At 39.6% G+C, this 115885-nt stretch overlaps 2 protein-coding genes across 7 annotated transcripts; both read right to left on the bottom strand.

The window, feature by feature from the left end:
- Positions 1-15579: 15579 nt before the first annotated feature.
- LOC146687193 (rho GTPase-activating protein 12-like) lies at positions 15580-78516 on the bottom strand. Of its 6 annotated transcripts, XM_085437889.1 has the most exons (20): positions 78137-78516; positions 65608-66376; positions 30051-30317; positions 28135-28350; positions 27680-27760; positions 27265-27393; positions 27050-27112; positions 26550-26624; positions 25884-25945; positions 23335-23416; positions 22367-22489; positions 21163-21264; positions 20206-20304; positions 19614-19716; positions 19144-19263; positions 18623-18721; positions 18353-18430; positions 17630-17764; positions 17142-17247; positions 15580-16863 (listed from the first exon to the last, which is right to left on the bottom strand). In XM_085437889.1, exons 2-20 carry the CDS (start codon positions 66301-66303, stop codon positions 16689-16691), a joined length of 2811 nt encoding a protein of 936 aa, XP_085294015.1. In that variant the 5' UTR covers positions 66304-66376; positions 78137-78516; the 3' UTR covers positions 15580-16688. The 6 variants fall into 6 exon arrangements, with proteins under 6 accessions (XP_085294015.1, XP_085294011.1, XP_085294010.1 ...); XM_085437885.1 differs by lacking the exon at positions 22367-22489 and having other exon boundaries at positions 78147-78511; XM_085437884.1 differs by lacking the exon at positions 22367-22489 and having other exon boundaries at positions 78137-78511.
- A 4255-nt stretch (positions 78517-82771) lies between these two features.
- LOC146687194 (kinesin-1 heavy chain) lies at positions 82772-104482 on the bottom strand. Its single transcript, XM_085439812.1, has 26 exons — positions 104098-104482; positions 96276-96363; positions 96082-96155; positions 95894-95998; positions 95305-95353; positions 93824-93879; positions 93639-93726; positions 93422-93546; positions 93110-93214; positions 90873-91018; positions 90438-90586; positions 90148-90335; positions 89766-89834; positions 89345-89551; positions 87911-88054; positions 87600-87791; positions 87392-87509; positions 86828-86883; positions 86243-86352; positions 85925-86026; positions 85713-85773; positions 84981-85052; positions 84683-84787; positions 84301-84517; positions 83635-83770; positions 82772-83364 (listed from the first exon to the last, which is right to left on the bottom strand). The coding sequence occupies exons 1-26, from the start codon at positions 104221-104223 to the stop codon at positions 83361-83363; spliced, it is 2892 nt and encodes a 963-aa protein (XP_085295938.1). The 5' UTR covers positions 104224-104482; the 3' UTR covers positions 82772-83360.
- Between the last annotated feature and the right edge of the window lie 11403 nt (positions 104483-115885).

The raw sequence follows: 115885 nt of genomic DNA on the forward strand, positions 1-115885 counted from the left end.
AAATATTCTGGTGTCAAATTTATTCCTGCTGACAAAAAATTTTGAAGGTGCCCCTGAGAACAGCACACACGACGCAGGCAGCTTAACAGACTTTCAGCCAGAAACTACACAAGGGATTACTGTAAGTCAGGGGTGGGACACTTCAGGCCTCGAGGGCCGGTGTCCTGCAGGTTTTAGATATCACCCTGGGTCAACACACCTGAATCAAATCATTAGTTCATTAGCAGGCATCTAGAGAACTTCAAGACATGTTGAGGAGTTAATTTAGCCATTTAAATCAGCTGTGTTGGATCAAGGACACATCGAAAGCCTCCAGGACACCATCCCTTGAGGCCTGGAGTTCCCCACACCCCTGCTGTAAGCCATCAAGATCCACTTTCTGTAAATTTGCAAATGCAAATTTTAAATTTAAAGATGCAAAATCAGAGGGATGCCAATGGCTGTGCAGGAGAGATATACACTTGTGTTTTTTACCTCACACAATATATTAATAATGAGTAAAAAGACAAACAAAGTGGCATAAACTAAGAATAACTGTAACACAGTCGACCCAAGCAAATGAAAAATGGTCTTCTAGGAGGAGAGAGACGTCCTGGGAGGAAACCGTCTCGTATCTCAGGTGAAATAATTTTCCTTGGAAAATGGGAAAACAAACAGCAGACAACAACAACAACAAATACTAACATGAGGCCGTGGGTTGTCATAACTCTAATGTCACACCAGCCATCTGCATGTCCTCCTTCACTATCCATAAATCTTCTCTGCATCTTCCTCTTTTCCTCATGCTTGACAGCTATATTCAACATGCTTCATCCAATATATCCACTATCCCTCCTCTGCACATGTCTCAACGGTTTCTCTAACTCTGTCTCCAAACTGCTCAGACTGGGCTGTCCATGCTGGTCACTCTCAACAAAAACTTGCTATGGAGTGAAAATTAATAAGTGCATTTTTAAAGCTGTGTATAAAAAAGGACATCCCAGAGGGTGCTGCACTAGTAGAAAACAGCAAATGTGGTTCTGGTTGTCTGTATGTTGTATATCTACAATGTGTAAGTGTGTAGAGTGTCATACTGCTGTCTGCAAAGCTAACTGCCCCAAAGTTTTACTCTAAAACCCAATCAAATATGTACAAGAACATCACAATTAATTTGTTTTTAGTTTATTAATAATAGTGAAGCTTTTTTTGAGTGTGAAAGAAAATGAAAATGCAGTGAACAAGCAGATCATTTCAATTTTTTCATGTGCTGTGTCTGCTAGCTAGCATATAGAAGATATCTGCACAGCTGGCTCTCGTTGAGCAAACAAGTATACAGCCTCTGTGTGCATATTAAATCTGCTCATATGCATAACATTAATAAAACACTTAAATACTCCTCGCACTATTTAAATTCAATGAGAAGTTCAGCACAGCAGCTCAATTTTACGTAGGAGACAATTCAGTAGTTTCAAATGTTTTTATCTTTTTCATCTGATACAGCTCCACACTGATTTGGAAGAACAACACACAGCAGACCTCAGATTATAATAGAGCATTTTACATTTGCATTTTAATTTTTGTGAATATTTCAAGCATTTAACCCAGTCTGTTGGGAGGAAGAGGAGAAAAAAGGTTGTTTTGATCCAGTGAGCAGTTTCATCTAAAGTCAGCATTTGCTGTGTTTTCGTTTTAATGTTTAGCCTTTAGGGGAAGGTCTGGCCACTTATCGATCAATCTATAGTGAGAGAAATGCCACTGCATCGCTGCGGATCAGCAGATTGGCCTTTCTGGATAAATCTCATTAACTGGGCAACATTGCCAGTCTGCTGTCAGTCATCAAACCAAAATGTCAGGAGAATTCTGGCACCTTTGCTCCGTGTGCTGAGGGATTTTAAACAAGCCGATCAAACACGGTGGAGGCAGAAACCTCTCGCTCGAGTCTTGTCAGAGCGGGCTTCTAGCGCTCAGATTTCACTTTAACTACATAAATGTCATCCACAAAGGCCGTGGCCGGGCCAGATGTCCATGTGAAAAATAAAAGCACTGGGGTCAAAGAAGCATAATTACACACCTATTCATTCTGCAGTAATAAAATCCCCAAATCTGCCTGGCAAAACTTACAAAACTTAAAGCTGTGAATAATCTTTTTACACTAAGTATCACGTTACCCCAAAGGCTAGATCTTTCATGTTTAAAACAAACTTATCAGTTAGTGTCAACTCACACCACATGGCCAGTGACAGACCGTTCAGTAAAACTTAACATTCACAGGCAGGTCTGGTTTGGGATTAAATTAAAAGTCTGCCTTTAAGCATCGCATTTGGCTGCTGTTATTGTTTTTCTCTTCATACTTGCTTTAAAGAGATCCCTTCTTAAAGTAATGAAGCTGGAAGAGCTGTTAGGAAAATCTAGTCTTTATTAAATGAAAGACGTGATGCCAGGTTTCAGCGTTCCAAACACATAGACTCAGTAGATATTTCTCAAAATATTCTAACAACAACTTGGGAAATATCCTCTTTTAATTTCCAGACTGTATTTCTTTGTGGAGCTGTGATGAGCATCCAGAAGAAAATGTGGCAATCTTGGAGGGGGAGACAGAGGACTGGAAGTTTGCTGCTTCTGTCTTTACACTAGTGGATTTTTTTGTGGATGTATGCAAGGAAAAAAACCAGAAAGAAGAAAGAAAAGAAAATGCTGGTAAAGGATTATGTCCAATATTTAAAATGCTTGTCCTTTCCAACTAAGAAATGCATTTAGAAATGAGTGCTGTGAGATTTGTGTTGCTAAAAATATCAAACCTGATGCATATGCCAACATTTATTTATTTATTTGTCTGATTCAGACTACTGAAACCTCATTTCCATTGTGTTTGACATGAATATAAGACTGTGGATTTTGTCCAGCTGTCACACTGATGAGAAAAAGCCAAATTCATGCAGAAAACTATAAAAAGAATCAATGATTAACGACACAAAAGAACAAAACAAAGACAACAACGACAGAATCATGTGTAATATAACGATCATGACACCACCATCATTTACGTTTGCATCGCTTAAACGTAATTAAATTCCACCAAGGCCTGTGTAGAGAAGAGGTGTCATGGTCCTGGGTCGTTGACCCAGCGTTTTGTGTTTTGTGACTATTTCCCTCTGTTCTAGTTATTCTGTGTCCTCCCCCCTTGTGTCCGGTTCGGGTTCTAGATTTCCTGTTTTACTTTGTAGGTCTGTGTCTCGTTATGCCCATTAAGTTCCAGCTGTGTCCCCTCCTGTGTGCCATTTCCTCATTACCTGGTGTGTGTATTTATAGTTGGTGTCTGCCTGTGCTCCTCGTCGGCTCGTCTGCGTTCCTCCGTGTAGCTCTGCATTCTATGGTGTTTCGTTCCTGTCTCTGCGTCTCTCTGCCCCGCACCCCTTTTGTATGGTCTCAGGTTTGTCTTTAGTTTCTCCCAGTTTAGGTTTGTAATTGCTCATGTTGAGTTGCCTGTTTTTGCCACCACCACCACCTTGTAAATAAACATCACTCTGTCATCAGTTCGCTGCATCTTGGGTCCTCCTTTTCCTCCACACCACACGGCTCCCTCCGCCAGCCGTGACAAGAGGAAAATGTTCAATATGGACCAACATGGATTTTGATCCATATTTTGTCAGCTGCACATTCATGTGTGATTCTCCTGTTCCCACACATCCCAAACATGCTCTACTGGATTAAGATCTGGAAGGTGACGGTGAACTCTGCGTCATGCTCAAGAAACCAGTTTGAGTTGTTTTGAGCGTGTCATCCTGCTGCAAGCAGCCGTCAAAAATGGGGACACTGTGTCCACAAAAGGATGGACGTGGTCAGCAACAATACTCAGGTGGGCTGTGGCGATTTCAAAACAAAGTTTAGACGGTACTAAGGGGCTTAAAGTGTGCCAAGAAAATACCAACCACACCATTACACCACCTATACCTGCCTGAACTATTGATACGGGGCAAAATGGATCCGTGCTTTAATGTAATATACCCCAAACTGTGACTCTACCGTTTTGTTTTTTTGTTTTTAGTTCATCTGCACAACCATCTCCATGGTTTCCAGGAAATTCCCAGTGTCTCATCCGCATGTGCATCTCTTTAGCTACTTGCTAGACTCATCAACTTGGTTTTTTCAAGTGACCTTTGTAGCAGGCTCTTTCTGCATGAACTGCAGGGGGCAACTACTGTGCTTTAAAAAGTAAGTCCAATTGCAAGGAAGTCTTTGGGAAAATGACCTTATTGTTCACTTTATTTATTACGGCTTTCCTGAAAGTTCACAGATTTTATGAAATGTGCTGTGTTTTGAAATGTTTTAGTGTCTTAAGTTATCTTGGTCCTTTATTCCAACTTGGACAAAAGGTATCCATCATTTCAACTTTCAGACATCCCACTTCATCAGAATCTCTGCTCGCACAACCTAAACTGCCTGGATGTCATTTCTCACTTGGGAAATATAGCTCCATGATTTCTGTTTGAAGGTAGCAAAAGATATCGCCTCCGAGCAGCGCGCCATCTCACTCATCAACATTTTGGGCCTTTCTGCTAAAGAAGAGCAGATACAGGGAGAAAAATCTGGGTGTGTGAAATATATTTTGACAGTTTCCAGCTCATTCTGACAGATAAGGAGTGACTCTTCAGGGCTGTCTTGGATAAAAATATAGTGGAAATTCAGAGCAACGTTTCAAAAGGCTGAGCAGCTTCCCTGCAGATTTTTATCCTGCTGGTTAGCTTTTTTTTTCTGTCCCCCTGTCACTAGTGAGTGGCTTACACCACACCATCACTGCCAACCAGCGGGGGATACAGAGAGATTGTTAGCTACCTGGAGCTCTTGTCACTCAGGTCTATCTTAATAGAGATCTCACAGTTTGGAGCAACCAGTGAAACCCAAAGCCTTATGAGGAGACAAAAACCAGCCCAGAGCTTTAACACCAGAAGCAGTTGTGACTGTTTTTCCTGTTGTTCGAGTAAACATGTTTAGCTGCACCAACACAGAGCTTCACATTCCCATACGTTATCAGTGCTTTCCATACCAAATCTGACTATTTCCAAAACAAGTCTTCTTTTCCCCAAGGTCTGATCAGGTTCCAGCAGTTTAACTAAGTGGTTACGATAAGAGGGGAAAACTTATGTTCCATTTTATACATTTCATAGCACGACGGGTACTATCAGTATAGTACAGTATCAGCGACACATATGTGGGCAGTGTGGAGAAATTTTGTGTTAGACCTGGGTTATAAGGAAGTCTTACAGATGAAGAAAGCAAAGGGGAAGAAGAAATGGCCTAAACAGACAGACAGACATCCCAACAGTACAAAGAATGTCAGAATGTCCATACCCTTACTGTAACTTTTTAAGGCTAGAAAGTGATAGCTCATAATATGAGCTGAGTGATGCTCAGAAGGTTAGAGTAGAAGTAGAATAGTAGAGAAATAAGTTATTGAAGTTTAGTGTATCAGTGCATCATACTGTGAATAGAGTTTAGATATACATAAAAGTTTTAAACTGATTTGAATGTAACTGAGAGAAACAAGTATTCCCGATCAAAACATGACTTAGTGCTTGGTGGCGAAACTCCTGTTGGCGAGCATAGCAGTAAGAAGTTTCATGTAGTTGGTCACCAGGTTTACACACATCTCAGGAGGGATTCTGGCCCACTCATCTTTACAGAAACTCTCTAAATCCTTTAGGTTTCTTGGCCGCTGCTTGGCAACTCAAAACTTCAACTCCATCCACAGATTTCATACAGGATTGAGGTCTGGAGACTACCTAGGCTACTTTAATGTGTTTTCTTTTTTAAAAAAATATATATTTATTCGCTTTACACAAATTGTGGTCACAATAGAATGAGAACATTGTGATTATACATAGAAATAAAGCACAAAAATAAGAAAAAAAGAACAGAGATTTGCCTCTTGCCAAAAGGATCTATTTCCGAAATAGTATCCACTTGATTTTTAGGAGATAGGTGCAGATTTTCTACAGGATTGAGGTCTGGAGACTGGCTAGGCGGCTCCATGACCTTAATTTTTTTTCTCTTTAGAGTCTCCTTTGTTGCCTTGGCGATATGTTTTGGGTCATTGTCATGGTGGAAGACCCATCCACAACCCGTCTTCAATGTTCTGGGTGAGAGAAGGAGGTTATCGTCTAATATTTTACAGTACCTGGCTCTGTCCACTGACCCCTAAATGCTGATCCAAGCTCTAGGGTTTGATTTTGGTTTCAGCACTTTGTCCCAAGCCCTCTCTCACTTTAGATATTCACTGGCAAACTTAAGACAGGCCTGTGCGTGTGCTGTCTTGAGCAGGGTGACCTGGTGGGCGCTGCAAGGTTTCAATCCATTACAGCACAGTGTGTTACCAGTGGTGTTCTTGGTGACTGTAGTCCTAACTGCCTTCAGGTCATTAACTAGCGCCCCCTGTGTAGTTTTGGACTGATTCTCCACCTTTCTGATGACCATCTTCACCCCATGAGGCAAGATCCTGCACAGAGCTCCAGACTGTGGGCGGCTGACGGTCATTTTATACTTCTTTTATCCCTGAATAAGCACACCAACACAAAGCTTCTTGCTGAGGGTCTTGTAGCCCATTCTAATCTACAATCATGTCCCTGACATCATTTGCCCAAACTGATTCTGTGAACAGGTGCTTTATGCAATAATCAGGAGTATCTGTAACTGATCTATTGATTGACTGTAGTCTATGTACCACATGGACACAAAGACAAAACATTTAGAATTCATGCTTCAGAGACTTGCTGGATATCCGGCTGATTATAATGCTCTGTTTTGGTTTTTTTGTTACTAAATACTTAGCAAATAACATATTTGTGCAATAGAAACTGTAGCAGTGGCACCACTATAGAAGTAACCAAATAACACAGTAGACAAGGTTTACAGCCTGTCTGTTTAAGTTTAAAACTGCAACACTGTAGCAGTCTTAAACCCACTTCATCCCCACAGACTATCATTAAAAAAAGGAGTTTATAAAAATCTTGACAGGAACTTTAAAACACAGGAAGCTCGTATCCTCTGCACGTTTAAATTCATGTAAGTGTCGATGTCTGTAAAAGTTTTTACTGTGCCAAGGAAAGCAATTGGTAAGTCTTTGAGTTAAACTCGTTTCCTATAAAGCATACACACACATTTAACAGGTTCAAATGACTTTGAGTAAAATTCAATACTGCACGCTGTGAGGTAGCTGCACTGAAGTCTGCTCGTCTTCTTCGCTCTCTGGTTTCCATTCAGCAGAGCCTCAGAGTAAACGTGCAGTCTTAGTTTGCAACAAAAATCAGGAGTCTGAGGAGAACCCTGTCAACCAGTGTGCGTGTGTTTTTAAATAACCAGCAAGAATGCAATTACCATGCAGAACCAGTAGCAGGAGACACAGAGGTAGGTTTGTCTACATTTGCATGTCTGTAGAAGGAAGGGGAGTTCCTCAGAGGTGGTCCCACACATACATAAGCATGAGAGATAAAAACTGTGTCAGCCTGCCATGTACACGTTTAAACCCTCTATCCTTGCTATCCGTCGTCAGCAGACGGCATCTCTTCATCCTGTGAGGCTAGCTGTCACTCAGCTGTTTAATGAGATGTAAATTAATGTTATACTGCTTTTAATTAATGTAGCAGATAGTCATAAGTCTTAATAAAAAAATACAGAGCTATTAAATTTAAGTGTCTGTGGGGAGACAAATGCTGGCCTAAGTGAAAGAGCTGCATCTTGCGATCCTGTTCATGAATGAAGCGGAGACGAGAGCATCTGCGATGATGAGGGGTAGCATTACCAGCCTGAGCCAGTTGATCTGATTCCTACCCTCGGACGCGGTCATGACCTCTGGGTTACGACCAAAGGGAAAAAATTATGAATCCCAGCAACTGCCAAAAAACATCCACTGTAGGACCTGTGACTTTAGACTGAGGGAAAGGGTGAAGGCTATAATACAGCGGGGCAGAGAGAGATTTTGCTTTAGGGAGAGTAAATGCATCAGTTTGACTGGAGATTTAAGGCTCTAAGATTCTGACAGAGACGTGAGGCTGGGAGGTCAGTTCTTTCATCGTAATTATGCAAATTCTCATGACCATTGATCACCAACCACTGATCAATGGCCATGAGTACCATTTACAGAGAGTTGGGGAATGGCTGCAATTGCAGCATTGTAAGATGGTGACAGATGTACCCTCAGGCCCCCTCCTCGATTCAGAGATGGCCTTTCCCTTTTCACGTAAATGGCCTCCTTGACTCCGCGCTCAAACCAGCGTTCCTCCCTGTCCAGGATGTGTGCATCCTCATCATTGAAAGAGTGTCCACTGGCCTGTAGGTGTAAATAGACTGCATTTACCATACCTGACTTAATTTGTTAGACTTCACCTTCAACATCTTCTGCGTTCTTGTGTCATGACGGCTGATCATTGGTTCTGTGCCTGCAGTGGCAGCACATCAGAGCATAATCAGGAGCACCTGCGCTGCTTTTTTTCTAAATTGTTTATCATCACTTTGCTTCCTGAGCAAAATTCAAGGGTTCAGAGATGCATGTAGAGCAGTTTCAAATGAAGTGAAAATGAATTTGTCAAAGCGAAGATAATCAAAGGTACCAAATGAAATATTTCAGTGTAAGTTAAAAACCACATATAAAGCTAAAAGTGCACTTTAGGTGTTAGACTTTGAGTTTTTATTGTCCCGGTGGAGTGGACAGCAGCTCAGTCTATGTTTATCATTTCCCATGCAGCCAGTGACTGAGCAGATATTAGCTTGGCCTTATCAGCACAGGCCACAAAGGGCTGAGGGTGAAGTGGAGCAGAAACAGCTCCTCAGGGATACAGCTAATGATGGTCCCCACTGATGGAGCCTGACACGGGGCCTGAGGCGTAGCCTCACTGTGGAGCTCAGCAGCAACAGCCACCACTGTGTAATTTCAAAGATAACAGAGAAATCTTCTTACTCTGTAAGGCTGGAGTTAAGAGTATTGATGTTAACTTTCTAATTTTAGCTGATTATAATTGAGAGGACAGACTGCAAGGTCAGTGTTAAAATCCTCAGAGGGGCCACAAAAGTCCAACTGAAGAGCACGAAACTCTCCGCTTCCACATCAGGACAAAGTCAACTACAATAATCCACCAATACTTAAAGAAACCTGTCCTCGATCGTTCAGTCTCAGTCAAATATATGTGGCTTAAATACCTGATGAAGATGTGTTTGCAGTTACAGCCTTTATATTATACTCCAACCAGACTGGGAGTCAGCCTTGTGAGATTATTTTATATCATATTTTTGCCTTAAAAGCAGATCAATTATTTACCGCACACAACCAAAAATCATAAGATTGCTTTAAACTATTTTACTCTCTGTACAAGAGATAAGGAGGAGGAAACTGCTAAATTTGGAAAACCCTGTTGTCACGGTACTGGGTCGTGTGACCCAGTGTTTGAGTTTTATGTATTTTTGTATTCATTTTCAATCTAGTTAATTTCTAGGTTGCTGTTCAGACCTTATTTCTTAGTTATTACTGTCATCTGCCCTTGTCCCCAGTCTCCCTGGTTCCTGCGTCTATGTTTCATGTCTATGTGGTTATGTTAAGTTCATGTCATGTTTTATCTCCATGTCTATGTCTCCGTGTTTCCTGTTTTACTATGTAAGAGTCTGGTGTTCTTTGTTCATTGTAGTTAGTGTTACTCTCCCCTGTATTGTCATTATGTTTCATTTGAGTCAGCTGTGTTCTCATGTGTCTCCACTTCCTCTGATCACCTCATGTGTGTATTTAAGTCCTCTGTTTTCTGAATGTCGTTGTCAGGTCGTCTGTTATCTCCACCATTGTCTTAGTTATTGTCATTGTTATAGTCATAGAACTTCATAGTATTTGTTTCTTAGTGTTTTTTAGTTTGCTTAGGGTTCCATGTTTAACTACTGCTATCATCCAAATAAAGGATCGCTTTCTGTTTAAACCTGCAACTCCTCGTCCACATCTGCTTTCGGGTCCTGTTTCAAAAAACACACCGGCGCACCCCGCCGTGACACCTATATATCTTGACTGTGGTACTTTAAGTTCGACCCTTATTTGACCACAGTGGATGGATCTGCATGTTGATTTGACATATTTTTTACACGGGATGCCCTTCCTGACGCAAACCCTCCAATGTACTGCAAGGCTGCATTAAATACACCAGCTTTGTGACCCCTGAGGTTGATTTTGTGTCTTCTGGTCTCAAACCAGTGGATTTTCACAGCTAAGATGGACATGGGCGATTTTTTTTTTTTAAATCTGTGACATAATTTGAGTCAATGTCATCTTTTAAAAAAGCTGTTTTTATTGAATTGGTGAATACAGCTTTAACCTCATCTCATGGGTATGAATGTGTAACTGAAGCAATTTAAAGTAGGACAGTCTTTAGAAAGAGAAAGAATGCAAGCTCAGCTAAACTGTTTTCCTGGAAGAATGAAGGTGTATTAATGTGGGGCTTGAGATAAGAGCAATTATAGAGAATTCAAAATTCTGAAGAACTATGTGCATACACAAGGGCGTAGATTTGGCATGGACGGAAGGGACATGTCCCCACCAATATCCAACGATTATTGAATTGTCCCCACCAATAATTTGATCTCTTCGAGTAAAGAAAAACAAACCCGATAGAAAGAAAAAAAACGATCTGTCAACGTCTCATTCACCCAGCGGTGCAGAAAGAGTTAAATTACGTTCTCTACTGGAGTCCTACCTCATGTGACCTACCTCTGTTTAGTTTTAGCAGCGGCAAGCCTGCGATGCAAGGACATGCAAGGAGGAGAGGAGGATGGCAGCAACAAGGAAGAACCTGGATATAAGAAAGTATTTTTCAAAGAAACCTGTAAGTCACTTAAAACCAAGTTCACTCATAAAATGTGTCCGTCTTAATAACGTAACAGGCTTTGGCCCACATCAGTCTAAAACTGTATGCAACCATGAATAACGTGTTTTGTAAACTAACTGCACAACATGCAGCACTATTAGTTCTCTCAGTCCCAGAGTAGCATTTCTAATTTTGATTGAAGCTGTCAGAGAAAACGGCAGCCTCGAGCAAGCCAGGATATTAGTTTACAGAGGCTGTTAAAATTATATGTCTAACGTTAAAATGTTGGTGACACAATAATTTCATCCTAATGGCACTGACATATTCATAGGGTTGATTTTTGAGACAAAATATAATGAGGTAGTCATGATTTTGCAAATATCCACCTTGTAGTGCAGTTTGCACAAATTGTTTTAAAAATGCACTCACCCTACAAACATTACTGATGAGTCAAGATCTGCACAAATTGACAGAAACACTGAAGCAGCTGCACATTTTATTCTTATTGTCATGTATGTCCTATTTGTCAGGCGACAGAGGCAGCTCTGCCATGTTGTAGCTCAGAGGTGAGGAGGCGAGGTCACAGGTGACTGGCTGATGATTTGGTGCTATAGATTAACTAGTATTTATCATCATAACAATTGTTAGGCTGCTGGTGTAAATTGATTCATTAGTGTATATTTGACAAAGAATCTGAATTGACATGTCTCACTTTTTATATGGCACGAATCAATGTGTTATTTTATCAGGTAGCAATATGTCCTAGTGCAGTCAGAGGGGAAGAGCCAGGGTCAAAGGTGAGGCACATCAGGCACACAATAATAATTTTAATCTGAGGATAAAATGCATGTACTGAGGCTGAAAGAAGCTTCAGTGTTCTCAGAAGACTAAAAAGATGGGTAAGGTTAACAATGACTCAAATGAGATTAAACAATGCTGCTGTATGTCCACCAGAAGAGCTGGACAGTATAGATGTAAAACAAATGTGCCAGCAGTTTATCTCAGTTAACGAGAGGAGCAGGCATGTGTTTGGCTCCTTCACATAGTGGACATTGAGTTGTTGTGTGGGTCAGCAGTAGTCCGTGTCTGTTGCTGTAACAGTAGTTCATGTTTAGAATAGAAAATCTCAGCTCACTGATTTGATCGGGGCAATAGTGCCTAAAATGTTGCAGAGATCTTTTACTTTGTGGTAATCTTAGACGAGTAGTTTTATGGACAAAAACCACCAGATCATTCAGTGTTCTCTTAGTGCTAATGTATCAGAGATGTTGGTGTAGTATAACTGAAGTAATGTTGTTAAGTCCTTAAAGTCATATTCATGAAGCTATTTTTATTTTTGTATGATACCCGATTTATATGGAATATGGTTGAAGTAAATTAAGCCTAAAATACTTTAGTCAGTCATTTGTTTAATAGTAATTTAACATTATATAATTCACATATAAAACTATGAATTGTAATTTTAAATGGTTTAAAAGCATGCAGAATAGCATATGTAGGCAAGTGTCTGCATCTGTGTGCATGTTGATCATTTTTTAAACACTGATTAGTGCGAACACAAATCATCCAATGTGTGACTACAAAGCAGAGGTGTCAGCCTCGATGACCTTGATATATTTCTAATTAAAACTTCTTATGTTTATTTCCCTGCTGAGTAGCACACAGACTGTACATGACCTACTCCTGGAATCATTTCTCTTGACAGTAAAGTAGCATATATAAAAATATCCGCTCACTTTCTGTGGAAAACGTCTTATCAAGCGTTCTGTCTGAGCACTGGAGTTTCTGACATGAAATGCTCTCGCAGGTCGTGAGCTGGATGTCTGTACAAGCCTGCACATCATATCGGCAGAGTCACAGTTTCTGAGCTGCATGGATCTGTCTGATCTCCACGTTATTTCACACGTGTCTGCTTCCGTGAGTCCTGCGATGGGAGGTGTGACTACACCTCTGGATAACTTCCCCTCAGGGTTGCGGTCATTCAGAGGTTTTGAATTATAAAACTAATCAGCATGAAATCCTGAAGCCTGCAGAAGTGCAAAAAAAAAAAGACAACCTAAACTATTTGAAATAAAAAGGAAAATAAAGCAGGTCTGTGGCTCTTCACTACTCTCCACCAGGTGTGTCTCATTAGCAGGAAATTCACGGGGGGGATTCATCACCTTAATTAAGGCTTTGTTGCAGTACAGTGCTCCGCTTCTATAACCCCACTGTGCACACTGCCTGCGGGCTCCATGATCAAAAAGCAGCCATTGTTGAACTCATTAGTTACCTATTGTTTTGCTGCAACAGAAAGTCAAAATCTCTCCTGTAAACAGCCCTGCCCTGGCCTATTTATGGGCTCAAATTGTGGTCATAAATATTTTGTATTTGTAAATCAGTTTTGTATGTGTAAAAAGAATTTGTCTGTGCGTAAAAAAGATTTGTGTGTGGACTTAGCCAAAAAATATGTGTGAAACTCTGCACTCAAGTTTCAAGTTACAAGTACGGATTTTGACCCTATTTTTCTTCCTTTCATCTGATTGGCCAATGTCATGTCAATCACAAATTTAACAATCCAATCACATACACATTACACATACAAATCTTTTTCATGCACACACAAATTCTTTTTACACATACAAAACTGATTTGGAAGTACAAAATATTTATGACCACAATTTGAGCCCATACCTATTCTGACGTTTTTATACGCAGAAAATGTGAGTTTAAATGTCACATTCTTGACACTGTGGATGAATTAAAATCTATGATAAATAAAATATATGACCTTCTGAGAACAAAACTAATTTCACAGAAAATTAGATTGAATCAAATATAAAGAATAAATACAGACTGTTCATAAAAGATGATCAACTTTCTGGGTCTGAGAACTGACTCTGATGTGGAAGTGTCTTAACCCTGCAGTTTTTCTAATGGCCTGCAGGGGGCAGAGCAAAAGGCTGATCGGATAGAAGCCTACTGGGAAAACAACCCTTTGACTTCATTGGTCTGAGTGCTCAGGAAACAATTTCCTGATGAGTGTATGGCTTTTATTCAAATTTCTAAGTCTTATTTAATGCAACATGTGATTTATTTTGCAAATTCTAGTCTACATTAGAGTAAAAAAGGACAATAAAGCCGGGTATTTGTGCCTCATGACAGGCTTAACTGGTACAACCCCAATTCCAAAAAGAAAAAAGGATCTTGTGTGAAATGTAAATAAGAGCTGAATGCAATGACTTGTAATGTTTAAACTTTGAACATTTCCAATTTTAAGACTAAAGAAAATGTTAACGCATTTTAAATTCGATTGCAGCAACGTCTCAAAAAAGTTGGAATGGTGTTAACAAAGGTAATCAGAATCAAAAAGGAAACAGCTGGAAGAATATTCACAGGGTTAATTGGCAACAATTCCCTAACATGATTGGGCCTAAAAAGAGCAAGAAAGTTTCTCAAAAGTACAGATGGGCAGACACCCATCATTCCACCGAAAATGGATCTACAAATTATGGAAAAGCTTCAGAATAATGCGCAACAAAAAAAAGTGGCGAGTTTGAACATCTCATCATCTATACGACATATCATCCAAAGATTCAGAGAATCTGGGGAAATCTCTGTGAGCAAGGAGATGCAAAATGGATCTTTGGGCCCTCGAGCCCCAGTACATAAAAACAAGCATGAGTGTGTCATGGAAATCGGTGCGTTTCAGGAAATCCTCCAGAAACTATGAGGGAAGTGGGAGGACAGGGGTAAAGACAGTTCATTGTGCCACCAAAAAAGAAGTTTCGAGCTTTACCGTGAAGAAAAAGAAGCCATATGTGAATATGATCCCACCGCTATCTTCCGTGGACTGTTCCTCATTTGAAATGGATGTGTGACAAAGTAGAAAACTGTTCTGTGGTCAGAAAAACAAAACAAAACCCCCAAACAAGCCAAAATGTCAAATTCTTACAATTCATGGATGCTGCACCTTCTTGAGTGAAGATGAGGGACGAGGGTTCTCAGCTCTTGGTCCAAGAGAGGATGGGGTGCATATATTAGTGTCTATGGAATTGGCAGCTTACACATCTTGCGAGACACAAACACTGCTGTACATTTTACAGAAACATATGCTCTCATCTAGGTGTCTTTTTCAGGGAGAGGCTTTTATACTTCATGAAGTTAATGATAAACCACATACTGCACCTTTATTACAACAGCATGACTTCACATAGAGGAGTCTGGGTATCTGCAGTCCAGACCTTTCATCAGCTGAACAAAATCTGAAACCATCATGAAACCAAATATTTGACGCAGCGACCGAGGACTGTCAGACAAGAATAGGACACCATTCCTCTCCCAAAGGTCAGCTGGTCTCCAGTTCCCAGATGTTTGCCGATCACTAAAAGAAGCTAGGATGCTACACAGTTATAAACATGTGACCTGTTGTTATTCCCATTTTAAAGAGCATTCCAGCCTTTCTGGATCGGGGTTGTAATCGACAGGTAGATGATTATGAGCATGCACCGTTTTCAGTTTCTCACTCACAGATCCAAACAGCAAAATAGCAATACTGAAAATCCTCAGCTAGAGTATTTAATAACCAGCTGATGATGTCACAATTGCCATGTCCATCTGCTGCTGAGTTTTAAAAAAATGGTCCTACCCAGCCCTCTGTGTTGTGATGCGGTGACTAAAATGCATGAACAAGTGCAAAATCAACAAAGAACGAAGATTTAGAGTATCTCTTATTTGAGGTCTTTAATTCAGTTAGACGCCAACAGTACTGACTCAAAGGTAAACCTCCACATCCCAGTTCATAATTTTATTTCTCAGGTCTGTTGGTTACACAATGATCACACAATAGTGATTTCTCCCTTGCATCATATATATTTTTAATACTCCAGGCGTACTTATATTTACTATTTTTACAATATATTGCTATTTAATTCATTCATTCATGAATCCATCCACCCTCCCCATTCACATGCACACGCACAAACACTGTACAATATCGTTAATTTGTTTTGTCCCCCCCAAGATGATGTTCTGCCCACTGTTAGATGATTTATTCTAAAAACTAAGCGGGTGGCGTGCAGATGCAATACCGGAGGCGATAACCTTTATGTGTTCAGAGGACCTTGGTCCTGTTTCTCAGCAAGAAAATACAGAGAAGCAGATTCAAAGAGAGGGGGAATGATCCACTTAAACTAAATGTAAAAAAAGAAAAACTAAACAAACAAAATAAAAAAACAACAACAAAAAATATTCTTCCCTCCTCTTCTTGTTACAGCGTCAGCATGTTTCACCTTTTCTGTCCGAGGGTAAAGAGTCCACAGTTTGGTTTCCTTCTGTTGGTTCCTCAGTGTGGTTCATACAGGAGTGACTATACAAGTAATGAGATTTACAGTACAGTACATACAAGCTGCATCCAGCATCATAAACCCCCAATACTGCTGCCTCATCTGTAAATACAGCCTACTGGACCTGCTGCTGCTGCTTTGGCCTCAGTCAGTCTGTGCAGTAGTTCAGGCTTGCTTGGCCTAGTAAGTAATAATAGTTTTAGGAATCCAGTGATAGGACAGAAGGACGCCACCTTTGCAGTAAAGTGGCACAAATACAGCTGCGGGAGAAAACGAGACTGAAAAGTGCAAAGAGTCCAAACTTTTTGGTCGATAGTTATGGATGTTTTCATTGTATATTTTCGGTTGGCTTTGTTGGTCTAAGATTTTGAAGATCGGAGAAGTCAGCAACCAGAGAAGCCAGGTTGGTAAGAGTTCAGGATAAGCTGGCCCAGACCGGGGCAGGGCGAGGCTGGGCCGGGTTGACCCGAGGCCTGCCACACTAGGTTAGGAAGAGCTCTGCACTGGGAGAGGAAAAGAAGAAAAAAAAAAGAGAGAGAAGCTCATCCTGTGGCATCTACCTTCCAAAAATGCTCTCATACTCTAGCAGTATAAGCTCTACAATCTGGTTCTGATACACCATGTGGACCGCCATGTTCAGCGTCTCCGTTTCAGGCCGCAGCAGCGTGGGGCCGAATACGATGGCGACGCTCTGGGTCGTCATACGGTTCTCCTCGCCGTAGTCAATCACTCTGGAAAAAATAGATAAACCCATTGTCAGTTATTTACCGTGCAAGGTAATATGGAAGCCAAAGAGTGCTCAGTACTCATTTGTTAATTAACTGAGCAGTCATCAAGTAGATCAATCTTTTTTATTTTCTTCCATTATTTAACACCTTTGAGTTTGCTCATGTTGAGAATGAAGCCCTCTTATGATTGAATATGATTTTTTTTAATATTTAACTTTTGTTTTCCTAGGAGGGGAAAAATCAATCAGGGAAAAATCAATAACATGGTGTGCTGCTCTTACTTCCTGAGGTGTTTGAAGAGAGCCTGCATGGTGTCGTGGTTGGGTTTGGGCAGCTGTCTGACCAGCTCTTTGATCGACTGAACTCGATGCTTGTGGTCAGATATTTCTGCAGAACAAAAGACAAAATCCATCAAAGTCTGGATCCATCACAAAGTTACACCAGCTCACCAGTACAAAATCCAACATATCTTTACTTTCAGTGAGACAATGATGAGAAAAAGTGCACTTCGGTTCACTGACACTCATTTTTAAAGCGTTTTCAGAGAGAGGTTTGGTGACTGCAGCTGACTGACCCTGCCTGTCTTTACAGACCCTTACAGTAAATACAGATGAGTCCCTGGATAAAAACCCAGGAGCTGTAGTCCTTGACTGAGTTTGGGTCTTTGCTGTTTGGGTGCTGTGAACCAGCTGTTTAAAAAGTTAACAGGATTCCACTTAAGGGATACTACAGTGACACTGCATTTATTTACAGATACAGAGACACATACTGATGGCGCTGACAAAGTCGTGGAAGAGACTGTAGGTGAAGAGGGGCTCCGGCAGCTCTCTGAAGAACATCTTCAGGGCTCCTGTGGTCACGTGGATGTCCTCCCACTTCCCGTCTGACAGATTCACCTTCTCATCTGGTGACAAACACATGTGAACACCACTTAAGTATCTTATTGAGAATAAAAGAAAGGAATTCAAGTCAAAATATCTTGTATAACACTGTATGTAAAATATTATGCTCATCTATGACCTGAATGAAGCAGTTTTAGCTTTCTCTTCCTTTCTGTTTAGCTTTTGTCTGGTTGGTTTGAGCAAAAGGTCAATGGAGCTTCTAGAGAGCTGTGTGCTTAGAACATCAACACCATAAAAATCATAGGGTTGAAAAAAAAAAGTGAAAATGAGCTCCGTTTGGCTCATAGGGATTACCAGATTACCTGTACTCCTAATGTAGAACTTTGACAATATTTAACATGACTTTAAAGAAATATTTACATTAAAAAGTGAGAATATTTAATGCTTTGTAAAGTGTTGTGCCATAAATAGGTGATGTATCACACATCAAATTGTGTTTTTAAAATCGTGTTAAAAGCTCTTTAACTGATTATTATTACAAAAAAGTACGTTTTGAATATTTTTCGTCTTTACTTTTCATTTTTACTCCATTATTCACTTCAGTGGTATCTCTGCAATTAAAGGCAGAGGCAGTTTCAAAGGGCACTTACCGTGATTGACAGCAAAGCGGAGTTTCTGTATGACTGCCAGGTTCCCGCTAACTCTGTACAGCCCGTCTACCGACAGACCTGCAGGGATCAACACCAGGTTATCAGTATCTGTAAATTAACCTTAAAGTCTGAGTAGCAGAAAAGCACAATCAGCTAAAAGGAGACCACAGTCGCACCTTATTTCAGTAGGCAGTAAACCTCACCTTTCTTTTATGACAGGGAAGAAAACAGAGAGTAGAATGATTTTCTCTTAACAGCAAAGTTACTCACCGTTATTCTCCACATTGTCAATGCACATTTTGACAAAGTTCGGCACCGTGGTGTTCTCCCTTTGACACAAACTGGAAAGAGCACAGCCAAACACCTGATCTGGAGACAGAAAATAAAGAACGGTCATAAAACAGACCAAACACACTAGTTTGCTTTCAGATCTCAACATTAGACCTCTGGTACTTCAGTGCTTTTAGTTTTTATTAGAGTTTAAGGTACAGAAGGCGAAAACGAATCATAAATTCCTGATTTATGTGTGAAAACTGGACTCTGATGTCTTAAGCCAAAAGTCTTAAAAGTAAAATAAATAACAAGAAACACACCAAAGCTCACGTGATGCATCCAAATGTACGGCTCTAACCTTAAACGGCAAGCGGTGGTTAAAAAAAAAGCACTGATGTGTGCTTCTTTACTGCTGTCATCACATTTCCAAACCTTTGCTGCTTGTAACATCTTTTCAACTTTCCACAGAAGAAATGAAACCGAAAACATTTCGAGTGTTGCTGTTGTTTCTTTGGCACCTTTAATGTATCCCTTGTCCTTGACGGTCTGAAGGGTGGGACGGCCGGTCAGGAGCTTCTTCAGCTTGTGCCTGGTCTTCTTGTGCTCGGCGGAGTCCATGCTGGTTGAGGGCTTCATGGCTGTGGAGGAGACACGAGACAGGACGGTGTTATCCACCATTCGTCTCAGCACGCTGATCGCCATGATGTTTTGGAGGAGTGAAACTGATAAGCTATTGTTTTATAGGGTAAGGAGGGCAGATGAGGTTGCTGAGGCCTTTGACCAAATAGGCTTGTTGTTGTACTTTGTGCTTTCACTCATGTATCCCTTCTGCTCTTTGTTAGAGGAGTCATGCACGTTAGTCATTTACTGCTACTGTAAATATTTGGCATGTGATGATTTGTGGCTACTTTCAGTCATTTTTAGTCACGTTTTATTTCTCGAATCACACCCTGAATGAATGAATCCCACCATTTAACAGCATGCACACCTTTGGCTTTCTTGGAGTCTCTGCGGTCTTTCTCTTTGTCATGTTTCTCCGCACCAGGCGACTCGGGCATGTCCGCCTCTATGGGGTCATCAGACTCACTGGCCTAATACACACAGAAAAAAAAATACACGCACAAGGAAATAAGATACAACCGCTTGTAAAAGTCTCAAAAGGTGCTCTTTGGCCTCTGGAAAGAAAACAATAAACTCTCTATCTTCTCGGTTTAATTTTCATGCTACTCTGCTTTTATGTAGCTTTGAAGTGTTTATTTCCCTTACAGTTGCTGGTTGTAGGTTTTCCATAAATGTGAAATTGCGTTTCATTCAGACCATAAAGCCTATTGTTGGTTAACGTTTTCCCTCAGTGGGTAAAAATGAGCAGCTGCTGTTTAGTTTGTGCTCAGAGCAAAAAGGTAACTGCGACACAGCAGTCCTCTTTGTTTCTCTTATCAGACACCCGCACAATGTCAAACCCGGACGTATTCCTTCATGCTGAACCACAAATCTTCTCACTGCAGATGATTTAAAATGGACTTTATTCTGTTTGAAACAGATGGAAACTATATTGACAGAGTGAAGGTGTTGCTGCTCACATGGTTGCTGATGGTGTCCTGCAGCGCCTTGAACCAATCGTTGACTACGCTGTCGTTTTCTGACTGGATCAGCAGGTCTGTTCCCTGACGAGTCTTCAGCTGCAGAGAGGCACAAATCGTTTTTCTCATAAACATTTTGAGTTTGTGAGTGCAGCACTGACTACTGATTAAAATCACAAAACATCCGAATCCACCAGAGCGATAGTTTATTCTCTAAACATTTTACAATAACTGCTGGATGTCCTGCATATAAGAAATTGTGAGACCCACCAGAGAAGCTTAAACCAGGAAAAACCTGTTATACTTCATAACTGAGAAATATTAACATCACTCAATGCTTTCTCCACCTGAATATGAAACATTTACTTCAATCAAGCAAGCCGTCATAATCTGCAGTAACATACATGTTACTGTTTCAGTAACTGGCTGTGTTTGTTTTGTCATTTATGTATTTAGATGCTTTAGCAACTCACTGGGGACAGCAGAGGAAAATCATAAAACAAATTATAGCCAAATCTTGCACATTTACATGGCACACCCAAGCACTAATGTTAAACAACATGCACAATCGCTTTTTGATACAATAAACAGAAATAAAAGCTCAGGAGTAAGTGCTGGATTTTTTTGTTTGTGATGGCTTTTTGTTCCTTTCTCATGTTTTCAACGTTTGTTCATAAAGTAAAAAATGTATTTATTTCATCTGTAAATAACGCTACTAACTTTCTCATGTTTAAAAGAAATTACAATTTCGATTTCAACGCTGTAGCTTTTTCAATAGTTGAAGTTCTTTAAAATGTTTGCACAGATGTATAATATGACAGAGGCGAACAAGAGATTTTGGTCTACAGTTAATAGATTTTATTTTGATTCTGAATAAAAAATGATATGTAAAAACAGTGACGCCTCATAAAAAGCGATAAAAGCAAAAGACTGGATGTTATTTAAGATCTCCCTCACCTCTATAACGTGCTTCTTGCTGGACTTGTCTTTGGAAGCCCAGTCCACTGAGCCGCCCTTCAGATCCACTGTGAACTCTGGTTTCGATTGACCGCCTCCAAACTGGACAGAGACAGAAAAACAATCATATTAACAAACAGAGGGCCTGCTTATATACAGGGGTCTCCTTTTTCTTTGATTGTTGAACCATGCAACAGCTCACATCAAAGAAAATAAAAAGTCAAATGATAACGGTGCGCACGTCAGTCAAGTTTCTGCCCAACTGTAAAATTTTCTTAGCTTTTAAAGTGTGAGGAAGAAAACAGAAGAATAGTTTCAGTCGAGGCCAAACACTTAATGGTGAATATGAATGGAGAGTTGTACTACTTGTATTTTCAGCTTTTTCCTTGCAAGTGTATTAGATGTGGTCGTCCTAGTTGCCTACTCAGTGCTCTGCTGCCTAATTTACTGCTGAAAACAAAGGCTTAAATATGCACTTCCCTTCAAAGGAAGACAAGAAATAACATTTAAAATGTCCAACTGCCTTTACGATAGAGTAAAGTGCCCATCACCACCTAAATCAGTACTAGGGACTCAATGTAATTGCACACACTTTGCTTCAGTATTTCCTTTTCTTGGCACACCAGGTGTCTTCACCCTTCAGCCAATTGGCTGACGAGACTGATGACTTTTTGATAGTAGAGTTTAAAAAAAAAAAAAAAAAAAAAAAAATCTAAACAATAAGAAAAACAAACAAACAAAAAAAACATGCATTTGATCCAAATTCACATGCATATAAAACGTAACTCCAGTGATTGATCTGTAGTCTTCCTGTGTGCTAAACAAAAACAAAAAAAATGACAAAATCCACCTGTAGCACTCGTTTCACATCAGGAGCTCATAAACCAAAGGCAGTCCAGAAAAGATTGGTTTGCACAAGTACATCTAAAACTCAAGGTAATCCTGCTTGTGTGAGAAATCAATAATTGTGATGCCCTGCAGATCTCCATCCCAGTTTTCCATTTCTAACCAAACAACTCTATGATTAAATTAAATCTACATCCTGTTTGTCAACCCAGAGATTAGCAAGTAATGACAGCAATATTGTCCCTTTTTTTGAGTCATGCCAGTGAATATTAGTCAGAGCATGACAGACAGCAGGAAGATGGCATGCAGAGAAGTAGGAAGAGTTGGAAGCACGCATAAGGAAGGAGGAAGAACATACAGAGGAGGCTCGGTTGAGCCTTGAGCAGCCAAAGGAGACATCAGGTTGTTTCTTAGCTGACGACCTCCAGTTACTCAACAGTGACAGGAGCAATTCAGGGAAGTAGCCGCTCTGATAGTATGGCTGAACAGAGGGATGGAGGGAGGAATGAAAGAAAAGGATGATGGGAGGATGAGGCCAAAGGTAAAGAGATGGAGGCATGGAAAGAAAAGGACACATACAGAAGAGAGAATATTCAACTCCCCCTCAGTGACCTAACAAACAGCCTGAAAAATGTTGTGCAAATTTTGAAGAGATGGGGTTTATATAATAACCCCAGATGCAGGGGAATAAGTACAGAATACAGAGGCATGCTTAATTAATTCAGAAGTTTAACCTGTCACCGAGTTTCTTAACCACCAGCTAACTATATCCAACAGGTAAAGGAACAGTTAGCAGCCAGGCTGCCCTTGAGACTGAGATAACAGAAACCAGATAGTCATCCAATTCAAAAGCTTAAATGCACACAGTGTTTCTTAACACTCCTACATCTGCCCTTCAGATCAAAGGAACTGACCTGCACTATAAATAAGCAGAACGACCTTTCCACTGAGACTGACCTTTTTCAGGCCTCACTGAGTTAGTGAGACTTCACCAAAAGGAGAGGTTACCTCCAAAATATTCCCTAATGTATGAAGTTATGGACTGTGTTAACAAAGCTGCAATCAAAATTGAACTGTACATAATGAAAAGGATACTGCTGGGCATACATCTAATCATGAAAGTCGGTGTTCGATACAGGCTGTGTCAGAAGCGTAAGAAAGTGAACTCAGATGAAAAAGTCCCTGAAGGAGGTCTTTCAATACAACAGAGCAGCAGAGCCACATTAGTAACTCTTTTCAATGGCCTTTAATGTTCACAAAACAGTGTGTGGCTCTGTTTTGATACGAAACGACAGCTTTTAATGGCAGCAAGTTTCTATCACTCACCCAGCTAGTTCCACCTCCCTGTCCTTTGGCAAACAGGAGCGTTGAACCTTGGAGGACGGTCCAGGAAGAAGTCCAGTTCTTCCTGTAATGGATGTAAATAATAATAATAGTAACAAAAAAAACATACTTCATGTACTTAAAACAAGTGCTGAGATTAGAGACAACTACATCATGTACATGCAAGACAGAAAAGAATTGGAGAAACATTCACGGGATCGTTTCTATTGTTAATTTACTGAGAGTACTTAACTGCCTCCTTTTTTGTTTTTCAATCTTTTTGTCCTCCACTCATCCGACAGGGTAAAAGACGGACATAGTCACTTTAACATCACCCACAAGTTTATGAAGTCTAGTTTTAAAGTCTTAAGATAAGCATCGTTGCCATCAGCATCGCCGTCTTGCTTTTGAAGCGAATGTGATGAACAAGGGGTGGGTCTAACTGTGAAGCTCTGGCCAGTGACTTGCCCATCAGAAACCAAATAGTATAACCTGGATACATCCTTTCTGACCCTTAGAATGACCAGCATGTACCAAACAGACTTCAGTATGACCTGAGAGGAGTGACTGAGGACATTAACTCATCTGGAAAATGTTTACTGAGGTGAAATGTATGAGCAGATTTCTCGTATACTTCGATAGGATCTTAAGTCTTTTTGCAGCCTTTTATTAGCTATCCTCCTTGTGGCTAATAAAAAGAATGCAAGTTCAGGTTCTTCTACATTTGCTTCACTTTTCATAGAAAGAAGCTACGTCCATTTAATTTATTTTTTTTCTAATGGCGTCTATAGCCTGTATTTCAACTGGTGTAACAAAATAATTTCCAAAATATTGGAAAAACAGTATCGTGTGTCATGCTGCATTGTTTGGAATTTATAAAGAAAAAAGTAATGACAGCATGCATCAATCTTTAAGTTTATCATTACAAAGAAACCCTAATGTGGTAAATAAAAGAAAAAAACAAAACATCTGCATGGGCTAAACACATTACATCAGCGTCGCATAGCAGGCTGTGATACTCATACTCATATGGGAAGAAGTTCAAAAAAGCTTCTAAGATAGACTACCATGCCCTGGATGACTCAGAACCTACACAGACAGGCTGTGAAATATTTGACAGTAAAGAGATGTCCTAGCAGCAGCATGGTGTCCAGAGACTACAGAACGTCAAACATTCAATAATGATGGGCAAAATACCTCTGCTGAGCAGGTAGGTCCTTTATTCAACTTCCTCTCACAAAAAGCGAGAGCAAAGGATACCGCTGACTGACATTACAGGGTTGGTAAATACTTTCAAGGGTTACCTAGGCAACTGGAGTCTGACCAACCATCAGCCACAAAGTACTACATAAGTTAATTGTTTCCAGTGTGGACCCTCTTTGAGAAAGCAATTAATTTGGACAAATTGTGGCCTATTTTTTAACAACACAATGATTCCTGGTGCAACTTACAGGGAAATGTGCAAAAAAGCTTTTATTATTATTTTTTAAATCATGAGGGGACTAGCCTAATAAGAGAGACCCTCTGCTGTGCTGATAATAATACTGAGAGAGTATTACTCACTGGGGTTGGATTTTCTCTATAGTTCGATTGTCCTATCATCCCCCTGCGGCACTGCTGCCATGGCGGCAGAGAAGGTTAACCTTCACCTAATAAGAGTAGTGATATCCAACCTCCATAATGCACAACGTGTAAGCGACAAACAGGAGCGCCGGGTGTTATGAAACATTTACACACTGACAATGTACAATGTTGACTGATTTGGCTGACCACGATTATTTGATGTAGTGGCAGAGATATCAGCTGAAGAGCTAAAATGGTGTTAAGTCACAACATTAGCTGATTCTGTAGTTTAGTTCTACTAAATAATTCAGTTTTTTTCACTGTGTAAAATATTTCACTTGTCTCTCCTACAGTCTTCATTGCACCATTATCACACACAGCAAAGTCGTTCACCAACAAAAATAAAGAAGACGAGTTAAACGAGTACCTCTGCAAATACATTGTCGCCTGAAGCTCCATTTAAAAAGCAAATAAATAAATCCAATAGTCATAAATAGGCATCGGCTTTTTCACACACACTAAAGGACTGAAAAGTCCAGGTACGAACCTGTAAGCCCACCTGAGCTACAGGGGTGGCTGTAGCTCAGGTGGGTCAGATCAGCCACTAACCAGAAGGTCGGTGGTTTGATCCCAGGCTGCTCCTTGCCTGCATGCTAAATATCCTTGGGCAAGATACTAACCCCATGTTGCAATCCATCGGAGTGTGAATGTGTATGAATGTTACTTAGAAAGCACCTAGAAAAATGTGCTGGTGTGAATGCACAAGTTGTGTAAAGCGCTTTGAGTAGAAAAGCACTATACAAGAACCATTTGTGTCACAAATGTTGGTTATATGTGGAGACATGACCTGAAACTATGGCGAGGCAGCTTCAGTTTATTTTTAATCTCATATATTGAAATTCTTTTATGGGTAATGGAGAAATTGACTGGCAAACTCATCAATCCCTTTAACCATAATATTAATCATCATGCTACTTACTACTACTTACCGCACTTTCTTGCCATTTTCAGTGATCTTTGTCACATTCAGAATTCCACATTTTTCAGATGGCTGCAGAGGGGGAAAAAAATTAATACACAGTTTTAACATTGATTAATTTTGATAATTCCCACAAAAAGAGACAGAGAGAGATGCTGTTTAATCTTGGTTGCTACTGCTGTATAAAAACACCACCGCCACCACCAAACATCCCACCACCAGAATAATAACAGCCTTTAGCTTGTAGGCAAAAAATCCAAAAATCTACTATACCACTTTTCTGAAAGGCAGAATTGAATGAATGAAAATGTATTAGAATAAACTAACGTTAAAACTACTTGTGCAACATTCAGACAAACACGGTGATTTTTGGTGAATTAACCAACTCAGGGAAACAATTTCTGACAATATAAAAACTTCTGTGTGCTTAACCAAGGCCAAGAAATGCTTTTATAATCCACAGTGCTGCTTATTAACAGGATTTCCTACACAGGTTTAAGGTATTTGTTCAATTGGACTTTAGTTTTCCTTCAGGATGTTGAGCTTCTTTTATTTAACTGGGACAAAGACCTGTGCAGGAAACCTGCCATACAACATGTGTCACCATCCAACAATCTGAGACCACGTTAAATCCCTGCAGGAGGTGAAGAAGGTGAGGTTAGTGGTGAGTACTAACAGAGGCGGGGGGCTTGGGAGACGAAGGGCAGGAGTCAGAGTCAGGAGAGGGGGGCTTGAGACCCAAAGGAGCGTCCTAGTCAGGAGACAGGGATGAAAAAAAGAAACAATGTCAAATGGGCTAACAAAAGAAGGTTAATGAGAATATGATGCAAGGTTAAGGAGACACGGACAACTGAAAGAGGGTGATGGTAATTAGCAGTGAGATTATAATGTGTGTCTAGTACCTGTGTGTTTTCCAGGAGACACAAAAGGATTATTAATTAAGATGTGGATGCAACTACAGTTTCTATGAGGTTTCATGCAGCTATAACTACTTCATGTTCAGGCTAATCAGTACATTTTAAAGACAATCATCCAACATTGCTGCAAAAGTCCAGTTTGTGATTAATGCAAATTATTTAAATTAAAAATAAAATCAACTGAGAGTTAGAAAGGAGGTTTAATAATCACTCCGGTTGTGCGATTACGGTCATGCAGGCTGAAGGAACAGACACTGACTTGGTGTTTGTATGGATGTGGGCGTGCAGAGCCTGTTCGGAAACGCCTGGTTTTTAACAGCCGCTGCAAAGCAATCAGTCTACAACTGAAAATCTTAACTCAACAAATATCTCGGTCTATTTTTAAATCCAGGTGCAGCAGGAAACCTTAAGGATAAGTAAGGTGCATGAGGCTAATAGTACAATTTGACAATTTGTTGTATAGGGGTGTCAGACCTTGTCAGCTGGGTCCTGGACGTGGGTGCTATGTCTCCACTTGGTCAGGACGATGGGCTCCACATTTCTTCTGTCTAGACTGCGGGTCTTTGGAGCATCCCCAGAGGGTTGGGGAGGGGAGTGGTTGTACTTCATTGAAGAAACAAAGAATTGCATGACTTCAGTATACCCATAAAACCATTTTTTCATTAACAAAAAAAAAAAAAGCCCTTGCAATAATATATTAAATTATTAGGTGCAGTAGAGATGTCGCAAGTATTCTCTAGTTATCGCTTGTCGCATTGAAGTATGAAGCTTTACCGCCCCATCACATGTGGTCTATCCTGTGCGGTTGTGCAGCACGTACACTGTGCTCACCTGTACGACAGGTCAGTACGCCATTAATTCTCATCGCTCGACTGTTTTAGCGTCTCACCTTCGGCAGCTCCCATTCTGACCTGGAGCCGTCTGCACTGTAGTAATAAGGTCTTCCCTGGTCATCAACGTGCTTTAACCACTGAGCAGACACACCGGAGAAAAATCATTCAGTGGTTTGAATCCTAAAAATGTATTTTATTTATATATTAATTTTCAGCCTTCTTTTATATTGTCTTGATTAAGATTTTATTAATTTATTTTCTGAGTAGATTTGACCTAATTGGGTTTCCTTTTAGTTACACATAAAAGCCATTAAAACAAATTATGACAATAAGAAAATAATAGGTAAAAGTGTGTATAGTTTGGTATCATCATAGTTTCCTTGTTAACAGGAAACATTTGTGCTGTGCCCCCCAAGCAGAACTTTCCAGCAAATCAAATCAAAACCTGCTCCCACGTGCAGTCCCAGAAACCCCCAGCAGTAAAGACAGATTGGAGCAGAGCAGCCGGTACCTTCTCGTTAGTATAGTCACTGACGTACAGCGTGTGACCGTACTCGTCCATCTCCTCCGACCAACCACGTGGCGGTGAGCCATATTGGCTGTCTGACTGGCTAGAGTAGGTAGAGTAGGTACTGAAGCAGGTGTCCTCCGATGACAGAGGCTGCAGTCGACCAATAGAAAGCGAGAGAAAGGGGAGGAAAGACGGCGAGAGCGAGAGAGGGGTGGTCTGCCATTTGTTTAAAAAGAGAAAGAGACAGGAGAGGGCAAATTTCACCACAGCGTTGGAGAGAAAAAAAGACAGTCATGCACCCAGAAACAATAAATCATCAGTAAAACACCCAACACCAGTTTGATTCAGTATAGAGACCCAGAAACGTCAACAGAGTGCTAAAAATGTTCTTGCTTGATTTTGGCCAGTGATGAAGGCAGCTCCCGCACTGTGGCACAGAACAGATGAGGGGACAGTGCCTGCTTTGGGCCTGTAGGTGGCAGTGTGGTGCAGTCATTTAATGAAACAGAGGCTGAGTCAGTATTAGAGATGACTCAGGGGTATGTGGTAAGTCACTAGCGCGTGTGTGTATGTGTGTGAGCTGATTATAAAAATAGTCATTCACTGTTGATCAGCTGTAGTCATCTCATTTGAACTGAAATACAGCATTGTGGACTTTTACTCATAGCTTTTCGAGGACAAATCATTCTGTTGTTGCGTCAGAAAGAAAACAAGAACTTTCATTATCTCCGAGATATATTCTGTCTGATAATCCAAATCTCCCAAAACAATCTGGCGGGGCTGAAAGAGCAATTCTGCAGTTGCCTCCGTCTGTCTACGCGTATAGCAATGTGAGTGAGAAGACAGCCACAATATGTGATGAAGTACTGCCACGGCATATTTGTTTTCAGTTTAATATTTGTCTCTGACTCATGCTTTGACGCTGGGTGAGTATATATGAACAACTTCTGTGTACAAGCGGGTTTATGTAACTGTGTGCTTGTGAGAACCAGTTTGACTTTGTCAACATTTTTGCAACATCAGGTGATTAATGGCTCACCTGTTCGAAGGTTTAACAGTAACATTTCCGAGTTCATGTTGTTATAAAAATTGATGCGATAACAATTGGGACTTAATTTAGATTAAAGGATTTAATAAAATATAAACTTTGTCAGAAGAGCTGTATAAAGGCTGGCTGCACCTGCTTTATTTTAATGCTTATTTAAAAGGGACAGTACATATTAATTATGCAGTGATTGATCAGAGGCTGACATGTATGGCAAAAAAAGGAAAAGGACCAGACCCTTTATGATCTCTACTTCTCAGATTCTTACAGCTGCATTTTTACCTGACTTGTAGACTGCTGTCTACTATGTTTCTGCTGATTTTCAAGATAAAAATACCTAAACTGAAAAAAGTATTTGATTTCTGTAATGTTTGTAACAGCTATCTAAAGCATTTTTACAGTACCAATGATGTGATGGGCAGTTTCACGTCACTTTATGTGCTCTTGCTGGGTGTTAAACAATTTGAACTTGCTCCAAACATTTTGATCATCTTACAGGCTTACTCATAGTCCAAGCAGCTGCTTATATTTCTATTTGTTACTGTTTACCAAAATATCTATGGTTACCAAAGTGTCATATATTGCATTTGCAAATCAGACTGGATTCAATGAAACTGCTGCACATTTCACAGCAACACAACTCATTATTAAAATGTATTGTTATCCATCATTTCACATATTAAGCATCTAAAATGATATATCAGTCTAATGTTATGTTTTCATATTTATTCACGAGGCTATGTCACTGCTTGTTAAAACTCAAAGTAATGCATCTTGATACTAGGGCACATGGCTCAGGAAAAGGCAACCCAAAAGTGTTGCCAATGCTCGCGATACTTCACTAACCTCCACTACGGTAAATTGCGTTTACCTCTGAGCTCTCTCCGGTGCTGTGGCTCTCTCCTTGCAAGTTTCTGGTGCTATTGTCCCTGGTTCGAGGTGGCTTCCAGGTCCTCTCCTGGGTGGCGCGATTGTAGTAGAAGTGCCTACCATTCTGGTCCTTATGGGTCTCCCAGTCTCCAACCACATGGAGCGGGGAGGCTGAGGGCAGAGGGGGCTGGGTAGACTGGGTGATCTTCAGTTCCTGGAGGTTGCTGTAGACGGGTGACTCGGGGCGGCCCTGGCCAGAAGACACAGTCTAAGGAAGGGAAAAAAGAAAGAGGGAACTGTGATTCATCTGTGACCGGATGTAAGTCTGTTACATAAAAGTTCCTGGACAGTAAGTGAAGGGGCATGATGTAAAATATTCACAGCTTTCAGGCTGTAAATCACCAGCTGCACGCACAAGCTGGTAGACATTTTCATTTGAAACATTTTAGAACGGCACATACATCAAACAGCTCACCCCCACACTCCATTCCTACAGAGTTTCAAATGAAGTCAATCATTTAATCTTCACAGTAGGTTTGAGGTTTACTCTACTCTCTCAGCTGCACTGGAGCATTGAGTAACTGACTAAAGTCAGAGAGAAATTACAAGCTCTACTTCAAGGCTTTGTGAGCCGTGGAGGAGCAGATCATTGAATGAACTTGGAGAAGGACAAGGGAAGGAAGTTGCTGCTGTTATACAACCGGGAGTGGCAATAACCCATGTCAGGTAGAAAAGAGGAAGTTAAACTAGCTCAAGATGCATCCTAAACACTGGGATGAGAGTTTGTCCAACCTCATCTGAACAACTCTGAACACAGAAAAGGACTGTTACTGGTTACTGGCAAACCCTAATGTGTTGATTGACATTTTTACTTAAAAACTAACAGGATAACTGCTAACGATAAGAATTCCTTTTTAACTTGCATTGTCCCCCCGTACACATCATTCAGAAGAAGAACTTTCTGCAGACAGTGAAAAATGATACTGGCTGGACTGAGCTATTCAAGTTCACAAGGAAAATATGAGTTACGTTTCAGATCCTGTTTTAATTTCAACATGCAGCAATCTGGTCTTGATACTTAAACACTTACAAAAATGTTCCTGTATAACAAGCTGGAAAACCTGACCAACCATGACTCAAATGTTTTTAAGTGTGAGTCTGTAACCGTCACTTTAACCAGTGGCAAACATGATTACAAGTCTAACCTCCTAAGAACGTAAAATATGGTGATATTCAAGTGCCATGTGAACAAGAGAGCTCCTGTTCAGTCAAAGAAGAACATTTCTATTGCTGTGTAGTACAGCTCTGCTCTAATGACAGAGCATCCTTTAAAACCCAGATGAACCAGTGATGCAGTCAATGGGCTTCTTGTCATGATTATTTCATGTTGGCATTACAAAGAAGGAGCGCGGCTGCAGAGCGACAGGGCAGAGAGAGGCATGAATAATGCCAGTGCCCTGAGGCCTCCCAACGTTGGCTCTGTGATGTTTTTATTGCATGGGAATCAATGGGGATGAAATATGCAGGAGCCAAGCAAACAGCTGGAGGTACCAAGGAGAACTTGATATTCCGTAGAAGTGCTAGCTGTTCAATACAGTATCACAGGACCACAATATACATACTGTATCTTATTATATAATTAAAACAGTTTCATCCCTCTATTTGTGAAAACATTTCACAGAAGTCCAAACTTTCTTTAAAAGTTTCTGACCACGCGGGTTATCAAGCAAAGCTCTAGATTTCAAAGTTACAGCCAGCATTCAGTAGAAAGCTTCTGCAATGCTGAGCAAATTTCCACCCATTAATTAAAATGCACGACAAATTACCTCCAGTGGTTGACAAATAGTAAATACGTCATCCTCTTCATGGACTGAAATGGCTCGCGAAAAACGTTTCATCAAACGGATCACTGCCATCGTCCCTGTTTAGTATTTTGAGTGATTTGATTGAAGCTGTCAGTCTGCTTTACTGCATGCAGCGTGCAACACTGGTGACTGTTCTGTGGTCTTCCTGCATAATGCTGCACAAACATGTGATTTAGTGCATGGATCTGTCAAAGGGGAAGTCCTGGTAGTCAATCGACCGTTAAAAAGCCACAGAGGTGGTCGCCCACTTCAGTTTTGGCCACGAAAAACACAGTTTCCTCAAGGCTGCTCGGAAATTTAAGCTTAAGTGGAAAAAAAGACAACTCTGCGAATTCAACAAAGCAGTGTTGTTTTGTTTTTTTCTACTAGCAGTACAGCAACAAGCCACATGCGATCCATGCATGTAATGTAGGTAAAAAAAGGCTATTTTCCTTGATACACAGCAACTATCATGTCTCAGTGCCTTAAGTGCATTTACTTTGTTTCATTTGTTTAATTGAAGCTGGATCAAACGTTAGCTTCACTGCACTTTGGCAGGCCAGAGTCTTCTTTGTTGTTATAAGCTTTTGCAATCGAACGAAGGAGGATATTTAGATGATGGTGATTTTTGTCATTTCTGATTATATGTGATATACATCCACATCCTTTTACTGCTATTACCTTCATGTAAAGACTGCGGCACCCACGGTGTGGGACGGAGAGATTTCGCAGGTCTTTCCTCCCCACTGCTGTCAGACTCCATAATAAAGACTTTAACTGATCAAGCACACACATCCATACATATGCAATAATACTAAGTGCAATAATCCTTTCTGTCATCGTTGTATTTTTACTCAGTTGTATATAGTATTTGTATTTGTATTCTATTTTTATCTTATTGTATATTTATTTTATTTTATTCTACTGTATATAGTATTTTATTTTATTCTATTCTGTACAGTTGTGTACTGTATTTATTCTTATTGTATTCTAATTTTTGCCTCATAACTTTTGCACTGTCCACTTCCTGCTGTGACAAAACAAATTTCCCACGTGTGGGACTAATAAAGGTTATCTTATCTTATCTTATGTAAATGACAATATGCGTGTAACACTCTACATACTCCATCAAATCTGTGCAGGACAAGTAGACACTTTGTGTATTACTGCCAGACCAAAGGGTTGTATTTTTAAAAGAGATGAGAAGTTCTAATGAAACAGAAAACAAGAGTTTGTTTTTGTATCAATTCTGTAAAAACACAAGAATAAAAATCCCCTTCATGCCTGTACCAATCTGAGCATCTCAGGAGTACAGAAAAGAACAACATGCTTATCACCAAAGCTGTATATGCTCTATCAAATAGACCCCTATTATGTAACTAAAGTCTTTACTGCCAGGTTGGCTCATTAAAAATGCACAGGGAGTCTCTTAACTCTGTTAAAGCAGCAGTATATCCCTGAGCAGCTGGTGCTGGACATCTGGTGTTATCAGACTGACCAGCTAATCAATACGGAGCTCTGAAGCCACTGAACATTAAGAGGTTGACCTCTCAGTATGAGGAAGCTGCTCTCTTTGTCAGTACACTGTGCTTTAAGTACAGGTTGCAATGGAGTCAGGTGTCAGCACCTACGCACATTTTCTGCACAGGGATTCCTGCAGTGAAATATCCGAAATAAAGCACTCGCTGTGACATTTTTATGAAGCATAAAATTAGGTATTTATGAGTAACCCTAGTGTTTAAAGTGCCATCTTATAATACAGACAATAAGAGGAGAGCTTGTATAATGCATCCGATGCAGCTCAGTGGGTGAACAGCTGATTAAGTTTGCTTTGCCACAATAAATCTGAGCCACTTGCGAGTCAATGCCAGGAACACAGAAACCCTCTACAGTTTACAAGCTGGTAAAAGTGGAAACAAGTGTGGCCTTTGTAGTTATTGCAGGTGGGCTGTGAGAAGTATTTTAGAACAAATGATAAACATTTTTAATGTTTAATTCTTTAATTCTGTCTGAAATGACCATGAACATTTAGGATTAAATAAATTAAAGTAAAACAAAAATAAGGAATCATGGGAAATCAAGCAGGCAAATTAAATTAAGAAGAAAGAACCCATTTTAGTGTGCAGCACTAAAGTTTGGAAATGCTACACTATCAGAAACATTTAACGATGTTTTATGTTCTTCCTTGTGGAGGAAAATCAAATATTTCCCAAAACAAATATTTCCAAATATGACAGTGGTCATTTTCAGAGACGGCACGAACAGAAATCATTAAGAAACCAAACTGTGAGAAGAAAGAGGGTGATCGTGGCTCAAGAGTTGGGAGTTCGCCTTGTAATCGGAAGGTTGCTGGTTCGAGCCCCGGCTTGGACAGTCTCGGTCGTTGTGTCCACCAGTAGGCAATGGGTAAAGTGCCTACTGGTGGTGGTCAGAGGGCCCGGTGGCGCCAGTGTCCGGCAACCACAGCACCCGGTGTACAGGCCACAGTCTGAGCCTGAGGGTTCACTACACAGCAGCAGCAGCAGCCAATTAACAGTTCTGATTGCAGCTCAGCATCTTAATTTCCTATTATAGGCCAGAGCACCGCTTAATGGGTGGGGAAACGAAAGGGACTGAGTGATGCTGCCAGTTCTAAATTTACAGTCTTATCAGCACAGCCTGCAGTCTGAATAATAACCACCCGGCCCAGTGTTATTCAGCTCAGAGATAAACCGCATCAGGACCAGGAAAAACAGAAGAACCTAAGACTCCGCTTCAGGCAGTGAATCCATCAGCGCTAACACTGGAGAGAACTGGCTGCAGATGCTGTTTATATTTAGACTCGTCTGCTGAGAGATTCAGAGCAGTGTGTTCATTTTATGCAAAGTTATCCTGGTTCTCGTAAATATGGGGTCAACTGTAAAACTGCTCAGCTGCTTTTCAAAAACAAATGTCTGGTTTCTAGTCAAATCATTTCAGCAACACTCTGAAAACAGATCAATGTGCAACATTGTGATCATGACTACAAACTGATGATTACAGAGATTATATATATATATTAGGCCTGCACAATAAATCGAAAATTTATTGTCATCGCGATATCAGCCTGTGCGATGGGCCCATCGCAAAAGACGGCGTAAACTGCGATAATTGGGTACCTTAAAATGTTTACACACGTGCTTTAAAGAATTTACCAATCAAAGAGACAAAGGTTAAGGTCGCACCGTCCTTTAGGTGGCAGCCTGACAACAAAGTTAAACCTAAAGAGACGTAGCAGTATTGCAGGAGGAATAGGAGGCAGAGGTGTGTCTGTCCACGTTTACCTCTTCTATTTGACACAGATGAACCTGCTCTACCACATACCTGCAGGGATATGGGCCATGCAAACACAAACACACACACAGGTACTTTGATGTGAATCAAGTGTGCGCGCTTGACTAGTGTGCACACATAGAAGTGTGCACATGCACAATCATGCCCACAAAAACAAAAATAGACAGGCCGGCCCTTTCCCTCTTCTACTTCCTTGTCCATTCAGTTTTTTAGTTTCACTGGAGGGGTTTTTCACTGCAGTGCTTTACATGGTCATGTTCGGTGGTTACAGTGTATTGCATAATGTAGTTGGAAGGGTTTTATAACATTTCTTTTTGCACTAATGTAGCTGACGGAAGCAGAAAAACTCCCCATTTTTCTTCACATGTGGGATACAGGTTTCATGTTACAATGGAAAGTTCATGTTTTAATCATTTTTTTGATCCAAACAAAATTACCCAATTACTTTGGGATCAGTGTAGTTACTGGTATACTGGTAAACTTTAATTCATAGCTACATGTGACAGGTGAAACCAGCTAGGAAGCATGACAACACCTGATCGAAACAGGAAGAAAGGAGGCTATGTTAGAGCCGAGCTGATTACATCACAGATACTGCAACGCAGTGAGAACTTTACAGCACGAGCAGTGAACTAAACTTGACATTTTTTCTTCTGTAGGAAGAACACAGAGGGAAAGGGAAACAATAAAAAACACAGAGGGAAGGAGCTTGCAATCAAAAATAACATTTAATGTGTCTGGAAAAGTTACAAAGACACCCGGACAAACCCCATGATTGTAAAACACATGCTCATTGCAGCTTGATGCCTATTTCAGTGTAGTCTGAGGTAATCTCACCAAATATGACCCAACTGAATAATAAAGAACAGCAAACCATGGACAAACACACAGAAAGGCCTTGAAACACAGGCCCCACCCAAGATAGTTGCACAACCCAAGAGAAGTGACATTCAACAGGAGAAAAGAGCAGACAATGCAGGGACAAAAAGAGAACAGCCTGAGGTGGGTTCAAGACCTGGGTGAACTCAAAATGCCTTCAGTATGTGGTACAGTTACAATGTTGTTTTTAATCACATGCCAAAAAAACAAAACAAAAAGAAAGTATAAATCTGTACTTTTCCAAGCATGCTACAGGATGTTCATTAATATTATTAAAGTCACTGATTTACAGTTATAACTTCAGATACGTGTTCAGTTCCTACAAATGGCCAATCTTATCCTTTTCAACAATACTATCCTACACCTTATAAATATCACATTTACAAATCCATCTTTAACTTAAAAAGGCTTCTTGGTATTTTATTGCAGATAACTGAGCCGTCATCTATATGTCACATTGGTATAAGCAAGGATTGACAAACTTTTATGTACAGTCTCCAAACTCTTCTACCTAAGCTCAGTCTCCTGTCTTTTTCTCAGTGCCACCATCTCCAAGTACACATCATGGCTGGTCTCACCATCAGCTACATTAATAATGTAGGCTTAAAAAAAATTAACAAGTGAAAAATGCTTACTGCAGATTCTTTTATCTTGAGGTAACGTCTCCAAATGACTCATTTCAATTACTTTAACATGATAATAAGAGGGGGGGAAAAAGCTAATACTCACATTTACATAACTGAAACCAGTGAACCTGTGTAGTTTTAAGCATTTTTCCCCAGTGATGTGATTAATTACTAAAACAATGTCAACATTCTGAATCAATTAATTATTTTAAATTATTTATTTATTTTTAAATATGAGTCCCCACTGGGTTAGGTGCTGGATTTAAAAAATATTACAGGGAAATAAGTGGAAAAAATACCTTGTATAATTAATCAGTCAATTAAGGAAGGCCAACTACTTAAACACAGTCCAATGGATAAGGCTGAACGTTATCCAAATATTGATGCCAATCTTTTCCATAGGGAACTAGGGAAATCTCTACAAGCTGATAAACCAGAGAAATTGTGAACATGTTATTTATTTATTTTTTTTCCATCCAATGCAGTAAAGTTCTCACACACATTAATGAGATTCATAAACAGAGGAACAAGTGAGCAGAAACAGGCTTGGTGTTACTCAGGGTCATCTATTCACTCCATGGGCTTGCAGCTGTGCCCACATTAACACATGTGTTCTTCTAATAAAGTCTAAAAATACAATGGGTAATATTTGAAGAGGTGCCTTAGGATAAAGGATGTGGATAGTGTTGTTTTTAAGACTCTGCAGATGCCGATTAATCTTCTAATTTCATGTACCTGACTGGTCACAGCTGATGATGCTAATACTCCAGCACAGCGGTTGGCTGAGAGCTGGAGGGGTCCATTAAGGACAGCTGGCATGTATAAATATTATATATAAAGGTGTGTGTGTGTGTGTGTGTGTGTGTGTGTGTGTGTGTGTGTGTGTGTTTATGTAAGAGGGTAGCAGGCAAGGGGGCAGGTGTGGTCACTGCTCAGGACACATAATACAAATGGATGTGACTTCCGAAGATGTAGATGTAGCTTTCTCCTCCAATCCGGGCTCCAGCAGAGGATTTAATGTTGTTATCTAACACACAGACATCGAGCCAACCATCCTGTTGCCAGGTAGGAAACATTAGATATTTAAAGAGGGATTTTAAGAACAGCTAAGAGAAGTAGTGTTTGTTTAGCCTGGAAAGTGCATTTGTTATCTTGGTTTTGAAAATGTATCAAAAAAAGAAATCCTTTAGACAAAAAGCATAAAAGGGAAAAACCAGATTGAAAAGATGATGTTTTCACTTTCACCACAGAAAAGCAAGCCGTGGTTGAGATTATCCTATTCTGGGCCGCTTCATTGTATCTTAAATAGATAAATGGAGGACTGCATCATAGCAGGCTATCTAAATCACAACTGACTGATGCTGACATCTTGACGCCTGTTATCTCAATCCAGCTCTGTCAATCCAGCCAACACAGATGAGGAGGATGAAGATATGAAGCAAAGATACAGAGACTCTTCCTTATCTGTGCCGTCCTACTGCTCAGCTAATCCCAGTCACAATATCATTCCACAGGCTTAGAGACCAGTTCACTGAATCTGATTCTCAGCCACAATAAACAGAGCACGTTATGAACCTGAGTAGGTTTCCTAAGAACACTAAGCTTGTCCAGAGTCTTTACAAAGTTTTGACTTTTTCCATAAGATTTTGGATTACTGCAAAAAAATAAGGTTTGAGGTAAATAAAACTTTTTGATACATGTGCTGTACTGCAAGATAATCGCACACTGACGCCACTTTTATAACATGATAACATCAGGCTATCACAACTACTAACCGCCTGTGTTTTCTGTAAAGCCAAATATGCCCAACAACATCTTTAGCCTTAGCATTTTTTTTCAAACAATATTTGAAAATCTCTAAAACTTGAATCAACTGCAAATCTTACTCATATTACCACAGTAGGCAAACTAAAAGAGCCCAGATTGAGATGTGGGAACTCAAATCCAGGTGTTCACACTCAGGTCTGCTCCACTCTATTTAAACTACCCATTTAACTTAAGACGCTACAGCACAGTGGACTGGATCTACTTTTATCAATCTGTTTTGCATTTATAAATGAACACACTCTCAGGCCTGAAGCAACAGTTTCCTACTGTTTGGTGCTTTTAAAAAAACTTTATTAGCACAGCTGGGCATTAAATGCTTTGCTTAAAGACTCATTTAAGTGGTGATGCATGGTTCATGAAAGAGAGAGAGTTTCTGGCCTATTTTCAATAATTTTTTTAACCACATTATCTTCTGGTTACAAGACCACTACTATTCCAGCTGGCCTTAAAAAGCTTCAGCCACAGAGTTGCCTTAAAAAGCTAAAAAGCAAACAAAGCAGTTATTATGAGTCATTTTTTAAGGAAAGATTCTTAATTAATTCAACAAATTTCTGCACTGTTCTCTATTATGTATGATTTACGTGTGAAATTCTGGTGACTTTATCTCAATAAGGTGGTTTCACACAGTGTGTCCCAGTGCCAACCCTTTCCTTCGAATAGCTTGTGTGATGCACAGCAGCAGGCTGCTGCTATGCTGAACAAATCACTCATGCGCCTTTAAATTAACCAAATTTCAACCCTGACAGTGAACTGTGAAAACTGCCCATGCAGACACTCTGAATGAGTCATGTCATCAGCATATATCAGTCAACTATAAATTGCAAATTTGAGCTTGTTTTGGGAATGTGTCCTTCCATGTAGATATGTGAGGTGTGGGTTTTAACTGGTTTTCACATAGCTTGTTGTTGGCAGTCAGTGTGTTTAAATGAACTTTAAACCTGCATTCCTGTTAATTGCTGCCAGGGGCTGACTCCCGTGATTGTGAAAAGACCACAGAAGGTCAATGGGAAAATGGCCCCAGCCCAGACTTCTGTTCCTGATGAACTTATGGGCTTAGTCACTCCTTTAGGGTCATAATGAATAAAACATTTTCCAAACGTATTGTTTAGGTAATTGTTTATGTTAGAAAGGAGGTTAATCAGGGGTATTTTCATTGGCTAATGACCTGTATGACATGACCATGAAACAAAGCAAACGGAGAATGTAACATCACATTTGCAGGGGGGAGATGAAATGAAAATCAAAAGAATCTATAGTATTTTTTTTAGTTAACATAGATAAAAAAAAAAAACAAAACAAAAAAAACAAAAACATAACATCCCCCTCCCCCCAAAAAGAAACATATACATCTGCTGTATATGCCTCGCTCACCAAATCACAACTATTCATACAAGCACTTTTTTCTACAGTTTTCTCTATCTATAATTTACATTTATTCGTACTCCAATGACCACATGAGCTACAGCCCAACCATTATTGAGGAAATAGGACATACATATACACATACAAAGGCTACGATCATTACAGTAAGATGATGTAAACACGGCTTAGCTTTACTATGGGTTTCTTACACAAGCTGTACAGAACTATTAAAGATTCTTAGTTAAGCTCATTTGGGGGAAAAGTGCAGTTTTTCCTGCAGAAAATTAAACCCCTGAAAATTCTGCCTTTGTTGGTGCTATAATGGATCGTAAGTCAAAACCTTTATAATTTATTTCAGTGGTTTTCTGCCAAGATAGACTTTTTGTGGTTAACGTAACAAATGCAGAAATGTCAGGGACAATGCAGAAATGTCAGGGACAAAGCAAGCGGAGGTGGAGACAGCTACACTGACGAAAACATTTACTCGTCAATGCCAGCAGCAGAAAATGTCAACAGAGCTGCCCATACAGCATGCCAAACATTTCCTGCTGAACTGAAAATAGGAAAATGTGGTTTAAAGGGTTAGGGAGACAGTACAAGAGGACACCTGCAGCTTTGTGCACCTGTCTGATCCTTTCTCTCAGCTTTTTAGGCCTTTTTTGTAGAACCGTTTATCACCTGTGCAATAACTCAATTTATGGACCCCTCAGTCTTTTATCAAGCAAAAACTGACAAGCACATGCAGAATCAAGCTTCACTGTGTGTGTGTGTGTGTGTGTGTGTGTGTGTGTGTGTGTGAGTGATTTACACCATTATAAATGAGTGTTCCGCAGACGGAGATTATCATTTTCTCGTAGTCAAGATAAACGTCTGACGTGCCATCAGGCTGTTGAAAGCAAACGAAGTCTTTAATTCACTGTCAGATACTGTTTAACCTCAGTGTGGCTGCAGCAGAACTCTGAATTGATTTGTGAGTGATGAGGCAGATGGCTGTGCATGTGTGTGCGCACTGTTGTTGTAGTAATCCCTCGGCGACAGGCAGGACACGTTCGGTTTATTTCCCATTCAGCAGCAGAACATCAGAGAACATTAACGGGACACAGCCTGTTCTTCAACTAGAGTCCACTAAAACAACAATCACAACACATCTATCACAATTTGATCACATAAAACAACCAGTATGTAAACTATATAAACATATAATTCCCTTAAAATGCTCACAGTTAACCATGAATCAGACACGTTTCCAGCCTGGTACACTGTTCTAGTCGACATGGGTAATTCTCTGCTTTATGAAACTATGTGGGGTTAACACAGCCCAAAAGCCCATCCAAGAAATGTGTGCTTAGATCTTCTCAGCAGATTAAATTCTAGCACTATTTTATTTTTATGTTAGCAGTAATCAACAGGTATCTCTGTCCATGTGATATACAAATACCATCTATGGTTGCCTTTCACAAGCCAAGTCACCTAAGCTAGCTTTGTTTATAGCATTCCACCTTCTTATGCCAACACTGTAACATCTGGCTTTGTAAAACAAAGATAGTAAACGCCACACTTTCACTTGAAAGGTAAATATACCATCTGTAAACACAGGTGAAAGGTCAGTCTGAAAAACCTTACATTTTTCATTTCCAACTAACATAAATCACTTTAACTTTTTTTTGAACACCAAAACTTATTACAACCTTAAAAAAAGCTAAAAATAAAGAGACATAAAATTTGATAAACCACTGAATACTGTACAGCCACGCTGTACACATTTTGTCTGATCTTATTATTAGACAGACACAGCTTCACTGTTGTGCACTCTGACCCAGCTGGGCACACTAAAACATTAAAAAACAAATCCAGACAGGACTGGGTATTATTTCTTCAAACACTGACTGGGGTCCTTCAAGCAGTCCAAATGTGTTGGGTGTCCATTCACTGACATTGAATGAAGCTATGCATCCATTAACCCAGACAACAGTGACAGACCACAGCCATGAAGCACTTGATTCAGCAAGAGTGAAGATAAAGAGGCTTGGAGGGGAGCTGCAATTATCTAAGTAGACTTTATTCAGTCAAAGCTAAATGGCTGACAATAAACAGAAAACAGAAACAATACTGAATACTTACAAAGCTAACTGAAATAAAAGAAAAACATGCATGAAACAGTTAAAATGTCAGTTAAATTTACCAACACAGGAAGCCTGAGAACGCATCAATACATACATTTCTTTGAGACTATTATACTGATCCGTCAGTCAGTGGCCTTAAGCGTTGTTTGTCTTGTAATACAGAGTTGGAGTAATTTTTTATTTTTTTTATTATTTTTTTTTTAAATACGACACTTCCATATAAATATTCACATATCCATCCATACTGTTCATCCATACTAGGCTGCCTTCATTTACCACGCACATCCAGAGACACTTCACTGAATAACTCAGTGATCGAATCCTCTGATTAGTAAATGACCCACTCTACCTCCCGAGTCAAAGTTTTCCCAGAGGGCAGGAAGTCCTTCAACAATCTCACTGGGAATTCCTTGTTTCATGGGTAATGACTGCAATCCCTGTCACACATGGACTTCAATAGTTATCTACAGTTCACCAAATACTCAGTATTACATCATATCTATTATGAACTTCTTAAATTTTGTCCCAATGAATATTAAAAAAAACTGACCGTTAAACAAAAATAACAAATAACAATTAACTTAAAAAAAAACAAAAAAACCAATATATAATCCACTCACAAATGGGGTCCCCGGTTTTCTTATATTTCACAATGTTAATACAGCCTTATACGGCTTTAGCCTTCTATAACATACGTGTGATGCTAGACACTCTATGAAACCAAAATGTACATTAATAAAACCAGGCCATCTGAGATAGAAACAACACGGAGCTTTAAAGTGTATAAGATTTTTAAAAAGAATAAAAGTGAACATTAAATAGTTCTATTTAGCTGATTGCAGGAAAGAGCCAAAAGTATTTGGATCTTTTTTTTTTACTATTGGTTTTATCATCTGATGGCAATCTATAGACTAAATGATACATGAAAACAGTCATCATGAGAATCAGCCACAATTAAAATAGCAGCCTCTCTACTAGAATACAAAGGTTGAATCAGAACAGTTCTCTCATACTAAAAATATAAAAATCCGTCATTGGTCATAAACCTAAAGACTTCCTGGAACAACTGCAGAGGTCAGAAGAGCCTCTAGAATCACAAACACAATGCTAACACTGATATAAAAACCTTGAGGTCATTACAAACAACTGTTTTCTATCTCAGGAGTCATAAAAAACAAAAACTACTTTCTTCCGTTATACATCGACAACGTCTCTAAAGTCAAACATGTGGGTGAGAAATCAATTGGAGATAGGGCTGATTAAAGAGGCGGTGTTCAGACTAAAGCTATTGCCACTAAAGTACAATATTAAAGTCACATAAAAGGACATCTATGGGCAAACATGAGATGAAAGTAATAACTAACCAGATGCAAACATTTCAGGGCTGAGACAAAAGAGAGGACAAAATAGTAGGAGGAAGACGATGATTCACAAAGAAAAACAAACATGAAACATTAATATCTTAAATAAACTGGAGATTCAATGCATAAAAAACATTAAAGAAATCTAAAAGAGCTATAGATGTAATGGGCACTAAATGCAGTGGACCTCAATAATGAGTGGGCACCGGAAAAAGAGTGAGTCATGTCTGAGACGTGACAAATGTGGCCTTTTCACTGGCAGCACACCCCCCAGAAAACAACAAGGCAGCACACAGAAGTTTAAGGATTACTGTAAATCAGAGGAAAATACTGCAGAGGTGCGGGGGCTTATGTTATAGCAGCACCATATAATACCATTTGTTCCTTTCCTCTTCCGCACAGACTTTATTTCAGTGACACATTTGCGCAAAACAAATCTGTCATCACCACCTGATTACCAGAACGCCCGTCAGCGTGGACGAAAAATAGGTTCAGAAGCTGATAAAAATTATCTGTGATATTTTTTCAGATGTCCAGACAACAGGCACAGAGGGTAGACATTCGATAGGGCACAGTGCTCCATGACTAAAACATCTGGAACAAAACACACCAAATCAAGTATAAACCAAATCATATCAGGTCAGTTTCAACTTCGCTTTCCATTTCTCAGACAGATCTGCAGTGGTTAAATGTAATAAACAGCCTGCATTTAAGAGGTCATTACATCTTTGGCCTGATTAGGTTAACTAGGTTACTGGACTGCCATGTAAATAGGACATTCTTATGGAAAAACCTAAACTGGCTTTATTTAGAAAGCCAAGAGTCACACACATCTCTCTGACTCTAACTTGGACTGAACATATAAAACAGCATCCACTCTTCGTCTACTGTTAATGTAGACACAGTAGTTCGCCACTAGCTTTTAAGTAGTGTTGACCTTTTCAGATTATGTAGTGAATCATCAAATCAATACTTGCTTAAACTTTTATTTTTTTGTTATTTTATTTATATACCGTAATTGTCGGGCTATAAGCCGCTACTTTTTGCACAAGCTTTGAACCCTGCGGCTTTTAGTCAGGTGCGGCTTTTCTATAGATTGTCCATGATTTTTGTGATATCGTAAGACGATTTGTTTTGTTTGTTCCGCTGTTGTACGGCACTACGTTGCCTGGCGGAAGGATCGGGGTTCAAGAGTGGTATGTTGGTCACATGTCCATCCGCCAGGCAACATAGTGCCGTACAAGTAGCGCGAAAAACAAACTTCAAAGTAGCGCTATGCGTTCAGCGGGAGTCGTGGATGACGAGCGGCGATAAACTTGCGAAAAGCAAGTTGTGCTCAACTCTACCGGTGGATTCTGACAGCGTGGAAAAGTGTGCAAACATCCACGATCACCAACGGATTTCGAAGGGCTGGACTGCTGCATGATGAAGAGGAGGACACCGCCACGGCCCTTCAGAGGGTGTTCGACTCTGACACTGACAATGACAATGAGGATTTCTTTGGTTTTGAAAGTGACAACGAAGGAAAGAAGCTGAGAGTGGATGACGAAGCCATCCTGAGCCTGTTCGTTTCCGACACTGGAGAAGAGGACTTTGGTGGTTTTAGTGCGCAGGAAGATGGTGGTGAATGACTGACTTTTCTTCTTGTTAAAGCCGTGTCACTGCACCTGAGCCTAAAAGGTAGTCTGAATCTATTTTTCTGGTGTGCTGTAGGTTATTGTTATGTACTACATTTGTTACTCATTTATGAAGCACAGCACATGTGCAAATATGTACCCATAACTTGATTTTCAAAATATTAATAAAAGGGGTGTGTCTCCAAACAGCCATCTCTTTCCTGACAATTCGCTTTGTGCATATTCTCTTACATATGATAAGTCAATATTGAAACACCTGCGGCTTTTGGTCAGGTGCGGCTAATGTATGTACAAAACAGGATTTTCCCCTGATTTTAGCTTGTGCGGCTAATATTCAGGTGCGCTTTGTAGTCCGGGAAATACGGTATATGGTTTAAACGGGTGGGTTTATGTTTTCGAACCTTCAAGTTTAAATGTGCAGTGTAAACAAACTGACCTCAATTTACTTGGAAATGTCTTGCAAACAATCTGTTCCTCATACTCAACACAAAAATAAAATACATGGTCAAGAAAAAATGTCCACTCACAACACAAACATGAGGTCATGATGTCAAAGAGAGAGGATGACTATTATATATTATCATCAGGGTCAAAAAGCTTCAGCTGTTTGAGTATCTAAATCCCAGCCATGTGCTTCTCAAACCTTCGGTTTACGAGATGTAGCCAACCAGAAGAGAGCTGACTTAAAGAAAGTGGAGTGAAAAACAGAGAGAGAAAGAACTAAGGAGCTGCACCAAGGCCATTATAAGGTGAATAGAGTGAACTGTGAACCCTGCAAAGCTACTTTAGCAGAGCCTTAAATAAAACCATGAAGCTAGAAACTATGTTCAGCTTAAACTCACTGTGCTTTTAAAAGCAAATATAAATTAAGTGCATTTCCTGATATACATTTATATACATATACATCATTAGCCATAAATATTATAATATAGGGCAATGACCTTATTATGTTTCTGAGATGGTTTGATAGTTTGTGCCATTTACACAAAATGAAGCTGGAATGACCTGAAGTGAAGTGAAATTAATGATCTATAACTGATAGGAATTCACCATGAGACCACTCCATGCCTTTAGGTCCAGTGAGCCAGTTAAACACTGCATTATAGCTAGCGAAGGGGCCAATAATTGTGTGGCAGAAAAGTTAAGCAGCAGCATCCAACGACAAAATGACAGAGCAATTAGGAAACCTCGGTGTAATTAAGCTCAACAATGCGCCCAAATGCTCCCTCCGAAGTCTTTTTACAAGGTCAACGACAGTGCAGAGTAATTGGTGGAGAGTAATGAGAAAATAAATGTACAACTAGAGCAATCAGTCCAAGGATACAACACATACTCCCCAAATCAGATGCAGAGGCAGAAATAGAAACAACCTGATAACTGCTGGGAAGACACAATGAAACTGCAGTTTAGTTTAAATGCTGTTTTTTTTACTGAGATTGAGTCCATATAGGTTGGCCTGCCACAGTTCCTGCTGAAGCCTCACTAATCATCATCGTCATGTATCCCAGATAAGAAACCACTGAACTTTGGTGGCTGTAGCTCAGGTGGCAGAGCAGGTCAGCCACTAATCAGAAGGTCGGTGGTTCGATCCCAGGCTGCATGCCAAATATCCTTGGGCAAGATACTAACCCCGTGTTTGCCTACTGGTGGTGGTCAGAAGGCCCGGTGGCGCCAGTGTCCGGCAGCCTCGCCTCTGTCAGTGCGCCCCAGGGCAGCTGTGGCTACAATGTAGCTTGCCATCGCCAGTGTGTGAATGTGTGTGTGAATGGGTGCATGACTGAATGTAGTGTGAAGCGCTTTGGGGTCCTTAGGGACTAGAAAAGCGCTATACAAATGCAGACCATTTACCATTTTTTTCTTTGGAAAACAGGCCAACGTAACAGATTTGCTCTTAAAAAGGAAACTGCAACAGTTTTTAAAAAATGTTCTCTTTTTATGTTTCCTTTACTATTAACGGGAGAAAGCTGTCGTTTTTCAGTAAAGTAATAAATCATTTTCTCATCTGATGAGGTGATTTCACAAGTTGATGTGGTCAAGGATTTTGAATATCAGCACAAAAACATCTTCTGTTTTGTAATCCTTCCATCACTCTGTGCATTTTTCCTAGCTCATTTTTCACACTCTGTTCACCACAGAGCTGTGTATCGACCTGCTTTTACACACATTCAAGAGGTGTGGTGAAGAGCAAGAAAGGGAAAAAAAAAAAAATATACCCTCAGATTCTTCTCCCCTCCTCCAGGCTACAGAGATGAGGCCACGAGTCCCAGTTTCCTCACAGAATCATGCCTCAACAGCACACCTCTTTATGGAGGAGGAGGAGAGTAAAGGCCAGGTATGAAGAAGAAAGAGTCAGGAAGAAAGATCCCTCTGGCTAAGTACAATCCTGTAGTCAGCCCGTAGCATGCCAAAACTCCTTTTAAAAATGACTTTGTGGGAGAAACTTGTGGAGAAAAACTAGACAGAAGGTGATTGTAGTGATTTGCTAAAGTAATTAAAACTTCTATAGAATAGTAATTAAGGTGAAATAGGCCTTCAGAATGTTATAATGTTAAAAAAAACAAAAACAAACAAAGATATCTTTGGTTTCTCTGTCCCAACATGATGTAATAACAATGATCATGGAAGTAAATGAGGCTCTATCCTCAATTATCATTTATTGACACCGACTATTATACAATGATCATCTCATTATAAAAGAATACACTTTGCAAGCTTGGGTCCTTTTATGTACGTTGCTGTTAACAACCATCTAAACACTGATGCAAACAAAGCACCCTTGCCTAAAAAAGGCCGCATTAGCGGAGGACCCCACTACAGGTCAATGGCCCAACTAAACAACAGAAACTGCTCAGGAACAACTCAAGGAACATTATAAAGAGACCACACGACTGAGCTCGGCTTCAAAGTCCAGAGATCCAGTCTAAATTAACATTCAACCCATCTTGAAATTCAGAGGACTCAAAGGATCTGCTGGTTCAGGGCTAGGCTGGCTGCATGAGGGGGCCAAACGTAAACATTACTTTTAATGTTGCAGGTGACCAGTGTAGCACACATCTAGAGCATCCCCATAACAATATTTGTGCTGTTAGAAAACTAAAATATCGAGAAATCCTTTTATACATTGACCTCTTTGATTCCTAACAGGTAACTTTTTACTCACCTGTTAAAAACTAGGCTGAGCAAGGTGGCAAAACCCGGCAGTGACAGCTAACAAGCAAATAAGTCCACCAGATGCCATGTTGTGAAACTAGAGTTTGGGAATGCAAAGCAGGCTAAAGAAAAATAATATTTGATATTCAGAAAAGCTGCCCTGCTAGAATAACCGTAGGTATTATAGTGAAGTTGTGGTAGGAAATGACAAAAAAGGAGTGGAAAATTGCATTGCACAGGTGCTGTAAACCACTGTAGCTTGTCTTCAAAATCACTCCTGGCAGTTTTCCATCTACTCCGGGGAAGGGGTGAAGCAACGTGGAGAGAGAGAGGAGCAGCCTGCTGGCTGTGATTATTTCAATGACCATGCAAATTCTGCAAGGTCACTGTGATAGGCAAGCAGGGAGGCAGAGACATAAAAGGAGAGGGGGAAAAACATCTACAATTTTATAAGGAGCTTGTAGAAAACTGCACACTGGTATAAGTCAAACATGTTATAACACAACAAAAGTAAAGACGTGGTAATGAGCTAAGAAAAAAAGATTTTGTAAAGGAAAGCTATAGCAAGCTCCAAATCTATTACAAACTACCAAAGAATACTTTTTCTCCCCATATGAGAGATACTACAAATCTTAACATTTGTGGACAGTTTGTTTTGTTCTTAACATTAACAATGAATGAAATTCTAAGAACACTGCGGTGTAAGTTAGTTTTGTCCATGAACAATAAACGGTGGAATATCAGCTTCCTGCAATTGTGACTTCCTTTTGACAATCTTAACTAAAAACATCTGACTGTGTTCTAGAAATCTGCACAATAAAGCAGTCGAAAGACAAAGTTTAACAACGAACTTCTTAGGTAGATGTTCAGCAGCATTGACCCTAATGTTTTGCAAGTCATGTCAAATTTTGGTCGTTTTGACTACCCCTCATCCTTTATGATTATAATGTAAAGTTACTGATAAGCTTGGGAAATATGCAAAATTTCAACAAAGCCAGATGGGGCAAAGAACATTTACTTGCAGATACTGCGTGTGAAACCTCTATGATAGGCTCTCAGTACAATCGAAAGGTGTTTGTATACAGCTACAGTAAGCAGAAAAGGGTTAGCTAATTTACAGCTGAGAGTTTGCTTACGCTTTGCCACATCAGTAGTTCACAATTCTTTGCTTTAAGAATGCACTGACATTTAAAAGGAGCAGTGGCAACAACGACAAGAACAACAGCTTAACTTTAATGTTTATTTTAGCAATCAGGCCATTTACTTCTTTGATTTCAGCTTGGTGTGAAAGTCTTTGCAGCTTGCAGCTATTGTTCATGGCCTTACTAATTTCCTATTCCCTGCCCTGAACCTCATTGTGAGCTTACCTCCTCACATGTGTGACAGCTATGATGCAGATGAAGATGATGATAACCGAGCTGATGGCAACTTGTTGAATGACACATTTTTTTTCATGCCTGAACACAATTTTTAATCCGTCTGTTTTCTCTCGTGTGTGGTTATTTGTCTTCATGTACAGGAGATGAACAATTTCCACAAGTAGGGATGGGTATCGAAACCCGGTTCTTGTTGAGAACCGGTTCCCACCGTTTCAATTCCTTGGAATTGTTTGCCATTTTGCAAACGATTCCCTTATCGATTCCAGTCGCCCCGAATTTAAAAAGAAGAATCGATAAAGAATCGAATCGTTAAACAGAATCGAAAATGGAATCGGAATCGTGAAAATCTTATCAATTCCCATCCCCAGTCACAAGAAAGTTGGAGGCTGGAGAGGTTGATGGTGAAGAAGTTAATCATTCTGCCTTTCACACCCAAGACCCAAGTTTGAGTCATATGCATCATACAGTGGGGCAAAAAAAGTATTTAGTCAGCCACCGATTGTGCAAGTTCCCCCACCTAAAATGATGACAGAGGTCAGTAATTTGCACCAGAGGTACACTTCAACTGTGAGAGACAGAATGTGAAAAAAAAAAAAATCCATGAATCCACATGGTAGGATTTGTAAAGAATTGATTCGTAAATCAGGGTGGAAAATAAGTATTTGGTCAATAACAAAAATACAACTCAATACTTTGTAACATAACCTTTGCTGGCAATAACAGAGGTCAAACGTTTACTATAGGTCTTTACCAGGTTTGCACACACAGTAGCTGGTATTTTGGCCCATTCCTCCATGCAGATCTTCTCGAGAGCAGTGATGTTTCGGGGCTGTCGCCGAGCAACACGGACTTTCAACTCCCGCCACAGATTTTCTATGGGGTTGAGGTCTGGAGACTGGCTAGGCCACTCCAGGACTTTCAAATGCTTCTTACGGAGCCACTCCTTTGTTGCCCGGGCGGTGTGTTTTGGATCATTGTCATGTTGGAAGACCCAGCCTCGTTTCATCTTCAAAGTTCTCACTGATGGAAGGAGGTTTTGGCTCAAAATCTCACGATACATGGCCCCATTCATTCTGTCCTTAACACGGATCAGTCGTCCTGTCCCCTTGGCAGAAAAACAGCCCCGTAGCATGATGTTTCCACCCCCATGCTTCACAGTAGGTATGGTGTTCTTGGGATGCAACTCAGTATTCTTCTTCCTCCAAACACGACGAGTTGAGTTTATACCAAAAAGTTCTACTTTGGTTTCATCTGACCACATGACATTCTCCCAATCCTCTGCTGTATCATCCATGTGCTCTCTGGCAAACTTCAGACGGGCCTGGACATGCACTGGCTTCAGCAGCGGAACACGTCTGGCACTGCGGGATTTGATTCCCTGCCGTTGTAGTGTGTTACTGATGGTGACCTTTGTTACTTTGGTCCCAGCTCTCTGCAGGTCATTCACCAGGTCCCCCCGTGTGGTTCTGGGATCTTTGCTCACCGTTCTCATGATCATTTTGACCCCACGGGATGAGATCTTGCGTGGAGCCCCAGATCGAGGGAGATTATCAGTGGTCTTGTATGTCTTCCATTTTCTGATGATTGCTCCCACAGTTGATTTTTTCACACCAAGCTGCTTGCCTATTGTAGATTCACTCTTCCCAGTCTGGTGCAGGTCTACAATACTTTTCCTGGTGACCTTCGAAAGCTCTTTGGTCTTGGCCATGGCAGAGTTTGGAGTCTGACTGTTTGAGGCTGTGGACAGGTGTCTTTTATACAGATGATGAGTTCAAACAGGTGCCATTCATACAGGTAACGAGTGGGGGACAGAAAAGCTTCTTACAGAAGACGTTACAGGTCTGTGAGAGCCAGAGATTTTCCTTGTTTGAGGTGACCAAATACTTATTTTCCACCCTAATTTACGAATAAATTCTTTACAAATCCTACCATGTGGATTCATGGATTTTTTTTTCACATTCTGTCTCTCACAGTTGAAGTGTACCTCTGGTGCAAATTACTGACCTCTGTCATCATTTTAAGTGGGGGAACTTGCACAATCGGTGGCTGACTAAATACTTTTTTGCCCCACTGTATTTTCACACATAATTTACTTTTAATACATTATCATTCTAAAATATGTTACACAGTTAGTTAGTGCCTAACCCCAATCACAGACCACGTCGGGTTCTTTAAAGCTCAGTTTTCTGGATTACCATGATGAATTGTCTCCACTTTGCAACAACTATCTAGTTGTCAATGTGGTGAGTAAAAACTACCTCATAACTGAATAGCCTTTGCTATTAGCCAGCCTTCAGCTACTGGTGCACTGCTACTGCCAAGTGTCATAGTAAACGTAGAACAACTAACCTGAAATTAACTGTCATGAAATCCTTATCCAGCTTTTTAAGTCAGGATTGGACTAATATCTGATGGAAATATCAGTGCGTCCTCAGTCTGAATCTCTTTCTCACATGTTTTGGGGATTTCTTCTGGGGGGGAAAGAAATATGTCTTTGTTGTGCCCCTCAACTACAAGTCTGGGTAAAAATGAATCATATTTTTAGTAACATTTTTCTGTCTGCACACATTTTATCTCCAACCATGCAGGTAGTCAAAGCTGCAGAGATTTGCACAGTGGAAAGATTTAAGTGTCCCGCTCGACACTTCCCTGATGCACTTACTCTAATACAATGTGAAGTAGAGCAAGAACTACAAGAATCAGATTAAGCTTGCATTTTAATAACCACCTGAATACAGTGAGCCAAACCGTCGACAAAGACAAGCTTCTGTGAAGTCACAGATAAAAGGTTTGTGTATAGGAAAATCCAGTTGTCCTTGGCGAAAAACTCCTCCTCCTTATTCTACTCAGAATACCAGCACTGGTGCTGAACCTGTATTACAGGTCTTGAATGCAAATGAACAAAACTGTGGATCACGTCTCTGACTTCTCAAACAGTTAACCTGAGCAAGGCACAAAAACCTGCTGGCAAAACCAGTTTGACAAAAACAAAGGGGGTTCACTGGTTTTTCTCTGAGGGACACAACATTATACATACAATGGGTGCTTTGGTGTATTACATCTGCTTTGTACTTATTATTGAAGACAGGAAGAGCAAAAGCAGGAGGGAAGCACATACAGGTCTCCCAGAATAATCTACTAATCTAATCTGAAATGGAATTACTGCAGGAGCCCAGTATAAACAGGAAGTTAAGGAGCTTTTATCCTGCAGGAGAAGAGCTGACAGTGTGCAGCCAGTTCCCCAGAATGACCCTAGTCATTCTGTGTGTGTTCATTTATGTTTTATTAAGCAAAATTAAACAGGACATCCCACATATAAAGCAAATTTCTTTACAAATTGTTTATTTAGAAATGTGCAAGCCGACATTCATGAAATTCAAGTTCAGAGCATATGTATAAAACTGTATACAACTTGTGTATAAAACTGTGACTGCTGGAAGAGTTACCAACACACACCTAGCACAGTCATCTGAGCCAGTCATGCAGTTGCCCTTCGTAGTTCTAACTTGTTCCTAGCTTCGAAGTGCAAGATAAAATCATTCAGGATTAATTAATCAATCTTTGGACTGCACTTTAATAAAGAAACTTGCTGATGACAGCAGATAAGCCTGATTTCAAGAAAAGATCTCTGAATTTCAATTACTAATTCTGCAACTCTCAGACAACTATGCCTACGCTACAAGCTGCTAACTCAGCTACGCCGAGGCATTTCAGCAAATACTTGCCTAAACCTGTCATAGGTACATCAGGTAAATAAGGAGGCCTTGAGCTATGAAGAGTTGTTCGAACCTGTCGAAATTCAAGTACATGATAACCAGGAAGAGGCACAGAGTATTTTTCTTTACCGGCAGATGAACTGATAAGCTAAAAGATGTCTGGCTATTATTAAGCTGCTATTCTTTAAACCACCCTTTCTTTGTCAACCTCAAACAGCCAAATTTTTAAATTTCTCCAAAAAACTATTCATCTTTTGGCAGATTTATTTTTATTTTAAGGTTTGAATGATCAGGTTTCATTTTAGTCAGACAGCATTTTTTCCATCAAACCTTCATACTGACGTGGTTAAACAGAGCATCGTCAGGCTGTGTTTCAGTTGACTGCCTAAAAAAGCATTCCCATCCTCAAGAAACATGCAGGCATGCTCTTTTTCCTTTTGCAGGGAAGAAATTATACTAGGTGCATGTCCCAACTTGTTTCATGAATTTGTCAAAGGTTTATATAACTACAAAATACAAAATAAGAACCCGATGCCACCAGCAATTTGCCATTTAAGTTCAAGCCAGGGTGACTGTAAGAAGACGGTTAACAATCAGCAGGGGCTCAACTGTGGAGCTTTGTGTAAGAGTTGAAAAAGAAACTCATTTGCCGAGAATACAGTGTCCCACTGACACATTAGAAACCCACTGTAGACTCTGAAGAGAAAGTACGTCTTTGTTGGTAAAGACTAAAGTCTGACTCCATTATCCGCATCTAAGCTTTAGCTGAAGAAACGCACTGTATATACAGCTACTGTATATGTGTGTTCTGTGAATAAGGAAATCTGGCAAAAAGTTATTATAAAAATTGCAATAAAGACATGAAATCTGGAAAAAAAAGAAGCCACAACTTCAAAAAAAACTGATAAATTGCAGAGGATGAAAAGGCCCTTAAACACATCTTATTGACAACTCCTGCACCTAGAGGCTTTCTTTCAGGGGGGTTTAAAAACAGGACAACGGCAGACGTTACCTAGTTATAGACCTGTGAATCGGCAACTAAATGCGTGTTGTTTAAGATTATAGGCAGGGATGTTGATTCTTTTGCCATTCTGGGCTATGAAATGATGCTGTGGTGAACTACAAACTCGATGTTATTAAAATAAATAAAATCATAAAACTTTATATTTCTGTATCAGTCTAATTGGTTTATCTTTAAAAAAAAAAATTAACATTTCTTACAGTCACTTTATTTCTAGGACTTCTCCTAAATATAGCATGCAAGGGCTACATTTCCTCATAGACCCACGCTATATTAACCAGACTGAAGCTGGATGTATAGAACTATAAAATCATGTTCCCATGCTGCCAAGTTAATCATCTCTGACTCTGAGCTTTGCAGAGGGCAAAGTGCACACACAGGTGGTTCACTCTACTGGAAAGTCAGAAATTAATAGTGCAAGCAGTCCTCAGCCAAACAAGTACACATGGGTAGGGCCAAAAGCAAACCTTTATTTATATTGGACCAAGAGATTACATACCGTAGCGGCTCATTGTGGTTCGGTGGCTGCTCGGGTATACATGGTGGTTAGGAAATGACTGATCATCACATAAAGGAAAGGAAGTTTTAAAAGAACTGTCAAAGGTGTGTTCTGTCTTACTGTACACTTTGCTTTACTGAAGCCTCCCCTCACAGAGATAGAGAATCATTTATGTATAGTTTCAATAAATACTATTATGATGCCAACGTGAGAAGGCACGAAAGTTTAATCATCCTTTTGCTTAGTTGGGTATATCCCTAATTAGGAACTGTGCCATGTTAACATAATAATCTGATGTTGCAGTTGTGGAAGAGGTATACAGTTTCATGTGGCCAGGCAACCAGAACCCACCCACTGGCAAGTCCACTGGATAGATCTGCAGAGTGTGAAAGCTGCAGTGCAAGCTTTTAGTTTCTCATTTATTCTTCATAAAATACACTGCTATTCTAGGTGCAATGATGCCAGCATGACTACACGTGAGTGAAAACGTGAAAGTAGAAAAATAGTGTGGATCACAAATATTACTGCTTGTCAAAACTCTACATGTGAAAATGTGAATGTTAACGATTTTTTTCTCACCTCAGGCTCTCCATCATCTTTGTTTTTTTTGTTTTTAAATGGATGTTGCATTAAATGTGAAAATTGTAAAATTTTCTGACAGTCCATCTTTAAACCTAGTAAAGGAGACATTTTAGAGAGGTATTTATTTTCATATAGGTAAATATGTTGTAGTATTTGTGGTCTGAGAATTCATTTAATGCATGTTACAGTTACAAGGGGAAAAAATAAATAAATCTTAGCTGCTGATTGTAGCGTCTTGCATGCATGTTGTATTAAAGGTTTAGGGCAAAAAAACCAAAAACAACCCAAATCACCCACTACTCATGACAATCAATAAATGGCCAAAAATTATTATTTAAAAACATAAGATTAATAACTTTCTTACTAAGCATTGTTTGTTAAACTATCATTCTAAAATACAGCGCATCTATAATTGAATTACATGTCACAGGATACTCTGCCCTGTCTGCCACCCTCCTCCCTGTCCTCTCTGCCATCATCACTGCTGCCCCGAGCTCGTCTCACAAGCCAGCTGTCCAAACAAATGTTACGTAGCTGGCGCTTATGTAATGAAGCATACCAAGTGCTTAGTGCATCCTCTTAGCTATCCTGTCCCATGGCACCATCAGTTCCAACATCTCAGGATAAGACTGAACCTCCCCTGTGTCCCTTCCGGCTACTGAGTTTACTGGATCAGTGGGAGTAAAAAGCAGCTAGATTTTCACTAATCAATGGTATGGATTACTGTGAACACTCACACTGAGAGAATGGATAATAAACACAAATCTGCCCAAAGCTTGTGAGCTAAAGCTGCAAGATCACCTGCTTTGTGAATGGAAAGAAAAACAGAGCTGTGAATGAGAATGTATGATTATGCATATAACAGTAAGAAAATAAATCCTTGCATAAACAAGATAAAACTAAATAAATAACTAAATCACTATATACAGCAGCATGACTGATGACATTCAAAACAGGCAGCACTTCGCTTAAAGACAATTTACTCTTTGCAACAGACTCTGTAAATGCAGCAGTGCCTGCTGGCATGTGTGCTTCCTGCAACCCAAACAGCTTGATGCTTTATCAAGAGTTTCATTGCGCTAGTAATATGTGCGAGCATTAATCACTGCGCAACACATTACTTTGGTACAACAGAGTATAACACACTGCAGGCTATGCTGACTAGGCAAAAAATGTGCATGTAGTTTTACAAAAATTCTCTATTCAAGAGCATCCCCCTGCCAGTGTATGCACACATAAAGCGGCTGTCTTACCGTCTCATTCTCATCTGGGTACATACTGTCCTGTAGCTGAGTTGCCGCTGCAGAAGAATAAGTGTTGTAGCCAGCGTTGCTGATGAGAACAGTGATGGTGCAGAGAAAAGCAGCCGCCCCTGCCTATTCACCAACTCTCTGACTGACATGTCACTGTGGCAAACCAGATAATGTCACTCTGTGAGCACATACACAAACTCCAATTCACTCACACATCCTTACATAAAAAGACAGGGAGGGAGGGACAGAGAGAGAGAGAGAGCACACACACACACACACACACACACACAGCTTAGTGATGCTCGCTCTCCCTGCGCTTCCACGACACACGCCGCTTGACCTGCCCTCCCATAATGCCGCTCTGCACAACACAGGACATCGCAGCTGACATAATAACCAAACACACAAAGAAACACATACATATCCAAATGAAGCTCCCAGAGGGATTAAGAAAAGCTCCATGAAGTGCGTGCACACAAACACACACACACTCTCTCTCTCTGTCTTCTGTTTCATCTGTCTCTCTAATCAAAGAAATACAGAGAATAGCAATGGTTTACATTGGATTATCCCTGAAAGTCAGTATCAAGGAGAGTATTTATACTTCGGGGAGAGTTGCATTTCTACAGTGTCTAACTTCAGTCATTCATTGCTCATCAGTCTACAGTATGATGTGGCAGAGAGCAGCTCTTGAACTAAGAAAAGCCTGATTTTGCATCAATGTGGAAGCTGCAAATACTCGCATCTTGGCTGTGAAATGTAACACAACTCCTACAATTTTGATCAAATTCTTGTTACACAACTTTCCTAAACTAGACATCTGACTTTGTGAGAACTGTGGATGCACCAGTCTTTAATGCTGAGGTGACATGTCACCAGTATCGACTCCGGCTATGACTCTACACAATCACAGTATCGTTTTTCAATGAAAAGGGACTTATGTTATTATCCATAAAACTTTAGAATAGGTGAAGGTTTTTAGTGCATCAGATTGGATACTGATGAGGCTTAAAATTAGGAACACAGCTTCTTTGACTGATAGGGGCTAACACAGGCCAATGCAGCTAACTGCAGCCAAGTCTCTGAATAACTGAGCTGGACCTCTTATGATGCTGGTCCCTTTTGGAGCATTTTAATTAAATTCTATAACAAACACTAGAACACAATGTGCTCCAGGTTTGATGAGTGAAATTCTACTGTACTTAGCACTAATTATTAGTTATCTATGTCCTAATGATGCAACCATCAGAGTTTATGAAGGTTTATGAATGCCTTCTCCTCCAAAAAAACCAGCAAAATTCACCCTCTAAAAGTCTCATAGCCAAGTAGCTCTCTCTGAAATCACTGGCTGTTAAAGACCCTTTGCAAATTATTCTAAATTAATGAGCTTGACAGCTTTATGGCAATATTGGATTTAAGTCACAAAATTTGTGAGTAAAAAAGTAATGATTTTTCAGTCTTCTTCTAATGTGTATAGGGATTTTTATAGAAAGAAGAAAAGAAAAAAACTTATACTGGAAATGCATTTTAAATTACTCAATGGCCTTACTGGAACCCTTTTTATGTTTCAAGTCGCAGGTTAAAGTTATTACTTTTAAATGTTTTAAATGTTAGTGAGAGGTAAGACTGCAGTGTATCAACATAAAAAGGTAAGTGGAAGCGGCCAAATCAGAGCTTTGAAGAGGCCCAGGTGAATCTGACTGAAGGCAAAGGTAACAGGATAGAAGAGTGTTAAAAAAAAACAGACAGAGACATAAATTAAGTGTGCAAAATCTGGCCTCGCCGTTGCTCTGTTACACAACAACCAAACACACTGCAAAGGGTCAGCTGCCAGACTGCCTGAAACTCTGTGGGTTTGTGTGTGTCCCAGGCTGAGAAGAGTACTATAAAGTCCTCAGGGCTGGTTCATAGCATCGGTGATGAGCATCCAAACTGACATCACAGCTATCTGCAGACTTAACCTTCTTTTTCTTCAGATGATCTGCTGTTTACTGGCTGAGAGTTTCCTGAAAGGCCACATCTGTGAAGTCATATTGAGGTTTGACTCCCATTAGAAATTAGTATCCTCAAGAAACACAGGGCAATAATTGCACCAAAGACACCTTTTTCATTAAATCATGCAAGCTAGGACTAGGAATTTGGTGGGGAAAATGAGGTATAAGTTTCCTCTGTATGTATTTTTATGCATGCTGTATACTAAAAGCCCCTTTTTAGCTAAAAGCATGCAAGTGGCAGAGGTAGGTTTAGCCTCTCTAAACTGTGACAGGCAATGGACGATTCAATAAAACCCTCAGTTAATTGTTAATAAAAGAAGTATTATTGGTTGAAGCCATACTAAACAACCTGTCATTGAGCTACCAGTCATGTGGATGGCTGCATGGTGACCTAGATGTATGAGAAGTATGTTTCTGACAGAAGGTCAACTGTAATCCACTAACAATTTGGTAGGAAACATGATGGAGTATGATAAGGTTAAAAAAAAAAGAAAGGAACATACAGCAGAGGTCAGGGGAAAAACGGTGGAAAGTAGGTAAAAATAGCAAGCTCTTTTTTTTCAGGGAACCTCTCTCTCAACTTTAGTTCAGTAAAGGTAAGCAGATGCTGTAATTCAAGAGCTGTAAATCAGCAGTGAAAGTTTTTAAAAAAATATATAATTTATTATAAAAAAATTATTATTTTATTTATTATTTTAATCTGTTAATAGAAAAATATATTCTCCAGCAACTAATTCATGCTTTATTTAAAATCCTTACAAAGTAGAGCCCATTTTTTATTATGTTTCCATCTGGGGTCCTAACCCTGAAAACATTTGGGAACTGAAAGACTTTGGATCCTCCTGCCAACATTTGATATAATAAGCTTTTTTAATAAGGCAGAGAAAGAGATTTAACAGTAGTGCAGATGGCCTGGTTCCTATTAACAGATCTCTCAGACGCTGTGTGTGTGTGTGTGTACAAATTTGTCTGTTTGAATGTGTCTTTGCATAACTGAACAGAAACAGGAGTCCATGCTAATGAGAGTGCATAGACTGTGTGTGTGTGTTTCTGCTTGCGTAAGTGTGCGGAGAATGACTAAAATACTTGTTTCATGTGCTAAAGATGCACATCAATGTTCAACCACGTCATGTAGAAACAAGGTGTGACGGTGTAAAGACACACACTTGCCATCTCAACTTCCTGCCACACTAAGTAATCAAAGAAATGAGGAAGTCCTCCAATCAATCATCCTGCTGAGAGTCATTACAGGTTTTTAGTTGATTACAGCTGCCATTTAAGAACGATGGGAGTCTGCAGAGTTGAGTGGGTGTAATTGACTGTGACAATCAGAGGAGGGGGTACTGAAAGCTGGTAACTCTTAAATGTTACTTTTAAAAAGTGAGACAGCAAAAGAACAGCTGATTTACATAATTTTAAGACCTTCAGCAGAGTTTCTAGATTAAAGACACCATAAAAAGTTGCTGAAAAGTATATATATATATATTTTAAAAGAGGTTCTAGTTTACATAAAGAGAAACACAAATGTTAAGAAGCACTAATGGAAACAAAACCCAGAGTTATAAATTAACTCCAAGACAATTGAACTAATTATTTGCATTTTATTAATGTTAACTGCTGGTCTTCAGATGTTACGCAGTCACCCAACCAACAGCCAGGCCTGCAGCAACACCCCTCTCTATTCTTCTGATAGAAAGTTGTAAACAAGCGAGATGGTAAGACAGACAGACGACAGCAACGCTAACCATTGTGGTTTTTCCGCTTTGATCAAGAAAATAACTGGCTGCATGTTATTGTGTAAGAATAAACTGGCAAATAATCCCTTAATTCAGACATTTCCAAAAAAATCTAACATTGACTGCTATACAAATGCCACAGATAACAGCAGCATTTAAAAATAATTCATTATCAAAGAATGTGATCAAATAACTAAAAGCTAATAACACAATAGCTAATAATAACACAGGCAATAACTGAGCTGCAATGTTTAACCACAATGTGTCAATGCGTCACAGTCTATACCACACACACTTGATGTCCACTGACACAAAACAACATTTTGACTTTCAGCACATCCCTTTTCCTGCATTACAAAACTGCTTCATTGGTGGTGTGCGATTAACTTAATTTTATTATCAGTTACAATTTTGGATTTCACTGATCGTTGAAATAATATTATCGAGATGAAACTACGATTCGATGGCATTCTATTTTGCCTTCGTTTGTTTTACTTCACTCTTAGTGCTGTACACATTTATTTAATTTGAGTTTGAAGCATTATAAATTCCTGGAAACCCATTCAGTAAATTTAAAAAAAGGTTTTCAAACTCTGCAATCATATTAAATAATCATTACTTCAATATTCAGCAAAATAACTGGAAAAATGAGTTCTGCCATAATCAAGGAGCTCTAGTAGTCACTCTTATCTACTTGAGCTGCTACAAATACAGGATACAAATTAACACCCCTCACTGTCTTTTCACTAGAGAAGATGTCAGGGTGACCAGGCTGGACTAAAAAATGCTTTTAATATAGTAGACATATAGTATGTGCTTCAGTTTTTCCCCCACATGCTGACCGACGATCAAGATCCCGACGGAAGGTGGATGATGAAAGGCAACGGATGAGAGTGCAGTAAAGCAGCAAATTAAAAACACAGCAAGATCTGACAGCCATTATATTCAGTGGCAGGAGGGAAGCATCTCCTTCAGCGAATACAATGACCAATCCAGTGTTGCTAGAGGTTTTAACTGTATGCATGGAAGTACCGAGTGATATCTCAGCTGGAAACTGCGAGAAGGAATGGAATACTAATGCAGTGACAGGTCAGCGATGTTTTGCAAACATACCTGCATTGTTTCTCTTACTGCTCTAATAGTATTGCAGTACGTCACCTTTCAACTATGAGTTTCCGCTTTGGATGCAGTTGCTAGTGTAATATAAGGCAGTATGAGAATAGTTCTTTACCCTTGATTCTCTGAGATTAACTGAAAAAAGTTATTTTTTAACCAAACTAACAGTCAACCTTCTAGCCTCTGCTAACAAATGACATAAAGTGTAGGAAATGTTTATCTTGCAGTAATCAAACTGTGGCTTTGGAAAATGTTAGACACATAAAAGGCATATATGTAACTTCATCTCTCCCCCAACAAAGCATGCCTTTACTGTAAAGCACTTTAGAGAGATGTTTAATTAAAATTGGATGGTGCAACACAGCTAATAAGCTATTACAACAAAGGTCTGCACAGCCAAGGCAAATTGCTTTTGCACAACATCACACATTTATGTCATAGAAAATTTGCCTGGATTTCTTTCTCACTACTGAATTTCTCAAGCTTGCAAAATGTCGTTGTGATTCACTAGTCTTGGAGCAAACGCTCAAGTGACAGCTAGAGGAGTAAACTCTTCTTCTTGCAGATGAATGCATCTCTGAATACATCTGTACTATTTTGGACAGACAACATTCCCAAACTTCATTAAAAAAAACGTCCCTGCTGTCTGAGATAATGATGAACAGATGAAGTAATGATGAAATACTGCCAGTAGTTTAAAGGAGGACATGTGACAAAAGTAGTGACAAAGTGGGCCTTGGTGTCAGGTCGAGTACAGCAGATAAGTGTTTGGCACACTAACTACAACCTACTCAAGTAGCTTGTCAAAAGCTGGATGAACTGGGAATAAGAAACAGGACCTGGCAGCAGGACACAAACACACAGCTCTCCTTCCTGCATTCAGACTGCGGCTTTGGCTTTATATCCATTACTTCTTTCTTTATACTTTAAATTAAAGGCTGCAGGGAAGCAAAAAGGCAAATGGGCCCATTACACTCTTCATCAATGAGTGAACGACACTACACGCCTGCAGGCGCAAGCCATACTTTGGTGTCATTGCGGTCAGTCATGCACCTCTTGATTTTTGTAACCTTACTTTTATGCTGCCGCGGCACTGCCAGGTTCAAGATACGAGTATGTGATCGTGTTGGGTTTTACTGTAACTGTAATGGTATATCAGTGCAGAAGATCAGAGAGTCAAATTATACAGAGAAAGATAACAGTTCTGAAAACCTCCTTACCTCCTGGAAAATGACTTTAATTCAGGTTTTGACTTCTTCTCTTCCTCCTATACCTGCTGATTTAGGCCAGTTTTGATTATGGCAATGCCACTGTTTACAAGCAACAACATGAGGGCTCTGCTTGTTTTAGGAAGTCCTAACTCAACCCAGAGTTTGTGTCACCAGCACCCTGCTGCCAGGACTGAGGAAAAAACAAACAAAACAAACCCACTAACACTAGATGAGTTTCACATCACCGGATTTATGTAGGAAGCGTCCACCTTCTGGCTTTCATGAGCTTTGCAGGCCTGAAGAATAGTCAATCACTGAATCATTACTATGTTATGGGTTGATAGATCACATTGATGACACTGGTTCTGGTCCATTATGAAAAGCCTACAATCACAGGAAGACACTACACCACAGAGCGAATCCAGATTTTCAGAGATAACACATCCTTATCAAGCAGCGGCAGTAAGTGAAGAACACCAGATCACATCTTTTCCTTCCAGTAGCGGGACGCCTCAGGCCACTTCTCTTGCCCTACATATTTTGGAAATATCGCTTTTGCATGTGCATGTGTCTTCAGAGCTTAACAGGGGAGCACATGATGAGTTAGGGGGGTCTGATCGCTACCACAGTGGTGGAAAGTTCTCAGGAGACATTCATCATGTCGTCACCTATAAAGCTGCCACTGCTGTTATGGTCACAACACACACGATACAATTTCCTCCTCGAGTGTCAGTTTCTGTTGTGCAAAGGTCTGTTCTCATAAGGAAGATATTTCAGGAATGATGCTGATGCAGTTTGCACAACAGTGGATACACTTTTTAATCTTGATTCTCACAACGAGCAAAAAGCCACCCTGAGCCTGCTTCTACTGGGAATGTTTTTCTATGAAAAGGAAGTTCTTTCTCCCTGCCAACACCAACTGCTATGAGACTGTCAATTGCAGCATAAAGTACATAGCAAGACGGCCAATGTTGTGAAAATCACTGAGACTGAGTTGTTGTATTTGCCCTAAGAAAGAGAAAATCACAGAGTTTACTGGCACACAAAGCCAGACTGGTTGTATACATAACCAAAATCAAGCTTGACTGCTTTGACCTTTGTCCTTCCATTTAAATACACACAGACACAATAACCAAGGAAGGAGATCTATTGAGAACTGGGCTGCATTCAGAAAATACATGGACTTGTAAAAAAGGACTTTCCTTCAGATAACCTTTTTACGCACAACATACTGAAACAATGCTTACGTCAGTGCGTGATGCATCATACTGAGATCCAAACCTATGAAACTACAGTTGACAGATTAACTAGATGACCTGTTGTAAAACAAATAAGTCATTTAGAAGACGTGACGTGTCAATGACAAAAAAATCCTACAATTGTCATTTTATTATCACAGGGAAGGTAAAGACAGTGTCTTTATTACTCAATACACGATCAAATGTGTTGCTCACGGGTTCAAGCCGAAACATGTCAGTTTCTTTCAGTGTTTTTATTGTACTTCTAATGATGGTGCTAATGAAGGAGCTGACTTTTGTGTATGTATAGTGCAAATAATAACTTAGAAATGGAAAATAAGAACAGGAAGAGAAGTTCAGCTGAACTCTGTTCATGGAACAGGAGATGTGTGTCTTTTAACTGGATATACCTGCAGTGCACGTTCAGCATAAAGGTGTGCGTGCGGCAAAAAAAAAAAAAAAAAACTATGAGTTTCCGCTTTGGATGCAGTGGCTAGTGTAATATAAGGCAGTATGAGAATAGTTCTTTACCCTTGATACTCTGAGATTAACTGAAAAAAGTTATTTTTTAACCAAACTAACAGTCAACCTTCTAGCCTCTGCTAACAAATGACATAAAGTGTAGGAAATGTTTATCTTGTAGTAATCAAACTGTGGCTTTGGAAAATGTTAGACACATAAAAGGCAAAAAAAAAAAAGAGGGCAAAATTTTCTTTTGGGACTTGGTTTCGTCTTTAATTTTTGAAGCTATCAGAACACATTAAAGGTTTTGAACAAGTTTAAGTAATCCAGGACAGGTAAAGATTATTAGGTTATCCAAAATAAAGTTTAGAGGCAAAAATCAGCTGACACTGAACAAATTAATGTTAATGTTAGTCATTTGGGCATACCAACAGTTTAAAACTAAAACAATTTATGACCCATTTCTGTTTAACAGAATACTGGTCTGATTTTTTATCTGAAAACCGAATCTCTGTGCTGCACATGAATCATTTAGGCATTTAAACTTTCTGCGACCACAAGTCCACTCAGGTCAGAGTGATGTAAATTCATCACACTTTGGATAGTGACCAAGAAGGTCTGTGACAACGTCCAAGTGCCAGCCAGTTTTTTGTTATCATGTGACGTTGCACTGCAGTGCACCAATACACGTTGCTTTGTTTTTGTGCTTGAAGTGGAAAATAACAGGAATGCCTACTTAGCCATTATGTCGCCAGCTGCCCGTGTCTATGTCCACAACAGAGTATAAACGAGGGCTCAGATACTGCTCTGTAGCAGGGTGTGGCAGGTTCAGGTTCCCTTTTCAAGTTCTTCATAACACTTTATGAAGAAAGTAGGATAATTGATATACTAGCAAACCTAATAGCATCTGCTCAGAAATAGTCTGCATATATTAAACACTTGATGTGAAAAGTTTCACAAACACCTAAAATAACAAAAATAGTTGCTACATTCGTTCTAAGGCCGTAATCAAGGAACAAGAAACAAAAGTTGCTCTGGATCTGATATATCCAATATGTGAGTATTGGCTATAATTTAATAAAAGTGAAACAAAAGTCCTATTCCACAATGTCCCCCCCCCCAAAATTCTTGTATACATCACCGCCAACATTAACAGTAACACACACGCACACACGCACACACACACGCACACGCACACACGCACACACGCACAAAAAGCTTTGATGTTACCTGGAGATGTTCAGTGGAAGAGCTGCTCAGTTCGTCTCCAGACTCAGAGTCATTTGTACGTCTATCTTCACCCGCAGAGTCACAGTACTGGGTGGTGTCCACGTCCAGTGGCGCTCTGACCAGTTCTGGGGATCTGGCTCGACTGCGGGGCAGGGTGCTGGACCCACCTTTGTAAGGGGGTGGTGGGACACCACCATGGAGAGCTTCAGCGAGAGCTTTGTCATGGTCAGTGGGAAAGGTGGGGGCATGATGGTGGTTATTGTCCCTGCGCTGAATCGGGGGAGTGAATTTAGCCGTGTTTCCAGTTTGTGCTGAAGGGGAGCGCTGATAGTTGGACTCATTTCTGTGAAGGTTCTCAGCGGGATGATTGTTGAGTCCCAGATCCAGATTGTTTGGTTTTACCCAGCGTGCACCTGCACTTTGTGAAGATGGATTACCAGTAGCACTCGGAAGATGGAGGATTGGTTTAGGGGGTGGCATGAGGGCTTTGCGGACTTCTCGGACATATTGAGCAGGTACATAAAAAGCTTTAGACGCCTCCTCTTTTTTCACCTGCCACCAATCCTCATTACTTTTCTTGACTAGCATGTAGCATTCCCCCTGCTGGATCTTAATGAGCCGGTCTTTAAACTTATACTCATAGTCGTATTCTACCTCGATGTAGATCTGGCCCGGGGCAATAGGCAGATCTGCCATGATGCCTCTTACTATCCACCAGGCTGTTCACCCCAAAAGAAAAATATTTATTACCATGTCTTCATCAGTAGACCTTTGAAAAAACAAAGAGAATATATTAAATATACATTTAATTTCAGTGTGAATAACTCTGCTATTGTACTTATTATATATACACCTCGGGTGCCACAATGTTCTAATGTTCCAGTATGTATAACATCTAACTAAGTTATCACCTGTGAAGTTTTTCCATTTTTCCCCAAAGATTGAAATTAATTATTAAATAACAATGTCAATAAGGAGCATCTCTGCAAAATACTTTATAACCTTTAAATGGAGTAATATAATCATAATCTCAGTTGTCTCATTAGTGAGTTTTTTTTCCTGAAAATGTACTCTGTCCACTCTCTTGGACTGCAGCTTAACAAAGTCTATGTGGCAGCAACTAGCAGCTATAGTCCAAGGTGGTGGAGTTAGACTTAAGTCTTTCTGGAGAGGCAGCCAAACAATTTCTGGGACCACCATTACAGGGACCTGCCCGCAGAGGTGGTAGACTTTCTCACCAAATATAATGTGGCATACCTAAATATTCCTGATTGTGCCACCTAATTAAAGTGTATGTATAGAGAAACGCTCTTCTTATTACTTACTTTTTCTGTATTAGTAACCTTTGAAACAATAAAATGAATAAAAACTTTGAATGGCTTTCTAACTAAAGGTATCGTATGCATTTCTTTTTAAATTGTCATTAAAACAACATGTTTTCAACTAACAATTTTAAGGAAAAATGAAAAGTTGTGTTTTTATGTATGAGAGAAAATAACTTGAAGAAATAAGCTTAAATCAAAACTAACAATGAACATTAAAACCATAAAAAAAAAAAAATCTTGAGGTATAGTTAAGTCAGAAAATACTTATTCCCTTCTCCTCTCATTTAATCAAAATAAAGACAAAAATAAAAATGCCATTGAAAGCCTGACACTCACATGCTAACCCAATCAGAACAAACAAATAAGATATAAACTGAGAAGATTTAATCCTCTTCAAGGGTGAATGTACCGTCCAGCTCAGAGCTTCAAAGCCGCACGTAAGATAAGACGGAAGAAGTGGAGACAGTAACATGAGTCACGCTGCTTTCTCCCACTTACTGTGTTTTTATGTCTTACTCTATTTCTTCCTCCTTACTAAGGACAGCTTGTCCAGCAGCTATTAGGGCATCTTAGATTAGCTAAGTCACACACATAGTTTCCTGTTGAAGTCACACGCATGTGCGCACACTCTCTTACACAATGATGTGATGCTGTACGCCAATATGATTTATTTAATGGAGTCAAGGCTTATATTAAAAGAAACATCTTATCAATAGTGAACTTCGTGGCCAACCTTGAGTTAAACAATAATACACCAAAACTATTAGATTAAATAAAATTAGTGTTTCCTGGTTGGACTTTACTGCTTCAGGGTATGACTGAGCATGGCCTATTTTGATAGAAAGAGGTACCTCAGCTGTTTAGATTTTCAAATTAACAGGAAAATAAATATATTATGATCAAATAAGTTTAATAGTTCAAAGAAACTACAATCTTAGGCTACCCTCAAGTCAACTCTCACTACAAAAAGAGATTTAGTCTCAGCTCTCTCTTTCTGCCTCCGGTACATGACAAAAATGACTTCTAAAGTTCTGACTAGTCACTTTAGGAGACAAGTGTCAGCTGAATGCCTCATATGTACAATGTAAAAATGCAATAACTACAATGACAAATTGTTGCAGACTGCACAAATTTACTAGGTCACAAATATTCAACTGGGTATAATGTTTCTCAAATGTTGGCAAACTTGATAAAGCAAAGAGACATTTAGAGACCTATAAACTTTAAGCTATCCCAGCTGCCACGGGACAACGACCGGGGTACGCCCTGGGCAGGTCGCCAATCTATCACTGAAAGACAGACAACCATTCACCATCAATTAGACTAACACGCAGTTCTTTTATGAGAAGAAAGACGATCTATTCTTTTTGTAATTTTCTTTATATTTTAAGCAAAAATGCCAGTCACTTACACAAAACTAACACTTGAAAGAAAAGGAATATAGATTTTATTTTTAAAACTCCAACTTTTTTTTTTTTGCTTTTGAAACTTTAGATCTGCACATAAACTAAGCCTGAGCTTGGTAACTGATGAAAAGAAACAAGATACCAATCAGTTGTATCTCTGGTAATAATTAAAATACTAAAGCCACTGGGACCTCAGTGTTTATATTTGCATGAAAAGTATGAAAAGTATGAAAAAAAAATCATCGCAACTCATTCCTTCCTGTTTAATGAAATAGTCCAAATCAAATTAGTCTACTGTCCCAAGGCATCCAAAACCACGAGGTGGTTAAAGGACCTGTAATGTCAGTCGTGAAACAATTTCAAACAAAGTGCGATAGTCAAGCAGACTCACTTGACGACGATACAGGCTACTGCAGAATGAGCAGCAGGATATTACAATGACAGTCATAACTGCAATCCTACAAAATTATCAGTGAGTTACATCATTATCAAACCAAGAATATGCCTCCAAAGACAAAGAGTGCATTGTTGCTATTTTTTAACCCAGCAGCACTAATTTCTCTTCAGTATCAAAGTCCTATGGTCCCTGTAAGCCACTGGGGCAGTTAAAGAAATGTCGTTAAACTAACGACACCCTCCACAAACACACGCGCGCGTGCACACACACACTCACAAAAGAAAAACAAAAAGCACACATACATACCAAGAAAAAAGAAGGTGGGGAGAAATGTGCATCTCTACAATAGTAACCAACACACTTCTGTGTGTTTCCTCTCGTCTTGAGTTCATGATGAATGATGAGCATCGCTGCACAACACATGCAGATTCACTTAAGAGACACCCATGATCCATGAAACTATAGCGAGGCCACCATCTGCAGCTGGTGATATAACCCCACGAATTCTGTGAAAACATTGGAATGGGCACCAGACAAAGCGCACAACAAATAGTGGTCACTGTGAAGACTGTTGTGGTTGTACGAGTGTCCTGAGAATGCTTAATGAGCATATCCCCACACACATTAACCAGCATGAGCTACGCTATTTTAAAACCACTTGATTAATCAAAAAGTAGTTTCCACTGGGTGTCACCATTAAAGCTGCAGCTGAACATTAAATGCGCGGTTGGCAGCTATTACCTAATAATAGCATTGCGCTTCTGTTTACCTTCAGTCGTGCATTAGCTTAATAAATATCTGTGATTAGGCGAGCAGTGCTGGGATTACTGCTGATGCAGTGACTGGTGGGATAATATCGCCACAGATTAACTCGAGGGTTCAGGCTAACAAGTACTGAGGGAAATCTCACCGAATCTATCAGCTGAACAGAAAGTCCATTAGCCAAATGAAAATAAAACATTGCATCTGGTGCTAATTCACAGCTATTCACTGAATAACAGCAGAGTAGCGAGGAATAAGACTGTGTGATGGTTATAGCATGAGTAGTAGTGGCAGCTTTCCTTGTTAACATCCTCAACCCTCATGCTGAAGGCATGGAGTCGATCACTATATCACTATTTTATTTTTTATTTTTTATTTTTTAAATGAGAAACAGTGCTTGTAGTCAAGGAAAAATATGATGAAACCAAATGTGGTAATAAAAAGATAGTTTTAAAAGTATTTAATTTAAACCTATTTCTTTAATAAAGAAATCAAAAGGCAGGAAGCTTAACAGTGCTTTTGTCCATTAGTTTTTGAGAGCTTTTCCCAGCTCAAAATGGGCCTTAGTAGGTTTACAAAGTGTCTTTGTTAACATACTTATCATAAATCTATGCATTTTCCTGTAATTTGGGTCCAAAAATATGGATTTTAATAATAAAAACCCACTTAAATTAACTGCTAACAAAATATTTTTATTACAATGCTGAAGATTTTTCCTTGGGGGAAGGTCAAAAACTCTTTGGGGGAAAGTCAAGATTTGCTGGAAAAACCCAGAGTATATATAGTGTAGCTAAGAATTCCTTAATGGGCAAGACTTTGGTGATAGTGGTGAAGGGAAAAAAAAACAAACTCAGGGTGGGCAGTCAACCTGGCACAACCAGTTATGGCTGGAGAGAGTGGAGAGGAAGAAAAAAAAAAAAGAACAATAAACAGTCAACACTAAACAGGAGTCAGATAAAAAAAACAAAAAAACTCTGTAGTCTGCACAGAGTTCAGATGCACGACCGCCTTTCTGGGAATAACTGAGCAAATGGCGTGCCTAACCTGCTAATATTAAGGGGCTCTACAAGCATCGTTTGCCCAGTGAAATAATCACAGTGGCTGGAAGGTTTGGGGACTCAAGACAGTGAGATGAGATTTAATTTCCTGCCATCCCTCCACCCCTTGCAGGGTTTTGGTCTTCCCTCAAAGAAAAACCACATGGGTCATAAAAATCTAATCTCAACCAGTTTGTTTTTCCAATGTGAGGTTTAATTTACTCAAGCATGAAACACATTTTTGCTCATAATCAGCCAGAAATAACAGGAACAAATTTAGACAACAGACTCTTTGTCTTATATATGTGAACCAGTCAAATGCCTGTTTTCCACTAGTACCTACTCAGATTTTACTCTACTCGACTTGGTTTTGGTCTTATTCCATTACAACTGAGTACCACCTTAATGTGCTTGGGGTCATTGTAGCAAAGTCCCATGACGTCGTGGCAGTGGTATACCTGCTGCGCTTTCTGTGGCTTTTTGTCAGACTCAGAGACCACGGTGTTGGTTTTTGTGCAGCCATTTCCCTCGTTGCTAGGTTTTGAAAATGGCAGTTTGAGTTTTGAGAAGAAGTCGTTCTCATGACTCGGCTCACTTGGAACCTCAGCCAAGGTACCAAAAAAGTACCTCTTGCGCAGAAGACGCTATTTTGTCCGCAAAGCTTGTCAACTACTCAACAAGCAGTAGTGAAACTTGTAAAAGTGCAACACAAACCAGAAATGGAGACCATTCACCTTCAGAGTAAAAGTTTTGCCTTTTGAAACACCCTTGATGCAGCTTTAGGACACAAATTTGACTCTGAAGGCAAACCTTCTCCATTTCCAGTTTGCATCACACTTTTTCAAGTTTCACTACTGCTAGGTGGGTAGTTGAAGAGTCGCCATCTTCTGTGGAAACTAAAGATGACCTCAGCAATTCTGTAGAAACCAGAGATTGCAACAGGTTCATTAATCAGTCTCTATGCCTGTGGCACTGAGGCCTTATATGCCAAGTGACCCTTGAAAGAACAATTTTGATTCAGAAAAAACATACCTTTGAATGTTTCCTTCTCACTGTTTTTAAATTTAAGACTGATTTTAAACTAGAGTACAGCTTTTAATTACTAAGTTAGGTAAACCTCAAGTCATACAATGCTAAATATGTAAAAACCAACAAATCATTTAAAGTTTGTGGGTTCCTTTTTAACATGTAGCTTTAAAAAAAGTGATGATTAATTATGAAAAAGGTGTCAAAAATGCAATCCCTCTATGAGAGAGTCTGGCATGTTGGTTCTGAAAATACCCTTTGAATTAAAATGAGGAAGACTACAAACAAAACAGACAATCAACTTAATGCTCCAATTCGTCATATGGAAAGGTCTTTGGAAGATTAAGTACCTGGGGGTTGTTGTCTCTTTCACTTATCCCCCACTAAGATTAAGCTACAGCTTCAGTGCTGCTATTTAGCAAACAAATCTTCTCAGAGTCCAATCAGCAAAATCAGAAGACGACCCTTAATTCAGAGTGATGGTAATAAGATTTGCAGTGGGAGACAGAGTGGATGGGTGGGTCCCATGAAAGCAGGACCTCGGCTGAAGTGTGTGGAAGTGTTGGAACTGATATGTATGTTTAAAAATCCGCTGCTGTCAGCACATGCAGGAAACACACCCTCACAGTTTCTCTTGCCTCAGCAAAACAGAAATCAGCACACTGCAAATACTCTCTCATTGTGAGCACATTAAATATTTCAACTGAAACAGGGACGAGTGAAGCACCAGCAGCAGCAGCGGCGAAATTCCTCTGCATCGAGTCTCACATGACTCTTGTTAGCCAAGTTCAGACTGTTGATTCAGAGCCGGGCCACTGGTGATTAGTTTAAGTTATTTTCATCAGAGAAAGCAAATTCCCATTGTGGAGGTATTTAAAGGGAACGGGGTTGGGGAGAGATGGCAATCAGCCGCGCTTTCCTCATTTAAGCACTAATACAGGCTGAGAACATGAACTTTTCAGAAACATAAGTTACTCAATTTATTCAGCATCATGGTCTAAACTTGATAATGTTTCTGCTTCCATGCCTTTAAATATGATTAGGGTGACTGTGCACACCCCCCCCCCCCCCCCCGTTCCCCTGATCTTTTATATTTAAACAAAAGCCAACACATTTACTTTCAATATGTTTTCTTTGGTCTTTTAGAGATGAAATCTTGCTATAAATGACTTGCCATTTAGACTATGCTGTATATTAGGGGTGCAACGATACACAAAATTCACGGTTCGGTTCGGTTCGATACTTTGGTGTCACGGTTCGATATTTTTTCGATACAAAAAAATGTTCATGCATTTTTAATTTGTCATTTATTAAAATTATAAATATATATTTTAACTCAAAAGTACAGTTTTTAAATTTAACCCTAACCCTTGTGCGTGTTTTTTATTTTGACAGCGAATGCGCACCTGCGGACCACTTATGTGCAGCCCTGGTTATTTAGCTCATCATATCGCAGCCACAGAAATTCTTTTGTCCATGAAACCATAAAGCTGCACTTTCTTTTTGCCTTATAGTCTGATTTGTCATAACTTCTCCGTTTTGTGGTAAGCTTTTCTTTGGCTGTCACTTCTTCACCCTGACCTGTCTTATTTGGCTCAGCAGAACTGAAATGCTTTTACACACTCACTCACATAAGCTCAGCGATTCTCTGCGCGATCAACCTCTCACATGTGTAAGCTGCGGGAGATTTCACTTGTCATGTTTGCATAGTAAGCTAACGATTAATAAGACGATGTCAGAGGAATTGGTGCACAAATTATCATCACTCACAGATCAGTGCTGTCACTCTCTATACACAGTTCGCACGATTGCAAAGTGAAAGCAAAAAAACAAGCGCAAATTCAAACGCGACTTCAATATGTCACATATTGACAGTGGCTCACCGATGCCAATGACATAATTACCCAGCTACATTTCTGAAAGAATGCAAAAGCATTGACATATATTTTTCCTACAATAGCCCGACGGGCAGGGAAGAGAAAGATTTTGGTAGCCCGACTGAAAAAAATCGCTAGCTCCGGGACGTCGGGCTAGCGATATTGCGAGCCCTGTATCTGATTGAGGAATCACTCATCTTTGGAAAAGAGAGTTTATTACAGAGAAATGGCTCTTTCCAAAATAAAAGCTATACTATCCGCTTCTTCTGGGCTATATTCTCAGCAGCATAAGGAGAATCATGTGCTAACAGCTGTCTAAATGACTCGGCTAAAGTTAGTAGCATGCTTGCTTTTTTTTGTCTGCTTCCACTTGTCTTTGCACTAGGATGATGTCGGCGTAAATGTGCAGTCATATTCGTTGTGTTCCCACTAGTGCTTTCAGGTTAATCTCGTTGAAATGACCTTAACGCCACAACACGGCAAATCTCCGTTAACGAGCTACCGCCGATCACTCCGTGCATGGGGCTAGACGGCCAACACGTTAACGAGCTAACTGCACTAACACACTAGCTCCCACCAATGTAATTGAGCATTGCATGGCACATCCAACATACTGTTTTACTTTAGTCTATGACTCGCTTACCTTCAGGGTCATACGTCACATGAAAACCAAAATAATTCCAAACGCCAGATCTGAATGAGGTTCAATTTGCCTGTTGCAAGTAGAGCTTAACTTCTGTCTCGCTAGCTTGCCCTGCGCTCTTCCTTCTGACTATGCTGTCTGTGTTGAGCGCTCAGTGGATCTGCGCTCGACAGTGCAGCCTAGGTGGAGTAGTCGAACACAGATTCACTGAGCGCTCAACACAGACAGCATCGTCAGAAGGAAAATTGATAAAATAAATTACAAATGTTGTATTGTTCGATACATATGCGTACCGAACCGAAAGCACTGTATCGAACGGTTCAATATCGATACGAATATCGTTGCACCCCTACTGTATATATATTTAAAAAAAAAAGGTAGGTGTAATAAGCCAGAGCTTCAACCCACATCTTAAGTAATGTGTGTTCAATTCAATTTAAGTCTTTGCTGTTGGACATTTATTTTTATAGCTTTGGTCGTTTGCTTTTCTCTTATTAATGAACAAAGAAATATCATTATCCCGTCAGCCTGACAAGCATCGTGTGGCTCAAAAAGATGTGGTAATAACGGGTGTATTCTACACTATGAAAATGAACAACTTTAAGAGTTTTAACAGTCACTGGAGGAGGAAAAATGGACATGAATGAGGCCATGAAAACAAATCAGAGCTTCCATTTATCCTTAATAAATGTACTTACTGCAAGGGGAAATGTGAGAAATATACATTAAAATAAAAAAATACTGATTATAACAAACCATCTTGTTTGTGGTTTTTAAGTTGGATATATAATATGGAGAGAAATATGTCTCATAAGGGTTACAAATGCATATGACATTATCCACCAGCGTACACTAAGATTAACAAATGTGTGCAGTGATTTGTGTGTAATGTTTGAGGACTCACAAGCACGTGCTTCGATGAATCAAATAAGCTGCTGCTGCATCCTGAAATGTTTTTCTGCTGGGGAAAGTCAGTGAGTGCTCAGCTGCAGATGTGGAAACACTGTGGTTGTGTTGATGTTAATTTTACCATTGTACAATAACAGCAGGCTAACATTAAGGAAGGAATACGGAGGAAGCCCAGATGATGGACACAGCTTACATTTGTGGATCTGCAAAGCTGGCAGCATGAAATTTGTCTCACAACCCCCACACGGGGGTCATTTACACTTGTATGTATCGAAAGGGTTACAAATGCGTACGAATCATCCACATTTCTGCATGATATAAAAACTGCCAATGAACTCTCAGCATCAGTTACTTGTCTCATGCAAGCATACTCTTTGCTCCACATTTAGTTTGCTGGGATGTGATCTGCCTCATCTTAATCTGTATTTTTATTACAACTGGTGGCCCCACAGTACGGAAGGTGTGAACAGCAGGTGGGTGGGATGTCAGATCACAGATATCTGCTCTCACTGACATCATTCAGAGCCAAGGAGAGAAAAAAAAACTTCAGAGTTTTTAGAGCCGTCTGAAATGCGAGCTTTTGGCTCTTAGGTAGTACAAGCTGACCTCATTATTAGAAACTTTGGTCACATCTATTAGAACTATCCAACTTTGTAACACAAAGCGCAAATCACTCTGGCCTGTGGGAGCCGATCAGATGTAACAGAACATTAGCATGAGTCTCGAAAAGCACTAATTATTTTCCACTGGGTCATTCACTGTTCAGATGTCAAGAGCACATGCGTGTGTTTGCTCTTGCTGCCAACAACAGCTAGCAAAAGAGGCTGTGATGATGGAAATAATCGGTGGACATGGAGGAAGTTGCTCAAGGTTGGATGGTCAGTCTCTTTGGCAAGACCAAGGCTAAGGGCAGTGACCGCATATCTGTGACACTGCAACCTTATAGACGTCCTGATTGCCTGTTTGCAGGCACAGTTTGTTAAAATGGGGTATGGGTATTTACATTTATGTCCAGACCCACTTCACCACTAGAAGAGACACATAGCTAATACTCTTAAAAACATGGTGATAATCAGGAATGCACCACATATCAGATATTTGGATCCAATATCAGTCTGATCCCATCTCACAAAGTTAGACTGGTAACAATGAGCTTATTTAAGGAATCCATCTATTGAATTAAATTCTGTGTTGTTAGCTGCAGAACGATGGTTGCAAAATGGAGAGGTAAGTTAGCAAAGAAGAAGCTAAAAGCAAAGCTTTAGCAGTTTGGATATTTTAGAGGGATTTGGGTTCAGTTTGACCCTTGGTAAATCTTTACTGCGACCATGTTTTTTTTTTAATCATCTAAATTATCATCTAAATGATGTATGTGGTTCCTCTTAGTTGTCAAGCTCTTTGTTTAGCTTTCTGGCTCTTAAATGTCCCATTTCAAGCCACTGCAAACAGCTTAAAAAAAAAAACCCTAAAACAGCAAAAAAAAAAAAAAAAAAAACAACCACAAAACACAAAAAGAAAAACAAACTCACAGACACACAAAGCAACCCAGTGGAACAAAAAGTAGTAAAAATGTTATTCGCTACAGAGCCAAACATTTCCCTCAGGAGTCGGTAGGAACCAAAAATATTGGCTTTACATTCACCAGAGGACCACAAACACATCTCCAAATGAACCATAATTCTATCAAATAAGCAATTGTTTGTGTCCAGATTTATGTGTCAATGTTATGTTTATACTGCCCTTATCTATATTTTGCTTTTCACTTGTTTGGAGCAGAAAAAACACAGTTACCAGCAAACAGCTCACAAACAAAAGTCAGAATAGTTTCAGAGTGGGGGAAAAGTGAGGACATAAAATAGACCCTTTAATGTGTAAAACTAATTCTCGATGTATCTATTTGTAACAAGCAGAAGCAGTGCACTGTGCCCCGTGCACAAAGAAGCCACCAAATATAGGCCCAAGCTGCCTCAAACAGCCTGGATCCAGCACTGGCTGTCCTACTTTGACACTGGCTCTCACCATAATTTTCTTCTAGAGAAATCAAAATCAGCTCCCCACGGCATCCCCCCACCCTATCACTGTTAAAGCCACAGCCTGAACCACTTCGACCAACTACGGCCAGCTGCAGCTCCCTCAATCGAGAAAGAAAGAAATCAGAGTACACATTTTAAGCAAAACACAAATAAAGAACATGTTAAAGGCATGCTGGCCACAATAAGACCAAGAGGTTTTATAGAAAATCTCTCTTCTGTTCACCACGTGAAGCTCTGTCACCAGCAAGGTTTTCTCAAGCCCATCATTACAAAAATAAAGTAAATAAAAACAGTAAAACTGCTTTAACAGTCTCTTTAAATTGGTTGCTTTTTCACTTCATAAACAAATATTGCTTTATTTTCATAAATGGCAGATTTGGGGGAGAGTATCCAAACTCTCAAATAACTAACTACTTGCTCAACTGACACTCACTTATGCCCTTTAAAAAGTACAGGTTTAGTTTTAAGGTCAGAAAGACTTTCATTAATGGCATAGACACATCTGCTTCTAAATCACCTCAAAACTTAAGAGAATGAACATTTTTGAAACAATTAAAGGTTCTTCATTATAATTCATGATAGGACTGTGTCGTTGAGGTGATGATTATAGGCTCTACTGTGATTTAAACGGCAGCTTTCAAACCACGAGGATCAGATCAACTTTAAAAAGCCATTTATCACTATTTCATATATTTAAAAAAGTGTGAGCGGGAGGATTTCTGCTCTATGGCAGATCCATTTCACTGCTCTCAGGTAATAAGGTTAACCCTGCCAGTCAAAAAGTACTATAACACATCTGTTTAAGACACTCCTTAGAAAAGTAAACACTGATTTCTGCGCTTTCTTAACGCTAATTTAGAAGGTATTCCCAAAAGGATTCAAGTTTCTCTGATTTTTTTAAAATATATATTAGGTCTGAAAGTAGCTTTGGGCTCTTTTGTGGGTTCAGAGCTTTAACCTTCACCTTAACGTCACGTTTTGTGGTCTTAACTCTCAGTTTCAGCTCGCAGGTCTCCTCGGTCTTGCTTTAATCTGCCCTCTAACGTTAGCTAGCTAATTAGCTTTCAGGGCTACAGCATTCCTCAGTGTCCCGCACTGAGGCACAGATACGCACCTTCACCTACCTCCTCCGCTGGCTCCCAGGGGGGAACACACCGACACGACGGTGCTCCCGGGTGTAGTTAAACTCCCAGTAAACTTCCCCGTCGACCGGCCACCGTGTGAAACTATTTCCCTACTTGTCAGGTTTGTCGGAGAGCGGCGTTCCAGTCCGTCCTGCTCTTCCCTAGCCGGTGTGTAATCTACAGCAGTGCTCGCTCCCGTGGAGTCGCTTGCCCCGAGAACTTCGCAACTACCTTCAAGCAAAGATCGTCTATGCAGACAAGACGTGCTATTCTATATATTTTCCGGAAAACACAAAAATAAAACTTTCCGGTTTAACTAATTGTAAGTTACCATAGTCACCGGTCTTGTACATGCACATTTAACAAAATAATTAAACTTAGCACTATTTTATCAGGCAATGCTGTAGTTGTAAGTGGCTAATGACTAATCACTAGCTATCGTAGTGAGACCTCTTCTCTTGTTTGTGAGTTATACACATGGTTCGAACTTTCAGGTGTTCCGGACACAAAAGGGGATTTAGCGCAACCTGGCGGTGATGACCGCGAACTGCAAATACATTGTGCGTAATTGTGTCTGCTTTTAAAACGAAAAAATTTTTTTTAGTTCATGGCACACCTAAAATGATCTAATCAGCCCAATGTGCTGTCAAGTGAGTGACCAGCAAATGAACAATCAATCAACTATCATTTTACGGTTTACAAAATGCCCATTCCTTTCCCTGTGTGTTACAATTCACAGACCATCTACAAATGGTGACCAAAAGCTGCACTGTTCTACATCAAAAGTTTTACACTACTTTTAACTTTGTCTTATTTTTATAAACACTATAAAGACAAACTCATCCAGTTGGCCAGTTTGAACCCTTTAGTGGGCCATTTTGGACCCCAGGCTGCATGTTTGACACCCATGGCTTGAGGCAACAACAGAAATCAAAGTCATTGATGTTTATGAGGCATATTTGGCCAAGATTTTACTTCAAATGAGCCTTTAATGAACCATCTATTTAAAAAGAAAAAAGCATCAGTATTCCCTCAGGAGTTATTACAGGTTTGTTAGTATGCATGGATCACAGCGGCTCTACAAAAGCACAAAAACTGCAAAGGTTTTGTAAAGATACAGTATCGCAGAAAGTTGATTCTGCTGATCTGGACATTGTGTTTTCAGTGGGAGAAATGTTTCATTACTCATCAAAGTGACTTCTTCAGTCTCAGCCGACTGCAGGTTTCCCCAACTTTATAAACAGTACATTTGCATAAAGACCAAACCTAGCACCACTGATTAACAATGGGGTCATGAGGTCAGTTTCATGATCATTAACATGCAGACTGTCATGACCACTGATCAATGGCCAAGAAACAATAGAATTTTACTATTTACAACTTTAACATCCTGAGTCTGGGGGAATCAGGTGTCCCACTGTGGCTGGGACATCCCCGGCATACTGAGAAAATGTCCTATATTTTCACTTGTTTTAGTTGTTGTGCTGGGCGACACACTGCACACAGGTTTGAATCCACCAGCCGACTGGCACTTTTCTGTGTTTGCAAACTTTTCAAAGATGGGTTCAGTCATCAGGACAGCAAGTATATCCCCTGTCAGTTCTTAAATATAATGGGCAGCAAGTTGCTTCTCTAAGACCACTGCTGGTCCCTCTCCTCCTTGGCCTTGTGTTTACACACACCTAAATGCTTCAGACCAGCAAACTGCCAAGACCTTTGCTTTAGTCAAGGCGCTCACACTTGCAAATGATCACATGCTACTTGTCCTCTTAATTCACGATGAAGCAGTAAGGTGTACTGCTTCTGCACTTTGGCTTCATCTTCATGCAATACGTCATGTATTTCATTCATCTGAGGTCGTATTCACCAAATTTTATGCCCTTCTTTAATTATATGTAAAACCTGAACTGACAGAGGGTGTACTTTCTTTTTGCCATGACTGTAAATTGGATTTATTGGTGATTCTAAAATGGCTGTAGGTGTGAGTTGCTGTCTTTCTGTGTTAGCTAACTGCAGCTTTCCTCACAGCAATTTTCACACTTTGTAAAACCATCTAGTGGGCTGATGCCACTCAGTGGCAAATCCCTCCACTTAAGACTGGGGAAATATTTTATATGTACCTGGATTTGCTTGAAGTGACTGTGTTAAAGCATGAAAGAAGACCCCATCTCTAATTCCAGGAGAGTTCTCAGAACAAAGCCACAAACCAAAAAAAAAAAAAAAAAAAAAAAAAGTAGTCGACCAGTGTATGTACGTAAAAGAGAAACAGGCACGTGAAACCCATCTCCACATTCACAAGAGTCAAATGACAGAACACAGAGGGAGCAGTTTTTTTTCCTCATAATTATTTAATCACACATACATTTACATCATGCAGTCAATCCAAAACTGATCTCATTAACGTCCCGTCTCCGTCCGTATCAGAGCCCAGCCATTTGTGCCCCAGTTCTCCAGGAATGATCCAGTACCTTGTCCACTGATGGAGCCCCAAAACTGTCCTTTTAAAAACTGCCCAACTATTACACAGTAATAAAAAAAAAGTGGCTACACTTTTAATTTAGAATTAATGCAAAATTTAATTTAGGTAAACACACGTATTTATCTTTTTGCTGTATTTATTCCCCATTTCGTGTCCAGTTTTGGTGGGAGGTCAAAGGATGAACATCTTGAGGTCCACGCGGCAATGTCTCAGCTAAATCTAGAAGGTTACACAGATGGTATAAACCGTCTCCATAAGACACCAAACACTGTCCTGTCATAGATGCAGGGAGCTACTCCTCCCTGCATCTTGCAGAGCGTAATTATTACAACTGAATACACTTCAGCGACAACAAGCAGTTGTCAAAACTTTTCTTCCCCTCCTCCCCTCAAAAACAGCCACATGTGGAGTGTTTTTTATCTGAGTGCAGCTAAAGAAGTGCTGTTTTACACCCAGCTTTCCTGTATGGAGATAACAGGTTTTAGCCAAAATCATTTCCCCTCCTTTTGTTTTCCAGCTACATTCGTTCCACCAGTCTCAAAACGTATCCTTTTTCAGTAGAAGTTTCTTTGACCAATCTTCCTAAAAAGCTTCAAACTCAAAACTTTGGGTCATATGTGATTTTTTATACAATCTGTGCACTTTTGTTAACTTTCCATTACAGCAGCTGCAGTAGATTTGATATAGAATATGAGGTTTATATAAAACAAAACAAAACAAAAGATCTGCAACATGTCTCAGCTTTTCAGAAAGAGTGATCAAAGAAAGAGAGCACACACCGAGGACTTGACACCAGTGAAAGTAAACGCAACACAAAAAGGAGGATTGGGCAGGTACTACCACTGCAACCACACCCTGATCACACCTGCCGGCCGACTGATATACAGTGTATTTTACAGTATATTGCACTTGCACAAGATGTTAGTGTTCTCATGCTGGGATTACAATCACAACAAGCTCTTTGCCAAATGCAGTGGGGCTTCACAGGGTTAAAATAAAGATGTGATGGGAAATTAATAACAATTTAAAAAAACCCACTAAAAAAAACCAACAAAAAACAAAAACACAAAAACTCTACACCCCTGGTTAGATTTAGTTAAATAGACCCTTCCTCCAGATGATAACAGAAGATCATTGTGCAATTATAGACCCCGCTCTCCCTGACTGGCTGATCAGCGGCGAAGGTTTAACCCATCAACTGAACGATCCCACTCCACCCGCCCATCATTACCCCCCACTTTGAAATAGAAATCTACACCATCTATGGAACAAAGAAAGAGATACAGTACATAAAACCCAGCATGACACTCTGCTAATTTATAACCGAAAGGGGGCGCATACAGTTACGGGTCTTTTAATCTATAAGGTGTGGGGAGGGAAGACGGAAGAAGCGAGGCACCCTTGAAAAAGAAAACATGACACTGTAGGGATTCAACAGTCAAACTAGTAACAAGAACCAAAAAAAAGAAGAGGTCCTGAATACACGAGTGAAAGGAGACAAGTTACCGACAGGGACCCAGCGAGGACAGGACGAGCTTCGTGTGCTATTTCCATCTATACACTTGCAATCTATGTGCTCCAATGTGCAGAGAGATATTAAACAGCTTCCATTAACACGTCATTATTAACCACTGAGAGAAGTAAAAACAGTACATTTAGCTACGTAGCATAGGCTATGCTAAAAGGTGGAAGTCTGTTGTGTTAACCGGATCCTCCTCCTCTCTTTTCCCTTCATTCTACATTCTTTGCATCCTTCTCATGAAGCCACCATTAACGAGTATAGTTTTTTTTTTAACTTAATATTAAAAACAGTTGGCCTCCACAGGTATTTAGGTAAATACACCTACGGTACACTGTTGCACGTCTTCTTGGCTTTAGTTTAATCCTTGTGTTTAGCCTCGTCTCTCCAGGGAAACGTGTGCAGTAGTGCCAATTTTACAACTGTACAACAAGATCAGACAGAACAGTAGTGCTCGACGCCATCTAGTCAATTCAAAACATTTTTTTGTACTTTTTTGTTTTTCCCTTAAAGAAGCATGTAAAATCTACCCAGAGAAAAGTGTGGTTAACAGCCAATGATAATAATAATAATTATAATAATAATAACAATGAACTGTACAGAGGTTAGCTTTATAGGGTCAAGCTGTTTCTCACTGTAGGGTCTCCTCTTCGTTTTTTTTTTTGGTCTTTTTTAGTATTAGGTGTTTATTTCTATGAATTTTTTGGATCTTTCGACCGTTACATTCAGCTTGGCACAGTGCAGAACTACTCGCACGACGACAGATGACGACAGACTGTGCAAAACGAAAAAGAAAAAAACTAAATAAAATCAACAAACCCGAAGCTACACATTCGAGTCGCGCTGCGGTTTCGCTCGCCGAGGCTTCGCTCAAGACTGCGTTTGGTTGCCTGAATAAGAATATTATCTTGGCTTTTTGTAAATTAAAACTGTTGTCTTCTTTCTTTTATTATATCCAGTAAGAGAAAAAGAGATAAGTCATGATTAGAACGTCGGGGAGAGGGGGGTGGGTAGGTGGAGGTGTGATGGTGGGGGGGCTGGAGCTGTACAAGCTGGGAATATTTATATATATATATATTTATATTTCAGAAACTCCTTCGTGGTTCCAAAGCAGCGACGAGGAGTCTGTTCGCTGTAATGGAATGACAGGCTGTCGGGGTGGGCGGGGGGTGATATTGGCTTCTTCTGTGGTGTCGTCCTTCTGTTCTGCTGCTCTTCAGCTACATAATAAAAATATATATATTAAAAAAAAAAAAATTAGTGAAGTGCATTAGTGAAGACTACTTTCATTTAACTTAAGAAGTTTTCAGTTGTACAATAAATAAAAATGATTTTTAACAGGATATCTTCAGTACTCCTGGATATTAATGAAAGTCTACCATGCCTGGCTTTTGATGCGTTATTGTGTACTTTTAAGAATTGCTGTGTGAGAAAAAACAAAACAAAAACAAAACAAAACAAAAAAAACCTAACAACTACAAACTACTTACTTCTTGTCAGGCTTGCTGCTGCCCCCTCCTCTGATGGACACCGTCTGGCTGTTCTGGTAGAAGCCTCCTCCACTGCGGTTAATGTTGGGGTGGGTGGGGGATGCCACTGGCTGCTGCCCAGGCCTGATGGGTTTGGCTGAGCAGAAGAGGAAGACAAGTTACCTTTAGAAGACGACCGTTTGCAGGCAGCCAATCAGACAAAAGCTACAGTGGAGCCAAAACAGCAGGAATGCACCGAGGCCTGGTATAAGATGAATGTGGATTATTTTGAACTGTTAATCATACAAAGCTAATCTTAGAGAACTTCAGGGGGAAAAAGCAGAGACATAAGCCTAACAGGTTCCCATTAAAGTACCTTTCAACACATATAATCTAAAGAGATAGAAAAAGAAATACTCATATTTGGTATCAAATAATTGAGAAATCCAGTAGATATTAAAAAAAAAATAAAAAAATACACCAACACAAAGCTGGTGTATTTTTTTTTTCAAAGTAAATTCAGCTTTCTATTTAAATGATATTCATATACAGGTTAGCAAAATCTTCTGCAAAACAGCAACACGATGTTCTCCTTTGATCCACCATAAAATTAAAATGTTGACTTTCTGTCGTAATTAAAAGGAAGAATGGTGAGGGGTGTTCCTCGCCCTGTTCATTCCTACTAACCAATCTGGGCTGAATGTCCCCTCCTGGCCATGTTCTTGGCTCTGACGGCCTCTTTGATGCGGTCCACTTCCTGCTGGTAGCGCTTGCGATCGCGGGCGGCGTTCTCCTTGGCTTCCTTCAAAGCAGACTCCAAGGCCTTGACCCGCTCAGCCGTAGCTCGAAGACGCTTTTCCAGTTTAGGAAGCTCACAGCGCAGGTCTGCATTATCACGCACCAGCTGTGGGACAATTTGCGTGAAAACGTGGAAATCATTTAGTCATTTTAGCTTCATACATAAGTGCCAACAAGGGAAGATGAGTTGCGCTACAACAGGCAAACAAAAATATGGCATGAACAAAAAACAAAAAAACAAAAACAAAAGGTGTGCACGTCTGTCTCGTACCTGTTTGTGAACCTTGGTGAGCTGTTCAAGATTGTTCTCAAGAAAGGAAATTTTCTGTTTCTGAGCTGCACTCCCACCTGTGTCATCTGAGTCCATCTCAGCGCTCTGCACAAAATAAAAAACATACAGATGTGACTCATGAACAGAGATTAATATACACGCCTCCCATCTGTCACCACATCCTTGTTTATTGCTGCATGTGATTTTTGGTGTGCTCTCTCTCTTTTTAAACTCAAAGTTCTTCTCTACAGACATAAATATTTCTTGGTAAGCTGCCTGTCATCCTGTGAATGCTCACCTTCTTTACTCGGGTGGCCAGGTCCTGGACAAAGAGTTTCCTCAGGTTGTGCAGAGTCTGCAGCTCTTTAGCCTGAAATAAAAACAGAAAAGTGTATTCTAAACTCATTTGCAGGAATAATGAAACAAACACAGTGTGTTTCCTACAAAGGTGAATCCCATTTTTAATGGTAGTGTGTATGTATGCAAAAGTAAGACACAAGCATGCCAAATAATGCTGTTCATAACATGCTCCTCTCAAAATATTTTAACAGCAGAGCATTTTGTGATAAATTAATCATGCAGCAATAGAATCGGCTGCCCAATGTTTCTTCTGCACCACAAGTCATCTTCAACTCCACAGTACTGGACTGCAGGCTTCTGCTCCTCAGCCTCAGAGAGACCTCAGCAAAGCACAGCTCTCCATCTGTTGTATGTTCTGATTAGAGTGGCGCACTAGCTTTCAGAGGACTTCCAGAGCTGAACAAAGACTACAGAGTGCTGCAGTCCAACACTGTGAGTTGGACTTTGGTAAAACAGAATAACAATGACGACCACTACAGCGAGCCAGCGGAAGAGGAAACGGGGACTAGACTGCTAAAGTTTCAAAATAAGATCAAGGGAGTTAAATATAAAAGCAGATGGCATCCTTCTCCTGGGATTAAAAAGAATACTAAGCTGAGTAGTCAAAGACACCTGGTCAGACTGTTCAAACCCATGTACTTTATTTATCAGACAATTTCAATGAACTCACCACTGTCTCTTCCAGACCCTTCAGGTCCTGTCTGGCCTGCTCCCTCCTGTCCTGCATCACCCTGAAGAAGAACAAAAGAACAATAATACATCACATATGAAATTCTAAAAAACTATAACAAAACTGCGCGTTGACAGAGTTGTTTTTTGTTGCATCTTGAAAGTGAAGAGAAAAACAAACAGAAAATGGCGGCCAGTGGACAGTAAACATACGTGAGCTCGTGCAGCTTGCGGCTCTTCTCCTGATCGGTGGATTTGAGCTTCTCATGCTCCACTCTGAGTCTCTCCTGCTCCAGCATGATCTTCTGATTCAGACTAGAAGAAACAAAATAAAATCATAGTAAGTATGTCTCAGTCAACATATCCAAGTCCTGAGTGCACTTTTTCTACTCTTCTCATGAACCTCCATGCAGTTTCAATTAAACTTTGCATAAATATTTGTTCGACTGTGGGTTTCCATGTCCCACTACTGCATCTATGTGCACAGACAAAGACTGACGACAAAGGCAGCCGGACATTGTAAAGCCTTACTCCTGCAGCTCGGTGATGAGCTTCTCCTTGTTGTCCAGCTCGTCTCTCAGGCTGCTGATCTGTTTCTGATGAGCTTCACGATGGGAGTGGATCTGCTTCTCCACTGCTTCCTGAACACAGACATAAACAGATAATCAGATTCAAAGGAAATTTTCACTGACTAATAAACAAGCAAAATGATAATGGGATACAAAAAATTACCAGGATGACATTTAGCATTAGCATGGGAGTGACATATTTTAGTAACAATAGTCAGCCAAAGGCCGCCACTGAGAACATTTTATGTGGCATTTTATGCACCCACAATTGATCTCACACTATTATATGGCAGGACAAAATGAGACTCAAAGGACCACTTGTTCTTAATGTCTCTTCTGGCCGTCATCAGCTGATGTGAAACAGCCAGCCCAATAAAGGTAAAAACACACACCAACACAGAAATAAGACAATAAAATTAAGAAACAGAAATTAAAAATAAAATACGTGAGTGTGTAATTTTCCTGTCAATAATAAAATACTTCCCTAAAATAAAACTGATGTTTGTTTGTTTTTTAACATCCTGTTTATTGGGAATGAGGAACACACCTTGACTTCATTGGCAGTCTGGATCTCGTTCTCTTTCTCCATAGCATGGACTTTCTCTGCATAACAGAAAACAATTCCCCATTATTCACTGACATCAAAAGGACAAAGTGCTGAATGCATTGTACAAAAGATCCTCAAAGTGAACTCATTATTTTCTGTAGGAAACCACACCGAGTTTAACCAGCCGTGAAAGCTTGTTTATTTCTGCTAGACTGCACGTCGTCTTAACCTCCTAGGACCTGGCGTCCACATATGTGGACATCACATTTTATTTAGACCAAAATACTGAATTTTGCTCTACAAGGGCCTGGTATCCACTTACAAGGACATTATACTGTCCTCATACTTGGCTCTTATTTTTCTTAAAAACAAAAATAAGGTAAAAAAAAAAAAATAAATCTGGTAATTCTTTGTTTTTACATTCATCGGGCCCCAATATGACCAAATATCAAAGAGAAATTAAAAATCCATGCCGTGGAAGAGTTCAGGTCTTAGGAGGTTAAAGCGGACTTTGAGTGAGTGCCAGTGCTTTAATTCCTGCCCTTCCCTCATAGAGTGACGTACCTTGAGCATTGAGCTTGACAAGTTCCTCATTGAGAGCATCCACATTTTCCTCCAACTGCCTCTTCTTCTGCTCCACATTTTGCAGGTACTCAGTCAAGGACTTGATTTTAGCCTCGTGCTTTGGACAGAGGAAAGAGGCACATGTAAATACATAGGTGCCAGTGAAAGCCGTGATTCACTGTGCCGTTTTCGGTTCGTTTCCACATACCTGGGAGATGCGCAGCTGGCAGGCAGCCAGTTCCTTCTCGTTCTCATCCATCTTCTTGTTGCTTTCTGCCTGGGTTCCCTCTAGCTGCTTGCAGCGTTTCACCATCGTCTTCACTTCTGACTTCATCTTGCTGATGTACAGACGGGCCACTGTAAACTCCTCATCAATCAGACCACTGCCACCGTCATGTTGCTGAAATGAAAAACCGACGTTAAGACCACATAGTGGGAAAAGAAATGAGAAAAAGAGGAACAAAAACTGGAAAAGATGGATAGAAGCTGAACCAGAAAGTGCAGAAATCAGCTCAGTACCTTAATGTCATTGCTGCCTACAGCGATGCCAATCTCAGTTAGGTCTTTAAGCAGTGATGACATCATCTCAGTCACCCTCTTCTTCTGGTGGTTGGACATCTCCTTCAGCTTCTGAAGCTCAGAGTCCAGAGATGACAGGATGGACTGCAAGAAAAGAGAAAGTATTAATACAAAGTTAACTGCTATTGAACGATTCAGCACTAACGTTGTCACTGCTCCTCCTTTTCTTCTCTTGGCTGATCCCTTTTAGGGGTCACTGCAGATAAACGACTTCCATCTCATCCTATCCCAACCCAACACCAACCATCTGCACTTCCTCCTTCACTACATCCATACATTCTGTGGTCTTCCTCCTTCCTATCTGCTCCATCTTCAATATTCCTTTGTCCAATATATTCACAACTGTTTCCAAGCTCTTCAGCCTGAGCTGTCCCTCTTGCTTCTTAACCAATATTTGAATTTAATTCAGTGCTATTCTCTATAATACAACAATACAACCGGTGTACTGGTGCATGCGTGTTCATCTTTCCCTGTCAGGCATCTCTCTATCACTGTGTTCAAGTATAGCACATGCTGGGAATATTTTATTGCACTTGCAAGTAAAACTTGTGCAATTAATATTATTTCAGCTGTATGTGAGCAGGTGAACCTATAATTAATAACAGCAACTAGTGACCTACTCACTCTCACACTGAGCTAAAATGAGAGAAGCATGTTATTTATGTTTATGTTATGATGTTATTTATTCTATGCATTTTGATCTAATTAGCATACTGATAGATATAAATTCCATAATCTTATGTTATTTTTTATATGTGTCTGTTAGATTAAAAAAAAAAAAAAAAAAAGTCAGGGAAGCAATATCCAGACGGATTCTGCTGTACAGACACAAGAATGATTTCCAGTCTGCAAGTGGAAAAAACTGGATCAGTGCATGCCAATTAAAGTTTCCTCCACATTCTCTGACCCTGCACACGACAACTTATGTGGCCAAAAGGCTACTACTACTACAGGCATTGCTCCCTCACTCCTCTGCTGCTTTTTCAATACGTTCTTGTAAACAGGCATTGAGACTTATTTGAGGGTGTAATTACCTTTGTAAAATCATAAATTAATGTTTTTGCCTTGAGGCACGTAATAAGAATGAAGGCATTTAGTCAATCTGCCAAGTACTTCTCCACTTTATGGAACATGGTTCAGTTACTTACAGAAACAAAGGTTCTGCAGCACCAATTAATATGCACATGTTTGCCGGGTGAATGTGTGTGTCAGTTCTAGTTTTTAATCCCCGCAGGTTTTAAAGGCTTTAATTATAGCGCTGTGTCTGTGTGTTGCATATTAACATGGCCACTATAAAGGACACGTAAAAGGCACCTGAATGAAATTAAAGTATCACTGAGTCTATGAGCATGCTGATATCTGTTCCGGGCTCACCGATTTCTGGCTGAGCTCCTCGCTGATGGTCTCAAACTCCTTGGTTTTATCCTCCACCTCTTGGCTCTTCTGGTCATAATTGACAGCCAGCTCTTCCAGAGCCTGCAGCACCTCCTTCACCTCCTCCTTTGAGGCTTCGTTTTCCGCCTGGAGGCGGTTCAGCTCTGTCTGGAGGTTCTCATGATCACGGCGGGAAGAGGCTAGAAGCTGGATGAAGGAAAAGCAGCTTAACTTTGTTTTATTCTTTTAAACGTGTCATTGCAACAATAAGGAAAGCTGACTGCATTTTAAGTCCAATAAAAACATTTTTCATAGTGATGTGACAGCTTCACGTTTTTCCTCGCTCCTGTGAAGCTACAAAGATCACGAGTTCACTCTGCATCTGTGCCTCCACGCCACCTGTTAGACCTCCAGTACTCACCTCCTCCTGGTCCAGCATCTGTTGCTTCAGCTTCTCAGCCAGCTGGCTCTGCTGGTTGATTTCCTCATCCTGTAAAGGGTAAAGACAGACGGCAACATCAGCATTTACGCCAGGCCAAACACCACAAGTAGACAATTACAAGGTGAAAGACCACTGGTTAAACAAAGAATGGTCTGGATGATTAAAGGAACATTTTTCTCATTTAATAACTGAAGATTTTCAAAAGAAGACTCAGACTTCTACTTCCCAATGAAAAGGAAGCAGAATAAAGTCTGACGGGAATCAATCTTTAGTTACTGGTATAACTTAACTGTTGTCGCATTTTCACATTTACTAAGTAGTAATTGTTTAAAACCTGTCACACACAGGTTGACAAACGCACCTTATCATCCAGCTGTTTATAGAGTTTGGCCAGCTCTGCTTCACACTTGTCCTTCTCCACGTCAGTGAGCCGAACGCCGGGCACGTTGGGCGTGGAGGCCGCCTTTTCGTTTATAACATTATCCAGGGCCAGCACCTCGGCGTTGGCTTTCTCCTTATCAAACTGCTCCTCCACTGGCACGCTCTCACCTGAGGAGCAGCAGGAAAACGTGTGTTCAGTAGATGGAAGAAGAGTTGTTTCTTTCATGCGCACATAAACGGCACTGAGAAAGGATTAGACGACAGCCTCACCATTTCTCCAGCGGTTCAGCTCATTCTCCAGCCACGTGATGGTGTTCCTCAGGGTCTTGTTCTTCTCCTTCTCTCTCTCATACTTCTGCTTCCACTGCTCTGCTGTCAGCTCAATGTTCACTGTCACTGTGTTCTTGATGGTCTTTGCTCTGGATTATGAAGAAATACATTTTTGTTTTCCACCAGAGAAAAACCTCATGCATCATTATTCATTACAAGGAAAATAGCACATAAATGCACCATCTGAAACTTAACAAGTATTTTTTTTATAACTTTATATTCTGCTTTGTTGTAAATCTGATATTTATAATTACATTTTCTAATGTAGTTGCTTAATTTATATGAAAACATTTTCTGTAATGTCAAAGTGGGACGTGAAGCGGATTTGTTTTGACAAAACCAACACAGTTGAAAATTTTCCATCAGCCTACTGACCTCTGCCCGAACATTAGGGTGGTTTTGGTTTCAGCCTCATTAAAGGAGGAAGGTGAGCAGCAGATGACAATGGTGGTTCGACAGTTACCGCCCAGCGAGTCCTGCAGGATACGGGTCATCTTGCTGTCTCGGTAAGGGATGTAAGCCTTGAAATGGGCAACAAAAAACATAAAATTCAATGACAGAAAAGCACACTTGTATTCAAACACAAGTAAAACATCAGCTCTGCAATTAGTCCCATAAATATGAAATTAGGATTACTAATAACTAAATGTTTTATAGTCATCACATATAGCTCAATTCCCTGAAATAAAATTAATAAATAAAAGCTTTAGAGAAAAAGAAAAGCTTTTTTTTTTTTTTTTTTTAAACCACAGCACATGTGTAGTCACTGACATTAGTGACTAATATCAGTGACAGGATAAGATATGCATCAGGTTCTCAGAGAAGGTGGCATTGTCAACAGAGATACTCAACCTTTTCGACAGAGGACACTTTTGAAGGACAGGCGCAGTCAATTAATATATTTACCAGAAATTAAACAACCAATAAAAAGTGAAGAAACATTAAAAGGCCTGGAAGTCAGCTTTTTTCAATATGATTTACCTACAAATTTACAGCATATATTAACAATACTAACTAGGTAAAATTTCTTATTCTTTCGGCCCCTCTCTTATTAGGTATGGCCACAGTAGATCACCTACTTACTCAGCCTATCCTTAACACTCTCGTCTGTCACACCAAACCTCTCAGGTCTTCCTCTTTTCTTCCTGCCTGATCTCATCACACACAAAGATAGCTACCAATCCTACAAGTTTCTGGGCTCAGTCACTCAGTTTGAGTCATATTGAATAAAACATCAACCCTTTAATGTTCTGCTCAACCATTTGGTAGGGCATTTTGAGTCCTTATATTGTTCTGAAACAGCACTGACATTAACTTGACCTGCCTGAGCAACTTCTACCACTTGGTTTTGATAGGTTATTTTTAAAAGAATCAACTGGATGTCAATATGTCTTTTAATGGTTAGCAATGACAAAGCTAACCACTAAAAGACATATTGAATGCTTGAAATGTGGACAAGTTGGGTACATTTTTTTGGTCATGAGGCATGGTTTAGGTTAGAGGCATCGCTGTTGACGACAATACCCCATCAGCCTTTTACAGCTGAGGGTTAAAAACCTTTATCCGCCTATATTACAGGTCTCACAAGTTTAGAAAAAAAAAAACAGACATTTAAATAATAACTTGATATATGATTCACATTTATCCAAATGGCTAAGCTGAAACGGCCTCCTATACATCACACTCCTACACACAGTAACGGTAAGCAAGACATCTGTGGACAATAGCTCATTTGTTTTACACCATTGCCCGCCTCAGGTTGTTTACAAAGCCAAGAGTCTCTACATCAGACCAATCGTTGATCAAAATGAAAAGGGTGAAATCAGAATGAAAATTGCTGGGAGAAATGTTTTTGCTTTTTTTTTTTTTTTTTAAATCTGCGCAAGTGTTACTGCAGCACAAAGAACCTGTAGAAGGCTGAAAATGTTACTTTCACATCAAGACCACAGAAAAGGACTGTGGTTTTTCAACAAGCACACCAAGCCTGGGGTTGTGCAGCTGGTCGGTACCGACTTTGCTTCTGTTTACTACAATAACAGTAATGCCTGTCTGCTTCAAAATGCAACAGAAGCATGAGGCAAAAGAGCATAGCCTGAGGTTATAACAGATTTAATGCTTATTATGCTGAATACACCACATTATGCTGTGAAAACCAAATTATTTTTCATAATGTTTTGAACCAAAGACAGACTTCAGATATAAAACACCTTTAGCAAATGGATAATTATTCATCCAAAATAAATAATAAAAATCCTAGACACGATCAAAAAATACTCATAAACAGACCTCTTAAAAAGGAGAAATTGGCACACATTTGAAGCATTCTTAAAAGCGGGGCTTTTCATAGCATTTAGGGAGCCGGTATATGATTGAGGGCCATAAGGGAACTTTTAGTAAATGCCTCAAATGCTTTGTTTTTTGGGTAGTTTTTGCAGGTTTGTAGTTCTTCAGTAATTTGTGAGGTGACTACTACATTCTTTGACATCAGCTGCATTTGCACGTGTTAGGATGGTGGGACGTTCAAGTTTAAATGGAAGAAAAAAAAATACTCCTTTGTTTTACACTGTTGAATCACAGTAAGAGTCTAAAATCTATAACAAAGTAGTACTGACCGTTCCTTCAGCCAATGCAGAGATGACATTTCCCAGGGATGACAGGGACTTGTTGATGTTCTTGGCTTCATCCAGCACTGCTCCCTCAGCACCTGTTTTACTGACCTGAGAATCACAGAATAAATAAAGTTCAATAGTCAACAAAAAGAATGGATTGTAGCCCGAATTATTTGCCACTACATGAAAAAAAAAACAAAAAAACAAAAGGAACAATTTATATTACAATAATTTATCACTAAGTTACTGCTAGAGCAGAAAGAATACCAGAATGAATACCACTGAGGTCAATATGTAACAAATGTTCCAGCTTACCTTTTCACTACCAGCCAGATCTACCAGGTACAGCTTTCCACTGAGCTTCTGCTCTGTTTGAGTATTCTCCTGTTTAACGTTGATCAGGAAGATACTGTGACTCCTGGAGCTGTGCTCGTTCATGTCTGAGGGAGAGGCGACATTGGGTCAGACATCATCAGCCTATAAAATACAAAATCTACAGTAAATAGATTCATGACAGAGGGTGGTATCTTACTTGTAACTGCTACATGTCTGTTAGCTTTTCCTTCATCAATTGTATCCATGACCTCCTCTGGGCTGCAGACAAATCTCTCAGTGCAGCCCTTTAAAAAAGGAAAACATGAGGTTAGACTCTTTGTCTTCTCTTTCCAGCAGGTTTTACCAGTTTGTTGAAATCTGATATATATGAGTAGGTCTCACCTTGACATAAGGTACTCTGTTTTTGTCTTCGTGCACTGACAAATTGGTCTTTGACACTGGAAGTAAATTGGAATAAATCAGCCTTACAAACTAATTTTGAACTATAAACATTTAATTCAAAGGCATTATAAAAGACAAAGCCATGACATTAGAAAGAATCCTGAAATGAAATCTATAGACGCAACAGAAATGGCAGGGAAAAAGCCTTTAAAACCATAAAACAGCAAACAAGTGCTTTTTGTTTTGTCAATATTTGACTGGCTTCTCTGTATAAGTACATTCCAGTGACCAGTCAAATTAAATTAAATTTAGATAACATTTCAAAATTACTGTCTAAATCAGTGCCCTGTGGCATTTCACAATGCTGCCAAGTGGCGAGACTTGTAGATGTATTGAAACTTATGGACCCATTATACTCGCTGTTCCTGCACTGGCCATATAAAGGCCCTTTATCCGACCAGAAAGTTTTATTATTCATATCTTCATGTGTGTTCAGTCTTCTGCCATTTCTACATCTTCACTGTCTTGGACTTCTAAACCATTTCCTTTTAGATCGTTTACAACAAACAAAGCCAGAAAAACCCAATCAGCAAGAAATATGACGACCTGTAACTTTTTTACAATTAATAATAAAACACGTAGTTTATTAAAAAAATGACGACAAAACCTTATTATGCAATGTAGGGCAATATAAGAACTGGTACTGTGAGAGATTTAAGGCACAGCACAACTGACACAACAAAACACTGAGGATCAGCTTCTGCAGCTCATTTTGATATGAATATATAGTGTGTACTTGTACTGTTAGCATAACACGCATGCTACGCACTTGTGTAGTAGTGATTTTTGATAATACAGTGCATCTTGAATTAAAGATGGCAAGTTTCTTTCTTTACCTTTACCTGCAATTTTCACTGAGACAGTGAAGATGGCAATTCAAGATACGTAAAACAAGGCCACAAACTCACATGTTAACAAGCTTGCTAGACCTCAGTAAGCATCAGTAAAATCACTTGTCCTGACTCTGCATCCTCATGCAACCAACTAAAAACTGCCCCTCCCTTTGGTCATCTTTCTATTTCTGCTATCTTGAGTCAAGATGCCAGCGACTTGGTAAAGAAAGTATACATCATCCCACTATTCATAGAGCACTTTATAAAGTTGTACTTGACAGTGTAAACATATATGACTCAAAATGTGTAAGCATGGAAATACGTGATTAAGATCAAATAAAATACAAATAAACAAAAGAAATATTTCTCTTGAAACAGCCTGCTCCTATGCTTAGTTTTTAGATGTTTTTATACATTGTTGCACTTACAAAATTACCTACATTTGCAATTCTGTACATATACAGCTAACAACTGCCACACCGTGCTTCTAACTGCTGCTCATTAATTTCCATTTCACAGACTTCTCCTTTGACATGTGTTACCAAAGTTTGGTACAATTAGAGGAGATGAGAAATGTTTGACACTTACCGTCCAAAAGGTCCCGGATCTTGTCTAAGTAGATTTCAAAATATGAAACCTGTAAACAGATAAACAATCTCATTATGCAGGGCCAAACTGAAGGAACAAACTAAACAATCCAGATGCACACTCATCGATCTGCCTTACTCTAAGAGAAAGATGTGCGAAGGTCTGAAGAGTGTAGTTTGTAATTGTTTCTTGGATCTTTTTGATTAAATGATTTAATTCATTTCTTCACACATACTTCAAATACAGCAGCAGCAGACAGTTAAAATCTGGTACTTAGTACAGTTTCACAGTAAGGGCTTTAACATAAGAGCAGAGCTCAAAGGAGGTGGGTCAAACAGGAAATATGACATTGCAGTTCAAAGCATATCACCCTTCTCCGTCTCTTATATTGTCTCAGGCATAAGAAACACAGAATAACCGCAGGCTACAAAAAAAGAAGGAACTAAGCAGCTTGTCTCTTGCACTCATAGTCTCAGATCTTAGCTATATATCTGAAAATGTAACTTCAGTTTTAAGGAGTAAAAACTGCACTTTTTATAAAAAACTTTTTATCTGTTGGATCACTGTATTGTGCATCCCGTCTTCTTACTTTGATATGAAACTCTAGGTTTTCGTCCATGGAATAGATGTAGTTGAAGATGTCTTGCACTATCCTGGGGATAATTCCCATTGAATCTGTGTCATGGAGATTCCCCTGGGAACACAGAACAAATTACTGTAATGTCTCAAAGTCAAATGAAAATTTTATTGAAGACAAGACTTGGAGGCCATCCTTACCTCCATGGTGTGTGTTTTACCAGATGATGTCTGCCCATATGCAAAAATTGTCCCATTATAACCCTCGAGAACATCTACAAGAAAACCCAAAACAACTCAGAACTTAGTAAAGCAAAGATTCAACTGATCTGCTGTGTAAATGCCTGTAAACAAAGAAATATAAAATGATTACAAAAATAAAAGCGACCCCTCACCTTTTACAATCTTTTGGGCGCAGGCGTTGTACACTTGTTCTTGTGTTGTATTTGACTGAAACACTCTGTCAAACATGTAAGGTTTACCCTGCAGGGGGAAAAAAATAAGAAAAAAAAGGAGGAGGAGTATTAATGACAGTAAAAAAAAGAAAAAAGAAAAAAAAGAAAGCCAATAATCTGCAATCTCTGAAAAATAAACCGACTTGCGTTTTGTAAACAGATGTGTGTACAATAGTTTCTTTCACTAACAGACACAATAGGAATTCACTACGGACCATGTTCCCACCCAGAATCGGATAGGTGTTTCCTGATGGAAGCTGACCAGCAGGCTGTAAGTTATACAAATTTAAAAAAATGTCCAGCAGCAGCAGCAGCATAGATTCATCTACAGTAACTCAAAGATAGACATGGGGACCCACTACACAATATTATTTACTTGGATTACTAAATAATACTTTGTTACAATAAATAACAGATGAGTAATCAGCTGCTTATGCAAACAGTTTCTTGCTACAGATGTTCTGCACTTGGTGACAGTAGTTCTTCTTCTGCAGTCTTTCACAGCACAGTGGAGCAGCCCACTAACTGCCTCTCCACCTGCTGCAAAAGTTCTGTTTTTTGTGGCCTTCTAGCTTACAACATAAGGCCTACTAGGGCTGGGCGATATGGCCTAAAATCAATATCACGATAAATTGAGCAGTTAACCTCGATAACGATAAATGGACGATAACCACCCCAAGTGCCAAAAAAAACAAACGTTTTTTTTTTTTTTTTTATTTGATGGAGCTGTGGCAGGCAGCATAGTTCCTCCAGTTATTTTGATAATATTATTCCCCCTAGACCTATTCATTGCAATTATATTATTACCACTTTAAAGGACTGTAAAATGTCACTGAAAATAAATGAAGACATTCAGGGCCACCGTAAGTAAGTACTTTTAGTGGTTAAGATTTATTAACTGAACAAAATAAAAAGTGTAGGATACAATATGTAACCATGCTCTCTAAAAAATGTGTATCCCTTGTAAACAAAATAGTTTAATAATAAATATGTTTCACATTGGCTATTCACAAAATAAACAATGATTGTGCAAATGTAATGCCATCATGGACAAAGGCCTATCTCTGCTAAGGCCTTGAGGTACTATAACTTGTAAACAAATAATGTCACAAACACAAATGTCAATTGAACACAGAAAAAACTATAATAAATACTAAGCACTGCCATGTGACTAGTGAAAACTATAAACTCTTAAACAAAAACTTGTGCTGCAGGTGGTGGAAGAGGTTGGTTGTGTTACCTTGACTTGACGCAACAGTCTTTTTGCAGAGTTTACATTTAACAATTTTTTGATCAATATCATCCTTGTTGAATCCAAAATGTTGCCAAACGATTGATGATGCATTTTTTTTTTTGTTAACAAGCGTCTCCTCTTCCTCCTCCACCAGCTCTACCTCCGTCGCTGCTGCTTCAACATTTAAATTGTCCTCCATTTGTTCACCCGTGTCTCGTCTTGTTATGCTGGGTTTATGCTGGGCTTACACTGTGCGATTTTTGGCCCATTTTGAGCCGATTTTTGAGTCGTGCGACCGTTTTGGCGATCGGCCCGATTTTGGCCTTCATCGTGCGTCATGCATCGTATAGTATACGTGGGGTAACGAGAAGCGATTGACACCTCACGACGAGCTCCCGATCATCAATCGCTTGGTCGTCGCGACCGTCGTGAGGGTGTCACCGCAGTTTGTCACACTGCGCACGCGCAAACACAAATGTCAGCGAAAAAGACTGCGCGGCACGGCAGTGCAGCGTGTGATCTGGACACAAGCGATGGACGCACAACTTGTAGAACTTTGGAAAGCTCATCCGAGCCTTTTCGATGTGGCCTCACAAAATGATCACGACCACAACAACCGTGAAAATAGTTGGATCTACACTGCTGCTCCATCACAGCTGCCTGATCAATGTTTTTCATTAGCAATTTAGCAAAGTTGATGGTGGTGGTGTGCGTGTCTGTGTGAGTGAAAGACAGAGAGGGAGAGCGAGCGACAGAATTTCTGTTATAACCTTCATTTTATGTACGCACAGTGTGAGCACTCAGGTCGCATCAGAGCATCGGGCCGTATAGTGTGAGACCCTGCATCGTGACCTATGAACTTCTAACCCCTGTCAATCGTACAGTTTGAGCAGGAGCTGACTCGCGCGACTGAAAAAAAAAAAATCGCACAGTGTCTGCTCAACAGGTAGTAGAGTCATGTGACTCCACCCCGTCAAGTCTGTAACGTAGCACAGCGTCTTAAAGGGACATGAACATCGCCAACCTGCACATGCCTTTTCTTTTTTTTTTTAAATACCAAATTTACCGACATGGGCAAAATGACGTCGATGAGAGTCATAAATTTCGGTAACGATAAATTTTTGATATATCGCCCAGCCCTACCATCATAATGGTAGATGGTGATGTCAGGGTGGATCCCTGATCGTGACACAAGAGACTCGCCAGAACATGGTTCTAATCAGCCTGCCAATGGCAGAACATGACACCAGAAGGACTAGCTGGTAAGCAGTAACTGAACCTTAAAAATAAAGAGTGGCAGCATTGTTCACCAGCAAAATCATTAATGGTTGTAAAGTCTACGTGTGGGGAAACACTGTTAATTGTACTTTAGGTGTGTTTCATCAGTTGTTAAGTGTTTAAAAGCATTTTTTCCCCAAACACATTTTCCTTTTTTTTTTCTTTTTTTTAAGAGAGAAAACTGAAAGATACCAGGAAATGTATTTTAATAGGAGGGATGTCATCTGATGTTGGACAAAATAAATAAATAAACCTAAACTAAAACCTTGGCGGCTTTTATACTGTTGTATTTTTTTACTCTCCACCCAATTCAGCCTTTGTCAGCTGCACTCTAGTTAACCTCTAAATGCTTGCATTTCCCATCTAATATAGCTTTTCTCATCCCACATCTCTCTCCCAGCATTTGAAATAAACTAAAGTATACCCTGAGCTTTTAGTGCTAATTTAAGAGCCATCCTGCTTCAAAAAAGCCAAGTGTATCTCACTCTGACCCACAGGCTAGTCAAAACTTCAAAGTAGACTTTCAGTCAGATAGCAATCAATAGCTGGCAAGATGACGAAGTGCAAGATGAGGAAGAAGATGATGAACTGCAGGGCGATAAAACTAATGCTACAAGCAAATCTGAAGTTCAGCTGGGATGGCATGCTATCTCTGAAGGTTTGGATCTCTCATCTTGTTTTCAGCCGTACAGGCAAGGACGTAGCTGTGATGTGTTAACAGTCTGAGCACAAGAGAGCCTCATTAGTGATAGCCCAGGTTAAAAACAGACATGGCAGCAGGTAAGTTACTGTCAGATTCAGCGTTAACACCTGTTTAGGAAGATGAAAATGACAACAAGCAACTGCTGTCACCTTGAAGGCTCCACTTACTAGCTTACTAGTTTGAGGCCAGGAATAAAAGCAAACACATTCACTACTCAAGGTGAAGTCACAGATACTTCATAGCCTGGCAGCAAACGCAACAGCCTGTTTACCGGTGTTGGAATCATTCAGACGACTGCAGCTGTGCTTAGATGTCCTCAATTTGCACACCGGCTCATAATCCCCTCCTGACAGACGGTCGCATCTAAAGCACAGCTCTGTGCAATACCTACCGGCAGCATCTTAAGACATTTGTAATTCATTCCAGTTAGCCACATCCCGGAAACTGACCCAAAACAAGAGTGCTGAGCCACTATCAGGACTGCCAGACGCTGTCAGCAAACAACAGAGCTTGACTTTAAAGTCCTCATTGTTACCTGCACTTATGTCTAATGGGATTACTGTGTGTAATTGTAACTGCAGTGAAATGTATTGTTAGAGTATTTATGAGTGCTCTGTCACACCCCTTGCTTCCTGATGGTTTTCTATCAGGCGTATTAAGTTATATCTTAGACAATAGAGCTACAATTAGATTATTCTACCAACACCCAATGCATCTTAATATTCGAAGCATGATACAGCCATGGGGTTTTTTCCCCAAATCTGGATTTTTCTTACATATGGCAGAAAAAAATAAAAGGTGTTGACTGCTTTCACTCTTCTCTGTCATCTGTTTAAGTGCTGCTGTCACAAGGACAGAAAATCTTCAAACCATTTCATATCATTTCTGTTTCAATTTGCTCCTTTTGCATATTTTTTTAACCTGATTTCGCCGTTTTGTCCAGTTTTATTTTACTTAGCTTTTTTATGTTATTTAGATTTTTTTGTTGTTATGGTTAATGTTTTGGCTGCTGGAACACAGTAAGTTCCCATGGTTTGGTATAAATACAGTATATCTGATTTATCTCATCTTATATGTTGCATAAGCACTTTTTTTATCCTGTGTTTCTCCATACTAGGGTTTTCACAATTAAATACATAAATATCAATACTCCTGTATTAAGTGATACTAAAAATTTATATCGAATTAAAATACACCTTTGCAACAGTATCGATACCAACAGCCGATTCACAACTTCACACAACACTGCTGCAGATAGACGATGAACGTTAACTATGTGTTTATTCTTAACTTTTTCATACTGTTCTTCTTCTAAAATAATTCAATTATTTAGAGAGTAAGTATTACCGGTATTGGTGTTTGTGACCTAGGTATCAGTGCCTAGGTTCTGAAACATATTTTACCTTCATGATCTGTGATAAAATGATCCAAATACTCTGTAAAAACTTCTAAATACTTATTTTATTAACTAACTTCAAATTGGGAAAGAAAAAATTAAAATTAACAGGTTAAATTACCAAGTTTTCGAGAGATGACTTTGCCATCACTTCGGTTGTTGCAGGGTGGGGTCAAAATCTTCCCCTTTGTGAAAACAATATGGTATCAAATATTTCCTGAGGTATCAGTACAGAGTTTCAAATTCTAGTATTGTGACAACCCTACCAAACACATCAATCTTACTTGGGCAGACCATCCAACAATACTAGCGACTCATTTTAGCGTTTACATGTGTAATCAAAAAGTTCTCGTTTTAAGAGTTTAGTTGCTGCTAACCACCTAGCCGTCTAGGAGTCCTAGGACGTAGGACCTACTTCAGTGCTGCCACCTTACTCTACAGCTTGCGTCTGTCCTTGGAAATTCTATGTGAGCTGGAAGGTTCCTCTAACAGCAGGTGAAGGACCAGGTGTGGTCATGTCATGGCCACATTTCCAGAGCAGAACTATCCACCAACTGCCACCAGCAGCTCACTTGAGAAGCATCTTATTATAATGTTTAGTTATTTCCCACTGGGAAAAAAAAACAATTCCAAGAGGAGAAACTAGTGTGTAGCTCTTTATCCACCACACATGCACTCATATACATACAGTACATACAGTACATATAATTTTTTATACAACATTTCCTTTTATATCCTCTTTTGAATAATTTTCCTCCCATTTATCTTTCACGCTTTTGCAGTACTACACTTTGTAAAAGTACCTCAAAGCTGTTCTTGAGGGACATCTGAGGCTAATGTATGAAAATAGCAAACGTAAAAGCAAAGGAAGGGGGTGACGACCTGATCTTTCTGTGTACCACTGACGGAGAACGAAAGAAAGCATGAATAATTCACCTGCTGCACACTCACACTAGGATGGCAAAGCTTTCTTGGCAAATCAAGCTAGTTACGACACCCATACCACCTCATCTGGAAACTTCATCTACCTCTCGCTTTCAAGCCAAAAGACTGGGAGTACCTAAAAGTGAGCTACAGGGGAACTCTGATGTATTGCGTGAATTCCTCCGAAAAGACAAAGTGTGTTGGTAATCAGCTAATATCAAAGCTAAAAAGGAGCATTAAGCACTATCAAAATGGTCTGCACTGGTCTAGCTGCTTCTCTTTACAGCTGGAAGTGTGGGCACTGATGCTGAGGTATCAGTCCCAGCTCAGAGTCCATGCCCTGAATTGTTTCAAAAAGGACAAAGTATGAGCTAAGAGCATCTGCAAAACAAAATACATCACCATAGTAATTACCCTCCCCACCCGCAGTGGTTGCCCAGCGCCCACTTGCTCTGATTGGTCCAACAGCTGGTAACCAGGAGAGAAAAACACCAGGGGATTACACAGGATCCCTGAGCTGCTGCCGGTCCTGTACTTCTCGAAGCAGATTTACCAACAGAGACGATTCGCTTCTGGCTCGCAACACTTGCGTCTCTCAAAATCTGCACTGGTATTTTGCCACTATGACTGGCACTCTGAACTGGGCAGGGCTGCATCATGCCTTAGCTGCACAGACAGTGTGCCTGCTATTAGCTGGAGGCCTGAAGTCATTGTCAGCAAAACTATTCAAGAACTCAGCACACAGCTCTAACGGTCATCTCTGTTTTTGCTTGACAGGAAATGAATGGCTGTGTTGTACTCTACAATCACCACCTAAATTAGTAGTTTTACTCGAGAAGACGTGACTCAAATTCACGACAAGTTTCTATTGCCTTGTAATCTCTCTTAAAGCTGTATTTCCATTGGTGATCAGATCATATAAAGATAGCAAAGTCCACAAAGAGTGAGGCAGTTTGCCGTCAAGAAAAACTAATATTTAACCACGTTTTCTTCAAATAATATGCCACTCCCTTTCACCTGTTGAGCATACACTGTAAAATTTATATGTCAGTTCAGGTTTAGGGCTGTTTGCTTCTTAATTACAAGTAACTGTGAAATACATAAAGATCGGGTAACTTCCTTTTGTGTAGAGGCATGCAATGGCAGGGCATCAAGTTGTGTGAACAGCTCCTGCTCTAGACATGCTTTACAGGCCTGCGATGACAAAGCATCAAGTGCACATTATTTGCAAATGGTTCTCAAGTCAAGTTCTTTGTTGGTTTAGTAAAATGGAGGTAACGTGGTACTGCAAGGCATTTCCTTCTTTTGTTGTGATGGTAACTGTTCCAAAGCCTTTTATCCTTATCAAGTGCAAGGGGGGTAATTAAACTAAAGACAAAAAACTCTAGTTTAAACATCCTGAAAAGAGAACACATGGATTTTATAAGATAGCACTGCAATGTGTCCAGTCACTTTAGTCCAACAGACTACAACTGGCCTGCATGATAATGGACATTTCCACTCCCAGTTATTGTGTGTCCACGTTTCCTCTTCCTCATTCCCACCCTCATATCCAATACTCTGATAAACGTGCATGGTCTGCAGAAGGGTTGGTTCAACAGCCAGCTAGTCGGCTATCTGATGTTAGCTCTGATTAAGCTACAGTATTAATACTAGCCAGCTAGCCGAGGCCAGCTAATCTGTCAACTACCAGCTGGCCTAGCCTGCTAGCCACTACCAAATCAAAGCTGGCTTACGCTTTATGCTGACGCAAACTGTTCATAATAGAGTTATCGTTACAGATGCACACTCTATGAATAATTTATATCGTTATAAAATTGTAGTTTGTAAGGGATGGGACTGGCAGGCAAGCGCGCGGCCGCCGACGACATTTTAACCTGTCGCTGTGTTTGTGGCTTTGTTGAATGACAGCTCGCTAGCAATGACAGGGCAACCGCGAGTGGTGACATTTTTATGACAACAACTACTGGGCTTTGTTTCCGAAACGTGGAATTAAATCCTGCCGGAGTCTGTATATAAAATTAAAGCTGAAGACTTAGCACGTTATATGTGAGCCACTGAATCGAGGCGCCAGCCGAGGGCCAGCGAAACAACGCAACCGTGAGCAGGTTAGCGCCGCTAGCTACCAGGCTAAGGTGCTAACTGCCGTCAACGAAAGACAAAAATGGCGTACGGCTGCCAGTGCCGGAGGGCTCTGTCAAACAGGTAGCAACACAAATCAACTCACCCCGATAATGACGGTATCTTCCCCTTGAAACTTGGGAATGTACTTGTCGCCCCTGGTCACCTCGGAGCTGTTCAGGGGCCTAAAACGGCACATCACTTTGATGGTGCACTCCGCCGGGTCGGCCATCTTCCACGGTTCAAGAATGGAAATTCACGAGAAGAATTAAAGTATATACTGGATCTCAGGGGCGGCCGTGAGAGGCGAAAAGGGAGGCCGAGCCCCTCTGTCCCAATCTCAGGTTCTAGAAAGGGCGATGATCAGTTGGACATTAGACAAAAATCCTTGTTTTTCCACTCAGTCACTTCCCCCCGTCCTGTTAGGAAGCCATGATACCGGTGGATCAGCGGCTGGCCACCTCACCCCTCCTGCTACCGTGGATGTGGATCACAATGACGTCACCCCGGCAGGCGCTCCCCTCCTTACTGTTTTTCTGTAGTGAAATCTTCATTAATCAGCAAATACACACAAAAGCTCACAGCAGCTGCCCAAAGTATTTAAAGTATTTGTACCTTGCTGCCACTTTTCACTTGTACTTAATTTCAGATCATTTCTTGTAGTCATCACTCAATACTTTGTATTTTAAGTTAAAAACATGGCACACCTGTAATTATTTTTTAATAGATGAGAAATTAGAACAATATAGAAAGCAATCAGCATTAAAATGATGTATGAATAAAACTGGTGACACAGCGGATGCAGTAGTTAGCTCCGTCTCCTCGCAGAAAGAGGATGTTGTTAAATCCACCTGTTGGCTGAGTTCCTTTTGTGTGGTGTTTGCGTGTCCTCCCTCAACTTGCGTGTGCATCCGTTCTCTCCAGGTTATACTAGCTTTCTCACACAGTCCAAAGATATACTTGTTATTTGGGGAATGTGCACAATCATTCAACCAAACATTCAACCATTAACCTCCTTGAGCCACAGTTGCACACATCCACAATAATGTTGTGTATATATTATGATTTTACTATAAAAGATACGTCATAAATTAGTTTTGGTCCTAAGCTCAATAAATACTTACCCCTGTGTTGCCATAAAAATGGCATTTTTATACACTTATAAGATTGCCTAAAATTTACTTTATGCCTCAGAAGGGAAAAAAAATGGATGCAGAAAATGTATTTATATATCATCCATCGTGCTTTTAAACCTCTGTAAACCATGTACATAGACTATAAATGGGTCAAATTTAGCATCATAACATTAGACTTATTCTTCATTCTTAGATTTGAATGTTTCACTGAATATTTATGAGTTTCAATAAAACAGACAAAATGTATTTATGTTCCACAGTGTGGGAGTCTTGTTTATCTAATCTGCCAGGGAAATATTAGGAACAGTAGTGCTATTGTTACTTCCGAGAGAGGACAGAACTACGGCATGCTGTGAAGGTTGCAGCTGTGAGACCTCCTCATAACTAAAAATTCATCATGCCTGACCTCACTCAGCAGATGCCATTTAATGGAGCAAAAGCCATGGCAAACCGCTAGCGGCTAGACACATTTTCAGGCCACTCCCTGAAACACTGAGTGATATCCTTTTAGAGTGCTTAGCTAATCCGAATACCAGTTCTACTGGCCCACTTGTGTGTTCACAGAGGGATGAAAGGGTGTGGCGCTGCTGTGTGAGCTAACAGGGTAGTCTGGCTATAACTGAGCAACAAGTCCCCACAGACCACATTGTCGACTATGTCTACTATACTGGTAATAACAACAGGAAGGGCTATTCAGTCATATGAGCTCTTATTATGTCCCTCTTTATTCAGCTAAATCTGGGATGAGTCTGGCCTTTCATGGTATTTAAAAATGAATGCCTTTATGCCTAAATTTGATTGAAACATGAAAAGTCAACACTTGTCTTTTGATGCTGTTAAAAACTCTTAAATTCATCCTCATTTCAAAATGTTTACCCACTGAATATCCTTGTGTTGACTGGAGGTATGAATGGTAAAAAATCATGAAAGTTTAGTAGCTATTTCTATCACAACTAGTCACTGATTCAAAAATCTTTCTTTTATAGAATTTGATCATTTTGATTTCACATAGCATAATGGTGTGGTGGGACTGTTGCCTCACAGGAAGAAGGTTCTGAGTTTGATATACCGTCTGGCCTCTCTGTGTGGCCTCTCTTTCCATGTCTGTGTGGGTTCTCTCTAGGAACTCTGACTTTCTCCCACAGTACAAACACATCCAGATAGTTAAGTGGTCATTCCAAATAGCCTACAGGTGTGAATGTGAGTGCAACTGGTTGCTTGTCTCTCTGGGTGTTAGCCCTGCAGCAGACTGGCAACCTGTGCAAGGTATACCCCACCTCTCGCCCTATGACAGTTTGGATAGGCTCCAGCCTTGGAAGAAAATTGATTAATGGAATTTGATTGCCATTTATTCTTATCTGTCTTATCAGGCAGATCCCAACTTTAACTCCAGGTACACAGACTACTATTACTAGATGTCATTTGATAATATATAGGTAAACACATAAAAAAAAGTTTATTCCAGCCATGTGCATCTACATATACATAAATATCATGGTGAGTTGCAGTGTGAGTTTACTGTATTAGCCTCTTTCCAGTGAAATAACTTGTTTTCACCGAGTTTTTGAGTGTTGTTTGAGACGTTTCCAGAAGTGTCCATGAGGAAGAGATGTCCTTTCACATTTCAAAATATATTTAGAATCATTTTTCAATGACCTGATGACCTTTCACATGTCACATTATCTAACCAGGAAGTGAAGCTCATGAAATCAGTCTCTTTTGTGGGTGTATCCTGAGCTTACAAAAGCCTATAGGAATTTTTTTCCCCAAAAGTGGGAGAAACCCGATCTCCTGGACACAACCCACGCAAGCATGGAGAGAACATGCACACTCCACACAGAACAGCCCTGCCTGGGTTTAAACTCAAGATCCTCCTTCATGTTGCCAAAGGTTTTTCAGAGATTTTGCTCGGTGGCACTGTAATACACATTTATTTGAGCCCCCTGCCTCTCAAATCATATGTGTACTGAAGAGCTCAGCATCCAGCTAAGCCTATTAGTTGACAGCTGTGTCTTATTTATTGTAGTCATGTAGCGTGTAGGTTTAGTTTCACTGTAAATGCCTTAGGCTTTAGGCATGAATGTGCTGATGAGTGTTTGCACAGGGGAAAACAATGACACTGTCATTCATGCAGTTACATCCAGTCATTTTATGGGAAAGACATAAATTAAAAATGGGTGATATAAAGTCTGTCATACAACTGCCTCATCATCATGTGGTGAAACTGAAAACTAGAGCAACAGTGTTTTTTCAGATCTTTAAAAAGACACTTTTACATCTAAACACATTAAACATTTTACCTAAATATATCATAATTAGTATCAAAATATATCCAGAGAAGCAAAAATAAAATACTCATTATAGGCAATGTCAAATTTCAAAATAATAGGTACTATTTCATCAGTTAATGTGGCATCTGAGTCTAATTTTGGTTATACTTTCTACCATGAAGTACAAAGTATAAGGTGCAAATCCCAAAAAGCTGATTCTTTTCATTTGGATGTAGCGCTTTTAGTGGGAGAAACCTTTCATCACTTATCCAAGTGACTTCACCAGACTGAAGAAGTCATACTTATCTAATCTGACCATCTTCCAGTAGCTGTTACCATAAAAATCATAAACTCATGAATTTTCTGCTGTGTTAACACTTGTTCCACCCTACAAATGAGAAAAGGACAGACAAATGCGAAAAGGTCGAACTTGACTAAGATTGTCTAAACATGTTAAAAAATCTGTACCACACAAGAAGAACACAAGGTTTTCTCAGTAAATGATTAAACATTTCATCGTAAGCCCAACCTAACTGAAAGTACCGGCTGTCAAACACATCTGTCCAGCTGCCAGCAGTGGTACCATGAACGCTGTGGATGACAGAGGTTCATAATCCATCATGGGGTGTACACCCAGTTGTGATAAATGTACCAGTCATTTATCTAGAGGTGTCTGTAATTGACAGGATGTAGGACATCTTTGAAAGTTTGCAAAACTTGAGAAATAAACCAAAACTAATAAATTAAAACGGTTCATAGCAATTAGATGAAAATGAACTGGTTAAATAAGTTGAGAGGGCAAAATGTTAAAGGTTTCTTTGTGATAGAATGTGTGACATCCTTTTGTAAAAAGTTCATTATTTTGTACAATAAATATTTTTCATACTGTAACTGGTTCCCTTGTGCAAACACTGCACACATTTCCAATACTATGCAGCCTATACCCGGTTGTACTGATCTATAAAGCCAGATGACACACATCAGTTAAACTACAGGCAAGACTTAAATGCACAATGGTCTAAATTATCCGTAACTTTCTGTTACTGCATTTAGCCCCAAAGAGGCTAGAAACACTGTCTAACCACTGTGACCATAAACTAGGATTACAATACAAAGACTTTTGAGACAACTGTTGCTGTGAACTAGCACTTTAAAAATAATGGTAAGCTTAATTAAACTATATATTTTGTAACTGTCAAGCTGATAACAAACTTACTAGTGACAGAACACTCATAGATTCAGTAATGTTACTAAATGATGGTCAGCACCGGTTGAAGGTTTAGATTTGCTATTGTTCAGGTTTTTTTGCATTACAGATATTTGATTTGGTTGTACAAAGTATAATTGAATTAAAATCAAATTAATTTCATTTATATAGACCAAAATCACAACAACTGTTGATTAAAGGCACTTACAGTTGCACCTTAAGGCAATTGTTACAAGTAAAATTCAGGCATACAAAACTATAAATTTAAATAGTATTCAAATGTGATAAAATATGAACGCTAACTTTGTTTGCCACAAATCAACTCTGTAAAGTTTTCTCTTTTCTTGGGCATTCCTCTGCCAGCTTCCTTTGCACTGGAAAACTAAAGTGTGTGATCACAGGTGAAGTGAAGGATATTTTTTCCAGTGCAGGGTTTAGAGAATAATCTCTAAGGATCCAACTGTTGAAGAAAGATTATTTCTGTTTACTGTTAGGCTAAAAAGCTTCATACAGACATAACAATTTCTAGTCTAAGCTAGGAAAGAGCTTGGAAAGAAAAGCGTGTGGACATCTTTAAGTTTCTTGAAGACTTTTCACCTCTCATTCAAGAAGCTTCTTCAGTTCCAAGAGAAATTGGTGGAGAGTCCTAGATTTCTAAGCCCTATTAGGAGTGTCCCTAAGAGAGTTGTGGACCCCCTATTGAACCTTTGCCTAATCACACGAGCCAAGGTGTGAAAACGGGTATACATCTGCTGTACAAAGTATGGAATTTCGGAGTTGTCTTTCTTTTCCTTTAGTCTTGGGCCTGCCCGAAACATCTTCCCGAAACTTAAAGAAGTCCAGAAGCTTTTCTTTCTAAGCAACTTAGACTACTCTGACCCGTATGACTGAGAAGCTTCACGGACAAAACTATTTCTAATATGTCAGCAGCATCCCATAAGCATCCCACAAGGCATATAACACCCCTACGCACCAGCACTGTGCTTATATCATACTTTATTAATCACATTATATTTATATTTTCATCACATTAGCTCAATAGTGTCACAAAAATAAGCCAGGTGCTTTAAATGATAAAGCACCTGGCTTACATAAAGCATAACATAAATCACGTTTTCAACAAAGGTTAGAGTGAAGACAAGAGCGAAAATTTGTCTGTCTACAAATGTTAATCAAACATTCTTATGTCCTACAACATGGACATAATGATAAATGGGCTGAGGTGAAAATTACCTTTCAATAATCTTACAACTGTAGTCCGTTAACTGGGAATTTAGTTCATGCTGGTCAGCTAGCTAACAGTCTTTACTTTAGCAACCCAAATCAGAGGCTAGCGTTAGCGGGCTGAGGCTAAAACTGGGATTAGTGGAACTCTGTCTGAAACCCTTCAAAGTCTGCAGTAGAGGCAACTATAAAGCAAAAGTATCATTATATAACTCATTAGAGTCTTAAAATTATTTCTTCCTGCTTATACATTAGTAGAAACATGAAGTTTTCACTTTTCCCAGTTATTTATATCACTGACTTTAGCTCATTAGCTAGCAGTCACAGCTGTGTAAAACCCAGAGAGAAGCAGACAGCTAACTATAGTATTTATGAATACTGGTCTTCATCCTGCCACTGGAGGCCAAAACTTATAGTGTCATAGCAAAAAATTAACCTTTGTATTCTCTAAAATCGAAAGCTTAAATAATATTAAACCCAAATCCCGATTATTTTTAAAATAAGTCAAGAAAATATTCCTGACTTTTCTGGTTACAGCAGACAGCAGTTAACAAACAAATTTAACCACTCTTTCTAAATAAAAACATATATTCTTTTTAAATACATTATTTTAAAAGCTTTAATATTCACCACATAAACGTGAAGGCAATTTCTGCAGCTCCAGAGTACAAAATCTAGTGTAATGGCTGGCCTCGCTCTTACTTTTCCCTCCTTTTGGGGTTCTTGATCCCACAATGCATTGTAGTAGTTAAGAAATACAGGAGGATCACCTGTAGGTAACTTATATGGTAAGTTCCTTCTCATTTATACAGTACATTGTACTGTTTTCTGTGCTCGGCAACTGGGAGTTACCAGAGAAACCTTACTAACTTTAAGTTAAAAAAGAAACAGCAATTAGACAAAGGCATCTGGTCGAAAAAAGGAGAACAACAACAATTACATCAATTTATATTGTTTTATCTTTTCAAGAACAGGTCACAGTGTTCATGTAAATAATCGCACTGCCAGAGGAGGGAGACAAAAGCTTTTGCCACAGTTATGAGGCAATTCAAATCTGGTTACAACTGGAAGGAAATCCCTTCCCAAGCTAGATTTAAGCACCTGATGAGCAGTATCATGTAGGGAAAGGTGGCTGTGAAATATGCAACTTTCAAAGGAAAACATTAAGACAATATTTTAGTTTCATGTTCATTAGTCTAATCACTGCTGTGTACCACAGCTCTATTTTTTATGGATCTGGAACCTTTCCAGAGGACCTGATGCTTTTTCATAAAATGAAGCAGACATAGCCAGTACAGGTTTTATCAGGATAAATTTGTCATTAACTTTATGTAAAAATCGAAAGAGACGTGGCATTATAATGTAAATGCTATGAATTAAACTATTTTTTTTAGATTTTACTATAAAGCTAATTTATTATTGTTGTTTTAAATAAACTTCATGTTTATTGATTAATGTTAAAGTACATGTGGAAGTACTCCCAGAACTCAGTAACAGCAGAGGTGGTGTTGGTGATGGTGGTTTGACAGAAATCAGAAAAGCTGTACAGCTGGCCGATTTGGAGAAGAATTTAAATAGATTTGAGAAAGACTGATAAAACTATACACTTGAGGAATTACAATTTTAGACAATAAGGAAGAGTTGTTAGCTCCACAGTCAGTGTCCCAGAAATTATAGCTTGCCCTACCATGGAGTTTCATTAGACTGCTGGTAATGGATAAACCATGACAACTTCTGGCTTTGTGCAGCTGTTCATTACCGGCAACTGTAGCCAGATCCAAAAATGTGTGCCCTTATTGCTATGCTTCTTTTACTTTACTTTGGCTATGCGTTATTTTTTTTTTACACAATAAAACTGTGTACTATTAATTTGAAAACATAACTTTCTTGTACAAAGACTGAGTGTGTGAAGATGGTAAAATAACTAACTATAAGCTTGGTTATTTTACCATCTTAGAGAGTGATTCATTTAAACTAGTAAACCTTTCTGGCATTTGTGGTTGACATGTTGCTCTCCTATGAGTCAGTAAACACTTTCCGACTAAGAGTATAGGCTCAGTCACTAGTTTTCAGAATACAACATTGTTTATGTCATACATTATAGCACTTATTCATGTATAGATGGACATTAAAGCAGAGTTTGTTTCAGAGAAGGCTTTGTCACCCTATGTCAAGGGTCATAGCCAATGATTACATTTTGGAAAATGAAGAAGGAAGAATTATATATATTAAATATTACCATGCACACACCAACCAGGACCCAAGCCCCCGAGGCCCACCAGGAGCCCCTGCCTGGAGGAGAAGCACCCCTGCATCCCCAAGCCCCCAAGCCTGTCCCAGACCCAACCAGTGGCCAACAGGCTACCTGGCCAGTAACCCACGTCCACCAGCACAGACCCTTCCCAAGCTCTGCTGCCCGCAGCCACCAGGAAAACGCCACCCAAAAGCCACCCAAGCCCCCATCCAGGTCATGAATAAACCTGAGCCCTCAGCTCAGTTTAAAACCTTTGTTTTCAAAATATGATTGTTTCTATAGGTCAAACTTTCTAATGAAAGTGCATGAAAGTGTCAGCAACCTGATCCACAAAGAGGTTGGTCATTCCTAGTGTCCTGTGTGGTTTGAATAAGTTACTCTGAAAAAGATGTGACCTTAAGTTTAATGTTCACACTAAAATCATCGAAGGCCTGAGAGTGATGTGTTCAGAACAGAGTGTATTTTTTTTTCAATCATTTAAGACTACTTAGGAATTCAAATGTTTGTCTTCCAGTATAAACAGGGCATTGCACACTTTTAAAAAGAGTGCACTTCAGTCACCAACAGTAGAGGCTTGGAGAATTTCAACTTCATAACAAGCAGGTAAGAACAATGGGTATTACAAACTTCAAGAGAATACTTTATGTGCCTGTAAAACTGTTGCAACTTACAAGACTCTCAACTTTATTTTTGAATCATTTGAACACACAAATTTAGTTTGTGTGGTTGTCTAATGTTACTTAAGTTGCCTGACTGTGTGTGATTGATTTTTTACTTCGGTGTAGTTAGAAAATGGGCAAACTGAGACACTAAAGTCAGCGGAACTATCAGGTCAATCTGATAATACAAACCACATGAATGTCAATTTTCTTTAGGCGAGCCCTACTTATTATATAAGTCGATCACACATCATATTTTTTTATAACAATTTGCCAAATTATCGTGACCCAAAGAATTCTCTGAAGTCTAAATATGCAATACCTACTGCTGCTGTCTAAACACTTGGCAGAAAAACGCTTGTTGAAACATAATTCTTTTTTAAAAATTTAATTTAAGAAAATCATATTTAAAATAGGAGTGTAGAAACAAAGAGAGAGAATCTATAACCATAACTATAAAAAAGCTATGCGTGAGTATTTGGAGTATGTCTCAGTGTGTGGTGAAGACTGCAGATAGACACAGAGCACACAGAGAAATAACAGACGTGTGGATCCTATGTGGATTGTTACCTGTTTACTCGTCAATTTGACTCTTCTCCCCCCTTTCCAAAACATCTGAAAGACACCCCCCCCCCCCCCCCCATGAATTTACATTGTTGATAATGTAAGAAGATAAAGTCAAACCACTTAAAGCTCTCAACAGCACACTATCTACAGATGAAGCCCTTAATCTTGAGATGAACAAAGGAAGAGGAAAAGGAAGTGAGAACATTGTTGGAGGAGACAGGACGGTGGGCCAGCAAAACAGAAAATCAGGTCGTTGCAGGAAATGTGGTGGATCTTGGCAACATGTGGAGATTTCATTATCTCTGCTACAAGAATGGTGGAGGTGAATTAAAAGGATCATTGACTTAAGTAGCATACAAATAAAAATAAATCACATATTTGATACTACATGAAAAAGTGGTCATTTAAATATATAATATAATTTTTAATGTCATGTGTCATGGTTTGAATATTCTCAGGTGATTAAACATAATATTTAGATTTAATATTTAGATTTAACATTTAAAATTGTGTTTTAAATATGAAAAGTTGCAAATATTTTACTAAATGTTGTAAAAAATGACTCGAGAAAACATGTTTTTGTAAGGTTTTGAGCTAAATGTGGAGAAATGTTGCCGTTAATTTCAGCATGTTTCACTTTACAAACAGCGCCGCATACCAAAACCCATGAATCACAATAATCAAAGAATATAACTAAAACACACAAAAATGCTGGGTCACAGACCCAGTATAGATCCTGGGATATGTGCTTTTGTTGTTTGGATTTGATCAAAATTCTGAAGCACTTTGTGATTCTGTTTGTTTTAAAAAGTGCTATACAATCAAATTATTATTACTGTCTAAAATGGTCAGAATTCTTCATTTAAACATCATTGCCACTACTGTTGTTTAATAAGGGAATTGCAGATTTATAAATTTAAGCTTTCCATAAATGGTTCAAATTCAAAAAAGGTTCCATACTATAACTTTACATAAACCTTTGAACTTCCAACAGGTGCTGAATGCTTCTCCAACATGATTCAGGACATGGTAGGACAGAAACCATCTGCCTTCTTTAATCTATGCTGGAAATGCATCATTTCTCTGCTGACACTTGTGAGCCCAAAAAATTTAGATTTACTGACATAACCAGCTTTTCCTCATGTTTCTCAACAAGTGCAGGAAGAAATTGAGATTCTTGTCTGTGAAGGTACTCAGCTTGGAAATAAAAGCGTCTGTGCTTCTTTAGTCCAGATGTTTTTCGTTCTAAGCTCCTTAAATTGAGATTCTTATTAATCCAATTCTCAAGAGAGTGCAGTAGCAGGAATAATATTATGGTTTGATCCAGGATTTGAAGCTGCATCATGACTGCTGCGGTACATATTTCAGGATGTCAGCTCGTTTTGGCAGAGTTGGGACCACATCTGTGAAGGCAAAGAAATAATTCCAAACAGCGTGATTGACCCAGAGCAGCTTCTAGCTGTGTGTAAAATAGTAATGGTTTACTATTTCGCTACATGCCTACTTCTTGCCAGATCTAGAGGTCTGATTGGTGAGATCTCTTTATTGACATGCAAAAATAAGAAAAATCTGACTCTGAAAAAGTAAACGCCATAAATTCGTCCTGCAAAATTGCACAGTCAGTGTTAAAAATGAGTTCAAAATTTTTTTAACTCATTTTTGAACGCACAAAATATTTGAGTGAATTTTAAGTGTCCAGCGTCTAAAGGCTTTAAGTGACGGTGATATTACTCACTAGGCTAAGACTTGTTATTGTCTTTTAGAGACGTCTTGATTACTTCACTGAATGACGTACTATAATCATGTCATATTACCAGGTAACAACCACATATAAAGAATTTTGTTTTGTAGTGTTCCTTCATCTTGTACCTCCTGATTACCAACACCTCTAGATGAATGACTTCTACGTTTACCCTGACTGGGGGTACACACTAGGATGGACCATGATTCTGTCTTCTGTTCTCTTGGTACCACTATTCGCAGCTGTACAGATGTATTTAACACCAGGCACTTCCAAACAGGTCAGTGCTGAGTCAAGATACTCGTGCTATTTTGCTTAAAACACACTGCACTGATTTATCTGTGTTATTATAATTTAAAAACTTATTCACGAATCGCTAGTCCTTTCCTGTGTTCTAGCGTTTGCACGTACTTTGTTGTCCAACTGAAGAACCAGTGACGTGCATAGAAATATAAGCAGTCAAACAAAATGTTGACATTTGTAAAGCTGAAGACCTTTTTTTTCTCCACGTTTTTGTGAATTCATTTTATGATTTAATGAATCATTTTTTTGTGAACTCATATTTCTGTACCTCTTTGAATGTGGTAAGATAAGATGCAAACATAAAATAGTCTCAGCATATTCTCTTGTCATAGCAAACTTGCTTTATACTTCATGCACAGTTTTGTTTCGTTTCCAGTGTGTGATTGTGCAAGTATAATCTAAGTGCTTATCAAAATATGCAACAGGCAGTAACAGTTTCTCCTTAACATGTCTTAAGAAGAACACTTACTGAGTTTACTGTCATTGCATGCTCATTAAAATGTACAGATCACAGCTGAAAGGTGTAAAAGTTT

This window comes from Copadichromis virginalis, linkage group LG18 (assembly GCF_057382275.1).
Source record: "Copadichromis virginalis isolate Kocher_CV1m ecotype Utaka linkage group LG18, C_Virginalis_male_GT1.1, whole genome shotgun sequence".
NCBI lineage: Eukaryota > Metazoa > Chordata > Actinopteri > Cichliformes > Cichlidae > Copadichromis > Copadichromis virginalis.

Excerpts from the sequence above, each read along its gene's own strand:
- LOC146687194 (XM_085439812.1), bottom strand. The coding sequence starts at position 104,223 with ATGGCCGACCCGGCGGAGTGCACCATCAAAGTGATGTGCCGTTTTAGG. Across the intron at positions 96,364-104,097 it reads AAGATACCGTCATTATCGGG|GGTAAACCTTACATGTTTGA; the intron begins GTGAGTTGATTT and ends TTCCCCCTGCAG. Across the intron at positions 85,053-85,712 it reads AGGGTCTGGAAGAGACAGTG|GCTAAAGAGCTGCAGACTCT; the intron begins GTGAGTTCATTG and ends TTTTTATTTCAG.
- LOC146687193 (XM_085437889.1), bottom strand. The coding sequence starts at position 66,303 with ATGGCAGATCTGCCTATTGCCCCGGGCCAGATCTACATCGAGGTAGAA. Across the intron at positions 18,722-19,143 it reads GGACAAGGGATACATTAAAG|ATCAGGTGTTTGGCTGTGCT; the intron begins GTGCCAAAGAAA and ends TTCTGTCTCCAG. Across the intron at positions 16,864-17,141 it reads CTCTTCAAACACCTCAGGAA|AGTGATTGACTACGGCGAGG; the intron begins GTAAGAGCAGCA and ends TATTTTTTCCAG.